General features: G+C 41.4%; 5 protein-coding genes and 3 pseudogenes across 7 annotated transcripts; 3 read left to right on the top strand and 5 right to left on the bottom strand.

The window, feature by feature from the left end:
- The first annotated feature begins 43,597 nt into the window (after positions 1 to 43,597).
- On the top strand, positions 43,598 to 68,807 carry WRNIP1 (WRN helicase interacting protein 1). Its single transcript, XM_032223034.1, has 7 exons — positions 43,598 to 44,455; positions 55,579 to 55,770; positions 57,032 to 57,276; positions 61,672 to 61,895; positions 62,845 to 63,000; positions 65,446 to 65,525; positions 67,727 to 68,807. Exons 1-7 carry the CDS (start codon positions 43,823 to 43,825, stop codon positions 68,000 to 68,002), a joined length of 1,806 nt encoding a protein of 601 aa, XP_032078925.1. The 5' UTR covers positions 43,598 to 43,822; the 3' UTR covers positions 68,003 to 68,807.
- Positions 68,808 to 69,796: 989 nt separating this feature from the next.
- Positions 69,797 to 77,193, bottom strand: LOC116512184 (annotated as a pseudogene).
- LOC116512183 (leukocyte elastase inhibitor-like) lies at positions 69,797 to 97,481 on the bottom strand. 2 transcript variants are annotated; one of them, XM_032222520.1, is made up of 8 exons: positions 97,096 to 97,481; positions 96,651 to 96,828; positions 95,733 to 95,870; positions 93,970 to 94,087; positions 93,243 to 93,385; positions 92,535 to 92,702; positions 91,469 to 91,856; positions 69,797 to 70,289 (listed from the first exon to the last, which is right to left on the bottom strand). In XM_032222520.1, exons 2-8 carry the CDS (start codon positions 96,810 to 96,812, stop codon positions 70,276 to 70,278), a joined length of 1,131 nt encoding a protein of 376 aa, XP_032078411.1. In that variant the 5' UTR covers positions 96,813 to 96,828; positions 97,096 to 97,481; the 3' UTR covers positions 69,797 to 70,275. The 2 variants fall into 2 exon arrangements, with proteins under 2 accessions (XP_032078411.1, XP_032078410.1); XM_032222519.1 differs by lacking the exon at positions 69,797 to 70,289 and having other exon boundaries at positions 90,827 to 91,856.
- Positions 80,724 to 88,683, bottom strand: LOC116512182 (leukocyte elastase inhibitor-like). Its single transcript, XM_032222518.1, has 7 exons — positions 88,343 to 88,683; positions 87,943 to 88,121; positions 86,240 to 86,377; positions 85,478 to 85,595; positions 83,878 to 84,020; positions 83,136 to 83,303; positions 80,724 to 81,608 (listed from the first exon to the last, which is right to left on the bottom strand). Exons 2-7 carry the CDS (start codon positions 88,102 to 88,104, stop codon positions 81,201 to 81,203), a joined length of 1,137 nt encoding a protein of 378 aa, XP_032078409.1. The 5' UTR covers positions 88,105 to 88,121; positions 88,343 to 88,683; the 3' UTR covers positions 80,724 to 81,200.
- A 705-nt stretch (positions 97,482 to 98,186) lies between the features above and the next one.
- LOC116512185 (leukocyte elastase inhibitor-like) lies at positions 98,187 to 103,089 on the bottom strand. Its single transcript, XM_032222521.1, has 6 exons — positions 102,922 to 103,089; positions 102,292 to 102,429; positions 101,043 to 101,160; positions 100,562 to 100,704; positions 100,001 to 100,168; positions 98,187 to 98,956 (listed from the first exon to the last, which is right to left on the bottom strand). The coding sequence occupies exons 1-6, from the start codon at positions 103,087 to 103,089 to the stop codon at positions 98,549 to 98,551; spliced, it is 1,143 nt and encodes a 380-aa protein (XP_032078412.1). The 3' UTR covers positions 98,187 to 98,548.
- Positions 103,090 to 112,496: 9,407 nt separating this feature from the next.
- LOC116512177 (leukocyte elastase inhibitor-like) lies at positions 112,497 to 125,197 on the bottom strand. 2 transcript variants are annotated; one of them, XM_032222511.1, is made up of 7 exons: positions 124,872 to 125,197; positions 123,606 to 123,783; positions 120,701 to 120,838; positions 118,500 to 118,617; positions 117,331 to 117,473; positions 115,537 to 115,704; positions 112,497 to 113,089 (listed from the first exon to the last, which is right to left on the bottom strand). In XM_032222511.1, the coding sequence occupies exons 2-7, from the start codon at positions 123,771 to 123,773 to the stop codon at positions 112,679 to 112,681; spliced, it is 1,146 nt and encodes a 381-aa protein (XP_032078402.1). In that variant the 5' UTR covers positions 123,774 to 123,783; positions 124,872 to 125,197; the 3' UTR covers positions 112,497 to 112,678. The 2 variants fall into 2 exon arrangements, with proteins under 2 accessions (XP_032078402.1, XP_032078401.1); XM_032222510.1 differs by lacking the exon at positions 124,872 to 125,197 and adding an exon at positions 124,749 to 124,851.
- A 2,715-nt stretch (positions 125,198 to 127,912) lies between these two features.
- LOC116512187 lies at positions 127,913 to 132,963 on the top strand (annotated as a pseudogene).
- Positions 132,818 to 139,946, top strand: LOC116512380 (annotated as a pseudogene).
- Positions 139,947 to 144,179: the final 4,233 nt, after the last annotated feature.

The raw sequence follows: 144,179 nt of genomic DNA, 5'->3' as shown, positions 1-144,179 counted from the left end.
GATGTCTCTGTGGTCATGTGACCAGCATGACTAAACACCAAAGGCGCACAGAACGCTGTTACCTTCCCACCAAAGGTGGTTCCCATTTTTCTACTTGCATTTTTTCATGCTTTTGAACTGCTAGGTTGGCAGAAGCTGGGACAAGTCACGGGAGCTCACTCCATTACGCGGCGCTGGGGATTCGAACCAACGCCGAACTGGCAACCTTTCTGATTGACAACCTCAGCATCTTAGCCACTGAGCCACTGCATCCCTAACAGTTATTTAGAGAGCCGAGGTGGCGCAGTGGTTAAATGCAGCACTGCAGGCTACTTCAGCTGACTGCAGTTCTGCTGTTCGGCTGTTCAAATCTCACCGGCTCAAGGTTGACTCAGCCTTCCATCCTTCCGAGGTGGGTAAAATGAAGACCCGGATTGTTGTTGGGGGCAATATGCTGACTCTGTAAACCGCTTAGAGAGGGCTGAAAGCCCTATGAAGCGGTATATAAGTCTAACTGCTATTGCTATTGCTATTTACCTTGTCCTATTAGTTAATTTTGGAAAAAGCCCCAAATGTGGATTTTTCTGCAAGTTCACAAAAGAATACTACAAGGCCGGAGCTGTTCATACTTTTCTTTGTTCTTAGGAAGGAAGACCCAGAACTTTGAATGGAGCATGCAGATGTCTGAAACAACTGGTGAGAGATGCCAAAAACGCAATGTAAAATCAAGAGTCTTCGGGAAAAATAAAGTAAAAGAAAAAAACTTAAAGTCTTGGTAGGAGATTAATAAAAAACATACTTCTCGTTGTCAACTTCAGACAAATATGCTTCAAGGTCATAAAGCAACCTTAACAAGGATGTAAGATTGTACATAATTTCAGCTGAAATGCCAGAATTAGGCTAAATAGGTGCTTTGGTGTTGGTGTTTTTTCTTGTGTGATGGTCCGTTCCAACCTATATTGAAACAATTGTTAGGAAATCAAGTGAAACCGCAGTATCAAAACTTGGATCTGCTATAGTTTTTATAGGCGTATGCTAGAAAGGGAAACATTTCATGGCTGAATGTACACAACATTGGCAACAGGGACTATTTGTGTGTGAATATGACTGCCAAATGTAGCCATAGAAAAATCACTCTGTGCCTTAATGAAAACAGAATCTCTTGTGGTGGCTTTATTGCTGATAGCAAATGCTAAAAGCCATACATTATCTCCCACTTCACTATCTTCATTGTCAATTCTAAGGCTGGTTACTGTTTCTTTGGTCTTCTTTTATTGAATCTTACTTTCATTTCTTTACTGTATTCCTTGACTTTCGTTATTAGGGGTTGTTCCTCATTTGCATTTACAAGTAAAAATGTCAAGTGTCATCAGTATAATGCAAGTGATTGCTGTTTTTTTTTCCAATTTTAAAGCCAAACTCATCAGGCCAAATCTAAGCGGTTTACAAATTTTTTAGCAAATTGAGTCAGCAACTTGCCCCCACAGTCTGGGTCCTCATTTCACCCACCTCGGAAGGATGGAAGGCTGAGTCAACCTTGAGCTGGTGAGATTTGAACCGCTGAACTGCAGATCACAGTCAGCTGAAGTGGCTTGCAGTACTGCACCCTAACCACTGCGCCACCTCGGCTCTTGAGTTTGACACCCCTGTTCTAAACAATGTAATTCTATAAAACTTATCTGGTTTTGCTCTCCAAGATATTTATATGACAGTGAGAAAGGGTCATTTAAAATTCTAATATAGTCACCACCATAACCATCATTGTACGTATACTTTTCTGAATACCCGAGACCAAAGTTGTACCTCAGTGGATATAAGAAAGACTTAAGAATAGCCAAGGAGTTTCTAAGAAGTGAATCTATTCATGAGCAACGGTGGACAACAGCAAAATGTGGATTCTGTCCATGAGTTTGAAGTGGCTATGTCCAGATTTCCAAGTCAGGACATAACTTGAATATAGAGGCATATTTCTCTTAGTGATTTAAATGTGTGATGTATCGCATCTTTGGGGTGGGGGTGGGAGAATAGGTTAACATTACAAAGCACTTGGCATCAATTGTGATTTTTTAAAAATTATGCATAAAACCAGAATCCCTAACGTGGCTATGAAAGTTTCAGCATAGCAATAACAATAGCAATAGCAGTTAGACTTATATACCGCATCATAGGGCTTTCAGCCCTCTCTAAGCGGTTTACAGAGTCAGCATATTGCCCCCAACAACAATCCGGGTCCTCATTTTACCCACCTCGGAAGGATGGAAGGCTGAGTCAACCTTGAGCCGGTGAGATTTGAACAGCCGAACTGCAGAACTGCAGTCAGCTGAAGTAGCCTGCAGTGCTGCATTTAACCACTGCGCCACCTCGGCTCTAAGAAGATTCATTCTAGAAGGCCTCCAAGGACTTAAAATGGGGGTGGCGCTGGGAGGCAATTTGCAGCCCACAAGTATTAGCAATCCATTTTACAATAATTTAAATCGACTTATGCTGCTGACATAATTCAGCTGCCTGCTTCCTCCCTCACCTGATGAGTTGTAGCACACACAAACATTGCCTGTGCAAAATAACTAGAATTATACTGATGAAGCAAGTAGCTGGAGCATGCCATCAAGATAGAACCAAAAACCACAGTCCCCATCTTATAGAGTTTTACGTAAACTGTAAATCTCAACACTTAGCTGAGCTCAAGTATCTATTACAGTAATACCTTCAGAATCCAGGTATTTTACTTTGTGGAAGACAAGCCAAATAGATGTCAGAAGAGAGGCTCTACCTGGAAATTGGAGGTCTTACTGAATGATCAAGAACCATGAGGAGGAGAAGCAGCCTAGAAGTTGCTCCTTATTAAATATTATCTAACAGAAGACTTAGCAGTGGACAGTTTACTGGTTCCTGCCTTCCATGGGAGGAAGATATTTGTTGTATCCCCATATATTACCTGAATTAGCCGTGATCCGTCAAAACCGCGGTCCACTAAAGCGCGCCCGATCAAAGCGCGTACGTGACGTCATCAGCAGCGCGACAAATAAAATTAAAAATAAATTAAATTAAAATTAAAATTAAATTAAAGCAAGTCGATTCACATAAAGGTAAGGGTTAGGTTTAGGTTTAGGGTTAGGGTTAGGTTAAGGGTTGGGTTAGGGTTACGTTAAGCCTTAGGGTTAGGTTTAGGGTTAGGTTAAAAGTTAGCGTTAGGTTTAGCGTTAGGTTAAGGGTTAGGTTTAGGATTAGGTTTAGGGTTAGGTTAAGGGTTAGGCTTAGGGTTAGGTTTAGGGTTAGGTTTGGGGAGGTTAGGGTAAGGTTTTCGCGTTAATTTTAAATTTACCACTCACAGCGTGCCGTTTTCGTCGCGCTGTGATGACGTCACGTACGCGCTTTCGTCGAGCGCGCTTTAGTCTACCGCGGATTTGTGGTGGAACCGAATTAGCACAATGTGGTTTCATAAATTAACAGATGTAAATCAGCACAAGCTGTTCCTATGTTAATCTCAGTCCTCCTCCTCTTCTCCTCTCCTCTTTCATTTGTGGTGTGTAAGATGGGCAGCTGTATAAGTTGCTTATATAAACGAAGTACTTATATAGTCAGACTAACTCAAGAAAAATTCCCAGTGGGGGAAAAAAAAAGATTTATGATGTCTTGACTGATTTTAGTCAAAACGTGCATTGGGAAGCAGTCAGAGTGTTTTCCAAGGCCTTTCACTAGAATAATTTGAAGGATATCAGGATATATATGAAAATGACCCAGGGGAAATAGCAATCAAACATCCGGCAGCCTATCTCACACTAATGCATTTCACAGGTATTTTACTCTCCATGACACAAATTGCTTGTTTGTTATATAGTCCTTGCATTTCACCGAATGCTATCAAGAGTTTTGGGCTGTAAAAAAGAACAAACTGGGCTACTTTCCCCCAAGAAACTTGATTTTATATTACATTTTTGCATTGATTTAGCATCTCTCACCAGTTGTTTCAAAGGGCTTATTTGCTGAAGGCTAACATTACACAGCTTGAATTTATGGTCTCAGGAATTCAACATGACAAATGGGCTCAGCTAGAAATATTCCCGCAACAGATTCCAGCTCTGGATTTTTTTTGGCTTTATGCTGCTTAGTGGGGTATGCCATCATTCACAAGTGCCTTCTGTACTGCTACTGCACTTCATTACCAATAGACTGCAAGTTATTGTATGTTATAATGCTCCAAAGTGTAACATTCTCAGTTTCCCAAATTTGTTAGATGATTTTTTCCCCCCAAGCCTTTATAAATGCAGCCCCAAACCCTGGTAACAATGGCAACACCTGCTTTCTATTTTTTTATTTATTAAATTTATTTGCTGCCTATCACACCACAAGAGGCCTTTTTACTTTTAACTATTAAATTAGAGATCATGTTTTGTTCGTATAGATAGGACTAAGGCAGAGGTGGGTTCCTACCAGTTCGCATTTATTCGGTAGAACCGGTTCTTCAAATCTACCGAACCGGTTAGAAGAGGTTCCACCAGTGGACCCGGAAAGCAGGACACACCTACAGAAGAGGTTCCAAAAATTTTTGAAACCCACCACTCACACACACACACACACAGAGAGAGAGAGAGAGAGAGAGAGAGAGAGAGAGAGAGAGAAAGAGAAAGAGAAAGAAAGGAGGAAAGAAATAAATAGAAAAAGAAAAAAAGAAGGAAAAAGTGAGAGAGGGATGAAAGAAAAAAAGGAACAGAGAGACAAAAGGAAGGAGAGTGTGTGTGTGTGTGTGTGTGTGAGAGAGAGAGAGAGAGAGAGAAAGAAACATGGCGGCAAGCCACTCCCACTAGGTCACATGGCCAGCAAGCCACTCCCACAAAGGAGGCCACACCCACAGAGTAGGTTTGAAAAAAATTTGAAACCCACCACTGGACTAAGGAAACTTTTACTTGCATTTATATCAAACGTTTGCTTTTTTTTTTTCCATCCAGAATTCTGGGAATTCCCATATTTTGCTAAGGATGCTGGGAATTCTCAAGAATTTTTTACCCTGTCCTGCCTCCATATCTACCCCACCGCAGATGTAAAGATCTAAGAGGTATCAGTGCAAGGGAAAAAAAAATCTTACATTACTTTTTAAAATTAATATTAATTTACAATTAATATTAAAGGTAAAGGTTTCCCCTTGCACATATGTGCTAGTTGTTCCCAATTCTAGGGAGCGGTGCTCATCTCCATTTCAAAGTTGAAAAGCCAGCACTGTCCAAAGACATCTCCGTGGTCATGTGTCCGACATGAGTAAATGCCGAAGGCGCACAGAACGCCATTACCTTCCCATTAAAGGTGGTTCCTATTTTTCTACTTGCATTTTTACATGCTTTCGAACTGTTAGGTTGGCAGAAGCTGGGATGAGTAATGGGAGGTCACTCCATTACGCGGCGCTAGGGATTCGAACCGCTGAATGTATATCAGAGGTGGTATTCAGCCAGTTCTGACAGGTTCTGGAGAACCGGTAACGGAAATTTTGAGTAGTTCGGAGAACCAGCAAATAGGCTGGCCCCACCCCCACTGCCTCCCAGCTGATCTTCTTTTGTTGCCCTGAACAGGAGAAAGCAGGTTAGTGGGGTGGGGAGAGAATGGGGATTTTGCAGTAACCTTCCTCTGCCATGCCCACAGAGGTGGGTTCCTACCAGTTCGCACCTATTCAGTATAAACGGTTCGTCAAATCTACCGAACCAGTTAGAAGAGGTTCCACCAGTGGACCCGGAAAGCAGGCCACACCTACAGAAGAGGTTCCAAAAAATTTTGAAACCCACCACACACACACACACACACACACACACACAGAGAGAGAAAGAGAAAGAAAGGAAGAAATAAATAAAAAAAGAAAAAAGAAAGAAAAAGAGTGAGAGATGAAAGAAAAAAGAAAAAAGGGACAGAGAGACAAAAGGAAGGAGAGAGAAAGAGAGAGAGAGAGAGAAAACACATGGCTGGCAAGCCACTCCCACTAGGTCACATGGCCGTCAAGCCACTCCCACAAAGGAGGCCACACCCACAGAGTAGGTTCCCAAAAATTTTGAAACCCACCACTGCATGCCCACAAAGCCACGCTCACAGAACCGTTAGTAAATTTTTTAAAAAAAAAATAAATCCCACCACTGATGTGTGTGTGTGTGTGTGTGTGTGTGTGTTGAATTTGTGCTGATAAATAAATAAAGGGAGACTAGTATAGATCTATTTCAAGCTATTTAGCTCTCATCAGCTAGCCATACCCTTACTGGGATTCGAACCTGGGCTGTATTACATATTAGGCAGATGTGTTAACCACTAAGCCATAAGGTTCTCCTCCTTTATCAGCTGATAATTATATACAATTAATATTACCGTATTTATCGGCGTATAACACGCAGTTTTAAAACTAAAATTGCAAGCTTAAACCCTGCCTGCGTGTTATACGCCGATACTCCGGGTGGCAGAAGCCCGGGACCCAGTCAAATTCGCTGCGCAAGGTGAAACGGCCGGCAGCAGCCCTGCTCTCCTGCTGCGGCTTCTGTTTCAATAGGGAAGAAAACTTCCTTTCGCTTCCCGGGCTTCTGCCGCCCGGCAGAAGCCCCGGGACCCAGTCAAATTCGGGAAGCGAAAGGAAGTTTTCTTCCCTACTGAAACAGAAGCCGCAGCAGGAGAGCAAGGCTGCTGCCGGCCGTTTCACTTTGCGCAGCGAATTTGACAGGGTCCCGGGCTTCTGCCACTCGGCAGAAGCCCCGGGACCCAGTCAAATTCGCTGCGCAAGGTGAAACGGCTGGCAGCAGCCTCGCTCTCCTGCGGCCAGCGTCCGTTTCAGTCGCTTCCCTTGTCCGTCTTGATTGCTGGAAGCAGTAACAAACGGCGCGTCCGCTCCGCATCGCCCTGACAACCACCCCAGCCGGCGGCTGCCAGGCCTCGCTGGAGTCAATTGCAAAGCTGCGTTCAGCGCTTTGAGGACCTGAGGCATCTTGGGAAATGTAGTTCCCTATCAGAAAGAATGGAGTAGCTGCGAATTTGTAACAACATAATATAACTTGGTGCTTCGCAGGTTACGAAAATCTCGTTTGATTTGCACACTGTTTTTTAAAAGTTAGATAAAGAAATTATGCTGTGAAAGCGACTAGATAGCCCCCTCCCCTTCCTGTGTGTGAGAAAGGGAAGGAGAGGAAGGAAGGAGGGAGGGGGGAGGAAAAGAAGAAGGGAGGGGGGGAGAAGATGGAAGGAGAAAAGATGGATGGAAGGAGAAAGAATGGAAGGAGAAGGAGGAAGATGGAAGAAGAAAGGAAGAAAAAGAAGAAGGGAGGGAGAAGGAAGGAGGTAGGAAGAAAAGGGGAAGAGAGGGAAAGAGCAGAAAGACAAAGAGGATGAAGTTGATAGGCAAGAGGAAGGGGGAAGGAAGGGAAAAAAGAGGGAGAGAGTGAAGATGAGGAAGAGGTTTTTGGTTTTCCAAAAAGCAGTGATTCTGATTAAGTTTTTTTGCTCAAAGAGGTGTTTTTTCATTTCATATTTGCCTTTTAAGAGGAGTTAATGTTATAATTCATGTTCTAATGTTATAAATTTTAATCCAACATTAAGTTCCGAGCTTCCAAGTCATTTATTTTTAATGAAAAAAATTTTTACTCAAATTTTTGTGTTAAAATGGGGGGTGCGTGTTATACGCCGGTGCGTGTTATACGCCGATAAATACGGTAGTTAATATTTAACTCTACTGAGTAGAGAAAGATCATCTTTAAAGACCATTGTCCCTGGCAGGTTAATTCTTTCATGTTGTATTTCCTTCCTTATTTGAACAAGTATTACAAAATATTCTACGGTATGATTTATTCATTTATTCATTTGCTTGTTTGTTCTTATAAATAGCCCCCATACATACATGTATGTATATCCCATACATGTCTGCATATCCCATACATGTCCATCTTTCTTGTTATAAGCCTTCAGGCCAAGAATTATGCTTCCTCTTAAGCATCCACTAAAGTTCATGAAAAAGCCAATTGTGGATTCTTAGTTATGAATAATCCAAGGTTTGGAATATAGTTGCTTGACAGTCTGCGAACGTGTGCTTTAAAAAGAAAAAGAAAAAGTGTGGAAAACCGCTTACTATAGCAATACCATTTCGTTAGCTCTGATCAACATAGCAAGACACTATATATGACTCCATAAAAAAAAATCTTAAGAGAAAAACTTTTTTCCCTGGGGAATATGGCAATGGTTCTTTGGGTTCCACCACAAAACCGCGGTAGACAAAAGCGCGCTCGACAAAAGCGCGTACGTGACGTCATCACAGCGCGACGAAAACATTGCGCTGTGAGCGGTAAATTTAAAATTAAAGCGAAAACCTTACCCTAACCCCCCCAAACCTAACCCTAAACCTAACCCTAAACCTAACCCTTAACCTAACCCTAAACCTAACGCTAACCCTTAACCTAACACTAAACCTAACCCTAACGCTTAACGTAACCCTAAACCTAACCCTAACCCTTAACCTAACCCTAACCCTAACCCTAAACCTAACCCTTACCTTTATGTGAATCGGCTTGCTTTAATTTTATTTTAATTTCAATTTAATTTATTTTTAATTTTTTTCGTCGCGCTGCTGATGACGTCAGGTACGCGCTTTCGTCGAGCGCGGTTTTGTCTACCGCGGTTTTGACGGGTCACGGGTTCTTTGTAGATTTAATCAATGATAGGAAGGATAGCTGGAACTGAATTTCCAAGTGTTGAAAAAGACCCTTTCAGTCTAAAAGAGAATCTGCCATCTAAAATTACCCACTTAGGTACTCCTTTCTGAAGAAAGTGAACTAAAATGTCTTGCTTGAATTTGCAAAACTCGAGTTGAGTACTTTGTGATAATGTGACAGTTGTGCAGCATCTAAAACAACTGTCGTGTCTTTCATGATAAATGAGTGGGGTGTCCATAGGTCATCCCAAAAGTTGTCTTCAGCTCTATTCAGCTCTCTTCTTCTTGACCCAAGGGAAATAAAGAGCATGCACACAAACTCGGACAAAGCTTTGCACAATGAGGCAAAGAATGCATAGTATCTACTTGGTCTCTAGCTACAATGATTTTACCACCTGTTCATCAGTTCTGAAACCTGACTTCCCTTATCCTAAGCTAACTGACTGCGAGGTGGTTCTGCAAATACCCTGCAGTAATAAATCATGACAGAACAGCTAATCTTCACTGGCCATTGTAAGTCCGGTGAAGATTTTCCTTCACATTATCTCGGTCGTGCAAATGCAGCAAAAAGCAGGATGCCTTCCCTCCTCTGGTTCATTACCTTTGGCATGTGAGCTCTTTGTGAGCATTCTTCCTGCTTCCAATGTCCTTGAAAAGCCAAGCACAGTGTTGCAGGTTGAGCTATGTGTTAAGACAAATCCCCCTTTAAAAGCAAGCCATTTGTCTTGTCTTTCAATATTTGGATGGCTTTAAAATAAATGATTTCCTTCAACAAGTGCCAACTGATTGAAAATGTCTGGCACACCAATGGCGGGGTTGCATTTAGAAGCATATCATTTTCCACGTCCAAGTGAAACAAAGCTTAAGCGTACATCTGTTGTTCATATCCCCTTTTTGCTATCTCTGTCTGACCTGTCCTCCTTCCTTCCTCACCTGCTGTGGTCTCCCTTTCTTACATTATCATGCATTGACTGTCGCCCTGTTTCAACAGCTTACACAAGTGTCACAAGAGTGTATCCTCTGCAAAATGCTCTGTTTTGTAAACTTGCCTTGTAGAAGGTCCACCACTCTAAATATGAATTAGTTACTAAGATTGAGACTCTCAGTGTTCAGGTAGAGTCACAACTGCTTATGAACTTACACAGTGGTGGAATTCAAATAATTTAACAACTGGTTCTCTGCCATCATGACCAGGTGGGTAGGCGGGGTCGGTGGTCATGTGACTGGGTGGGCGTGACAAACTCAACATCACTCACGTCAATGGGCGCTTTGCTTTAGCTGTTACAATATAATAAGGGTTAACCGAAGAGGCAGTTTCTGTAAGCAGGGCAATAAAGATTAGGCTAGAAACAACACCAGAATGTTTCCTTCCTGCCTTCCTTACAGGATTAGCCCTGTAAAGTGGGGAAAAACAAAAGGAGATTTCTTCCAACAATCGGTTCTCTGAACTACTTAGAAAGTTACCAACCGGTTCTCCCGAATAGGTGCGAACTGGCTGAATCCCACCACTATACTTACAACTGTGGCAGAGAAACCACTAGCTATGACCCTTTTAACCATGTTCTGTCTCCTATCCTGTCCTCCAGAAAGAGAATTTGGAACTGTGAATGAATCCTTCAATTTTGGCAAGACTCTCTTTTTCGTGAAGGTGCGAGGGGCCTAAATATTAAGAGGTTTTCAAGAGAAGAGACAGATTTCTACTATCTCAAAGAAAGCCAGTTTGGTCTAATGGTTAAGGCCTGAGGCTAGAAACCCAGAGACTGTGAGTTTTAGTCCTGTCGTAAGCATGAAAGTTAGCTGAGTGACTTCGGGTGAGTCACTGCTTCTCAATCCACAACGCTGTTGCTTGGAAGAAGCACAAAGTATGTTTGCCACTTTGAGTTATTTTATAACAATAATAAAAGTGGAATTTAAAAACCATCTAAATAAAATAAAATCTCAAGAAAGACCCCTGGGGCCAATGATGATATACTGTTATTCTTAGTAGTAATATATGAAAACAAAGACATTATACTCAATGCTCCTAACAATCATTTTTAGGGAGTCATTCTGAGGACATCTCAAAAGCATGCAAATACATGGAGAAGCAGCTAAGTGGCTTTGAAAAGTTAAAGAAAAATCAGTGGGAATGATAGTACTGACTACTTTTTCAAAACAGCAGTTAGGTCCATCTGAGTGATTATGCTGCCAAACTCAACCTTTAACTCAATCTCCTGGAAATATCCTCTTCCAAGCTTATTTTATCTAACTTCATCAGAGTCCTCCAAAGATTTCCCATGAGGACTAGTGGAGAATTTTTTCCAAAGCTTTAAAGTTTTTTTTCCTCAGGATCTCAGCAATGGAACAAAGGTTAAATATCAGTGATTCCAATGGACAGGGTTTTTTTTTTAATGATGATGATGATGATGATGACAAGTATCTAATGTCCGAGTTTGATATAAACCTGTATTTACTGCCCTGTGTAAGCTAGTGGCATGTGTTGAGAATGAATTTGGGCCAAAGAAGGCATTTTTCACAAAATCAATTTGACGGTGCATTTTTTTTGTGGCAAAGAGTAGAAGATCAGAACCTTAATGGCAAGTTTAACATTTAAATAAAACTAGTTGATAACCCGTTGCCTGTGTATTTATTTATCCTAATTCTCTATTAGGTTGGAGCCCCCTTGTGGAGTACTGTGAAGCCGTTACCATGGCAATTCCACTGTGCTTTATAGTTGTTCTGACACACACCCCCTCCGTCCAGTAACGAAAGCCGAGACACACTTAATGAGAATGTCCTTTAATAACAAGACCAGAATCTCGGTGGCTGAAAGCCAAGTACACAAACAGATAAGGACCTTGGCAGCAAGGCCGACAAACCTTGGCAGCAATTCAAACAAACTCTGGCAGCAATCCAGCCTGCCAAGTTAGTTTCTCTTTAGTCCAAACATTGACTTCTGCAAGAAGGGCGTGGCACAAGCAGTCTCTTTTATAGTCTGGAGAGGAGCCTAATGACCATCAGCTGAGCGTAATTAATTACCTCCTGTAATTACGTAGTTGTTCTTGACGCCGAGTAGCTCTTCGACAGCGTGCATCCTGGAACAACTCACTGTTGGTTTCCCTTGTCTCCTCCCCACTAATCCAAGGCTCAGGCGCCACCTGGTGGCCAACCAGCTTCTCTGCGCCCTGCTCAGAGTCGGAACCCTGTCCAGGGTCCTCCACATCCTCCAGGGCCAACTCATAGGGCCCCTCACTGTCGGAGTCTGGTGGCAGCTCCAACGGCTCCTGCTGGGCCACAACATATAATAGACGCCATCTTAAGGCACAACATACTGTATCCTAACACTATCACACTAATGCACACTATCACTATCAAAAGTACTATGATTTGACACTACAGATATAATTTATTCCTTTTTGTTTCAGTGGTCCAGGAGTTCCAGAGTTATGCTGACTATTTGAGAGACCGCCTTCTGCCAATTACCTCCCTTCGTCCCATCAGATCGCATAGAGTAGGCCTCCTCCGTGTTCCATCCGCCAGTCAGTGCCGACTGGCGACTACGCGGAGGAGAGCCTTCTCAGTTGCAGCTCTGACGCTTTGGAACGATCTCCCCGTGGAGATTCGCACCCTCACCACCGTCCAGGCCTTCCGCATAGCCCTCAAGATCTGGCTATCCCGTCAGGCCTGGGGATAAGACTCTAACCTCGCCCCACCCGAATGCTGAATGAATGTTGTGTTTTACTGGTTTATTTTTATTCACATTTCTTTTTTTTGTGTTTTGTCTTGCACTCCCTTCCCACTAATTGTAAGCCGCCCTGAGTCCCCTCAGGGAAAAGGGCGGCCTATAAATGTCAAATAAATGACTAAAATGACTAAAATGCTGGAACACACAAAGAAACACACACCGAGGGATGTTAGGAGCATCTTACTCCCACAGTATTTGTTTCCAGAGAGTAAGTCATTGGTGTACCAAGTTTGGTTGAAATTGCTCGAGGTGTTACAGAGTTATGCTGGAACACACACACACACACACACACCAGTGGTGGGTTTCAAAAAAATTTCTTCTGTAGGTGTGGCCTGCTTTCCGGGTCCACTGGTGGAACCTCTTCTAACTGGTTCGGTGGATTTGACGACCAGGTTCTACTGAACTGGTGCAAACCAGTAGGAACCCACCTCTCTCTCTCTCTCTCTCTCTCTCTCACACACACACACACACACACACACACACACTGCCTCTTAGCCCTAACCTCTATTGTCCATTTCATCTGGCCCCATCTGAAGATTCCTGCATGGGTTTAAGAGTCACTGTAATCCTGTTTCTTTCCTTTCTAAAAAAAAAATGACTCCATTCAAAAGAGTCTCCATCTGAATTTTTTAAGGCAGCAAAAAAAAAACACGACGTGATAAATTATCCCCTAATAGTTCCAAGAAAACGATCTGAAGAAAAACCCCTGAAGTTCTGAGGTGAAAGCCAGAGGTGTCATAACTCTGAAGAAGGGGAATGAAAGAAGCACTGTCTCCAAGGGGGCCCAAGGAGCTGTACTTCATTTCATGTTCTGGAGGCTGCGTCCAATCCTTGGTTGCTGTCCAACTCTGTTCTGGCAGCTCGCATCCGGTATTAAAAATTTATAAACCACCAAAGGCTTTTTTTTTTTCTTAAAAAGAAGGTTAACGGTAGATGGATCGCTTGAAAAAGATCTTAAAAGGTAGAGCAACTGAGGGGGGGGGGTTATGTGGAAAACTGGATACAAGAAATGGTTTCTAACTCCATCGGAATCAACTTAAAAAATACAGCTAATTTGATTTCCAACAGAAAGAAAAGTTAGGCTGATAAAAAAATTTCACTCAGAAAGCTCCAGAACTCAGCTCTGAAATGTCTTCTTTTATGAGGTATTTTAAGTAGTTTTTCTATGTTTTCTTATTCAACAAGGCAGAAAACATTGCCCGTAATGTCTGACAATCATGATCGGATGGGCCTTTGGTATGCACATATTTAGGAGAATATGACATTTGTTCCTATCGCAAAGAATATACTAGAGATTAGCTCAGCAGAAATAATATCCCTAACCATCAGCTCGGATTCCATTTGTTCACCAGTAAAAATAACCTTCCCTTCCCTACGCCTATCCCCAATAGCAATAGCAGTTAGACTTATATACCACTTCCTAGGGCTTTCAGCCCTCTCTAAGCGGTTTACAGAGTCAGCATATCGCCCCCACAGTCTGGGTCCTCATTTCACCCACCTCGGAAGGATGGAAGGCTGAGTCAACCCTGAGCCGGTGAGATTTGAACAGCCGAACTGCAGAACTGCAGTCAGCTGAAGTGGCCTGCAGTACTGCACTCTAACCACTGCGCCACCTCGGCTCTACATCATAAACAGAAAAAAAATATGTAAAGGCTTTAGCCAAACTATGCCAAAAAATATGGAGAACAACACAATGGCCAACAGATTGTAAAGTTCTACATAATTTATACCAAAGAAAGGAGATTTAACAGAATGTACAAACTGTCATATTATACTTAATTCCACACGCTAGCAAAATAATACTTATAATTATACGACATAGATTACAGCCTTACATGGAAAGGGAAATGCCAGATGTTCAAGCTGGTTTTTAAAAAGGCCAAGGAACATGAGATGTTATTGCTGATGCGCATAATTGAGAAAGCCAAGGAATATATCAAAGAGAAGTCAGTGTGTGCTTCATTTATTATAGAAAGCCCTTTGATTTTTTTTCCAATCATGTCAAGCTGTGGAATGTGCCTAGAAAAATGGCAATCCCAGAACATTTTATTGTTCTCACAATATGAAAACTATGCACAACTCAGGAAGCCACATTATGGACATAGTGAAATGAATTGGCACTAGGTTGGCGAAGGAATGAGACAAGGTTATATGCTCTCTATTTATAAGTCTAATATATTATATTATTATGGTTGGTTGCACAGTCAGCCAGGTGTTTAGAATGGATTTGACATTTTCTTCCAACTATCAAGTCCCTCCAAAGGACCTGGGAATGGCAGATGTTGTCTAATAACAATAAAAATATTTTTTGCAAGATTTAAGCTGTTCCAAGCCTTTTTCAATTGATCGATGGCGATTTTGTCAACGTCGATGATATCCACGTGAGGCTCCAGATGTTTTGAAATTGTACCCAAGTTACCTATTACTATTGGTCCTATCTTTGCTTTCTTTTGCTATAGGCGTTCTACTTCTCTTTGTATGTCTTCATATTTTGGGAGTTTCTCCAGTTCTTTGTCTTCCATTCATCTATCTCTATTCGTTATCCAGTTTTATGTGGCATATTTATTGAGGGAAACAGGATTGAAAGAAATGAGTTTGGCTTTAAAACTGGGAAAAAAACAGCAATCACTTGCATTATACTGATGACACTTGACATTTTTACTTGTAAATGCAAATGATCAACAACCCCTAGTAACGAAAGTCAAGGAATACAGTAAAGAAATGAAAGTAAGATTCAATAAAAGAAGACCAAAGAAACAGTAACCAGCCTTAGAATTGACAATGAAGATAGTGAAGTGGGAGATAATGTATGCCTTTTGGAATTTGCTATCAGCAATAAAGCCACCACGAGTCAAGGAATATGTCACAAACTAATATTTGTTAGGAATTAAGGCCTTGGGAAAGATATCTAGATGCTGGGATGTATTTTAGCTGTTTCGTAGTCGATGACATAACACAGTGATGGGCAACCTTTTTGGCGTGGTGTGTCAAAAATCGGCAAAAAATCGAGCATAACTCGCGTTGTGTGTCACTTCGACAAAAACATAATTTTGCGCAATTTATAGTTGCTGCTAATGGCGCTCACAGTTCCCGTTGGCACTCCGCTGTTCCCTGCTGTGGTGCGGTCGTAACCAACAGTCCCAGGAGTAGACTCTCTATGCCAGCCTGACTGGAGAGAGGCGCGCACTGTTCCCGCGCTCCTCTCCTGCGGGTCCTCCCTCGCCGCGCTGATGACGTGTGTGCGCACGGCACGCACACCTTACCAGCAGCCCCTGCGCTCAGAAAGGAGCGGCGGCGATACAGTAAGTGAGTGTGGGCGGGGGAGATCACACGTCCCGCCCACCCCGTTCCTCCAGCACAGATTCTTTCATCCTCGGCGGCCGTGCAGGAGCCGAGGATGAATCGCATGAAATCCTGTGCGTGTCACCCCAAATGGCTACGCGTGTCAGCACTGACACGCGTGTCATGGGTTCGCCATCACTGACATAACATATATTTGCGTTTGAGTTAAACCATTTGTGAGAAAGAAGAAAGAAGAGGAATCTCGGGCATATTTTTAGAAGAGGTGACAATGCTACCTTTTTAAGTAATAAATTTAAAATGATGTGCTAAAAGGTGATACAGTGCAGCCTACTATACTTGATATTCTGTTCTGGGTGAAATATACAGTAAAGAGCATCTTCAATTGTTTGTTAACATTATTTTAGGATCATACATCTCTCTCTCTCTCTCTCTCTCTCTCTCTTTCTCTCTCTCTCCCCCCCAAAATTTATAATCAATTCATAATCCAATGCCGCTTAAATTAACACCATCAAAATGATGCCATTGTCCTTGTTTGTGCAAACTCTACTCTTTGATCATTATGTTCCATTTGGAACATATATTCTCTTCGAGTTCCCTGAACATCTTTATGCAATTGTTCCTTTTCCTTGACATTCCAGGCTTGTAATGTACAGCTGGCCACATGTCAGGTTCTCTTTATGCCTTGCGTTTCATATTAATTCTTTCAAATGCCAGCTTGTATATACATTTGCCAGAATGTAGCATTACAGTGTATACCTGTTCCTGGAATGTACCATTTCGAGCTGCCAATGGCATATTGCCTGATCAAAAAAATATTCACGAGAAGCATTACTTATCCCAGTGAAATGGGTTTAAGGAAGCGTTACTTCTCACAGGATAAGCCATACCAAGGTACACCCACGTTACACCTATCCTCCGCGAGCTGCACTGGCTACCTATTAGTCTCCGAATCCGCTTCAAGGTGCTGGTCGCTACCTATAAAGCCCTACATGGCATCGGACCTGGGTACCTGAGAGACCGCCTCCTGCCAATTACCTCTCTCAGACCAATTAGATCGCACAGGTTGGGTCTCCTCCGGATTCCATCTGCCAGCCAATGTCGGCTGGCGACTCCCCCAGGGGAGAGCCTTCTCTGTTGCAGCTCCGGCCCTCTGGAACGAGCTCCCTGTTGAGATCCGGACCCTTACTACCCTCCCGGCCTTCCGCAAAGCCACCAAGTCCTGGCTGTTCCAGCAGGCTGGGGGGGAGCTAAGAAGCATCTACCTCCACGGAAATTGTGAATGTTGGTTTTGTTTTTAATATGTTGTCTTTGTCTCGTTTCCTCCCTTTCCCTTGTCTTTTGTGAGCCGCCCGGAGTCCTCCGGGAGTGGGCAGCATACAAGACAAATAAATAAATAAATAAATAAATAAATAAATAAATAAATAAATAAATAAATAAATAAATAAATAAATTCAAAAGGGGAAAGTATTCCGCAGAAAATGTGCCATTTTTTTCTTGATGAATATAACCAATTTTGGTCACCATACTATCAAAAATGTTGAGACTTTGGAAAAAGTTCAGGGAAGAGCAACTAAGATGATCGAAGGCCTGGAGACTATGAAGAACAGCTGCAGGATTTGGGTTTGGCAAGTCTTAAGAAAAGAAGAATTAGGGGTGGCATGAGCAGCATTCCAATATTTGAGGAATGCCACAAAGTCAAATTATTGTCCAAAGCACCAGAGGACAGGACAAGAAACAATGGTTGGAAACTAATCAAAGAAAGAAGTAATCTGGAATTAAGGAGAAACTTCTTAACAGTGAGGACAATTAATCAGCGGAACAGCTTGCCTCCAGAAATCATGGGCGCTCCATCGCTGGATGTTTTTAAGAATAGTCTAGACAGTCACTTGTTTAGCAATAGCAAGAGCAGTTAGACTTATATACCGCTTCATAGGGCTTTCAGCCCTCTCTAAGCGGTTTACAGAGTCAGCATATCGCCCCCAACAATCCAGGTCCTCATTTCACCCACCTCGGAAGGATGGAAGGCTGAGTCAACCTTGAGCCGGTGAGATTTGAACCGCTGAACTGCAGATAACAGTCAGCTGAAGTGGCCTGCAGTACTGCACTCTGACCACTGCGCCACCTCGGCTCTAGTTGAAATGGTATAGGTTTGAAATGGTATAGGTTCTTCTGCTTGAGCAGGGGGTTGTACTAGAAAACCTCCAAGGTCCCTTCCAGCTCATTATATTCTATTCATATAAACTGGTCTTTGAAAACCTCATACTTCCATGATTTCTCTACCACAATGTTACATATCCTCAACACTTTCAAACACAGTAGTCCCTATCTGTCTTCTTTTTCTGCCCACCAAAAGTAAGGGAATCATAAGAATCTACCTAAACATATCAAAATGATTAAGGTTACGGCTACTAATTTTGATTTGGAAAAAGATTTAGACCAATCAAGCCCTTCAAATATTTGAATCACCCTTCTTTGTTTTTCTTTACAGAGATCTGGAGGTGATTCACATTTGATGGATTTTTTTATTTATTTTGTGGAACCTCAAACCTGACTGTGACTGGTGAGGGTGAAGTGGACTTTTTGATATTGATTTGCAAATGCAAAAAGTTTTATCACATAAGCCAAACATTTTTATTGAAGTTTTGAGAAAGATATGATCAGTTCTTTTCCCTCTCCTGTTAGCATTTGTTTAGAAAAGACCATTTGGAGAAGGAAGAGATGGTACAAGAGACACTCCTTTTCCTATTTTCTGAATGAATTTGCTCTTATTTTTTATAAGATCTTATATCTTTCCCCAAACTCATCCTGTTATCCTTCTTTAACTCTCACTCTATTAGTCTAAGTACCTAACTTTCTTTAGTTTTACAGCTCTTCAATCCCCAAATACAATTGTTAATCCTGTTCTTGTTTTGCTATTCGTCTGTCTCTCTCTGTTCACAGTGGAGTACATATATATTGCAGACATATACATTTATTCCAGGCGAGGGTTTACTGTTTACTGTTTATTAAATTTATAGGCCGCCCAATCCCGAGGGACTCCGGGCGGCTTACAGAAACAAAAATATTAAGAAAGATTAAAAACAAATAAAACACAACAGATTTAAAAAAGACACAACATGCACCCAGTCTAAGTGGGGCTGGACCTCAATCCAGAGGTCAACAGCCCCAGGCCTGCCGGAATAGCCAGGTTTTGATAGCTTTACGGAAGGCCATGAGAATGGGTAGGGTATGGATCTCTGGGGGTAGCTCATTCCATAGGGCCGGAGCGGCAACAGAGAAGGCCCTACTCCGAGGCGTCGCCAGCTGGCATTGTCCAGCTGATGGCACCTGGAGAAGGCCCATCCTGTGCGATCTTATCGGTCTTAGGGAGGTGTGCGGCAGTAGACGGTCTCGTAGATATCCGGGTCCTAGGCTTGCTGCCAGTTCGGCCCGGATCGGCCAAACCAGTAGTAGTGGTGGCAGGAGGCTCCGCCCACCCACTTGGATGCTTCTGCGCATTAGCGTCGCTCAGGAGCGCACATGGGAGCACGTCCAAACGGGTAGCAAAAAAAATTAGCAATCCACCTCTGATTTATTCATATCATTATGCATTGCATATGTAAAAGCGATAACATACATTTCACTGCCTTTTTTAAAGGAGAATGGCTTCACAAGTAGAACACATGTTATTTCCAACAGAGACTAAAATTGTCAATGAGCCATGCAATAGGTCAGCCAACATAAAAAAAAAAGCAAGTATTCACAGGATGGCAGCCTGTTGAGACTTTGAAAAGAGATTACTTTTCAAACAGTTTTTTTGGGGGGAAAAATAGAGACACATACTTTCTGTGTTGATTCAACACAATTTCTCTGTAGGGTTTTGGCTGGTCAGATGAAGGCTGTATGCTGCCATTCCCTCCTCCCACTATTTCCTGTCTTAAAACAGGTGCAGAAGGAATATTATTATTTTTAAAAAAGGTTTTTGAAATTAATGCACTTTTAACAAATTTAAAAGTTTGGATAAAACGTAGTGGAAACGGCTAAACGCTGCCTTATATAAATCAGGAAAGTAAAAACACCTCCTGAGTTAGTTGAAAGTAAGACGATTCTGGTTCTGCTCTTCTGTCTGTAAGAGGAATGGCACAGGATGTTTTTCTTAAGCTGCTGATGCATTGAGGAGTCATATGTTGAACATGGAAAAGATCAGAGCCATGTTTTCTGTTTCGGCTGGGCACCCTTCCATCTGTCTCTCTTCTTCCCTTCTCATCACCATCCAACAAGCTTCTGAGGGGGTATGTCATTTTCCCCAGAAATTTGATCTGCTTGCTTGTAGAAACTTTTAGAAATGAAACCAATGATCTGGTGTGCTTTTTAACACCCTAACTTGCTAACTCCTGATAACAACCATACCTTTCTTTCTTTCCCACGTTCCAAATTTTCATGGTTATTCCACAGTTTTAAAATATCCGTGCTATAATTTTTTTAATTTATAAAGGTAGAGTCCATATTTTGGGATGTGGAAGAAACCAGGCGAACCATCCCAACTGAAGTCAAAACAATGTCAATTGGTGGTGTTGTCCATCTCAAAGAGACACAAAACTGTGCTGTCAGTTTTTAGCAAATATACCAGAGAGAGCTTTGTGATCTAGTACCGTAAATAGGAATTTCAAGGGCTACAGGTGTGATCCTGAAAGGGGAAGTTTACCAATCCTTGTACTAGATTATTATTATATTGAAAAGGCACAATGTATAGTATAGATTATTATTATTATTATTATTATACAATTGTATCACAGCGGCCAGTTGTTTCACCGGATTTGGCATTGGTTACTAGTCGGGCCCCACCCAGGGGCCTAGGACGTCGTAACGTATTTTTGTAATATGCATGCAGATCCAAGCAGTGCGGCTTTTTGCATTTGACTGATGGTGATTTTGTCAATTTTTAACTGTTTTAAATGTAATTCCAGTGCTTTTGGAATAGCACCCAGTGTGCTGATTACCACTGGAATTACCACTGCTGGTTTGTGCCATAGTAGTTGAATTTCGATTTTTAAGTCCTGGTATTTTGCGATTTTTTCATGTTCCTTCACGGCCACCCTGCTATCACCTGGTGTTGCGATGTCTATGATTGTGACCTTGTTTTTCTCAACCAGTGTGATGAGGATATAAGCTGTTCCAAGTAGGGTGGTTTTTTGTAGAATCAGAATGTTCAAGTCTGATAAATTTAAAATTTCCAAATAGCGAGGTAGCCCTTTGGGTATTGTTCCAAGGGCTCTAATTACAATCGGGACAACACACGATTTCTTTTTCCACAGTCGCTCAATTTGCAAGTCCTGGTACTTTGTGATTTTTTCTTGCTTTTCATCTTCAATTTGTGCATCTCCAGGTATTGCAATGTCAATGAACCGTTATTATTGTTGTTGTTGTTATTGTTGTTGTTATTATATAAGGCGCAAAAGAGAATTTGACAGGTTAAAACGGGTGAAGGAAGTGGTTTAGTAGACTAGTAGAAGAAATAAATGGAAATGTCACTCTTATTTTGACAATGGGAAAATCAACGTTTTAATTAACTAGACTGCTGGCAAGAATTACCCCGATGAATGACAATTTCAGGAAAAGAATGTTGATGAAAGTCTTTGTAAATTGCTGTTGTGTCAAGCAGCTCAGTTCTTGGGATGGAGAAATCTGAGAAGAGCAACATCTTGTTATGAAACAGACTCTTCTTTTACCTCAGAAGGCCTCTTCTCCAAATTTGGCTTCATCCACTCAAGCTTTCCCTCTCTCCTCATTTTCTATTTCTAGCACACACAAAAGATGCTACTCAGAAACATCTCAGCCATATCTTATTGGTGCACAGATCACTGGGGAAACACCATGGCGATGTATTATATGGATTAAGGAAGGATGTAAGATATTTGCCCGTATGGTTTTGAAAACTGTAGATCATCAGTGTTCTTCCTCTCTCCATATTTACCAGGGAAAGGCAACAAATATTTGCTAAAAATTCTTTACAGTACGTGGAGTCGTAAACTTTTATTTATTTTTCTTTGTCTCTCGTCACAAAATTCATTAAAACTTTAATAAACCTCTTTTGTAAATCCAATCTAGGAAAATTATCGAGGTTCCTCATTTGTTTCTTATTGGTATATCTCTTTTGATCATTAAAACATTAGCAGGTTTCTTTTGAATCTCCATGTTCTTCATGACATTCTTGTCATTTTTAAATCCATTTTCAAATCCGTCTAAATCACGTCCGGTAATACTTGTTTCTCTTCCACAGCATCTTCCCAATATAATTTATAGAGCAGCCACTCTTAAAATGATCTTTGATCCATTGTTCAAAAACATCATTCAACATATCCAGGGTTAAAAGAGTTTGCTTCATTCTATATTAACAAGGCAAATTTGAATGTTTTTTCAATTAACTGTACTGTTTAGTTTCTTCTAGTTCTCTCTAGTGTCCAATTTTTAATGTTTTATATATATTTTTAATCTCAATGGAAATATTCCTTATTATTAATTCTAATATCTTATTTCAAATTTATCGGGTTCCTTATTTTGCTTGCAACTTTGTAATCACACTTCTGTTGTTTATTCTTTTTTAAAAAAAAAAAATCAAATTCTTAAACTTGCATTTGAGAGCAGAGGTGGCGCAGTGGGCAGAGTGCAGTACTGCAGGCCACTTCAGCTGACTGTTATCTGCAGTTCAGCGGTTCAAATCTCACCGGCTCAGGGTTGACTCAGCCTTCCATCCTTTCGAGGTGGGTGAAATGAGGACCCGGATTGTGGGGGCGATATGCTGACTCTGTAAACCGCTTAGAGGGGGCTGAAAGCCCTATGAAGCGGTATATAAGTCTAACTGCTATTGCTATTTAAAATTCCTTCTGCTAAGGAGTGAGGGAAGTTCGCCCAGCACTGCCAGACTTGTTGATGTAAAAGTTCTTAACAGATGAAAAGCAGTTAACAAGCTATTTCCAAAAGTGATCAGAAAAAGAAGCGTGCAAACCCAGTGTACTTTCATGGGTGCTGACTGTGGTTTGAGCCAGATGGCTATTCCCTCATCACCCAGAGTCCTAAACACTGTTTTCTTACGGGCTCCTCATGAGGAGCAACTGTCTGGAGCACGTGTGGTAATCTCAAACCCCCTCCGTGTCTGGAGGGGAATTAAAAAGAGCAGATCTGTGTGCCAATTCTATATTCCTCCACTGTCATCAGCTCTGCTTTTCCCAGAGCCATCTTCAGTTCACCATTTCTTCCCTGAACACCTCTTGAAGCCATATCTGTACGAGGTTCCATTCTATGATGGAGTGAATTCCAGGAACTGGAACTGACAGGAATGAAAACCCAGGACTTCCTTCAGAACAGCAATTACTGAGAAGAGATTTATCTATCCCACAAGCTACAGAAACACAAGAGCCAGTCCTTTCAATTACATGCATAAAGCTGACACTGCTACTTAGTCTTCGGCCTGCAATTGTATTCCTTTTAGAATTTTGGCCTTCTCTTATTTCATTATGCTGTTTCTTTAGTATAGTTGATGGGAGGGGGGAATAGATAGGAGTAGGATTGTGGAAATGTATTGTTTTCATTCTTTTCTAGAAGCCCAAGGTCATCTTTTGTCTCCGCACTTTTACACCTGATCGGAAGCAGCTGGGTGGAGAGACGCCAGTGTGGAAGAAGAAGATTTTTAACTTTTAACTGGGTGGAATTCTGAAGTCATTTCCAGAATTGGGATTAAACCCAGATGTGCTAAGATGTCTGCTTTATTAAATTGGAACTTTAAGGATCGTTTTGCCTTGGACTCTGATTTAATTCTACATGATACTTGGAACGCTGTCACTTAGCTTAAGAGTTTGGGACTTTCTGGGTTCATCAACCTTTTCCTTTCTAAAGCAAGTGGCAACAGAAGCTGCAATTTTCGTACCCCTTCGAATAGTGATGGGGAACCTTTTCAACACTGAGTGCCAAACCGCATGTGTGCGCACCAGAGCATCGGAAACCCGAAGACCAGCTGGCTGGTGTGCACATGCCTGTTTTTTGGCTGTTTTTAGCTGTTTTGGGGGGCATTTTTGGCTGTTTTCAGGTGAAAAAATGGCCTGAAAATGTCCCCAAAACAGCCCCAAAACTGGTTTGGGGGCAAGGTGGCGCAGTGGTTAAATGCAGCACTGCAGGCTACTGCTAGATCAGCAGGTCAGCGGTTCAAATCTCACCGGCTCAGGGTTGACTCAGCCTTCCATCCTTCCGAGGTGGGTAAAATGAGGACCCAGATTGTTGGGGGCAATATGCTGACTCTCTGTAAACCGCTTAGAGAGGCCTGAAAGGCCTATGAAGCGGTATATAAGTCTACTGCTATTTTCAGGCTGTTTTCCAGCACCCACAAAGATCAGCTGGCTGGTGTGCATGTGTGCACCATAAATTAGAAGAACAGCTGGCATCTGTGCCATAGGTTTGCCATCAGGCCCTTAGAAGGTATTTAATCTATTTAATCAAAATAGCAGGGATGAACAGGATCACGTCCAAGAATGAGAGAGGATGATCCCGTATCAGTTTTGCTGGGCCAATTGTCTCTTGGCAGATTGCCAATGTACCATGGATTGGGAGGTCTTCTTCTGTTTCTCCCCCTCCGCCCCAAAATATCCCCCACTACTTTCATGCCAGAATGGCTGCTCCGACCCTCTGGAACGAGCTCCCCATGGAGATTCGAACCCTCACCACCCTCCAGGCCTTCTGCAAAGCCCTTAAAACCTGGCTGTTCCGACAGGCCTGGGGCTAAAGAGCTGTTGCCCCCATCTCGAATGGTATGACTGTTGTGTGTTTTTAAATTATGTATTGTTATGTTTCGTCTTTCATTTTCTGTCTGTACCCCCTTCCCTGATTTGAATTGTGAGCCACCCTGAGTCCCCTTCGGGGGAAAAGGGCGGCATATAAATATAATCAAATCAAATCAATCAAATACCATGGACAAGCTTTGCTTTTTAAAAAAATGCCAGCTACTCTCCTCTCTAGTCTAAGAACAAAAATAAATAAGGTCTATACCACATAAAGATTGTCTGTAATTCAGCTTTCCAAAACCCATTTTCTCCTTCAAAAAAAATAAAAAGTGCTGAGATTGCACCTTTATGCGTCCCCATTAAACTGGGAATGGAGGAACTCTGACAGCCCCTGACAGCCCACAAGAATAGTTGCACGTGAAATTACAGCACGAGGATGCTCTGTGGAGGAGTTATTTTGATTCACTGACCTCTGAGACGGGACAGGTTATATTTATGTCACGGTGGGACTTGATAGCTACATATTCCAACGGATAAGATTACACACTTACTAAAGTTCTGTACGAGATCTGTTTTTAAACACGCTTCTGTTTCAGATTGCGCAGCCAATAAGAGGAGAACCGAGGGTGTGACGTGGATTTCAAATTTGCATTCTGTCTGGTTTTTTTTTTTTTAATGTGTCCTTTGTAAGATATTGCAGAGCACCAGTTGTGCATAGTTTTTTTTTTCCATGCCCCTTATGGTATTTCTTTCAGTTAACATTTTAAATTATGTCCCAACCATAGTGCCTCGTTTTTGTTTGTTTTTTATACTCCAATAATATCTTGTCCAGCTGTTCATCTTAGTTGGTATTGGACCCTTCTTCAAGATTTATAAATGAAAATTTCCACCTGCTTTGCTGTACTTAAAGATTTGTAAGGACCAGTGGTGGGTTCCAAAATTTTTTGGAACCTCTTCTGTAGGTGTGGCCTGCTTTCCGGGTCCACTGGTGGAACTTCTTCTAACCGGTTCAGTAGATTTGATGAACCGGTTCTATCGAACCGGTGTGAACCGGTAGGAACCCACCTCTAGTAAGGATGCTCTCCCCACCCATTCCCCGAATCTGTCACAATAAAAGTAGTCCTCAACTTACAACAGTTCCTTTAGTGATCGCTTGAAGTTACAACGGCACTGGAAAGAGTGACTTATGACCATTTTTCACACTTATAACCACTGCAGCATTTCCATAGGCAGGTGATCACAATTTAGATGCATGGCAACTGACTCACATTTATGACGGCTGTAGGGTCCCTGCATCATGTGATCACCTTTTGCGACCTTCTGACAAACAAAATCAATGTGGAATAGCAATAGCAATAGCAGTTAGACTTATATACCGCTTCATAGGGCTTTCAGCCCTCTCTAAGCGGTTTACAGAGTCAGCATATTGCCCCCAACAACAGTCTGGGTCCTCATTTCACCCACCTCGGAAGGATGGAAGGCTGAGTCAACCTTGAGCTGGTGAGATTTGAACAGCCGAACTGTAGAACTGCAGTTAGCTGAAGTAGCCTGCAGTGCTGCATTTAACCACTGCTTCACCTCGGCTCTGTCCTCGGAAGACAGATTCACTTAACAACTGTATAACTAACTTAAGAACTGCAGTGATTCAGAAAAGTTGTGAAATGGGGCAAAACTCACTTAACAGATGTCTCACCTAACAACAGAAATTTTGGGTTCCATTGTAGTTGTAAGTTGAGGACTACCTGTATTGTCTTTGGGTTTTTTTCCTAAGACTGAATCCAAAGTCATTGATCAATTTTAGTAAACTCTTTTTAGTCCTGCTTCCTCTCTCTTTGCTGCCATGGGGAGAATTCACTCATGTCACATTTTGAAATAATGAACAATGAAAAAGATCAGATTTCAGTAAATTTCCCTAAAAAAGATCAAATGTATTCAAAATATGAAAATTCACATGTTAAGATTTGCATTTCCAATAGTCTAGTTTAAAAATCATTGATCGGGATTTTCTGCTGGAAATATTGAATTGTTCAATAAGCATCTAAATATCAAGATTTTTTTTAAATAATAACCAATTTTACTATTGTAGGCTGACATGCCTTATTGAAACAAACAAATTGAATTAAAATAATGAGCCATTTATGTCAACAGTTTCCCATTCAAGAGCTACAAGATTAATATGAGTTCTACTTCATCTTCCTTAATACAAACATCCAATAAAATTCTAACTATTGTCATTTACATCTTCAGTGGAACAGACTTTTTACTATATAACTATATAATGAAGATCCCCCATAATCCAAAATAGGAAAAAAAAAAATAGGAAAAATAACTGCCCCAAAATACTATACTTAGCTCTAAATCTATACTTAGCCTATAGAAATATGATTTTTTTTTAAAAAGCAGTAAATTCAGTAGCTAACATTCAGTAAACTAGACTTGCATAAAATTTTCCCCAAATCATATATTTGGAGATAGTTTTTGAACAATAAGATTATGTAAAATAATTATCCACACATTCTTTTTAACATAGTTTAACTTAGTATGTTTCTATATTTGAAAGAAAACAACACTGTCAAAAATCACAGAGTGGATTAGCATCCAAAAGTTACTTTCATCTGAATGCCATCGTGTAGAAATCAACTAAAATATACATCTCCACTTTCTGAGTCAGTGGCTAGAGCTTTCATTTCAACAACACCTGTTGCTCTACAGGTTTTTTAAGTTTCCATGATGTACAAATGTTGTCAACTTCTTGTCAAAGATCCATTATCTCTCACATGGCTATGAAACCTGATGTCTGGGTTACAATTGCACCAACCCTTACAAGGAAAAAACACATGCTTAGCCCATCCAAAGCTGGACCTACCACCTTTTTCACTTGGCACCTATGAAGTCACGTTTTCTCTGCTTTGCAGTTCTGAAAAACATACGAGCTATTTCTAGATGCCTCCCCAAAGTATTTAATTGGAACATCAAAGCTGCTTTTCTTAATCTGTATAACGGTACGATCTCTTGGAATTCCTTAAAGGGGACTTAATGAGAAATTTAACCGGTATTTCGTATTTAGCCAAAGAAAGTGGGAGATCCATGTGTTAATTTTTATTATTCGATTATGAAACGTTTCTGTTTGATGCAAATATAAAAGCATATTCCTAAACATTTACATGAATATTTTCTAACATATAAGGTTGGGAAAATATAGATTGTCTCAAAATCAAATTCGAGAACTTGGCAACTTTAAGTCTACATCAGTGGTTCCCAACCATTTTTGGGCCACTTCCCACCTAAGCATCTTTAAAATCCTGATGCACACCCCCCCCCCCTCGGTGACATATAATTCTTACTTTACACAAAAAGTGAACTCTACTCACCCAAAGGAATAGCAATAGCAGTTAGACTTATATACCGCTTCATAGGGCTTTCGGCCCTCTCTAAGCGGTTTACAGAGTCAGCATATCGCCCCCACAGTCTGGGTCCTCATTTCACCCACCTTGGAAGGATGGAAGGCTGAGTCAACCTTGAGCCGGTGAGATTTGAACCGCTGAACTGCAGATAGCAGTCAGCTGAAGTGGCCTGCAGTACTGCACCCTAACCACTGCGCCACCTCGGCTCCTGTAGGAAGCCTAAAAAGCCATTAAGTTGGTATAAACAAGGTTCAAATCGCCCCCATTAAAAATCAAATTGCCCCCCTGTGGTGCCTGGGCTCCACGTTGCGAGCCACTGGTTTAAATGCACTTTAAGTCTAAATGCAGTGAACTGCTGTATAATCCATCATTGGAAGCCCTTGTAGCAATTAGCAATATATATAAAGAAAAAGACAACTGATATAATATTAGAATACTCAGAAATCATCCCAGGATTACTGACAAACATGTGCACCATCCACATTGTTATTATGCAAGGCATTAAAAGCTAGTTTGGTGTAGTGGTCAAGGTGCTGGATTAGACATCAGAAGACATGAATTCTACTCCCTTTAAGCATGAAAGCTGAAGAGCTGAATGATTTTACACCATTCACTTTCTCTCATTTAAGGCTGTGGGAGAAATAGGAAGCAGGAACATTAGTTATGTCTGTTGCCTTAAGCTGACCAAGGTGAGATAAAAAATATAATAATAAATAAATAGGCATGGCAGTGTCAAATAAAAATTCTAGATTAAATTAGTCGGAGAATTGAGACCAGACCAAATTGTTGTTCACATGAACTGATCAAAATTTCTTGTCCCTTAAATCTGGCTGAACTATTGTCCCCCATTTCTTCCTAAATCCTAAAAGATGCACCCCAAGAATAATCACAATCTTCAGCATGCAGATAGTCACAAAAATTGAAAAATATGGTTTTGATTGGCATATTCACTACAATTTGCTACCGCACTTAGTTCTAGTACTGATTTGTCTTGTCTCCTGATCAGAGTACATTGTAGGCGCATATTGAACACGGGCTGGGCCCAGAATCTAAGTGGGGTTTGCCCTATTTGGATAGAGGGCTGTAATGGGGTGCAGGTTCCATGAGAAATCTTCAAACCTTCCTCCCACTATTCAGTAGTGCCCTGCCTACAACTCCTAGAATAAGCCAACTAGGTGTCCCATCCAGGGGTGGGTTCCTGTACTGGTTGGTATTGATTCGCTGTCTGCGCACGCAGGCCATGCATTGCTGGCACATGCGCAGTTGACTTAATATTGTTCTGCGCATGCACAGAATTATGCCATCAACAGCATAAAAGATTGAGGAACTGGTTCGCGGGCATGGCGAGCCCGGGTCACTGCCGGTTCTGTGACCCAGGCCACAATTCCACCACCAGGCCGAACTGGGAACAACCCACCTCTGGTTCTACCATCAACCAATTTACTTCGGAGAAACCTTTGCTGCTTGTTAATCAAGAAAGCAATTGGGATTAGGGGATTTGTGGAAATTAGGGATTAGGGGAAGCAATTCATGCTTCTTTAAGTCACCCAACCCAAGGCAGAGGCATTATCTTTACAGGTAAGCTCCTTTCCCAGAACGGGTGCCAATGAAGAATTATAAATATAGTCACCTCAAAGACTTAGAAGAAAAATGGAAAGGAAAAGCAAAGAGAGAAGGAATAAATAAGTGACTTTTGATGAGGCTGGTCAGTCGCTTGCATGAGATCCTGTCAGAAGTGGTGCCAATTCATGGACGGGGCAATTTTCCAACTTTGAAGATAACTTTGAAGAAGATTATACAAACTGTTCGGAGCAGGCTGGAAGAAACAAGTATTCTAGTGCACGACATTTGACTGAATGGTTCTGCAGCTGGTCATGTCTTGGTTAAAGATAATGGACTGGGTTAAGACTGGCGCAGTGGTTAGAGTGCAGCACTGCAGGCTACTTCAGCTGACTGTTAGCTGCAGTTCGGCAGTTCAAATCTCACTGGCTCAGGGTTGACTCAGCCTTCCATCCTTCCGAGGTGGGTAAAATGAGGACCCAGATTGTTGGGGGCAATATGCTGACTCTGTACCCCGCTTAGAGAGGGCTGAAAGCCCTATGAAGCGGTATATAAGTCTAACTGCTATTGCTATTGTAAAGATCTAGATCTTGTTTTCTCAGTAAGACTCTAGCTTGCAGACTCAATCAAGCCAACAAATGTATCCTGCTCGGTTCTCTGTCCATAAAATAAAGCACTCTATTTTGAAACCACCATTGAGGTTGCTAAGTGGAGTTTTGCTGTTGCTTACGGTAGCTTTCAGTCACTCACTGAAAAGAAAAAGCAAATGTCAAAAGAGAAGGCTAAAATAGAGACTGGCCTGACCTATTTTAAAATCCATCCGAAAGAGGAAACTTCTTCTCCTTGTTCATTTCTCTGCTTTTAATTTTCTTCTTTGGTACAAATTGTCTTTTCTCCTCTTGCTTGGATCAACCGCTCTCCTTTAACTTTTCCAGAACCTCTTGAAATGGAATTTCCCTACATTCCTTGCAGGGAACAGCAGGAAATCCAAAGGACGTACTGTAAGCTAGGAAGCTGGGAAGTTGAATAAGATCTTGTAGAAGAAGGGAAGAGCAATCAATTCCCTAAAGTTGCTGAAAAAAAATAGCCTAAGGCAGTGGTTCCCAAAGTTGGCAACTTTAAGACTTGTGGACTTCAACTCCCAGAATTCTCCAGCCAGCACAGCTGGCTGGAGAATTCTGGGAGTTGAAGTCCACAAGTCTTAAAGTTGCCAACTTTGGGAACCACTGGCCTAAGGGAAGGCAGACACAGGGAGCTCAGCCTTATGGAACAATTGTCTTTACTGAATGGGAGCTATCATTTACGCTTTCCATACTGCCCTGGTATAATGCTGGGAAACTGAAGGTGGGCTCAGAGACTAAGACTCTGAGCTTGTCGATCAGAAAGGTTGGCAGTTCGGCATTGGTTCGAATCCCTAGTGCCGCGTAACGGAGTGATTTCCCATTACTTGTCACGGCTTCTGCCAACCTAGCAGTTCGAAAGCATGTAAAAATGCAAGTAGAAAAATAGGAACCACCTTTGGTGGGAAGGGAACAGCGTTCCATGAGCCTTCGGCGTTTAGTCATGCCGGCCACATGACCACGGAAATGTCTTTGGACAGCACTGGCTCTTTGGCTTTGTAATGGAAATGAGCACCACCCCCTAGAGTCAGGAACGACTAATGCATATGTGCAAGCGAGGGGAACCTTTATCTTTAATGTTGTGCTGGAAGCACAGTGCACTTAACAAAATAGTTGATGTACATTCTGAGAAAGTGTATTCAGCTTATACCTTTATGGTTCCCAAACCTACCATGGGGGATTTATTTACTTATCGTTGTAACTGTGATGCTTTCCAATGAACAAGGACCAAAAGGGGTTTTTTTTATTATTCAGGGGAGAGCTTTGAGGAATGGTAGATGATTTTCTTTTTATGTATTTTCTCCACCACTGGAGGTCACTGTAATCTTAATGTTTTGAACTCCTCAGGTTCCTGGCAGGAAGACATCCAGTAATAAATGTTAAATGCTTGATGGCTGTATTCAGAAAGGGAATGGGAGATGTGCCGAATGAAATTTTGGCTGTTAGTAGTTTCTGATTTCCTATACTTTATTTTTCACGAGTGTTCTATAGACGAATAAAGCTTCTAAATATACCCTGCGCTCTGGCCTCCTATCTAATCCAGCTATAATATTTGATGTTGCCTTGAACTTATCCACATTTGACCAACTAAATTCACTGTTTTTCCGTACACTGGAGTGATGGACGGTGGGTGGGTGGGAGAGAGATCATCAGATGACAGCATGCTCAGTTCCTTTTTTTTTCAGAAAAAGGGAGGGAAGGAGGGAATAGCAATAGCAATAGCAATAGCAATTAGACTTATATACCGCTTCATAGGGCTTTCAGCCCTCTCTAAGCAGTTTACAGAGTCAGCATATCGCCCCCAACAACAATCCGGGTCCTCATTTCACCCACCTCGGAAGGATGGAAGGCTGAGTCAACCCTGAGCTGGTGAGATTTGAACAGCCGAACTGCTGAACTGCAGTCAGCTGAAGTAGCCTGCAGTGCTGCATTTAACCACTGCGCCATCTCGGCTCTAGAAGAAAGAAAGAAGGGAGGGATGGAGCCACTTTCTTGCTTAAAGGAAAGGGAAAGGAGGGAGGGAGAGAGGGAAGGAAGGAAGGGAGGAAGGAAGGAAGGAAGGAAGGAAGGAAGGAAGGAAGGAAGGAAGGAAGGAAGGAAGAAGGAAGGAAGGAAGGGCAGGCTAAGGTCCTGCTCCAACTGATTTTTTCCCCTTCTGTGGTCATTCTATTTTTCTGCTTATGTGAGGAAATATCTCGGAAACAATGACCCAACAGATCACAAGTTATCTAGCGCTTGATAGATCTGAAGAAGCTACAAATCACTCACTTTCCACATGACTTAATTTCAACAGCAACAGTTTCACTGGTAAAAACTACATGAAAAACTCACCTAGTTTCTCATCAACATACATTTATCCAGCTCAACTGATATTTTTAGGATGCCAGTTTCGGGGGAAAAAACATTTCTAAAAGTTGAAATAACCTAATTTAATTCCTATGTGCTTCACACAGTTTCAGGGGGGAAAAAACATTTCTAAAAGTTGAAATAACCTAATTTAATTCCTATGCTACAGTTAGAAAAGCTGTACTTGTAGAACACAAAATTAGAATGCAATGTTATGAAACTAAGTTAAACTTTAGCTGAAGTTAAATGAGAGAGCGAGAGAGAGAGAGAGAGTTTTCTGGTGTGAGCAGAAGACAAAACACAATTAAGTGCTCACGTAATTAGAGAGAAACATCCCGTTCTGAGGGGACTAATTAACAAATTCCTGTATCTTATTTTTACTCAGCAAACAAGTGGCTAACACATGGCAAGCATGATATGTAACAGGAAACGGATGCCAAACCTCAAGAAATGCAAGGAACATAACTTTCTTTTGACAGACAAGCACAGATGCAGAGGCCTGTGTATGAATCCTCTTTCTAGCAAATTGTCATTAGCTAAGTAAAAATGCATCCATGCTACCTTTCATATTGTTTTAACTTAATTTCATGAACAAGGAAGCCAATTAACCATACTGTGTTGCTACCTTTCATATTGTTTTAAGTTAGCCCTACATGGTATTGGACCTGGCTACCTGAGAGACCGCCTCCTGCCATTCACCTCCCAACGACCAATAAGATCGCACAGGTTGGGCCTCCTCCGGGTACCGTCGACCGGACAATGCCGGCTGGCGGCCCCCCGAGGGAGGGCCTTCTCTAGCTGCACCGGCCTTATGGAACGAGCTACCCGCAGAGATCCGGACCCTTCCCACTCTCCCAGCCTTCCGTAAAGCCACCAAGACCTGGCTGTTCCGGCAGGCCTGGGGCTATTGATTATATCCAGCCCTACTTAGACTGAATGGATGATGTATTAATTTTAAATACTGTATCTTTTTAAATTCTTAAATGCTTTTATTTTGCTGTGAGCCGCCCAGAGTCCCAATGGGAGTGGGCGGCATACAAATTTTATTAAAGTAAAGTAATTTCATCAACCAGGAAGCCAATTAACCATACTGTGTTGACATGCAATCAAATGTAAATTTCTCCAGATTAGTGTTAGGCTGAAGCCAAGTTATATGCATGAGAAACAATACAGAAGGTAGATCTCGACATACAACGAACTCCCCGCAGAGATTCGGACCCTCACCTCTCTCCAGGCCTTCCGAAAAGCTGTCAAAACCTGGCTTTGCCGACAGGCCTGGGGTTTAAAGAGCCAAGGTGGCGCAGTGGTTAAATGCAGCACTGCAGGCTACTGCTAGATCAGCAGGTCAGCGGTTCAAATCTCACCGGCTCAGGGTTGACTCAGCCTTCCATCCTTCCGAGGTGGGTAAAATGAGGACCCAGATTGTTGGGGGCAATATGCTGACTCTCTGTAAACCGCTTAGAGAGGCCTGAAAGGCCTATGAAGCGGTATATAAGTCTACTGCTATTGCTAAGTCTACTGCTATTGATGAGTTCCCCTCCCCTCTCGACCTGTGTGGTTGTGTGATTCTTGACTATTTTAACTACTTGTATTGTGTTCTATGTTCCCCTTTCCCCCTTTTGAGTTGTTCGCCGCCCTGAGTCCCTCCCGGAGAAGGGCGGCATACAAATAATAAAATTCAATTCAATTCAACCATAATGGAGCCTTCCCTGATGGCTGTAGTCAGTCACATGACCGATCCAATTTTACAATGTTTGAGGTAGTCGTTAAGCAAATGCAGTAGCAGTTGTAAAGTGAATGCCATGGTCGTTAAGCGAGCTGATGGTTTGCTATGGGTGCAATTTTGCAACAAAAACCAGAAGTAAGAGATGGTTTTTCAGCAAAACTGTTGCAAAACACAATCACTTGACTGGGGGACACCACAAACAACCATAAATGTGGCTGTATTGTTGAATGCCCGAAGTTTGGTCATCTGACCTCAGCGGGGGTCCCACCATTGGAATTTTGAGTCCGGGTCATAAGTCCTCTTTTTCACATTCATCATAGCTTTGAACAGTTGCTAAGCAACTGGTCTTAAGTTGAGAACTACCTTGAAAATACAGACTTCCATGCAATGTTTGACTCAATGTTTTGTGAAGCGTTTCACTCGTTTTAAATCATGCGTGTCTTAGCTATTTTTCAAACTCTTCCAGGATGGCTTATAATATGAAACATACAACACCAATATTACAAATTCAAAGAGTGCTGTTTCAGTTCTAAGTTTTTTTTAATATCAGCCAACTACAGTAATATTGTTTAAAATTAGGCTTGCATCACACTTATTAATTAAAAGTGCAATACACCAATTGTTAAACATAGGGGAAATACATCTACATTTTTAAAAATCTCTTTAAAACATGTTGCTAAAGAATTCCATTGACTAAAGAACCTTCATCTATAGCCTACACTTTATTGATTGTTTAACTGCAGATTTTTTTTTCCAGAAAAATTCAATAGCTCAAATTTATATCTATAGCAGTAGCAGTAGCAATAGCAGTTAGACTTATATACCGCTTCATAGGGCTTTCAGCCCTCTCTAAGCGGTTTACAGAGTCAGCGTATCGCCCCCCAACAACAATCCGGGTCCTCATTTCACCCACCTCGGAAGGACGGAAGGCTGAGTCAACCTTGAGCCGGTGAGATTAGAATCGCTGAACTGCAGATAACAGTCAGCTGAAGTGGCCTGCAGTGCTGCATTTAACCACTGCACCACCTCGGCTGCACAAGTAACATACTGAACTTATTTATGAGTAAATATGCAGACCTATTGTTCAGTGATTAAAAAGACCCTGTCGAATAGGCTTCAGCACATGAAATCTGCATCCATGCAATCTTTGGCGATTTTTTTTTTTGGCTTAGCTATCTAGGCAACCATTCTGGAATTCCCAGAAAGTGGCCCTCCAAAGGAACAATCCTGCTTGACCTCTATGGTCAGCCAATCTTGCCTAGGGGTAATTTATCAGGCAGACAGTCCTAAGTATGGACTTCAGTATCTTCCAAAAGACTGAGATAGATCCCCCCCACCCCCTGAAATGTTGACACAGTGCGGCCACTCAGTATAGAAACACATTGGTCAGGAAAATCCAAAATGCCTAAATCCAGAAAATCTCCTAAAATTGTTGTGGTCTCCAACCTTTCTGGCTTAGTGGTGAAGAAGGAGGAGGAGGAGGAGGAGGAGGAGGAGAAGGAGGAGGAGGAGGAGGAGGAGGAGGAGGAGGAGGAGGAGGAGAAGAAGAAGAAGAAGAAGAAGAAGAAGAAGAAGAAGAAGAAGAAGAAGAAGAAGAGATGGTTTTGCACGCTTTCACAAATGCAGCTACACACACACACACACACACACACACACACACACGCTCACCCACCATTTCTACAGCTCGATTCCAAATGTGCACCGGGCTGCAGACTGGGGGCTGGAGACCAGTGGTAGGATTCAATTTTTTTTACTACCAGTTCTGTGGGCGTGGCTAGGTGGGCATGGCATGGTTTGGTGGGCGTGGCAGGGGAAGGTTACTGCAAAATCCTATTCCCTCCCCATCAGCTGGGACTCAGGAGGTAGAGAATAGATGGGGACGGGGCCAGTCAGAGGTGGTATTTACCGGTTCTCTGAATTACTCAAAATTTCCGCTACTGGATCTCCAGAACTGGTCAGAACCTGCTGAATACCACCTCTGCTGGAGACCCCTGTGGGTAAACCATAGCAATTGCTCCAAAGCAAGCCAATTTATAGGAATCAAGCTACTTTATGTTGCTGCATCTAACATGCTAGTTTGTTCAGACTAAGTATTCTTTACAGATAGCCCTCATCTTACGACCATTCTTTCAGAAACTGATCAAAGTTATGACAACCCTGAATGAATGGTGGTTACGAGAGGTCCTTAAAGTTCTGTCTATCTTGGCACTCCCGCAGTCACATGATTGCAATCTGTGTGCTTGGTCACTGGCTTGCACTTAGGATCAATTGCAACAGCCCGCAATCACATGATTGCTATTTGTGGCCTTCCTTGCCATGTTACACAGAATGTCAATGTAGAAGCCAGCTGGGAAAGTTGCAGGTTGCTGCAGCTCTGTGCACCCTCTCCAAGCCTTGCCACACACCCACTGCACCCTCACACATCTCCCATGCAAATTTCCTGAGCCTCCCCCTGTACCCTCTCCCACCCAGCATCAGCCTGCCTGCCCGCCAACCAGCTTGTAGTGAACAGGGACTTTCAACTTCCTGCTGGCTTCCCCACTGACTTGGTTGTAGAAAGCTAACAGGAAATTGTTTCCTCCAACAACCCTCCGCAGGATTTGGTTAATGATGGCGACTGGGATGGCAGGGATTGCCGTTGCCATATGACGCGATTAACTTTACGACATTGCTTAGCAATGGAAATTCCAGTCCCTCATAAGTTGAGGACGACCTGCACAATAATTTTATGGAAAAAGCACCTACTATGTTGACTGAAATAAAGCATATTGTACTAACAATAGGTGGATATTAGCTATGGTATTATTAATAGCAATAGCAGTTAGACTTATATACCGCTTTATAGGGCTTTCAGCCCTCTCTAAGCGGTTTACAGAGTCAGCATATCGCCCCCAACAACAATCCGGGTCCTCATTTTACCCACCTCGGAAGGATGGAAGGCTGAGTCAACCTTGAGCCGGTGAGATTTGAACAGCCGAACTGCAGAACTGCAGTCAGCTGAAGTAGCCTGCAGTGCTGCACTCTAACCACTGCGCCACCTCGACATCTTGCGCAACATTTTGATTTTCTTAAGCTTCCTTTGGTTAGGTTTCAAGTAACGTGATCACTGGTGATAGACTTAACACCAAGGAAGGCAACAAGATAGGCCTATGCATATAAGCAGAGCTCTTTGGCTGCAAAGGAAAAGTTGTTAAATGAAGCTTCTCCATGCTGAGAGACGTCAGGTATCAAGTCATTCCCCTGGTTGCAGAAACGGAGGGTGAACAGAAAAAAGAAAAGAGACCAATTACATCTGGATCCTTTTACAGTATCCTTCCCCTGCCATCAGGGCCGGATTTAGATGAAAAGAGGCCCTAGGCTATTCCACTTACGAGGCCCTTTCACCTCCCATTTTTAAGTTTGCAAATTGCATGAGAGACAATAAAATACATCATTACTGTGATATATATCAATATATATCAATATATATAGCTGGCCTCCCGACGGAGGGCGGCTCTGCTCTGCGGCAAAGGCAGCGAGGCCAGCCGCCTCCCCTGCTGCGCTCAGCTGCCCGGCTCGGCCCCCTCGCCCTCACCTGCCTGGCCGCTGGTGGGCTCCGCGTCGACGGGGCGGCTACTGGGAGCGGCCGCGCCTCTCGCCCGACCGCCGGTGCCGGGAACGTGGGCGGGCTCCCCAACTGCCGCGGCGCTGGAAAGATCTTAACCAATACATTTTTATGTTTGTTTATTAGTCCTATGCGTAGAATTTCTCCTTATTTTCGGTTCAGTGTTTTAGTGTTCACTGTTTTTAGAATAGTGTACTTTTAATTTTGCTAACAATTTGAATGTAGGCCCCTCTTGATCTTGAGGACCTAGACTGAAGCCTAGTTAGCCTATAGGAAAATCCGGCCCTGTCTGCCATGCCCACCAAGCCATGCCAAACCCACAAAACTGGTAGTAAAAATCCTACAACTGATCTGGAGAGTCCTTTATGACTCTAGCCAGCAGACTTGCATGCCTTCAATGTATTTATACCTGTTATCCACTGACCAATCAAACCACCTGGGTGATGTCCTTGTTTCAGCCCTTCAAGGTAGATCATGTCAGGAATACCACCAGAAATACTAGAACTCTGCTTTATTGATGTAGGCTATAATAACGGAATCTTGAAAGCCCGATAGCATTTCTTTCCCTCTCTCTTAAACTAAAGATAGTTAAGCTGGAGCTATCTTGAGTGTCTTCCTCACCCTTTCCTGTATCTCAGGATTAAGATCATGTTTTCCCAATGGCTATCACATATCTTCTTCAAGGATATTTCCATATTTCTCTACCCTGAGTGATAAGCACAAAGCAGCTGCTGAAGCCCACAACAGAAGGAAAAGAAAAACAGATGCAAAGAGATTCCAGAAGAAGGAGTACAAGGACAGGCATCAAACTTATAATTAGCCATGGAATAAGCGTTAGGATTTAATAAATATCTGGTAATATTTCTTCTCTTACATTATTGGCTAAATTCGCAAATTAAATTTGGCAGTAGTTCTCATTCAACCTACTACAACTGTGTTTTAATTTAGTAACCTTGATATCGAAGATAATTTACATTACCTGTTGAATTGAAGATTTTTCCATACACAGCTTATAGGTTATCACAGAAAGATGATGATTTTCTCAGTACCTTACAAGTGGTTATACTATAAGCTACTGCCTATGAAAGTTCCAAAGACATTCACCTTGCAATTTCTTATTCATTTAAACTTCATACAATCAGTGTTTATTGACAAACAAAAACAACTTTAATCAAGCGGAACAGAATAAAATATAATGGGATGCCTCCAGTCCTTCCACTGATGCTCAAACTTCCAATAGAGTATTGGTTCTAAGCCAGGGGTGTCAAACTCACAGTTTTAGGGAGGTATTTCATTGAACAGGGTCAACCACAAGATCCGCAGAAATAGTTAAGGCTGTCTTATTATAAATTTCAAGCGAAGTAATTCATGTTATTATCTACAAGGCTTGTTATTTCAAGACTACCATGCCCCCAAACTCAAGGCTGGCGGGCTGGATCCAGCCTGTGATATGGTTGGATCCGGCCCGCGGAGCCGTCCTGATCTACCCAATGAGAAAAGGAAATATCCGGCCAATGTAGCTTCAGCTCAGTCTACACAGTGTGAAAAGGAAACATGCCAGCACTTTGGGGAGCAGCGTCAAGCTGGCCATGCCCATCCAGCTGGCCACGCCCACCCAGTCCCTCCCCCCACCCACTCTGAGGTCAACCACAGCCCTGATGCGGCCTTCAATGAAATTGAGTTTGACACTCCTGTTCTAAGCCATTTAGATTAACAGCCAAGCACACAGTCATAATCATAGGTCTGGGGCTTGGTAGTCTTGAAATAACAAGCCTTGTAGATAATAACATGAATTACTTCGCTTGAAATTTGTAATGAGACAGCCTTAACTATTTCTGAGGATCCTGTGGTTGACCCTGTTCCATGAAATACCTGCCTAAAACTGTGACCTCTTTATAGGAGGTCACAATGACCATCTATTTTAGGCTCAGAAACGAATAAATACCAGAAACATGTCTATCATTCAACATATAATTTGTTGTTTTCCAGCTCAGTGAGAAAACTCCACAATTTCACTTCCTGTAATAAGATCCTCTTAGAGAGCTTTTTAATAGCAGTCTTTGTGTTTATAAACAGGTAAAGCACTACAATCATGGAATTTATTTATTTATGTAAAACATTTACATAGCCGACCACCTTATCTTGAACTCTGGGTGGCTCCCCATCAACTATTAAAATAGCATCAGTAAAACAGCAAAACTATGAAAGCCATAAAGCATTAAAAAAGAACCGGACCGCAAAGTTACATTTTCAATGTCTCTGTTAAATCTTTCATCCTCTTCACCCTATGAACAGGAATAAGAGCATATAAAAGCAGACGGGTATACATCATGTTGCGTCTCAAAATGAGAACGCTTCCATAACTGGGAACAACTGGGTGCTCTCCATGAACATTTGTCTGTAGAGCAATCTTTTCAATCTTATAATTTAATGGGGTTATATATTTTATTTTATCATGTAGATGCCAGTTGTATGGAATCCGAGATTACTTGTTTACTTGTTTACTTGTTTACTTGTTTACTTGTTTACTTGTTTACTTATTGACTTATTGACTTATTGACTTATTGACTTATTGACTTACTTACTTACTTACTAACTAACTAACTAACTAATTAACTAACAGGATTTCTATACCAGGCTCCTGGCAGTTTACAACCACATATAACCACAATGTCATAAAACAGTCTTCATGATACACAACACCTCCTCTAACAATCAAATGCCTTAATGCAGCTTCCCTGGATTTTTGCAATCTATTGTTCTGCAAAAAAGGTCACAGATGGGGAAAGAGGCAGGAAAGACTCTAAAGGTTACAAGTGGAAGATGATAAAAAAAAATGTCTGGACTCTTCATAAAATGCCCTGGGTGGAGAGGTTTCACAAAAGCCTCATCAGGACGTACCCTAAGGGATCAATAAACAGCTTCTCAAAGATCCAACTTAGACCCTGTGAGAAATATTAAACCAAGCACTCGATCCTCCTGCAGCGCCTTCCAAAGACATTAGCTCAGAGCCAACAGGGTTATGTAAGGAGTAGATAAGTATTGCAACAGAGCTGGTTAGCAGTTGGGATAGCTGAAAAGAATACCCTCGACTGCCCTGGGTCACTTCTTGAGGAAAGAGCACTTATAGAATTGGCCGCTGTCTGGATCTGGATTTACAACTTTTCCCAATGGGCAGCCAGTGAAGTAAGCTTGTCAAGCAGAGAGAGATCCTGGCCAGTGGTGGGATTCAATTTTTTTCGATTTGGGGAATTCTGGGAGTTGAAGTCCACAGGACTTCAAGTGGCCAAGTTTGAGAAACACTGCATTAGATAATTAACAACAATACACCCAGAGACATACACATACCTCTTTCTCTTTTGTAATACTTTTCACCAATTCCAAATTATGAAAAAACGTCACTCCATTCTCTCCACTGTTGTAATATTGCGTGTTCATGTTGTGTAGCTGGTTAAATTGATAGAACTCTGGACGGTATTCAATTTATGCTTATTCATTGTAGTTTCACAAATCAGTGTAGAAGTATCTCCCTCAATTTCTCCTGTTTATTGTCTGTAAAAAGGAAAACAAATAGAAGTGGAAAATATTGAACATTAGAGGGTTTCAAAAAAAAAGTTGCTGTATGATATAATATCCAGGGTACCAAATGGGGCACCTAACCACTTATATAATACATCTCCAATGAACCAATAAAACTGGATATCAATTACCTAACAAATCAGGTTCAGGGGTTTACTTATGAAATATAAGGTTCGAAGCAATCTTGAGATTACACTATCTGACAGATCAATCTTTACAGTACTGGTTGATTATAGAAATCATTGGGAGAGTTAGCAATAGCAATAGCAGTTAGACTGATATACCGCTTCATAGGGCTTTCAGCCCTCTCTAAGCGGTTTACAGAGTCATCATATCTCCCCCACAGTCTGGGTCCTCATTTCACCCACCTCGGAAGGATGGAAAGCTGAGTCAACCTTGAGCCGGTGAGATTAGAACCGCCGAACTGCAGATAACAGTCAGCTGAAGTGGCCTGCAGTACTGCACCCTAACCACTGCGCCACCTCGGCTCCTCAAGTTGTCCAATGGAACCCCAGAATACTCTCCCCAGTGAAATTTGTTTCTGTCACACCTTTTAGATATTTATTGAAAATATTTCTCTCCGTAAAAGCCTTTCCTATATGGATGTAGCATGAATGTATTCTGTTTCTGGATTTATCCCCTTCCCTTTTTTAAAAAACAAAATGTGTATGTTGTGTATAGCAAGAACGATCAGTCCAGGAATAGTCTCAGAACCCCACTTCTCTTGAATGAGAAAGTATGATCCAATCCAAGGTTACAGATGCACAATCCCCAGATCTAGGTAGACCTAACATTTACAACTGTCCAGTCTTCTTTGTAGAACTGAGTCAGAGAGAGAGAGAGAGAGAGAGAGAGTGTGTGTATATATATACTTTAAATATATACCTCTCACCCTGGCTGGCTGATAAGGAGTCGAGCTCTGTAGCTCAAAGGTTAACACATCTGCCTGAGAGGCAATAGAGCACAGGTTCGATTCCCAACAAGGGTGTGGCTAGCTGATGAGAGCTAAATAGCTTGAAATAGATCTATACTAGTCTCCCTTTATTTATTTATCAGCATAAATATAACATATATCTATATCTATATCTATATATCTATACACACACACACACACACACACACACACACACACACACACATATATATACTCGGGAAATAATTTGCTGTCCTGTCATGACTCTTGAAATATATGAAATAGAAGTTGTTGGTTTTTTTCCTTTCGGTGCTTCTCACGCTTGACAACTTGAAGCAGGGCCAGTTGTGGATTCTGGGCGGTGAAATTCACACACCTTAAAACCGCAAAGTTTGAACACCTCTAATAGCAGGCCACCTTGGCAGCCTATTCCGCCACCTCTGTCTGTCTCTCTCTTTGTGTGTGTGTCTGTGTGTGTGTGTGTGTGTGTGCTTGTGTGTGTGTGTGTAATGTTTCTCTCTATCAGCAATTGCTATCCCCGCCACCTCTGTCTGTACTTCTTTGTGTGTGTGTCTGTGTGTGTGCTTGTGTGTGTGTAATTTTCTCTCTATCAGCAATTGCTATCTATCACCTCTGTCCTCTCTCTCTTTGTGTGTATGTGTGTGTGTGTGTAATGTTTCTCTCTATCAGCAATTGCTATCCCACCACCTTTATCTCGCTCTCTCTCTCTCTTTGTGTGTGTGTGTGTCTGTGTGTGTGTTTGTGTGTTTGCAACGTTTCTATCAGCAATTGCTTTCCCGCCACCTTTATCTCTCTCTCTCTCTCTCTCTCTGTGTTTGTGTGTTTGCAACGTTTCTCTCTATCAGCAATTGCTATCCTGCCACCTCTGTCTCTCTCTCTGTGTGTGTGTGTGTGTGTCTCTGTGTGTGTTTGTACGTGTGTAACGTTTCTCTCTTTGAGCAATTGCTATCCCGCCACGTGTGTGTGTGTGTGTGTGTGTGTGTGTCTGTGTCTGTGTCTGTGTCTGTGTGTGTGTTTGCATGTGTGTAACGTTTCTCTCTATCAGCAATTGCTATCCCGCCACCTCTGTCTCTCTCTCTCTCTCTTTGTGTGTGTGTCTCTGTGTGTGTTTGTATGTGTGTAACGTTTCTATCAGCAATTGCTATCCCGCCACCTGTGTGTGTGTGTGTGTGTGTGTGTGTGTGTGTGTGTGTGTGTGTCTGTGTGTGTGTGTGTTTGCATGTGTGTAACGTTTCTCTCTATCAGCAATTGCCGGTCTAAAGTTCGAGCAATAAAAAGAGAGAGACAGAATTGAATGTGTTGCGTGTAGAAATTTAAGTCCTGGGCATTTTTTTTTATTTATTTTTTTGCAGGCGGGCGGAAGAACTACAATTCCCGAAAGCCTGCGGGTCTGTAAGCAGCCTGCCGGAGAAGGAGGTGGTGATTTTGCTTCCTTCTTGAGCAAGTTGTAGTTGCTTGCAGTTGTTGGGGAGCCCAGAGGCAAACTTTTCCTGCTCGACGCCCCTGGTTTTTTTGCTTTTGTCGGGAAGGGCTTGATCCAAGGAGCCCCTTTCCCCAAGAGCCACCGATTAGGGTAGATTTAGGGGTCCCACTCTCCTGCCCTCTCCTCCTCCTCCTCCTCCTCCTGCCGGGAAATGGAAGGGGGCATCGCGCAGGAAGAGCCGCTGGTCAGCTGCCCCGTTTGCCTAATGGAGCTGCCCTCTGCGCGCATCAACGCACATCTGGACAGCTGCTTGCAGCTGCAGGGCGAAGGGGAAGACCTGTTCACCGCAGAGGTCGGAGGCAGGAGCCACAGCGCCCCCAAACCCCCAGCAGGAGCAGCGGCGGCGCCCCCCAACCCCCAGCAGCCCTCCGCGAAGAAAATCCGGCTCTCCCGATCTCCGGAGCGGAGAAACCAAGAAGGGGAGCCGGGGAACGACCTCGGTTCTCCCCTGGTCTTCCCCCTTTTTCACCGGGGAAGGAATCCCGGAGGGTCCCCAGCGGGAGCGCCCCGGGGTGCTGCTACCTCTCCAAACCGCGAGAAGGGGGAAGAGCGGCCGGGGGAGACTCCCGAGCGAGCCCCGGGTGCCCCGGAGCCTCTGTTGCGCGGGGAGAGCTTAGCCCAAAAACTGGAAGGGAAGCCTTTGGCCGATAAGCTGCGGCCGAGCCACCTGGGGGATTACGTGGGGCAGAACCGGGCGTTGGGGAAGGAGACTCTCTTGCGGTCCTTGCTGGAGGCTCACGAAGTCCCCTCGCTCATTCTTTGGGGACCCCCAGGCTGTGGAAAGGTGAGTGATGCTAAGGGGCATCCCTTTGTCTCCCCAAATTTCCTTCCCTGGAGCAACTCAGAACAATGGACCAGCGGAACAATCGCCTTCTTCAGAAGTTGCTGGGGCTCCATCCCGGGAGATTTTTAACAAAAGAGTAAGACAGCCCCCTTGTCTGAAATGGTTTGTTTGTTTGTTGGATTTAATTTTAACATGTATCCTCCTTTTTTTAAAACAAAAGAAAAGTATACATATATAGCAAATTCTATTTTTAAACCCCGCCCTCCAAACTTATTTTTGGCCGAAATGTGGACCTGGTTACAATTCCTCTCTCTCTCTCTCTCTCTCTCTCTCTCTCTCTCTCTCTCTCTCTATCTCTATCTCTATCTCTATCTCTATCTATCTATCTATCTATCTATCTATCTATCTATCTATCTATCTATCTATCTATCTACCGTATCTATCTCTCTCTATCTCTCTATCTCTCTATCTCTCTATCTCTATCTATCTCTCTATCTCTATCTCTCTATCTCTCTCTCTATCTCTATCTATCTCTCTATCTCTATCTATCTATCTATCTCTATCTCTATCTATCTATCTCTATCTATCTCTATCTATCTCTCTCTATATATATATCTATCTATATCTATCTATCTATATCTATCTCTATCTATCTCTATCTATCTCTATCTCTATCTATCTCTATCTCTCTCTCTATATATATATATATCTATCTATCTCTATCTCTATCTATCTATCTATCTATCTATCTATCTATCTATCTATCTATCTACTTACTTACTTACTTACTTACTTACTTACTTACTTACTTACTTACTTACTTACTTACTTATTATTCAAATTTATATGCCGCCCAATCCCGAAGGACTCTGGGCAGCTTACAAAAGAAGAAAGAGAGAAAAAGAAAAGAAAAGAAAAGAAAAAAGACAGTTTAAAATCACAAAATCACATGCATTCGTTCTAATCGGGGCTGGACCTCAACAATGAGGTCAACAGCCTCCAGGCCTGCCGGAACAGCCAAGTTTTTACAGCTTTCCTGAAGGCCATGAGAGTGGGTATGGTCCGGATCTCTGGGGGTAGCTGATTCCACAAAAGTTGGAGCAGCCACATAGAAGGCTCTCCTCCGGGGCCCCGCCAGCTGACACTGTCTGGCTGACGGCATCCGAAGGAGGCCGAATCTGTGGGATCTTACTGGCCGCTGGGAGGTATGTGGCAGTAGGCGGTCTCGGAGGTACGCTGGCCCTAAGCCATGTAGGGCTTTAAAGGTAATAACCAACCAATATTCTCATAATATTGTATAGTTATCCATCATAGCAATAGCAATAGCAGTTAGACTTATATACCGCTTCATAGGGCTTTCAGCCCTCTCTAAGCGGTTTACAGAGTCAGCATATCACTCCCACAGTCTGGGTCCTCATTTCACCCACCTCGGAAGGATGGAAGGCTGAGTCAACCTTGAGCCGGTGAGATTTGAACTGCTGAACTGCAGATCACAGTCAGCTAAAGTGGCCTGCAGTACTGCACCCTAACCACTGCGCCACCTCGGCTCATTACATGCCCCAATTTTTAGTTCTGTCGTTATAATCTCAATAATTTTCTATTATAAGTATGTTTCAAGTTCCCCCTCCATTTTACCATATTTTTACTTAGCTTACATTTAATTATTTTTAAATTACAATCCTTGCTGTTCAATGCTTATTATAATTCCATTGATCTGCTATATAAAATAACAAGCAATACGAACCTCCCTTTATTCATCTTAAAAGTTCTATATGTATCCATATTTCATATATTTTAACCTATATTGGATTATCTTTTCATTATCGTATGCAGTCAATTAGCAACTCAGTTTAATTATCATGTAAAAGAGTAAATCACATTCCTCTACTTTATATTCTCCACATAGTAGTTTCTAAAGATCCAATTTCTTCCTAGTGAGCCTTTCATCCCAAACTCTAAACTGATTTTGTTTGTTTGTTTGTTTATTGGATTTATATGCCGCCCTTCTCCCAAGGACTCAGGGCGGCATACAACATTAAAAAAAACACATTACAAAAGTTTAAAAAAAACTAGATAGAGTATCCAAAAAACAAACCCAATTGAGATTAACAATAACATTTTTAAAAAATGATTAAAATTAACAATAATCAATAATTTGTTTTGTTTTGTTCAGGCCAGGCTGGCTTGCTGGAAAAGCCAACTTTTTAGGGCGCGTCGGAAGGACCGGAGGTCGGGGATTATACGAAGCTCCGGGGGCAGCTCATTCCAGAGGGAAGGTGCTCCCACAGAGAAGGCTCTCCCCCTGGGGGTCGCTAGCCGACACTGTCTGGCCGACGGCACCCTGAGGAGGCCAACTCTATGGGATCGCAATGGACGGTGTAGGTAGGGTTTCCTGTCTGAGCAGGCGGCTGGACTAGAAGACCTTCCAAGGTCTCTTCCAGCGCTATTCTGATTCCGGCTAAACTCAGCCCAGCTTGTGATCCTAAGGTTTGCTTGCAAGCTGGAAGGCAGCCTGGCCTGGCCCGAAGGAGATTTTACTGTTATTGTCCAGTGTTGAAGCACATGCTGGTCAGTGGTGGGTTTTTTAGAACCTCTTCTGTAGGTGTGGCTTGCTGGCCATGTGACCAGGTGGGAGTGGCTTGCTGGCCATATGTCCGGATGGAAGTGGCTTACCAGCCATGTGGCCAGGTGGGAGTGGCCAATGTAAAATGTGGTGAAACTCACTTAACAAAGGGTCTTGCTTAGCAACCAAAATGTTGGCTCAGAAACTCTGGCATTTGAAGCACGCAAGTCTTAAAGCTGTCAAGTTACAAGACCCTTGCACCCCTAACCCTTTAGAAAAAAAAAACTCCAGGGGTGTTCAAACTTGACAGCTTTAAGACTTGTGGACTTCAATTCCCAGAATTCCTCCTCTCGCTCTTCACCTTGATGATGTGCGGACGGGCGGGGGGAGGGAGCTGGAACCGGTTCTAAACGGCACTGTAGATTTGTGGAACCTTTTCTATAGAAGAGGTTAGAACTGGCAGGAACCCACCCCTGATGCTGGTTTAGAAGGAAATGCTTCAGCCTATCAAAGAGCATGCAGTCAAGAGAAGATAATTTCACCCTCAAATGCTTAGGATTAGTCAGCAAAGGATCTCAGGGAAAGGATCTGTGTGCTTCAGTTGTGCTTCTGTTTAAGATAAAGCATCCTTACAGAGGGGAAGGGGGGAGTCTGCACCCTTCTTTCCTCAAAAAGTTTTTTAAGGTCCAGTGGATTGGATGGTAAAGTTGTGGGAGGAGATACCTTCTGGGAGTGAAGATACAATTTCCTGGATCCTGAATTGTGTTTCCACTTTGGGGGAGAATTAAGCGGCGTCTGCATTACGAGTAGTCTTTTTCATGGGTGAAAAACGAATTGGGTGGCCAGTTCATCATGTGGTGATTCTTATTGGATTCCAGTTCCTGCAGCTTCTAATCATTTTGTTGATTTAGGGTGAAGAAAATTGCAAGGAAGAGCATCTATTGGGACACTTTAGTTAGAAGCTGATCTCTTAACCCAAAGATTCCTTTATCACAGGACATCTATTAGCAGCATGACTGATGAGAAATTCTATAATCGACAGCACAGGGAGGACATTTGGACTCTGGCATAGATAAGTTCTTCTGAGGTGTGGCAACAAATTTCAGAAATTTCTGCAGTATTGCCTCCAGGGGTGGGTTCCTGCCAGTTCTAACCTCTTCTATAGAAGAGGTTCCACAAATCTACAGTGCCATGTTTACGTAATATACTAAAGCAAACACTTCATATCATGGCTTAAAATACCATGTGGATACTAAGCCACTAGTATCTGGAGGTTAAGCTCCAAAAGTTTAAGTAACTCCATCTTGAATTATATCAGTCTATTCTAGAGACCACATTAGACTTTCCCATCCTGTTGCCCCTCCAGATTAATTAAAACTGTAAATCCCAGAATTTAACAAATTAACTTTGGCCATATTGGTGGAAATTATCTGAAATGTAGCATCAGCGTATTTGAAGTCATCCAGCTGAAGAAGCATGTGCTAAATCAACCAAAGACAGAGATATTTAAAGGCATAATATATATATGCCTTACGATTAAGAATAAATTGGGATTTTTAATAGTGTCGATAGTGTCATTTTGTCTACATTAGAAGTTGGTGAAGGGCTTCTTTCTAGTTAAATTTGTATAAGATTACAGTCTTAATATTTTAAAAAGTGATCATAAATTATCACTAATAAGAATTACAATTTTCAGTTTTATTTGAGTATCCTTTTGAAAGTTGATTGTTTCTCACAACAAGATACTTTATGCTTCACCAGCATTTTTTGAATAGGCAATAATTGGAAATGTATCTGCTCTTCTTTTGATTTGATCGAATGATTTATATAATATGGTGTTTGATTATTTAATTGGTTATGTAAACTTCATTGAAGTCAAGGGAACCCTTAAATGCATATATAGTATCAGACCTAGAAGCCAGTCCCAATATTAGACCAATCCCCCCCCCCAAAAAAAAAAAATGGGGGGAGGTTGGTTTAATATGGAAATGGAAGCATTCTGAAATGCTTCCCATGATCTTTTCCTTCTGTGGGCTGAGATATTTTTTTGTATGATATTAGTCTAGTCTGCAGCTCTTCTTCCTATCCCCCAACATCATTTTCACATACAACGTATTTCCAAATTGTTTAGAAATAATACACCATTCTTTTCTATTTGAAAGACCACAAAAGCTTTCAGGAGGTAATACGCCGGCATTTGCTAGTGGTTGGCATCAGGGTATTCTTGTCTTCAGAAGAAAGAGACAACCATTTGAAGTGCTATTAGTGCTATTCTTAGACATTAAAATTGTCTTGCCATTGTCAAATTAGTCCATTATCCAAAATTGGAGGTAATGGGGAAATTAGGTGATAAAACTGGGGGGAGAGGGGAAAAAATCTCATTTTCAATTCTGCAAAGTTTGTATAAACGTCGACTTACAGCAGTGGTTCCCAAACTTGGCAGCTTTAAGACTTGTGGACTTCAACTCCCAGAATTCTCCAGCCAGCAGAGCTGGCTGGAGAATTCTGGGAGTTGAAGTCCACAAGTCTTAAAGCTGCCAAGTTTGGGAACCACTGACTTACAGGAACCTGATGTTGTGTAACCTCCCTATGACAGCCGGATGACCTGAGCAAGAGAATAATTGAGTTATGTAATATGCAAAATATACTTCTCAGAGACGAGGAGGAAGAAGGAATTGGTCCAATTGAACCTTTGAAAAGCTCATATCTTTGTCTCTTAGCTTTGTGTCTTCACTTTCTCATTTTCTGGGGACCGTCACTAGTTGAGAATTGTTGGAGTTTTAGTCATAGCATTGCAGGAGACAAGCACTTTGTGGAAAGCAATATATAGCCTATTAACCAAGCATTGTTTCTTTCCTATTTTTTTTCCTCCCGCCAAGAATTCTTCCAGGATTTCTGGGAACATAACAAAACAATTGTATGGCACATTTTGGTTGTAACTTGAACTATTCCTGAACATAATTGCTTAGTTCAACCCCTTTGAACTATACCTCTATGCATATTTTTAAAAGTGTTGTCATAAACTCATATATGTCAATTAGATACCCAAATCCTGATTAATTTTTTTTTAAGAAAAAGGAATAGATTACATTCTCCCAAATGAAAAAAAAGTGATGCTCTTACACTTCCCTCTGTTTTGTTATAACTTCATGATATCACAGTTTAAATAACTAGGTGTTTTAAATATATAATCAGTAACATAAGAATAAACCATTCTATTTTTTAATAGCATATTCGCATAAGCTCAGCTTTCATAAATCATTCACTGATGAAGTGGGAACGGCATTATTGCGATTTTCATAGCATGATGCAGCTAACAATTTTGTATAAGGTTGGTCAACCATTAAGTGGCCTGCAAAAATTTGCCTGGCCACAAGATGCAGTAACCAGATTCATAAAACACTAATGCTTAATTGTGCTTTAGAACAGGGTTTCCCAAACCCCAGGCTATGGACTGGCAATGGTTTGCGGCACACCAGATGTGATGAATGAAATGAGTGAAGCCCCATTCAGGCTCCTGCTGTTCCTCTGCCTCATTGCTCACTGCCTCACTGATGATGCAGAGCCCTTGTCTGAGTTTCCCTCAACCTCCAGGAGTGGCCCATGTTCCTCCTCAACCTCACTGTACAACCGGCGGCCCACAACAAATGGAGAAGAGCCGAGGTGGCGCAGTGGTTAAATGCAGCACTGCAGGCTACTTCAGCTGACTGCAGTTCTGCAGTTCGGCTGTTCAAATCTCACCGGCTCAGGGTTGACTCAGCCTTCCATCCTTCCGAAGTGGGTGAAATGAGGACCTGGATTGTTGTTGGGGGCGTTATGCTGACTCTGTAAACCGCTTAGAGAGGGCTGAAAGCCCTATGAAGCAGTATATAAGGCTAACTGCTATTGCTATTGCTAAATGGCCATTAAACATATGGTTCTAAGTCGAGGAATATATCTCCTCTGAATGTATGTAGGTCTCAAGGGAGCAATGTGGGCTAAAGGATCTGTTTGTCTGAATTCAGCAGAAACTGAAAAAGGGTTTTATAAACCCCTGAAGGGGAGTGTATCTGACTTCACACAATAAGGGGCATCAGTCTGGATTACTAACTGGGCATCAGTCTGGACTGCTGATTAAAAAGAAAGGAAAGTTTCCATGGCTGCAAATGGTCCAGCTGCTTAAACGTAAGTTGCAACCTGAGTAAGTCGCCCTTTGATTTATGACCCTTTAATGTGCAGGATTTAGATTTTTGTTCGTCTGCCACGGAGTGCTCAGGTTTAGCTGAGAGAGACATCGACTGTGTAACCCAAGCCCAGAGCAGCTTCAGCATTGGAAATGAACTTGGGAGCCAAAAACTCAGTATATTTGCAGAGAGAGAGAGAGAGAGCTAACCTTGTTTATGTAAGTGTACTGATGACCAGACATGGGAAAAAAGGATAATTAAGTGAATGGCATATTACATAGAAACTGACCTGAAGATGACACAGCCGCTATCCTTGGTTTTATAAGGGCAGTCTTAGATTGCATTAATGTCAGTAATCAGTGGTGAGAATGCGTTAACTTCAAAGAAACATGCTGTCTTTGCAATTGGTGTTGTGTTTCGGTGAGCTTATTTTTATCACATAGCTTACCTTGAGTTTTATTCTAAACCTAATCATGAGAAGGCAAAAGCACTTCGGGTTCTGCCTGTATATGTGTGTGTGTGTGTGTGTGTGTGTGTTTGTATAAAAAACATTTATTTTATTATATTTTGCTTGGCAGTTGAATTTGGATGGAGCTTTTTGCCCTTTTTCTATAGCCCTTCTCCCATGCCTGCCCTAGAGAGATGAGAAGGTTGTATTAGCAATAGCAATAGCAGTTAGACATATACCGCTTCATAGGGCTTTCAGCCCTCTCTAAGCGGTTTACAGAGTCAGTGTATTGCCCCCAACAACAATCCGGGTCCTCATTTTACCCACCTCGGAAGGATGGAAGGCTGAGTCAACCCTGAGCCGGTGAGATTTGAACAGCCGAACTGCAGAACTGCAGTCAGCTGAAGTAGCCTGCAGTGCTGCACTCTAACCACTGCGCCACCTCGGCATGGCTGAGGCTAAATTAATGGCTTTGCACTATCATGCCAATGCTAGGCAAAAAACATTTTCCTCATAAAATATAGGAAAATGATTGTACCGTAGCCACCGTTGTAAGTGTTGGGTTTTAAAATACAGAACTGGACAATAGCAATAGCAATAGCAGTTAGACTTATATAGCGCTTCATAGGGCTTTCAGCCCTCTCTAAGCGGTTTACAGAGTCAGCATATCGCCCCCACAGTCTGGGTCCTCATTTCACCTCGGAAGGATGGAAGGCTGAGTCAACCTTGAGCCGGTGAGATTTGAACCACCGAACTGCAGATAACAGTCAGCTGAAGTGGCCTGCAGTACTGCACCCTAACCACTGCGCCACCTTGGCTCTAACTCGACATTCTGTTGTGCACCATTTTGTTTTATTTGCTGAAGAGTTGCATTTTTACTGTTTCCCCCCTAGATCAGTGGTTCTCAACCTGTGGGTCGGGACCCCTTTGGGAGTCGAACGACCCTTTCCCAGGGGTCGCCTAAGACCATCGGAAAACACGTATTTTCGATGGTCTTAGGAACCGAGACACCAATTTTATGATTGGGGGTCACCACAACATGGGGAAGTGTATTAAAGGGTCGCGGCATTGGGAAGATTGAGAGCCACTGCCCTAGATCCATCATGGTGAACCTATGGCATGCTTGCCCAAAGTGGCACATGGAGTCATGTTGCCTGGCACGCATGGCATCACCCATTCCTCTTCTGGGTTTCTGGCGCGAATGCACATATGATGATAGGCTGGCTTTTGTATGTGTGGTAGTGCCAGAAACCAGAAGAGCTGGTTGTCTGTTTTCTGGCATAAGCATTTGTGCCAGCCAGCTAATTGGCACATACGCATGCGTGATAATAACAGAAAGATTTGCTGTCTGGTGCACATGCGTGTACCGGAAACCAGGAGTTAATTTTCCGGCATGCACATGCCCCCTGCGCAGCTCCTCTTCCTGTTCATGGCCTGGACGAAGTGCTCCCTTTTTGGAACTTGGTGCCGAAAAGGTTCACCATCACTACCTGTGATGGCGAGCCTATGGCACACGTAGCACGCGGAGCCCTCACTGCGGGCACGCGAGCCATCATTCATCTCAGCTCCACCATGCATGCATGCACGCCTCTTGTCAGCCAGCTGATTTTTGGGTCTCTGCCATGAATGCAGGAGATGTGCGTGCATGTGTGGGGATGGGGGTTCGCAGGGAGGTATGGTGCCCCCCCCGGTGACCTGTTTTTGGTCCCAGGAGGCTTCAAAATGGGGCGTGGAAGGTGGGTTGTGTGCATGTGCAGGAGGAGCACAGTGGGGTCATGCGCATGGGCAGGGGGATCACAAGGGGGAGTCATGCACACATGCATGGGGGGCATATGCGTTGTGGGTGTCGGCACAACTGTGTGCTGTCGCGTGCAAGAGAGAGATTTCGGCACACAAGGAGAAAAAGGTTAACCATCACCGATATAGGCACTCTGTTTGAACAGGGGAGTTGAACTAGAAGTCCTCCAAGATCCCTTCTATCTCTGTTATTCCGTTAATATGCGTGATCTGCTTTTAGTACTTAGCAAATGCAAAGCTAAATATTGCCCCCTTAATGCTCTTTGCCTGTTGTATTGGAAATGAGTACCTGCCGCTGATAGAACAGGATACACAGCAATGCAGGTCTGGAGTGCAGTGCTTAACACCCTTAATTTAGCATGGCAGCCCTCGGTTCAGTTCGCTTCTGTTTTACAGAACGGCTTTTCCAGCTGGTTTCCCGGGAATGTTGGCAATGAAGCTGTGAAATGAACGCAGCAGCGCCTCCTCTACAGCCCCACCTGCCCCAAAACTGACAGCAAACCTGTTGTGACTCAGCAGAAGTTTGCTGTGAGTTGAGTCGGGATGCAGGAATAACAATGCAGCTGGGGCTCGTTGGCGTGGTCTTCTGGAGATAAAAGGACTGATGGTGGCCACGCCCTGGTTGCAGAAGTCAACGTTCATTCATTCGTTCATGGTTCCTAATTTGAAACGTATGTCCATCCTACATATATAACATTTGGTTGACCTATAAAGCCCTACGCACAGGACCATGTTCTTCGTCCTACAAGACCATTTGTCCCCCATTATTTCTACTTGGCTTACAAAGTCTAGCACAGTTATCTAGCACAGTTATCTAGCACAGAGAGCTGAGGTGGCGCAGTGGGTAGAGTGCAGTACTGCAGGCCACTTCAGCTGACTGCTAGTTCGGCAGCTCGGCGGTTCAAATCTCACCGGCTCAGGGTTGACTCAGCCTTCCATCCTTCCAAGGTGGGTGAAGTGAGGACCCGGATTGTTGTTGGGGGCAATATGCTGACTCTGTAAACCGCTTAGAGAGGGCTGAAAACCCTATGTGCAGCCCTCTCTAAGCGGTTTACAGAGTCAGCATATCGCCCCCCACAGTCTGGGTCCTCATTGCACCCACCTCGGAAGGATGGAAGGCTGAGTCAACCTTGAGCCAGTGAGATTAGAACCACTGAACTGCAGATAACAGTCAGCTGAAGTGCCCTGCAGTACTGCACCCTAACCACTGCGCCACCTCGGCTCTTAGCAGGGAATGATGGAAATTGTGATCATGTGGCCATGGGGAAGCTGTGATGGACAGAACTCAGAGGGCAAGTTGCGAGTCCTCCTTGTTTACGCATCATTGCAAGGTTAAATCAGTCCCTGAAGGACTGTTGGTAACCTAATGGACCACTTGTAATGTGGTAAGCGTTGTACTGACTAATACTTAGAAAATCATTACCCCCTTTAGAAATCAAACATAGTTTTGCAGATGCGGGTGCTAGTCCACAAGAATAGCACTAAATTGCCTTTGGGTCAACAAGGTGTAGATTGCAAAAATATTCAGTAACTGGGCAGGCCTTGTAGCTGTGGGTCAGAAATAGTTACTGCGACAAGGACCCATAAGAGACCCAGTAGTAAATCACTGTTGTAAACTGTGGTGCCCTATTAAGAGGGCAAAGCAAAGCGGACAGCCTAATTCTCCCTTTAATAAGTTAGAAAAAACACCTGCAACAAATAAATTTAGATTTATTGTGTTTCTTAAGGCCAATTGACGGCTGAAAGAAATAGCTAAAAGTAGCCCCCTCCCTTTTTCAGATTCACATATTCAGTGAGATAATATGAACCTGCTCTCAGAGGAACTTCTAGAACCCTACTGAGTATGTCCAAGGGCTAAAATAACTCTTGGATCCCAGCCACGGGGGTAGGAGATCTGTTTTCCTCCCCACTCGACCTCCTGTCTGGATGCTAATTCTTTTTTAAGCTTTAAATAGTTTCGGTTTTCTATTTAGGTAACACCCCCCCCGCCTCTTTCCATTGGAAGGGAAGGAATTATTTTACATACATATACCCATTCGCTATGTTTCTATCCCAATATTTCTTTCACGTCCGTATGCTTTCACATAGGTTATTTTCTGTTTTCAGAACGAAATCAGCATCCTTTGCCGTTGTTATTTTTTTTTCATTTCAGACAACCTTGGCGCATATCATAGCCAGCAGCAGTAAGAAGAACGGGACACGATTTGTGACCCTCTCCGCCACAAGTGCCAAAACCAGTGATGTCCGAGATGTAATTTTCCAAGCCCAAAATGAAAAGAGACTCTGCAAGAGGAAGACTATCCTATTTATAGATGAGATACACCGGTTCAATAAGTCCCAACAGGTATTAATTTTACTATATGCAGTCAGAATTACTAGGGTATTTGCAGCGAAGTCCTTCAAGTCAGTGTGCTTCGGCAACGGATTAACTCTGAGCGATTGTGATGCGCCTTTCCTTAAGGGGCTCTGGAAATCTATTTAGAGAATTATCTAATTTTTTCTGTATTTGTCTTCTGAAGCAGAACAAGATTTGAGAGAGTGCCTGGCCCAAGGTCACTTAATAAGCAGAGCTTTGTGCCAAGGTCTCCCCACTTCAAGTCCCCACACTTGATCTGTTATATCATGCTGGCATAATACATGTTTACATGCATTTTGTCTTGAGTTTAGAGAGGCATTTTAATTGCCATTAAAAATCAGTGCCAATACCTGATACTGCCGTATTGATGCCGATTGCAGTATTAAGATTTAACATTATTACAGTCTTATTTAAAATGGCAAGTTTGGGATTGAGAATTTGGCAACCACTTCCATTTTTAATATACCTTCCTATCCCGCTAGCAAAAAGCAGAAACTTCTTTTCTAGGTGATGAAGGGATAGTCAGAACATTACAGCCATCTTTACTTAGATTGTTCATGAGTAAAAAAGTACTTTTTGGCTTTACAATGTAACTTTACAATGTTAGTTTCACAACTAAAATAGAACGCTAGAACATTTTTGAGATGGAGTTGGTTGATTATATCATCAAATGACCACATAGGGAGATTTGGAGACTTGAGATGAATACATAACAACAATTATATTAAATAATTAAACTATATTAAAATAATTCCATTAAATAGGGGGTGGATTGCAATGAAGCTAGGCTATGATAAAAATTTCCAAACATTCACCGTGTTATACATAATATCCAAATGTACCTGGTGTTTTGCAGTCTTTGACTAATCCTTTTGAAAATCAAGGAGACTGGTTAAGATTTACCACCACACCCTTAATTTCTCCCAAAACAATATGTTGCAAAAACATACTGTTTTCAATATCCTGCATGATCAAGGTTTTTGTGGCATCATAGAAATGAACCTGGTTACAATGAATTAACCACATTATTAGATGCGTAGGCCCCAGAGCTAATGTTCTAAGGCTCAAGATGCTTTCCACACAAAAGTTTTTAGCTTGGTGTGGTAATGAGGGCAGAGGTGATTGTCTACAACACAAACTATTAACAAAGCTGTTACCTTTCTAAGCAGACGAGCTATCAATATACTCACATGGGATGTCTGCGGTTGTCATTGAGTTGACCAATTGTTTGGTTTCCTCCCATATCCAGGACACTTTCCTTCCTCACGTTGAGTGTGGAACCATCACCTTGATTGGGGCGACCACAGAAAACCCTTCCTTCCAGGTCAATTCGGCACTGCTGAGTCGGTGCCGCGTTATTGTTCTTGAGAAACTCTCCGTCGAAGCAGTGGAAGCTATTCTGATGCGAGCTGTCAAGTCCTTAGGGATCCAGGTTCTGAGCCAAGATGAGGGACTCACCAGCTCTTTGAATGCCAACAACAGCCAGGGCTCTGAGTAAGTATGCCTTGTAGACTGCAACGTGTTAACTTACACCGCCGAAGGAATCCGGTGACAGATTGCCAAAGCAGAAGGCAGGAAGAACTTATGGAGCGGAAAGGGGAGGGAGGGGGTGTTAATGCAAAAACCAAAGTCTTTTAATAGCAAAGGAAAGGGGTTGTGTTGAACACGGAGTAGTAGACAACAGCAGTGTGAAGCCAACGTTTGAGCCTAATTCTGTAACATCTGCTCTGGCCATTGGCCATTTGACAGCAGCTGTGTATTGCCTTTCGGTTCCTCATACAATTTCTATGCAGCACTTTATTGCAAGTTTATCACAATATTCCAAAATGCTGACCAGTTCAGCTCTCCCTGACTTGGTTTTGATTCTGTTATGATCGGAATCGCCTTTGGATCCTGGGTATTTTATTAAAAGTGAACAGCGAAAGAAAAATGATTATCTCCCATAAGGACACATTGCTGATCCTAAAATGCTATCCAAACAATTCAGGTAAATATTTAAAATCAATTCCAGGTAAAATTATGGAAGCCTACCTCGTGTGAAATCTTTGCTTTCATCTTACCTTGTTTCAGAAATTCAGAAGTCTAAACGTTAAGATTAAGTGCTACATCAGATTGAAACATAGAAAACAGCTACATTTCATAAATTATATACTAGGTTTAAGGTTAAGGTTAAGGTTTAATGGATTTGTATGCCGCCCATTCCCGAAGGACTCCGGGCGGGCTTACATAAAAACAATTTAAAAATATTAAAAAATTTAAAATACAAGGCAAAGCGAATTAAAAGAACACAACATGCACTCAATCTTAGTGGGGCTGGAGCTCAATCAACTACAACTTCTTCAATATAAAAGCATATTTATTTTGCCTAGTGAAGCTGGATCAGGAGCACAAGGAGCTGCCCATGGGTCTCAAATATCTATTCCTAGCTTTAAATGAGAATTTCTCTAGGTCAGCACCAGGTTAATTAAAGAAAAAAAAACTAATTTTGTTTCTGCTCGGAAACCAATTATGGACTTTATACTTGAAGCGGGGAAAAAATGAAAGTTTGATTTTAGGTTTTGCTGGTTATATGTTTTTTTTTGTTATAGAAACGGTTAGTATATGTGATTATATAAAAGTAAACAGTTTAGGTTTTATGTTACTAAGAGCCGAGGTGGCGCAGTGGTTAAATGCACTACTGCAGGCTACTTCAGCTGACTGCTAGTTCTGCAGTTCGGCTGTTCAAATCTCACCGGCTCAGAGTTGACTCAGCCTTCCATCCTTCCGAGGTGGGTAAAATGAGGACCCAGACTGTGGGGGGCGATATGCTGACTCTGTAAACCGCTTAGAGAGGGCTGAAAGCCCTATGAAGCAGTATATAAGTCTAACTGCTATTGCTATTGTTACTACCTTATTCTACTGCATCAAAAGGAGTTGAAGTAAATATTTTTGTCTTTTCCACTTTTTTCTCTTCCCCTTTTCCTCCCCTATTTTCCCATTATTTTATTTTTTTTCTTTGTACGTCTGTATTTTATATTTTGAGAAACTAGTTAATAGTTTAAAATCAGCATTGTCTTCACAGAAGTCAATACGTTAGTTAATGTTAATATTATGAAGCCTTTTATTGGGGGGAAAAACCATTATCTTTTATTCAGTTTTTCTCTGATAATTAAGAAAAATGATACTCTTCTAACTAGACTGAATGATTTAGGGCAGTGTTTGTCAACCTTGGCAACTTGAAGATGTCTGGACTTCAAGTCCCAGAATTCCCCAGCCAGCATTCGCTGGCTGGGGAATTCTGAGACTTGAAGTCCAGACATCTTCAAGTTGCCAAGGTTGAGAAACACTGATTTAGGGGGACAAAGGCATCTTGCCTCCTTATTTAGGATATTCCATGTGTCACATTTTCATGTCGCAGCAGGATATAAACAGTGGCTTATGGGACAGAGGCAGAGTAACATAATGTCACAGCTGTGATTACAGCAATTCTTCGGCTGAGATGGGAGGCTTTTGTTTCTGAATGGAATGTAGATAGTAGAAACTATTTTTTTCCTCCTCCTGTTCACAGTTTTGTGTTTCACTATCCATTTTGGGCATCTGTGTATTCTTGGGCATATGCTAAATAAATATAATTTAAGTTGGTCGGGCCAAGGCTTTAAGCTTTAGGATTGGTGAACCTTTGTTAATAGATTACGGTGATCTCCCAATTAGAGTTCAGTGTAGAAGGTACACATTTTAATAGCAATAGCAATAGCAATAGCAGTTAGACTTATATACCACTTCATAGGGCTTTCAGCCCTCTCTAAGTGGTTTACAGAGTCAGCATATTGCCCCCACAGTCTGGGTCCTCATTTCACCCACCTCGGAAGGATGGAAGGCTGAGTCAACCCTGAGCCGGTGAGATTTGAACAGCTGAACTGCAGAACGCTGAAGTAGCCTGCAGTGCTGCATTTAACCACTGTGCCACCTCGACTCTTTTCCCCCTTCTCATTTCTCAAAAGAAAGAGGTTTTTTAGTGAGCTTGTTGCTACTGTGCGGTTCTTCAAACTGGCGAGTATGCTTTATGTCCCATGTGGTGGCGCAGCGGTTAGAAAGCAGTATTGCAGGCTAACTCTGCCAACTGCCAGCAGTTTGACCCTGACAGGCTTAAGGTTGACTCAGCCTTCCATCCTTCCGAGGTGGGTAAAATGAGGATCCAGATTGTTGGGGGTCAAATATGCTGACACTCTAAATCGCTTAGAGAGGCCTGTGAACAGTGGTGGGTTTCAAAAATTGTTCGAACCTACTCTGTGGGTGTGGCCTCCTTTGTGGGAGTGGCTTGCCGCCCATGTGACCGGATGGGAGTGGCTTGCCGCCCATGTGACCGGATATGAAGATGCCAACGACACTTGTCAGAACCACCTTAAATGACCTCACACACAGCACTGGCATGCATAAGAATATGATGTAAGCTTGTTTTTTAAAAGGCATCTTTGGTTTGCGTTAAAACAACTTCAACACACGCAATGTTCTGATTGCACCACAAACGCAGTAGTCATCCTTACCTTTCACAGAGGCACTGAGTTTTATAAATAGGAGCATGATAGTGTAGAATAATCATATCCAAGGACCAGTGGTGGGTTTCAAAAAATTTTGGGAACCTCTTCTGTAGGTGTGGCCTGCTTTCCGGGTCCACTGGTGGAACCTCTTCTAACCGGTTCGGTAGATTTGACGAACCGGTTCTACCGAATAGGTGCGAGAACTGGTAGGAACCCCCACCTCTGCCTGTGAAGCACTATGAAACTGTATATAAGTCCAAGAGCTGTTGCTATTGCTATGTATATTTATGTCACCCCAGCTCCACCAGTTGAGTAAACATGAATAAACTGAAGCACAGAAAAGTTAAGAATCTTACTCAAGGTTATATAATCGGTAAAGAAAAAGCAGAAGCCTTGAAAAGTACTCTCTATCTTGGGCGTCCATAGATCTATACTAGTACTATATACTATACTATACGAGAACATGGTTATTAGATGGCATAATTTACGCTGATGTTTCAGCTCTTTCTAAAAGAGATCAAAGGTTGACCTCCTTAGTCGGCCTTTATTTGCCTGCATGTAGGGAAAGAAAGGTAAACGAAGGTTTTCTGTTGTAACTACAGCTTGATATTTACTTATTTAGCTTTCTGTCTTTGTTCCTATTTGACAGAATAAATAAAGCAGTTAATGGTGTTGATTCAGGGCGAAACATGGTTCGAATTTCAATTTTTAGTATGGGTTTGCAGTGATTCCCTAACCTGGCTTGAATGTGGCCATGTATAGATTTAAATCTCACTACCATTTTATCTTCTGTTTGTTGTCAAAGAAGGACAAAGAATTGTTTAAAGTTAGCTCAGCAAGAAGAAGCTAAGATCAATGTAGAGATGTCATTAATTTCTTTATTTCTTTTTTCTCAATAGATTTTAGTTAAAAATCCATACCGTGTACGGGTTCTGGGAAGTCGGGGGGGGGGAGGATGAGGGGGGTTGGGGGGGAGGGAGGGTGGGGTATACATTAGGCTAGACAAGAATTTGGTGGTAAACTAGAACTATTTTGACACACACAAAAAATTGTACTCCGATGTCTTACTGATTGAGGAATGATGAAATGTTTGTTTTAAAAGAAAATAAAACTTTTGAACCGACAAAGAAGGACTCAGTAGAATATTTAATACGACCACATTATATATATTTTTAATATTCTGATGTCGAAAGCCAACGCGACAGAGGACATATTCTTTGTAAAGCCTCTGTGATGTTTGGAATAATTTCATGGGGATAAAATGTTGGTCTGTCTCACTCTCAGTGTTAATCAAATGTGATTTTGCGAACAAACAATGTGTAACGAACTCAGATGTTCCATCCTTATTAGAAGTAATGAGTTTGTATTTCAGGTTATGTGTATGCATTGAAAGAAGAGCAATAAACACGCTTGCCTGCCTTTGTGATGGCGATGCGAGGGCTGGGTTGAATGGGCTCCAGATGGCTGTCCAGGCAAGATTAACCAACCCCTTCCATCAGAATAACAACCATGAGTGCTCTGTTAAACAAGTGGTCATCACCGAAGATCACGTGAAGGAAGGACTCCAGCGATCCCACATTTTGTATGACCGAGCTGGTGAGTGGCAAATCCAACAGCCCTTTATGGCAGTATTGGGAAGGAAATGACATACTTGAGTTAGCTGTGTATTTCCGATCAACCGCTTGTGTACAGTATACATTTTCTCTGCCAAGGGAATCGTAACTTATACTGATTCATGTAGATGTCCCTCTTATCACTGGATGATGAACTTATTTATTTATTATTAAAATTTATATGCCGCCCAATCCCGAAGGACTCCGGGCGGCTTACAAAAGAAGAAAAAAGAAAAAGAGAAATAAATAAATAAAAAAGACAGTTTAAAATCACAAAATCACATGCATTCGTTCTAATCGGGGCTGGACCTCAACAATGAGGTCAACAGCCTCCAGGCCTGCCGGAACAGCCAGGTTTTTACAGCTTTCCTGAAGGCCATGAGGCTGGGCGAGGCCCAGACCTCTGGGGGTAGCTGATTCCAAAGGGTCGGAGCAGCCACAGAGAAGGCTCTCCTCCGGGGGCCCCCCAGCTGACACTGTCTGGCTGACGGCATCTGAAGGGAGGCCCAATCTGTGGGATCTTACCGGCCGCTGGGAGGTATGTGGCAGTAGGCGGTCTCGTAGGTACGATGGCCCTAAGCCATGTAGGGCTTTAAAGGTAATAACCTAAGAACTAAGAACTAAGTAACAATACACAATATAAATGAGCATTAAAATAATAATGCAATCCTGAATATTGTAATGTTCTATGACACCAATACAATGTAATGTAAAATGTTTGATATAGTGTCCCACAAGAGGCAGCTTGAAGCTGGGAACGCAGCAGGGTTTTTGCCCCAAGATACTTCGAAGAATGCAACTTTTGTCTGTCTTAAAGTAATACAGTCATGTTAAAATTAATATACAGTACGCTTTGGAAAAATAGGCATTTCAGTTGCAGTTCCTCTGCTACTCAGATGCATTGGATGATCTTTTGGTCTGTTTCTCAAAAGGTGAAGAGCATTATAACTGCATCTCTGCACTTCATAAATCTATGCGTGGTTCTGACGAAAATGCTTCCCTTTACTGGCTGGCCCGAATGCTTGAAGGGGGTGAGGATCCACTGTATGTGGCAAGAAGATTGGTAAGATTTGCAAGTGAGGATATAGGTAAGTAACTCTAAAGGACATGGATTTCTGTTGTGTCCCCCCTTCCTCGCTCGTTAACAGACGACAGGCAGACAAACTTAAAAGGAAAGAAAGAACTTTATCAGTCCTCGGCTCAGACTGGCTGCGAGCCCAGAAATAAACATAAATAAAGTCTCTGACGAGAAGATAACAGAATGCAAAACAAAACTCTTACAAAACAATTCACTTCTCCAAGTGTCTCCTTGAATCAGGGTTACAGAAAGCAAATCACTTCTCCAAGTGTCTCTCACAAACAAGCCATGACCCATGAATGATGAACGAATGAATGAACGTTGACTCCTGCAACCAGGGTGTGGCACCATCCGTCCTTTTATCACCAGAAAACGCCACTAACGAGCCCCAGCTGTATTGTTAATCTTGCACCCCGAAAAGACTCACAGGAGATGTCTGCTGAGTCACAACAGATTTCTATGGGCACTTTTGCCCAGCTAGCCCCTGGATACTTATGGCCACTCTAGTAGTTTTATCTCCAACACTGCACTGCGTCCCTCACGCTTTTAGTTCGAAAGTGCAAGTTATAGTCATTGTCCTCCTTACAATATAGGACATGTGGGAAAACCTGCCTCCAGGGCAACTATGAAGTAGCAGGGGACAGTTTTTGAGATATTTGCTCTAGAACCAAACTTTGGCCAGAAGTCAATCACCTCAGTTTTTGAGAATTGAAGTTCTAACATATCAGGAGAAGTTCAGAGTATAACAGGAAATATTATACCATTTGGAGTCATCTGACTGTTTAATAGATATCATTATGAAAGTGTATTTGGTTCATTGAAACTGGAAATGAGCCGTGGTGGGGCAGTGGTTAGGGTGCAGTACTGCAGGCCACTTCAGCTGACTGTTATCTGCAGTTCAGCGGTTCTAATCTCACCGGCTCAAGGTTGACTCAGCCTTCCATCCTTCCGAGGTGGGTGAAATGAAGACCCAGACTGTGGGGGCGATATGCTGACTCTGTAAACCGCTTAGAGAGGGCTGAAAGCCCTATGAAGCGGCATATAAGTCTAACTGCTATTGCTATTGCTATATCCTGTTTTACCAGATAAATCTATCCTGTTATTCATCAAACTTCTAGACAGCCAACTTAAAAAATACAAGTATCCAAGTAATAATAACTGCCCAAGGGAGAAACAGACCATCTTAATACAACCCCTTCCCCTAGTGTCCAGCCCAACCATCCAAATTCAAGCCTAGGAGAAAATCTAGGGTTTTAAAGATCAGTTTGAGGCAGATCTCATATAAATCTCTCAAGGACAGATGGAGCAATTGAAGGCCTACCTCTTGGGTCCTACTAGTTGACTTAATCTTTGATTAAGCATTGATTAATGCTTAATCAATAGGCCTGAAGGAAGCCAAGTCTTTGGAAGCACACAGAATTCCATTTCCATTTATTAAGTTTATAGGCCGCTCAATCCCGGAGGACTCCGGGCGTCTTACAGAAATAAGAAATATTAAAAAGGATTAAAACAAATAAGACAGAACAAATTAAAAGAAACACAACATGCACCCAGTCTAAGCGGGGCTGGACCTCAATCAAGGGGTCAACAGCCTCAGATCTGCCAGAATAGCCAGGTTTTGATACCTTTTCGGAAGGCCGTGAGAGTGGGTAGGGTCCGGATCTCTGAGGGTAGCTCATTCCATAGGGCCGGAGCGGCAACAGAGAAGGCCCTACTCCGAGGCGTCGCCAGCTGGCATTGTCCAGCTGAAGGCACCCGGAGAAGGCCCATCCTGTGCGATCTTATCGGTCTTAGGGAGGTGTGCGGCAAATAGAATGGAATGGAATGGAATGGAATGGAAAATTTATTTATAGGCCGCCCTTTTCCCTGGAGGGACTCAGGGCGGCTTACAACTTATGAGGAAGGGGATACAAACAATGACATATAAAACAATACATAATTAAAATAGAAACAACATTCATCATTCGGGTGGGGACAGATTACAATCTTTAACCCCAGGCCTGACGGGATAGCCAGATCTTGAGGGCTGTGCGGAAGGTCTGGAGGGTGGTGAGGGTACGAATCTCTACGGGGAGATCGTTCCAAAGGGTCGGAGCTACTACTGAAAAGGCCCTCCTCCGTGTAGTTGCCAGTCGACACTGACTGGCGGATGGAACTCGGAGGAGGCCTAATCTGTGTGATCTGATGGGTCGCGAGGAGGTAATTGGCAGGAGGCGGTCTCTCAAGTACCCAGATCCACTACCATGAAGGGCTTTATGGGTGGTAAGTAGCACCTTGAAGCGCACCCGGAGATCAACAGGTAGCCAGCGCAGCTCGCGGAGGATAGGTGTTATGTGGGCGAACCGAGGTGCACCCACAATCAGAAACGCCCTTTGCCAGGGGTTTAGGGGTTTAGTTGAGTCGACTTGATTTGGTGGGTCATATTATTAATTAGAATATCAAAATTTCATTATAGGATTGGCAGATCCCTTAGCCTTACCTCAAGCTGTGGCTGCTTATCAAGGTTGCCACTTCATCGGAATGCCGGAGTGTGAGGTAATATCATTTATAAACAGCCAATATCAGTACTTCTAAACATTACTCTTTTTCTTTTACAGATAGTCCTCAACTTGCAACCAATTTAATGATTGTTCAAAGTTACAGTGGCCCTGCAAAAAGGGGATTATAACCAGTCCCCATATTTATGTCCATTGTAGCATTCCCACAGCCACGGGAGCAAAATTCGGGTGCGTGTTATTTACGATGGTTACAATATCCCAGGGTCATGTGATTGCTCTTTGCAATCTTCCCAGCTGACTTTTAGTAAGCAAAGTCAACAGGGGAAGCTTAATGTGATTCATTTAACAACGCCAGTGATTTGCTTAACAACCATGGCAAAAATATCATAAAATTGGGCATGACTGACTTTACATCTATCTAGATCAGTGTTTCTCAACCTTGGCAACTTGAAGATGTCCGGACTTCAACTCCCAGAATTCCCCAGCCAGCGAATGCTGGCTGGGGAATTCTGGGAATTGAAGTCCGGACATCTTCAAGTCGCCAAGGTTGAGAAACACTGATCTAGATTAACAATGGAAATTCTGGTCCCAGTTACAGTTATAAGCCGAGGACTACCTGTATAGTAATTATGCTTTCTTCTATTGTATATAATTACTAAACTATATGACTACCGTATTTTTCGGAGTATAAGACACACCTTTTTTCCTCTAAAACGAGGCTGAAAATCTGGGTGCGTCTTATACATCGAATACAGCATTTTTTTTGCCTCAGAAGCCCCGCCCCTTCACCAAAATGGCCAAGCAAAGCCTTTGAAGGCTTTCAGAGAACTCCTGGGGGATGGGGAAGGCAGAAATTAGCGGAAAAATGGGCCGTTTCTTGCCCCCCCCCCCAGCCCCCAGCAGCACTCTATAAGCCTCCATAAGGCTATGCATGCAATTCTTTTGACAAAAAAAGGCCCATTTTCACGAAAAACAGCCCATTTTGTTGCTCGCTTTTGCCCCCTAAGGAGCACTCTACGAGCCCCCCCCCACAAGGCTATTCATGCCTTTTAAAAAAACCACGGGCCCATTTTCTCGAAAAACAGGCCATTTTGGGGACGTTTGCAGAGTGCAAAAACGTTTTTCTTTCTTTCGGAAAGCTGTTTAGTTAGAGTGATTGATAAGAATGACATTGATCAAGTGATGTGACAGCAGAAACAAGTCTTAGGTGCTGCAGATTGTCAGTGATTCCCTTCTCCAGCACATGGTTCAATACACCTGGAAACATCTACCTACCTACCTACCTACCTACCTACTCTCTCTCTCTCTCTCCCTACCTATCTACTGTATTTCTCTCTCTCTTTCCCTCTACCTTCCAACCTACCTACTCTCTCTCCCCTTCCCTCTCTCCCTATCTACTGTACTTCTCTCTCTCTCTCTCTCTATTTCTCTCTATCCCTACCTATCTACCTACACACTCTCTTTCTCCCTATCTACCTACTATATTTCTCTCTCTCTCCCACCCCCTCTATCTACCTATATATCTACCTACTTTCTCTCTCTCCCATCTACTGTATTTGTCTATTTTTATCTCTCTATCCCACTACCAACCTACCTACTTTCTCTCTCTCTCTCCCTACCTATCTACTGTATTTCTTTCTTTCTATTTCACTCTCTCTCCCCCTTTCTCTCCCTACCTAACTACTCTCTCCCTACCTATCTACTGTATTTCTTTCTTTCTATTTCACTCTCTCTCTCCCCTCCCTTTCTCTCCCTACCTACCTAACTACTCTCTCCCTACCTACCTACTGTATTTCTCTCTCTTTCTCTCCCTCTCTCTCCCTCTATCTACCTACCTATTTTTCTTTTAGAAAAATGCCTCTTCAAAACATGGGTGTGTCTTATACTCCGGTGCGTCTTATACTCTGAAAAAACGGTAGTCCTGTAACCTTGTATGTTTTTCCTAGGAATATGTGCCAATGAGTTCAATTTAGGAGGTACAAAAGCTAACATTCCAAGCATGGAATGTTCCAGAAAACTCATGGAAAGAGTCATTCCTCTGATTCATGGCAATCATGTCACTCTGGCGATGTTTTAGTAATTTCAAAAGTTAATTATTCTGAACTAGAAACAATTAGTAGTATTCAAAGACTGGATCAGGTACAGATTTCCACAATCTAGAATAGTATGACTGGTCCAGAAAAGAAAACAGTACATTTCACTTGCTTCTTTAATTGTCCCCTTGTTTTTGTTGGACAGGTCTTACTGGCGCAATGTGTGGTCTATTTCGCCAGAGCACCAAAGTCTATTGAAGTGTACAGTGCTTACAATAATGTGAAAACATGCATAAGAGACCACCAAGGACCTCTTCCGCCTGTCCCTTTACATTTGCGGAATGCACCAACCAAGCTCATGAAAAATTTAGGTTACGGTAAAGATTATAAATATAACCCTATGTACAAGGATCCTGTAGGGCAAGAATATCTGCCTGAAGAGTTGAAAGGGATTGATTTTTTCACACAAAGAAAAATCTGATGGAACGCCATGTATTGTCACACGTGATTCATAATAATCCCGTAATATTTTTCTTAAAAGTTCATTCCAGTTTTAGGAAAACTCTTTATTTTTCCAGGCTAGCCATATTAAACTGGTAGCCTCAAACTGGAATACCTACCTTTTTTTGTATTAAATAGTATGTATGTTAATTAAATTATCTTTGGTACAAATGAAACTATTTTGGGGATATTCTACGGTTCCAATTCGAGGCAAAAAGCTGCTCAGCACAGATATACATATACGCATTAATGTTGTCAGGGGTTCCTTAAAGAAACTATACCTTTTCTACACTAATTGTGTAGTCAGAGGAAAATATGTGTTCTATATAAGGACCTGCTCTTTTTCCACTTGAGGTCCAAACAGCTGCACATTCCCAAACCATTTTATACTACGAAGAATATTTTATTGCAAGTTTTATGCAAATGTAAGAATTGTTTGATAACTTTGCATCAAATACATATTATATATAGTTAAAGAAAAACTAAAATCACTTGATTTGACCAAGACTATAAAGGACATTATTTCAAAAATATAAAAAATCAGGATTGCACAGCTTAGCTAATATTAGGCTTTTTCAATGGGACGTAATATAAGTATATATTTAATGCAACCAATAGAACTTTAAAAGGCCTAATTTTGACGTGTCCTTGATTGGAACATGATTTATTCCAGTCTGTAAAGATACACTGCATTTGCACCTTAAGCTGAACCCCCCCCCCCTTATAATTGAAACGTAATGAGGAAATATTTTTGAAACTGTGAAAATAAAGTTAATTTACAACCACCACTGTTTCCATTTTGCTAAAAAAAACTTCAATAATAATATTGTGATTACTCTGTTGTATGGTGTGCAGCCTTATACTGTGTTACTGAGATTCCGTTTTGCTAGCCCAGAACTCCATCTGTAGATAGTTGTAAGAATCTGGGAATGGGCTGGGAAGGGAAGGCAAAGTAGGCATAAAGGCAAAATCATTTGGCAGCTTATCTTAATAAATGACAGCCAAGGAGAAACATGAGGGGGCTTTCTTAAATATTTAAAGCAAGAATGCCTCTAAATCATGCAGCAAAATAAACTCTAACTGAATAGTCAAAGTAACAAGCCCTTCAAACTGTCACTAGAATTTCTTTATTTCACACCTGCCTTCAATATAAAGCAATGCCTGAAGGATGGAAAAACAATATATAGTTCAGATTCACTGGGGAGAGAGAATGTGGACAAAAAATACCAGCAAATTAGTAAATTGAGGTCGCTAGTGACTCATATGTGAACAATTATCATCTCTCTCTCCCTCTCTCCATCATGTCTACCATCTATCTATCATCTGTGTCATATCTATCTATCCATCCATCCAGAGTTGCCAATTTTCTTACTGCCAGTTGAATTGTGCTCCTGTGCATGACAGATATCCAGGCAACATAAACTAAACTGAATTGTAGAAGTAATAAGCTCTTCAAAATGTCACTAGAATTTCTTTAGTTCACACCTGCTTTCTATTAAGGATGGACAACAATATATAGTTCAGATTTACTGAGGAGAGAGAAGGTGGAAAAAGTATCAAGAAATTGTAAATTGAGGTCACTAGTGATTCACACGTGGACAATTCTGCATTTGCTGAATGATAAGAAAACTTGTACCATAATTCCTCATAAGATACGTACTAAGATGCCAAATTGTTTTGTATTTTTAAGAACAAAAAGGTTTCTCTCTGGATTCTATATTATCCATGATTTTTCCAGGACCGAAGAGTCTGGACAAAGGACTCTTACAGTATATTGAATGAAAGCCAACTTTATTCCAGGAATTCATATGTTATTCATTTTACAAATACAATGCATAGTAACTGCCGCTTATCTGACGGCTTCCAAACAGCTCAAACTTCAATACCCAGAATTCCTAGCTAGCTGGAAATTAAAAGAACTGAAATCAAACACCTTTTAGTGATTACCATTTAGAGCAAATTGTCACAGAAGATCTGTTAACATAAAATCAAGAAAATTCAAGAAAATCTTAAGGTGGAAAACATCTGGGGCAGAGGTGTCAAACTTACGGCCCTTGGGCTGGGCGTGTCATGCACTGGCCACGCCCACTCCGGGTTTAGCGAAGGGAGGAGGCGGTCACAATATGTCACATGATGACGTGGGTTTGACACCCCTGATCTGGAGGAACCCAACTTATTCAATTGCACCAAGCATGCAGGGAAGCGTGTGTTTTATAGGAGACTGGAAGTTGATTTTATGTCTTACGATACTCTTTATGGAGAAGCAAATCTACCAAGGAAGAGTATAGTCTTTGTTGGATTATGACGGATAAAAAATAGGAAAGGATGGTCAGCATTAAATTTCAAGGGCGAACTATTCGAAGCTACAGCAGCAGTAGCTGCAGCTGCTTCGGTGCCCACTTCATTTACTTCCAGAAATGACTTGTGGACAATTTTAGAGACATGGAGATCCCCAGATCCTGACATTCCAGACAAATCAGCCTTGCTCACATCAAACATATCTATTAACCCCAAGGCTTCAAAGTAAGATGCAAGATCGTACTCTTCTTCCAGGTGAAATTTAGGTAGATGTACACAGACGTCCGTGTCATAATTCATATTTTTGGGCTGGGTCCACTCTTGCAGTTTTTTCAAAGTCAGCTGCTGCTCCAGCTAAAACGGCAAAAAAAAGAAGTAATCATTTGAAACATTTCCATTTCAGCACAGAGTAACTCCTTGCTGATAAACAGACCATCTCTGATTTCAGTATGAATGAATTCGCAGAGCCAAAAAGCACATTTCTCTAGCTAAGAGAGCTAAACTATTTGCATCTTTAACAGATTTTCAGATGGAGAACAAATTAATGCAGACTTTATAGCATAAACATTATAGACTCCTTGAGGAGTATTCGGCGACTTCAGCTAGTCCAGAATGCGGCCGGGCGAGCGATTGTGGGTGCACCTCGCTTCACCCACGTAACACCTATCCTCCGCGAGCTGCACTGGCTACCTGTCGACCTCCGGATACGCTTCAAGGTGCTACTTGCCACCCATAAAGCCCTCCATGGTAGTGGATCTGGGTACTTGAGAGACCGCCTACTGCCAATCACCTCCATTCGACCAATTAGATCTCACCGATTAGGCCTCCTCCGAGTTCTATCCGCCGGTCAATGTCGACTGGCAACCACACGGAGGAGAGCCTTCTCGGTGGCAGCTCCGACCCTATGGAACGATCTCCCCGTGGAGATTCATACCCTCATCACCGTCCAGACCTTCTGCACAGGCCTCAAGATCTGGCTATCCCGTCAGGCCTGGGGCTAAAGATTGCAACCCGCCCGAATGGTATGAATGTTGTGTTTTAATGATGTATTGTTCTATATGTTAAAAGTTTGTTTCCCCCCCCCCCCGCTTTTTAAGTTGTAAGCCGCCCTGAGTCCCCCCAGGGAAAAGGGCGGCATATAAATAAACTTAAATACAAATACAATAAACATTATTAGAAGTAAACACAATTTTAAAAAAACACACATTTTCAGGCAAAACCACGGTTGTCCTGTCCAAAAGTAACATAAAAAGCATTTATTTTATATATACCTGTCTACTATTTAAGATACTATTTAAATCTAATTCAGATCTAATCCGTTTCACCCAAGATCATTAGGGATTCATAGTGTTTGGTACAAAAATGAAGAAAAAGCTTAAAAGATTTTCTGTAGATCCCCAGAATAAGGCAGCCTCTCTTCAAAACCCCACTGTGGAGCCACTCAATGCATAAACCACAACTTTGTCCATGCATATGGGTGATCCTACCAAGTATTTACCTGATATTTAGAATAATTTTGCTTAGGGTAATAATTTGACAGCAATAGCAAGAAAGCAAGAGAATCACCTGTTCCAGTCCTGTGGAATTATCCTCAATGTCATCAGGCAAAAGGATTATCATGCTAAGATCGTTTCCCACGTATGGCAGTTCCAGCAGACGGGACTTGCACTCAGGGATATAACCAAAAGGAAGTTCTCCTCCATAAACATCATCTTCACAGTCTTCTTTTCTCTCTGCATTATTTTAAGAATATTACAGTGAGGAGCTTATCAAACCAAAAAGAAATAAAGTTTCTCTATGTATAAGCTGAAATTGATAGAACTAGTTCGAGGAAATGCACCTTTGCAAAACTTTATTAATATATAGCTGGTTTTTGGAATCATACAACCTATTAGGCTAAATGAAATTCATTTCCAGATAAGGATAAACAGAACATCTAAAGCAACTTAAAAAAAATTAAAAAGGGAAAAAATAACATTAAAATAAATACAAACTCATTTATTGTTTTCCTTCATGTATTAGTGCAAATAGACAAATGACCCACTAAATTAAATAAAGTATTTCAGAACAGAATTAGGTTTAACTTATATGAAAGTTGAGATTTGTAACTAGTGATCAGGCTCAAAGGAACTGATATAAGGCTGAAAGAATATGAGTACAGATAAGTTAGGATTATGTGTTCAACGCTATCATAAACGGTTGATGATGCTTCGTGAGAGTAGCTATTGCTACACCCACCCAAACCACAAGCTGTTATAGAAGAGAGTCAAAAAATGTTTACCTTATTTAGTCTAAAAGGCTTGTCTTTAGTATCTTTTTCTTTAAATGCCTTTGCCCAGTTGCCTTTAAAGTAGACAGCATTCACCAAAACCAATATAGTGTTTTTACGGATGGATTCTTCAGATAACAAGTCAGAGATTTTACCTTGATAGAGAAATTTCACCGTTACAATTAGCTGTGCCAAAAACTGAGACTTAAATAATAATAATATCAGATCAAGGAGACTAATCTAAATGCCCTTGTTAAGTGTATATTTCCGCTCTGTAATTATTTTGCAAGTAGTTTTCTTTTTTAAAAAATCCTGAATTAGCAAAATCTCACTGACTGGCCATTTCTGTCAAGTGCTCAAGGTGCCACATCTCGGGAATCAATCAATCAATCAATCAGAATAGAGCTGGAAGGGACCTTGGAGGGGTCCAAGGGACCTTGGAGGTCTTCTAGTCCAGCCCGCTGCTCAAGCAGGAGACCCTATACCCAGGATGCTGAACCTCAACCTCCAATGATCAACCTCCAATGATGAAGTAGCTACAACTTCTGAAGGCAACTTGTTCCACTGGTTATTTGTCCTCACTGTTAGGAAGTTTCTCCTTAGTTCCAGGTGGCTTCTCTTCTGGATTAGTTTCCATTCATTGTTTCTTGTCCTGCGTGCAGGTGATTTGATAAATAATTTGACCCCCTCCTCTTTGTGGCAACTTCTCAAATACTGAAATACTGTTATTATGTCACACTTAGTCCTTCTTCTCTCTAGACTAACCAAACCCCAAACCATCCAATTTAAAGTAAAATGCTCTTTTTAATCAACATATTACTCAAAACATTCAGTGTTTTTAATATTCATTTGCTGAGGTAACATCAGTCCCAACTCTCCCGGCCTTCTGGAAGAGTCTTAAAATCTGACTCTGCTGGCTGGTCTGGAGCCCTGACAGGAGGGTCCTATAGGGTGTGGCTGATGGGATAGAGAGTAGATCCCCATCCCCATATATCCTGTGCTCTTGGTTTTTGGTCTATTTATTCTTTCTAAATTTTAATTAGTTTCTATTGTCTTTATCTTATCGTTCTATAAGATTCCCAAAGTCACTTAAAAAGGGAGATAAGCAGCATATAAATTGAATTGATAAAATAAAAGAATGTGAATTTGCATTAATAGGTAATGTCCACTTTGTCGGTGTTTCTCATGGAATATTCTAAGGCAAGGACAATGTGGAACATTCACTTATTGTGCCTTGTGTATCTGTGGGTTGTTCCCAAATTTGTGTTTTATCAGACTTGTTACGCTGGTCCAAAGTAACTTTTATCAAGATCCCTGCTGCTAACTGGATCCCTTATTAACCACTATACAAAAAGAAACCATTCTGTCAGATTAACTGTTCCAAACTGTTATTTTGCTTCCTCATTCATCAATCCCAGAAATTGGTCTTTTATGGCAGCATTATGGCAAATAAAAGTAAGGGTTTGACTATCACGTAGACCCAAGAAAAGATAATACAATAGTTGTTATTTTTTTTAAAAAAAAAATCTCACCCTCAGTCTGCTGTTCAACCCATTTGTTAATTTCATTTCTTGCCTTGCCTGGAGCCTGTCTGAAGTCCACTGTGGATAATTCAGCTCCATACAAATTCTGGGTGCTAGTCAAGAAACCCTATGAAAATGAGGCATAAATTTAATTATAGAATTTTAAAATAAGTATATTTTTAGGGATAGCAAGTGGGGAAGCATTTACACTGAATGAACAATAACAATGCTCGTCTCCAATCAATTAGAGATGTAATTAATCTCCTCGTTCCTGCTTGGCAGCCGATGCTTTTTCTAACTGCATATAAGCAAGCACTCATAATACCATAATGAAGACATGTCTCTCAAGGCTGATGCAGTCTGTGTTGAAATTTTCCAATTCACTGTCATGATAACCATGCTTAAGTTGAACACCACCACTAGCCTTCTTCAGTACTTTAACCATGAGATTAGCATCACTTGTTTTGACTGAATTGTACCCTGAACAGAATGGTCTTTGAGGAAAGTTTATCCTTCTGAAAAGAGATGCATATTATGCATACAGTTTGTAATTTAATTGGAAAATCTGGATCTATCTCATAAGGTGAGCTGCGATACTTATCACACCTATCACAAAAAACACAACTGTATGGGGATAAAAGAGAGAAAAACAAGGAACCTGTGAATTGCATATTTCATAGCTGCCATGGAATATGCACCTGGAGAAGGAATATGGTGTGGGGGTAGGGAATTTTAGCAAAACACGGTATTTTCCCAGAAAGACGCCCAGATTAAATGGCTGTGAAGTCCCAAAATGGAGGAGGGAGAGGGGAAGAGGGGAAGGGTAGCCACACCCTGGAATCTCTCAGGATAGAGTAGGTTAGATGGTTATAACTCTCATTTGGCAAGATTCTGTCCATTAGGTATAAGAAAATGAATGACTGGATGTGATAGCAATAGCAATAGCAGTTAGACTTATATACCGCTTCATAGGGCTTTCAGCCCTCTCTAAGCGGTTTACAGAGTCCGCATATTGCCCCCAACAACAATCCGGGTCCTCATTTTACCCACCTCGGAAGGATGGAAAGCTGAGTCAACCCCGAGCCAGTGAGATTTCAACAGCCGAACTGCAGAACTGCAGTCAGCTGAAGTAGCCTGCAGTGCTGCATTTAACCACTGCGCCACCTTGGATCTCACTGCATCGTCTTTGGGCGGGGCTGATCACAGCAGACCTCATTAAGAGAGATTAAAGTTTCACGTCAAGCTAAGAATAATTGTACCGCTTAATAACATCGCCTAACAAAACTTGAAATTGACTTATAAAGCCATTCTGATGACCCATATATTATTGATGTTTATTTATTTAGTATTCTACTTACAGACAAAAAGTTGTAAGTTTTTTCTCCATACAACCTATTAGCAACTTTCAGAATGTAGGGCGCATTGCTCCGGTTAATTTTACTGTTGAGCGTGTGAAATTTTGAATGAAAGTCTTCAACATCATCAAAATGAAGGGTCTGTGTGGAAAAGATAAGTCCTACTTTAGTACCAATAAGAACAGTGAAATTAGGGTTAGTGCAAAAATAATTTTGTCTAAGAACAATGGACACATTTCAGAAATCTACAGATTCACAGGTAGACAGAATACATAAATAAACAGCACAATGGACCAAACTTAAGTTTCATCTTAAAAGAGACGCATATAATATCTAAAATTAATAGGATGGGTTATACATATAGGAGGAAACATTGGGGATTTATCAAAGCCTGAATGTGTATAATATATATTCTGTCTTGGGAATTTAGAAAACAGGTTGGTTTATTCAAAATGACCTTAGGGTATCAGTTACAGAATCTATGTAGACTACTATGGCACAAAACTAATCAGAATGGATAAGGAAAAGTTAAGTGTTAGTCTGATTTTCATTAACAAATGATTTTTTGATAAAGCATAGCAAGAGAGTAGAGAGTGTTTCCTTTGAATACAATGGAGAGCATCCGAATGTTTATGTTCAATTTTGTCCTTATCCTTATTACATCCTTATTCCATACAGGTTGGACAACTATATGTGGACAATTCAAACTGTCTCATAGTGTAATCTGTCAGTTAAGAACCTTTGATCAATATGCCAACTATTTTATTTTTATTTATTTATTATTAAAATTTATATGCCACCCAATCCGGTAGGACTCCGGGTGGCTAACTTTGATAGAAAATTGTCTGTCTGTCTGTCTGTCTGTCTGCCTGCCTACCTACCTACCTAGCTACCTGTCTCCATCATCCATCCATCTGTCCATCCTTCCCTCCCTCCCACCCTCTTTCCCTCCCTCCATCTATCATCAAGTGGCTAGCTGATGATATTAGCTACTTAGCTATCTCTATCATTGACCTATCTATCTTTAGCATCCATTTATCACTGCTATTATCTTGGAAATAGCAGTGATAAATCACTGCTATTTACTCAGCTGGAGTAAATCACGAAAGAAGCGACATCACTGATCTTGTGACTTACTCACTCTTTGGAAGTCCTAACGAAATCTCGCGATGTGCTTCATACATTTTAAGTCGATGATTCATCCCTAAACTAGAGACGGTCTTTCAAATAGACAGAACTGAAAGTACAACTCTCCTTACAAAACAGCCAAACTTCCTCATATTTCTATACCTAACACGAGAGAGAAAATCCCTGCTAACCTTCAGGAGTTGCGAGGCTGTGTTACCCCGGGCCCCCAAGGCGACCATGGCCAGGGCGGAGGAAATGCTGAACGGAGAAAAGAAAACGTTGCCCGTTGGCTTCTTCAACTCTTGGAAAAAATCCAGAGCAAAGTGCGAGTTGGCATCAGCCAGTTTTTCCATGGTGACGCAGCGGAGCGCTTGGAGAGGAACGAAGAAAGAATTCTTCCGGAGGCTCCTTGGAGTTGAGAGCCGCTAAGGCGAGCAACGAGGACGGGAGAGCGAGCGAAGCTTTCCGTGCCTTCAATCCCAGCCTTACCTGCCGAGTGAAGAGCAGCGGCGAGGCTCCAGGTGGGTTGATATAAAGAGAGCCTCCCCCGCGTCAGATCTCGGAGTTCCGAGGAAGGGAGCGCCGGGGCGTCTCTGGAGCCGGAGGGGCGGGAGCGCCCTCGGACTGACCTTCTCCGGATGGCCCGGGGGGGGGGGGAAGGGGGGTTGGAAGGCGTGAGAAGGACCAAAGAGTCTGGACAAAGGACTCTTGCGTTGCATTGAAGGAAAGCCAACTTTATTCCAGGAATTCAGATGTTACTCATATTACCTGCCGAGACAAGACCGGTGGCGATGCTCCAGGTGGGTTGATGCTCAGAGAGCCCCTCCCGCGCAGGTCTCGGAGTTCCGAGGAAGGGAGCACCGGGGCTGGAGGGACGGGAGCGCTCTCGGACTGACCTTCTCCGGATGGCCCGGGGGGGTGGGGGAGAAGGGGGTTTGGAAGGCGTGAGAAGGACGAGAGGAGGAGGAAGGGTGGGGCTGCCGTCCAGGTGCCTACATCCGAAGACCCGGCTTCCAATACACGCCCTTATGCCCCCACCCCGCCCCAGTTGCCAAAGCTCGCCCGCATTCCTTCTTGGCATTGTTTGCGCATGGATTTTCTCCTTCTATTCTTCTTCCCTACAGGTTGGACAATTATTAACTCCCTCGGAGTTCCGAGGAAGGGAGCGCCTCCATCCCAAGACCCGGCCTCCAAAACGCTGAATGTTTTGATGGATATATTGATTAAAAAGAGAATTTAATCTTAAATTGGGTGATTTGGGGTTTGGCTAGTCTAGAGAAAAGAAAGGCTAGAGGTGACATAATAGGAGTATTCCAGTATTTGAGAGGTTGCCACAAAGAGGAGGGGGTCAAATTATTTATCAGAGCCCCTACAGACAGGACAGAAAACAATGGATGGAAACTAACCCAGGAGAGAAGCAACGTGGAACGAAGGAGAAACTTTCTAACAGCGAGGACAATTAACCAACAGCTTCATGGCAGAAGTTGTAGGTATTTTCTCACTGGTGGTTTTTAAGAGGAGACTATACAGCCACTTCTCTGAAATGGTAGTGGTTTAGGCATTGAGTGGCTCCACAGCGTTTTTAATATTCATTTGCTGAGATTAACATCTGTTCCAACACTCCTGGCCTTCTGGAAGAGTCTTAAAATCTGACTCTGCTGGCTGGTCTGGATCTATCTCATAAGGTGAGCTGTGATACTTATCACACCTATCACAAAAAAACACAACTGTATGGGGATAAAAGAGAGAAAAACAAGGAACCTGTGAATTGCATATTTCATAGCTGCCATGGAATACGCACCTGGAGAAGGAATACGGTGTGGGGGTAGGGAATTTTAGCAAAACACGGTATTTTCCCAGAAAGACGCCCAGATTAAATGGCTGCGAAGTCCCAAAATGGAGGAGGGAGAGGGGAAGGCTAGCCACACCCTGGAATCTCTCAGGATAGAGTAGGTTTACTGAGAGAGAATGTGGGGGGAAAAGTGTAAATTGAGGTCACTAGTGATTCACATGTGGACAATTCTGCATTTGCTGATAAGAAAACTTGTACCAAAATACCTCCTAAGGTACGTCCTAAGATGACAAATTGTTTTGTATTTTTAAGAACAAAAGAGGGAGCCACTCCTGCACAGATCTCGGAGTTCCGAGGAAGGGAGCGCTGGGGCGTATCTGGAGCTGGAGGGGTGGAAGTGTCCCCGGACTGACCTTCACCGGAGGGGGAGGGGTTTTTGAAGGCGTGAGAGGGACAAGAGGAGGAGGAAGGGTGGGGCTGCCGTCCAGGTGCCTACATCCGAAGAAGACCCGGCCTCAAATACACGCCCTTAGCCCCCCCCGCCCCAGTTGCCAAAGCTCGCCCGCATTCCTTCTTGGTATTGTTTGTGCATGGATTTTCTCCTTCTATTCTTCTTCCCTACAGGTTGGACAACTATATGTGGAAAAGGTCAACCAAAGGTTTTCAAACTTCCTCATAGAGTATAATGTGTAAGTCTAAATAAAATCCCCAGAACCTCTGATCAATAGGCCAAGTTATAGAAAATTCTTTCTCTCTCTCTCTCTCTCTCTCTCTCTCACACACACACACACACACACACACACACAAACCTATCTTACAAACTATCATCTCTCTCTCCCTCTCCATTATGTCTACCATCTCTCTATCATCTGTGTTTCTATCTATCTATCTATCTATCTATCTATCTATCTATCTATCTATCTATCTATCTATCTATCTATCTATCTAATCTTTTATGTCTACCATCTATCTATCATCTATCTGTCTATCATATATCTATCTATCTATCTAATCTACAATGTTAACCATCTATATCTTTCTAAACTATCTATATTATGTCTTCTATCTATCTATCTATCTATCTATCTATCTATCTATCATCTATCTATCTATCTATCTATCTATCTATCTATCTATCTATCTATCTATCTATCTAATCTTTTATGTCTACCATCTATCTATCATCTATCTATCTAATCTACAATGTTAACAATCTGTCTATCTTTCTAAACTATCTATCTATATTATGTCTTCTATCTATCTATCTATCCTCTCTCTGATTATCATCTATCCATCAGGAGAGGAGAAGAGGAAGGGGGAAAGGAGGAAAAGTCTGTGTGGGAGAAGAATAACCAAAAGTGTCAGGAGCAGGAGAATGTAGACAGGGTGAAAAACCTCCTGGAATGAACTTGCTCTTAAAGGCTCCAATATATATATATATTCTTGTTAGGGAAAAAAATACCCCACCCTCAGTATATTTTTAGAAATTGCCCTGATATCTCAATCATCTTTGGAGGTTGCTTCTCAACCACCTGCCAGAGAAATGGAATGTAGAGACAGTAATCAATTTATTACTTGGAAAAGATAAAGGGCAAACAGGAAAAAGGGGAACACCTGAATGAGGTTCACAAGGATTAAAAATAGGAAAAGGTATACCAAAGATTTTCAAACTTTCTCATAGAATATAATGTGTAAGTCTGAATAAAATCCCCAGAACTTCTGATCAATAGGCCAAGTTATAGAAAATTGTCTATCTGTCTGTTTGTCTCTCTCTCCCTCTCATCTATCTTTCCAACTATCATCACTTTCTCCCTCTCTCCATCATGTCTACCATCTATCTATCTATCATCTGTCTGTCTGATATCTATCTATCTATCTATCTATCTATCCATCCATCCATCCATCCATCCATCCAGGAGTTGCCAATTTTTTTACTGCCAGTTGAATTGTGCTCCTGTGCATGACAGATCTCCAGGAAACATAAACTCAACTGAATTGTAGAAGAAATAAGCTCTTCAAAATGTCACTAGAATTTATTTAGTTCACACCTGCCCTCCATTAAGGAGGGACAACAATATATAGTTCAGATTTACTGAGGAGGGAGAATGTGGAAAAAGAATCAAAAATTGTAAATGGAGGTCAGTTGTGATTCACATGTGGACAATTCTGCATTTGCTGAATGATAACAAAACTTGTACCATAATTCCTCATAAGATACGTACTAAGATGCCAAATTGTTTTGTATTTTTAAGAACAAAAAGGTTGCTCTCTGGATTCTATATTATCCATGATTTTTCCAGGACCAAAGACTCTGGACAAAGGACTCTTACAATATATTGAATGAAAGCCAACTTTATTCCAGTAATTCGTATGTTATTCATTTTACAAATACAATGCATAGTAATTGTATTGCCTGACGGCTTCCAAACAGCTCAAACTTCAATACCCAGAATTCATAGCTAGCTGGAAATTAAAAGAACTGAAATCAAACACCTTTTAGTGATTACCTTTTAGAGCAAATTGTCACAGAAGATCTGTTAACATAAAATCAAGAAAATTCAAGAAAATCTTAAGGTGGAAAACATCTGGGACAGGGGTGTCCAACGTATGGCCCTTGGGCTGGACGTGTCATGCACTGGCCACGCCCACTCCCGGTTTAGCGAAGGGAGGAGGCGGTCACAATATGTCACATGATGACGTGAGTTTGACACCCCTGATCTGGAGGAACCCAACTTATTCAATTCCACCAAGCATGCAGACAAACGTGTGTTTTATAGGAGACTGGAAGTTGGTTTTATGTCTTATGATACTCTTTATGGAGAAGCAAATCTACCAAGGAAGAGTATAGTCTTTGTTGGATTATGACGGATAAAAAATAGGAAAGGATGGTCAGCATTAAAATTCTCCTCCAAGGGCCGACAATAAGGCACAAATGTAGCCCCAGTAGCTGCAGCTGCTTCGGTGCCCACTTCATTGACTTCCAGAAATGACTTGTGAACAATTTTAGAGACATGGAGATCCTGAGATCCTGACATTCCAGACAAATTAGCCTTGCCACGTTCAAACATCTCTATTAACCCCAAGGCTGCGAAGTAAGATTTAAGATCATAGTTTTCTTCCAGCTGAAATTTAGGTAGATGTACGTAGATGTCCCAGCGGGAATTCATATTTTGGGGCTGGGTCCATTCTTGCAGTTTTTTCAAAGTAAGCTGTTGCTCCAGCTAAAACAGAAAAGAAAGACAAGTAATTATTTCCATCACTAAGCAACAATATTTCCATTTCAGCACAGAGAAATGTGTTGCTGAAAAACAGGATGAATTAATTTACAGAGCCAGAAAGCACATTTCTCTGCCCCACACATGGCCTTTCTCTAACTGAGTGCAAGGTGGTTTCTGCCTCATGCTAAACTATTCGCATCTTTAACAGATGTTCAGATGGGGGGGAAATTAATGCAGAGTTTATAGCATAAACATTATTAGAAGTACACATAGATCTTTTAAAAAGGCATTTTCTGGCAAAATCATGTCCAAACATAACATAAAAAATCATTTATTTCCTAGATACTTTACTGTTTACCATTTAAGATACTATTTAAGTCTAATTCAGATCGAATCTGTTTTCAATTCTTTCACCCGAGAGGATTAGGGATTCATGGTGTCTGGTACAAAAAAAGAAAGAAACCTTTAAAGATTTTCTGGAAACCCCCAGAATAAGGCAGACTCTCTTCAGAACCCCACTGATGTATGTTGAGCCAATCATTGCATCACATAAGCCACAACTTTGTCTATGCAGATGGCTGATCCTAGCAAGTATTTACCATATTCTTTTGGAGTATAAGAGGCTCCGAAGTATAAGATGCACCTAGTTTTTGGGGAGGAAAGTGAGAAAAAAAATCTGCCTCCACCTCCCAGCAATAGGAATAAGCAATAAGGAGCCGAGGTGGCGCAGTGGTTAGGGTGCAGTACTGCAGGCCACTTCAGCTGACTGTTAACTGCAGTTCAGTGGTTCAAATCTCACCGGCTCAAGGTTGACTCAGCCTTCCATCCTTCCGAGGTGGGTGAAATGAGGACCCAGACTGTGGGGGCGATATGCTGACTCTGTAAACCGCTTAGAGAGGGCTGAAAGCTTTATGAAGCGGTATATAAGTCTAACTGCTATTGCTATTGCAGCAAACGGCCTGTTTCAGTTTCAGTTTCAGTTTCACCATGGCCTGATTAGCACAAGCAGATGATTGTCGTTTGGATCAAGCCCCTGACGATCAGCTGTCTCAGGCTGCAGGGATTGCCATAGCCTATTGATGCCTCCGCGGGCCCCATTTTCAACTTCTTCATGCCCCGTTTTCAGCCTCTGCGTGACCCATTTTCTGCCAGTTCCAGGCAACAGGGATCGCAATGGGCAGAAAATGGGGCACCTGGAGGCAGAAATAGGCTATGGCAATCCCTGCAGCCTGAAACAGCTGATCGTCGGGGGCCTGAACCAAACGACAATCAGCTGCTTGTGCTAATCAGGTTATGGTGAAGCTGTAACTGGAACAGACTGTTTAATGCAAGGAGGCAAATTGCTGGGAGACAGAGGCGAAAGGGTGGGCTGGCAGGTGGGCGGGACTACATTCCGTGTATAAAACGCACCCAAATTTTCACCCTTTTTTTAAGTGGGGAAAATGTGCGTCTTATACTCCGAAAAATATTTAGAATAATTTTGCTTAGGACAATGATTTTACAGCAATAGCAGGAAAACAAGAGAATCACCTGTTCGAGGCCTGTGGAATTATCCTCAATGTCATCAGGCAAAAGGATTATCATGCTAAGATCCTCTCCCTTGTATGGCAGTTCCAACACACGACACTTGCACTCAGGGATATAACGAAAAGGAAGTTTCTCCTTCAAAAACATCATCTTCACATTCTTCTTTTCTCTCTGCATTATTTTAAGAATATTACAATGAGGAGCTTATCAAACAAGAAGGAAAGAAAGTTTCTGTATATACATGTACATATACATACATATACTGAAGTTGATAGAACTGGTTCTGGGAAGTGAATCTTTGCAAAACTACATTAATATATAGCTGTTCTTTGGAATCATACAACTCTGTTAAGGTAAATGAAATTCACTTCCAGGTAAGGATAAACAGAAAATCTAAAGCAACTTAAAAAAAATTAAAAAGGGAAAAAATAGTATTAAAATAAATAAAGACTCATTTATTGTTTTCCTTCATGTATTAGTGCAAATAGACAAATGACCCACTAAATGACCCACTAAGTAAAGTATTTCAGAACGGAATTAGGTTTAACTTATATGAAAGTTGAGATTTGTAACTAGTGATCAGGCTCAAAGGAAGTGATATAAGGCTGAAAGAATATGAGTCCAGATAAGTTAGGATTATGTGTTCAACGCTATCATAAACGGTTGATGATGCTTCATGAGAGTAGCGATTGCTACACCCACCCAAACCACAAGCTGTTATAGAAGAGAGTCAAAAAATATTTACCTTATTTAGTCTAAAAGGCTTGTCTTTAGTATCTTCTTCTTTAAATGGCTTTTCCCAGTTGCCTTTAAAGTAGACAGCATTCACCAAAACCAATTTAGTCATTTCATTGATGGATCCTTCAGGTAACAACTCAGAGATTTTACCTTGACAGAGAAATTTCACTGTTAATTAGCTGCGCCAAGAACTGAGACTTAAATAATATTATCAGTGAGACTGATCTACCGTAAATGCAGTTGTTAAATGTACATATATTTCCCCTTTGCAATTATCTTATAAATATTTTTCTTTTTAAAAAATCCCGAATTAGCAAAAGCTTCTGTAAATGGCACTGAGTGGCCATTTATGTCAATATGCCATATCTCCAGAATCAATCAATCAATCAACCTAGTGCTGGAATGGACCTTGGAGGTCTTCTAGTCTAACCCCCTGTTCAAGCAGGAGACTATTTCAGACAAGTGACTGTCTAGTCTCTTCTTAAAACTCTCCAATGATGAAGTAGCTACAACTTCTGAAGGCAACTTGTTCCACTGGTTAATTGTCCTCACTGTTAGGAAGTTTCTCCTTAGTTCCAGGTGCCTTCTCTTCTGGATTAGTTTCCATTCATTGTTTCTTGTCCTGCATGCAGGTGATTTGATAAATAATTTGACCCCCTCCTCTTTGTGGCAATCTCTCAAATACTGAAATACTGTTATTATGTCACACTTAGTCCTTCTTCTCTCTAGACTAACCAAACCCCAAACCACCCAATTTAAAGTAAAATGCTCTTTTTAATCAACATATTACTCAAAACATTCAGTGTCTTTAATATTCATTTGCTGAGGTAACATCAGTCCCAACACTCCTGGCCTTCTGGAAGAGTCTTAAAATCTGACTCTGCTGGCTGGTCTGGAGCCCCGACAGGAGGCTCCTATAGGGTGTGGCTGATGGGATAGAGAGTAGATCCCCCATCCTCATGTCTCCTGTCTTATTGGTTTTTGGTCTATTTATTCTTTATAAATTTTAATTATTTAGGGGGAAAAGAAGTGAGGAAGAGAGGATAGAAAGGAAATAAAGACTTCTGACTCCGTCTTCTGCAATAGAATGAAACATTAAGATTTAACCTCAACTTTTACTTTTCTATGATAGTATAAACTAGCAATTTCTATACAGAAAAATCAATCTAATCAATAAGTATCTGTGGGTTATTCTCAGAATTTCTTTTTCATCAGACTTGTTATGCGAACCCCAAATACCTTTTACTAAGATACCGTCTGCAGACTGGATCCTTCATTAACCACTTTACAACAACTGTACCGTAAGACTAACAGCTGAAAAGTATTATTTTGTTTTCTCTTTTATCAATTCCTGAAATTGGTATTTGATGGCAGCATTGTGGCAAATAAAAATAACGGTTTGACTATCATGGGGATCAGGACTATCAAACTCATGGTTCGTGGGCTGGATGTGTTATGCTCTGGCCACACCCACACCTGGTTTAGTAAAGGGGGGGAAGTCCCTATTTGTCATGTGACACCACCATGATGACATGAGCTTGACCCTCCTGAGGTAGACCCCAAAAAAGATAAAAAATATTGTTAATTTTTTTTAAAACAAATCTCACCTTCAGTCTGCTGTTCAACCCATTGGTTAATTTCCTTTTTCGCCTTGTCTGGAGCACTTGAGAAATCCACTGTAGATAATTCAGCTTCATACATATTCTTGGTGCCCGTCAAGAAATCCTAGCAAAATGAGACATATAATATTTATTAGTAAAATAAATTGTAAAATTGTAAAATAAGTAGAATTATTATGGACAGCAAGAAGGGAAGCACCTAAAATAAATGAATGAATTAATTAATGAATGCATGAATGAATGAATTAATAAATAAATATCAATTAGATATTTATTCCAATCAAATAGAAATTCAAAGGACCCGTAAAACTATATATTCCAAAGCTGTGATGGAATGTGAACCTGGAGAAACAGTGAGGAGTGAGATGGGAGAATTTTAGCAAAATACCAAGTTTTTCCAGAGAGAAATACCCAGATTAAGAGGCTGTGCAGTCCCAATATGGAAGAGGGGAAGGGTAGCCACGCCCTGGAATCTCTCAGGATATAGTAGGTTAGATGGTTATAACCTTCATTTGGCAAGATTCGTTCTATTAGGTATAAGAAAATGAATGATTGGATGTGATTGGATCTCTCAGTATAATCTTTGGGCTGGGCTGACCATAACAGCCCTAATTAAGAGAGATTAAAGATTCACTTCAAGCAAAGGATAACTGATAATGAATATCATAGTCTAATAAAATTTGAAATTCAGCTATAAAGCCATTCTGATGATCCATACATTATTGTTTATTTATTTAGCAATCTACTTACAGACAAAAAGTTGAACATTGTTTCTCCATACAACCTATTAGCAAGTTTCAGAATGTAGGGCGCATTGCTCCGCTTAATTTTAGTATTGAGTGTGTGAAATAATGAATGAAGGTCTTCAACTCCCTCAAAATGAAGTGTCTGCATGGAAAAGATAAGTCTTAAGTTAGTACCAATAAGAATTGTTTAGTTCAAAAATAATTTTGTCTAAGAACAATGGAGACATTTCAGAAATCTGCATAATTGCAGGTAGGAAGCATACATAAAGAAATAGTATATGATGGACCAATCTTTGCAAACGTGTTTCATTTTAAAAGAGGCGCATACAGTATTTATGTGCTTGAAAATTTCAGCATAGCAGACAATCGCGTGAGTCCATATGCTGAGTTTGCTTGAGGCCTGGTGATAAAATAAAGAGCATTACTTCTCTGTATGTCTTTGTATATCAATTTTGTTCTTACATCCTTATTGCATAAATGTTGTGCCCTGAGCAATGAGGTTCTGCTCGGGCAGCCAGTTAACTCCACGTTTAGGAATATCTTTCAGATCACGTTTATTATCAGGCATCCTTAATAGCAAAACTTACAGTTCAGTGTTAAGATTCTTCTGACTTTCCATGATCTGTCCCATCACGTAGTGTAAAAAGACATTAATTCCTCTAACCCATGCTGCTGGTGCAAAGTTGCTTCTGATAGAACGGAAGGCGATTCAGTGAATGGTCAGTAATAAATCAATTTCCCGGGCAGAGTACCCCACTGCCCAATCAGGGAGCACAGATGTGGTCACATGTTATGGGACTACATTTCCCATGAGGTAGTTTCTTAAAGGAGACAGCTCTTAATTCCTATATTAGCTATATACTGTTGGGACAGCACAATAAAAGTTTGGACTATATGTAGAAAATCTAGATCAAGGGTTTTCAAACTTTCTCAGAGCGTAACCTGTCAGTTAAAAATACAATTCCAAGAACCTCTCATCAATAGGCCAACTTTAGTGATAGAAAATTATCTATCTACCATCTATCCATCTATCTTTACCATCTATCACTCTATCATCTTTATTCTCTTGAGAATTGTTTATTCAGCAGATAACTTCAACTTTCTCTGAGTGTAACCAGTCAGTTAAAAATACAATTCCAAGAATATCATTAAAGGTCAACTTTAGTGATAGAAAATTGGCTACCTACCTACCTACATTTATCTCCATAATGCCTCCCTCCCTCCCCCCTCTCCTTACCTCCCTCCCACATCATCAGGCTAGCTAATGATAGTAGCTTCCTAGCTATTTCTATCATTTATCTATTTTTGTCATCTATCTATCTATCTATCTATCTATCTATCTATCTATCATCTATCTATCTATCTATCTATCTATCTATCTATCTATCTATCTATCTATCTATCTATCTATCTATCACCTTTATTCTCCTGAGACTTGTTTGTTCAGCTGATCAGTAGTAAAACCCTGGAGTAAATCACGGAAGAAGCAACATTACCCGATCCTGTATCTTACTGAATTTTTGGAGGTCCTAACAAAATCTAGCCATATACTTATCAGTACATTTTAAGTCGATGATTCATCCCTAAACTAGAGACGGTCTTTCAAATAGACAGCACTGAAAGTACAACTCTCCTTACAAAAGAGCCACACTTCCTCATAGAAGCCGTATTACAATAACTAACACGACAGAAAAAATCCCTGCTGACCTTCAGGAGTTGCGAGGCTGTGTTACCCCGGGCCCCCAAGGCGACCATGGCCAGGGCGGAGGAAATACTGAACGGAGAAAAGAAAACGTTGCCCGTTGGGTCCTTCAACTCTTGGAAAAGATCCAGAGCAAACTGCGAGTTGGCATCAGCCAGTTTTTCCATCGTGACGGAGGGGAAAGCTTGGAAACAAGCAGAAAGAAAGAAAGAAGGAAAGAAAGAAAGAAAGAAAGAAGGAAAGAAAGAAAGAAAGAAAGAAAGAAAGAAAGAAAGAAAGAAAGAAAGAAAGAAAGAAAGAAAGAAAGAAAGAAGAAAGATTATTTCTGAAGCCCCTTTGAAATCATGGCACCAATCCCGAGCAGAGACCACGGCGACAAGCGACGGCCGCGGGACCCGCCCTTACCTGCCGAGGGAAGATGCTGCAGGTGGGCTGGATGCGCAGAGAGCCCCTCCCGCGCAGATCCCAGGTCTTGGCGAGGAAGCCGCGCTCGGCGGTCTCTGGAGCTGGGAAGACGGCAAAGCCCTGGGCCTCCCTCGGACTCTCCCCGGCTGGTCGGAGAAGAGTTCCGAACCAGGCAGGCTTCGAGAGTTGGAAGAGGAGGAGGAGGAGGAGGAGGAGGAAGGGCGGGGTTGCTATCAATTTGCCCACATCAGCATAGTGCATCCAGAACACGCGCTCAGTCCACCCGCCCGAGCTGCACGAACTCCTTGAACCGAAAAAGGAAGGGAAACCGAAAGGAGCAGCAGAAGCCGAGGGCTGGGATCTGCTGGAGGGAACTTCCTCTTAAAGGCATAGATAGATAGGTAGGTAGGTAGATAGATAGGTAGGTAGGTAGGTAGGTAGGTAGGTAGGTAGGTAGGTAGGTAGGTAGATAGATAGATGATATGTAGTCTTGTCAGGAAGTTAGGAAAGCCAAGGCTCGGAATAAACGAAGACTTGCAACAAAAGTCAAAGTTAATAATAATAAAAAAAGTTTCTTTCAACATATAAATAACAAGAGGGAAAAAAATCAAGGAAACTGTCAGTCTGCTAAAGAGAGAAGGCAGCAAAGGAAGTAACAGGCAGCAGAGAGAAAGCAGGGCTGCTTATCTCATTCTTTGCATCCGTTTTCATGCAAAAAGAAACTTTAGATCCACCCACCAAAAACAACTGTAAAAGACGGACTGGAAATATAAGTTAAAATAAGCAAAAATAATAACAAGAGAACACCTGTCTGATCTCAATCAATTTAAATCACTGGGACCTGACAGATTACACCCCAGAGTTCTCTAAAGGACCTGACAGATGTCATCTGAGAACCACTGTATCATCTCTTTCAGAGATCCTGGAGCATTGGGGAACCACCAGAGGGCTGGAAAAGAGCTGATGTGGTTCCCATCTTCAAAAAAAGGAAAAAAATCCCAGATCCAGGAAAGTACCAACCAATCACCCTAACGCCAATACCGGGGGAGATACTGGAAAAAAGTAATCAAAAAACAGATCTTTGAACACCTAGAATGCCGTGGACATAGTATACTTAGACTTCAGCAAGGCTTTCAAGGAAGGAGACCACAACCCACTTCTTGGTAATCTTTGAAGAAACGGGATAGATAGCATCACCATCAGATGGATTTGTAACTGGCTAACAAACCATAATGAACAAATTGTCCTCAACAGAACTATGTCTACATGACGGAAGGTTCCATTTTAGGCCCAGGACCCTTCAATATCTTCATAAACAACTTAGATGAGGGAATAGAAGGGGAACTTACCAAATTTTCAGGTGGTGCTGCAATAATGTAGAGAAAAGTAAATGCTTAGGCAAAGAAAAACCAAAATTACACATGTAGATTGGGGGAAACCAGGCTTCAGAAGCTTTGCAGGGGATCTTGCAAAGAGACGAGGTGGCGCAGTGGTTAGGGTGCAGTACTGCAGGCCACTTTAGCTGACTGTTATCTGCAGTTCGGCGGTTCAAATCTCACCGGCTCAAGGTTGACTCAGCCTTCCATCCTTCCGAGGGGGGTGAAATGAGGACCCAGACTGTGGGGGCGATATGCTGACTCTGTAATAGCAATAGCAATAGCAGTAGACTTATATACCGCTTCATAGGCCTTTCAGGCCTCTCTAAGCGGTTTACAGAGAGTCAGCATATTGCCCCCAACAATCTGGGTCCTCATTTTACCCACCTCGGAAGGATGGAAGGCTGAGTCAACCCTGAGCCGGTGAGATTTGAACCGCTGACCTGCTGATCTAGCAGTAGCCTGCAGTGCTGCATTTAACCACTGCGCCACCTTGGCTCACTAAAAACCGCTTAGAGAGGGCTGAAAGCCCTATGAAGCGGTATATAAGTCTAATTGCTATTGCTATTGCTATCTTGGTGTCTTAGTGGACAACCAATTTAACATGAGCCAACAGTGCGCAAGCAGCAGCAATCAAAAAACGCCGATGCAATCCTAAATTGCATTAACAGAGGGATTTAATCAAGAATCCCTAATCACTAATACCACTCTGCAAAGCCTAAGTAAGACCACGCCTAGAATACGGCATCAGGTTTTCGTCACTACACTATAAAAATATATTAAAACTCTAGAAAGAGTGCAGAGAACAGTAAAAAGAGGATTAGGGGACTGGAGGCTAAAACATATGAAGAACGGTTGCAGGAATTGGGTATGTCTAGTTTAATGAAGAGAAGACCAAGGGAGACATGATAGCAGTCTTCCAATGTTTGAGGGGTTGTCACCGAGATGAGGTGTCAAATTTATATGTATCTATGTATTTATTATTTATTTTTTATTTATTTTGTCACTCATGTGCAAGATAACAGGAATAAGAATAAACATAAATAAGAACACAGGAAATGGGGACAAATAAATGAGGACAAGAAGACAGGAACATTAGGCTTTAAATCATCTGGGTAACATGAATTAAACTGAATTATAGAAGAAACCACCCCTTGAAAATGTCACTAGAATTTCTTTATTTCACACCTGCCTTCAATATAAAGCAATGCCTGAAGGATGGACAACAATATATAGTTCAGATTTACCGAGGAGAGAGAATGCAGACAAAAAATATCAGAAAATTAGTAAATTGAGGTCACCGGTGATTCATATGTGAACAATTCTGCATTTGCTGAATGATAAGAACAGCTGTATCATAATTCCTCATAAGGTAAATTGTTTTGTATTTTTAAGAACAAAAAAGTCATTTCTGGATTCTATACTGTCACTGATTTTCCAGGACCAAAGAATCTGAACCAAAGTCTCTTACATTACATTGAATGAAAGTCAATTTTATTCCAGTAACTCAAGTGTTATTTGTTTTACAAATATAATGCACAGTAGTTGACAGGTTCCAAACAGCTCAAACTACAATTCCCAGAATTCCTCGGTAGTTGGAAATTAAAGGAACTCCAGTCAAATACATCTGAATGTCCTAGATTAGAGATGGCTTTAGAGCAAAGTGTGACATAAAACCTATATAAAGCAGGCAGAGAAATGTGTGTTCTATAGGAGACTGGAGGTTTTATGACTTACGATGGAGAAGCAAATCTACCAAGGAAGAGTATAGTGTTTGTTGGATTATGACGGATAAAAAATAGGAAAGGATGGTCAGCATTAAACTCCTGCTCCAACTCCAGACAATCATCTGTAAGAGCAGTAGCTGCAGGTGCTTCAGTGCCCACTTCATTGACTTCCAGAAATGACCTGTGAACAATTTTAGAGACATGGAGATCCTGAGATCCTGACATTCCAGACAAATTAGCCTTGCCACGTTCAAACATATCTATTAACCCCAAGGCTTCGAAGTAAGATTTAAGATCGTAGTTTTCTTCCAGCTGAAATTTAGGTAGATGTACATAAATGTACATGTCGGAAGTCATATCTATTGGATGGGTCCATTCTTGCAGTTTTTCCAAAGTAAGCTGATGCTCCAGCTAAAAAGGCAAAGACAGACAAGAAATTATTTGCATCGCTATGCCACAATATTTCCATTTCAGCACAAAGATGCTTGTTGCTGAAAAACAGGTGACGTCACTGACTTCAGTATGAATTAATTTGCAGAGCCAGAAACACATTTCTCTACCCCAGACATGGTCTTTCTCTAACTGAGTGCCAGGTGGTTTCTCCCTCAGGCTAAACTATTTGCAGCTTTAGTAGAAGTCCAGATGGGGAAAAATTAATGCAGAGTTTATAGTCTAAACGTTATTTGAAGTAAACTAAAGTATTTTCAGGCAAAACCATGGCTGTCCTGTCCAAAAATAACATAAAAATCACTTATTTTATAGACATCTTATTGTTTACTGTTTAAGATACTATTTCAATCTAACTCAGATCTAATCTGTTTTCAACCCTTTCACCTTAGATGATTAGGGGGTTCATGTTGTCTCGCACAAAAATGAAGAAAACTTTTAAAGATTTTCTGGAGATCCCCAGAATTACAGAGCCTCTCTTCAGAACCCCACAGTTGTATGTGTAGCCACTCAACGCATCACAAAACCCACAATTTTGTCCATGCATATGGGTGATCCTACTAAGTAATTTACGTGATATTTAGAATAATTTTGTTTAGGATAATAATTTTACAGCAATAGCAAAAAAACCAAGAGAATCACCTGTTCCAGTCCTGTGGAATTATCCTCTATTTTATCAGGCAAGAGGATTATCATGCTAAGATCCTTTCCCTCGTATGGCAGTTCCAGCACACGGCACTTGCACTCAGGGATATAACGAAAAGGAAGTTTCTCCACCGTAAACATCATCCTCACAGTCTTCTTTTCTCTCTGCATTATTTTAAGAATATTACAGTGAGGAGCTTATCAAACAAGAAAGAAAGAAAGTTTCTCTACATATATGATGAAATTGATAGAACTAGTTCTTGGAAGTGAATCATTGCAAAACTATATTAATATATAGCTGTTCTTTGGAATTATACAACCCTATTAAGCTAAATGAAATTCATCTCCAGGTAAGGATAAACAGAACATCTAAGCCAACTGAAAAAATAAACCAAGGGAAAAACCCTACCTATAGTATAAAAATAAATAAAAACTCATTTATTGTTTTCCTTCATATTTTAGAGCAAATAAACAAATAATCCACTAAATTCAGTAAAATATTTCAGAATGGAATTTAACTTATGGGAAAGTTGAGATTTGTGATTAGGGTCAAAGGAATTGATATAAGGTTTCAAAACGTGTATAGATAAATTGGGATTATGTGTTCATTGCTACAATAAAAGGTTGATGGTGCTTCATTAGAGTGGCTATTGCCACACTTACCTAAACAAGCTGTTGTTACAGAAAAGACACAATTTTATTTACCTTATTTAGTCTAAAAGGCTTGTCTTCAGTATCTTCTTCTTCAAATGGATTTTCCCAGTTGCCTTTAAAGTAGACAGCATTCACCAAAACCAATTTAGTCATTTCATTGATGGATCCTTCAGGTAACAAATCAGGGATTTCACCTTGACAGAGAAATTTCACCGTTACAATTAGCTGTGTGAAGAACTGAGACTTAAATATTATCATCAATGAGACTAATCTATATGCACTTGTTAAATGCATATTTCCCCTTTACAATTATGTTCTAAATATCTTTCCCTTAAAAAATTCTGAATTAGCAAAAGCTGCTGTAAATGACACTGACTGGCCATTTCTCCCATGTGCTTAATGTGCCCTATATCCAGAATCAATCAATCAGAATAGAGCTGAGGTCTTCTAGTCTAAACCCCTGTTCAAGCAGGAGACCATTTCAGACAATTGACTGTACAGTGATGCTCCAGTGATGCAGGGAAGGTGTTCCACTGGTTAATTGTCCTCACTGTTAGAAAGTTTCTCCTTAGTTCCAGGTTGCTGCCCTCCTGTCAAACTCATGGCCCGTGGGCCGGATGCGTTATGCCCTGGCCACACCCATACCTGGTTTAGTAAAGGGGGGAAGTCCCTATTTGTCATGTGACACCACCATGATGACATGAGATTGACACCCTTGAAGTGGGCCAAAGAAAAGATGAAACTATAAATGTTAATTTAAAAAAAAAAACAATCTCACCTTCAGTCTGCTGTTCAACCCATTGGTTAATTTCCTTTTTTGTCTCATGTGGAGCACTTGAGAAATCCACTGTGGATAATTCAGCTTCATACATATTCTTGGTGCCCGTCAAGAAGTCCTAGCAAAATGAGACATATAATATTTATTAGTAAAATGTGTTTGTGTTTATGTGTTGTGCGTTTATTAGTTTTGTATGCCGCCCACTCCCGAAGGACTCCAGGCGGCTCACAATAAACAGAGAAAGGGGAATAAATAAGACAATACAAAAAATTTAAAAATGCACAACATTCACAATTAAAGCGGGGCTGGATATTTCAACAGCCCCCAGCCTGTTGGAACAGCCAGGACTTGGTAGCTTTACGGAAGGCCGGGAGGGTGGTAAGGGTCCGGATCTCCACGGGGAGCTCATTCCAGAGGGCCGGAGCAGCAACAGAAAAGGCTCTCCCCCGGGAGGTCACCAGCCGACGTTGGCTGGCAGATGGAACCCGGAGGAGGCCTAGTCTGTGCGATCTTATCGGTCTTTGGGAGGTAATTGGCAGGAGGCGGACTCTCAGGTACCCAGGTCCGATGCCATGCAGGGCTTTATAAGTAACGACTAGCACCTTGAAGCGTGTCCGGAGACCAATGGGCAGCCAGTGCAGCTCGCGGAGGATAGGTGTAACGTGGGTGTACCAGGGTGCACCCACAATCGCTCGCGTGGCTGCATTCTGGACTAGCTGAAGTCTTCGAACACTTTTCAAGGGCTGCCCCATGTAGAGCGCGTTACAGTAATCCAGTCTTGAGGCGAAGAAGGCGTGAGTGACTATCTGAAGTGCCTCCCGATCCAGGTAGGGTCGCAATTGGTGCACCAGGTGGACCTGGGCAAAGACCCCCCTGGTCACAGCCGACAAATGGTGATCTAAAGTCAGCTGTGGGTCCAGGAGGACTCCCAAATTGCGAACCCTCTCTGAGGGACGTGTAATTTCACCCCCCAGCCTGAGAGATGGAATAGTTTGCCAATCTTTGGGAGGGAACATCAATAGCCATTCAGTCTTGTCGGGATTGAGTGCAAGCTTGTTCGTTCCCATCCAGACCCTAACAGTCTCCAGGCACTGGCACATCACTTCTACCGCTTCACTGAGTTGGCACGGGGCGGACAGATAAAATTATAATAATTTTTATAATAATAAATTATAAAATTGTAAAATAAATAGAATTATTCTGGAAGCAAGAAGGGAAGCACCTAAAATGAATGAATGAATAAATAAACAAATAATCACTTAGATATTTATTCCAATCAATTAGACATTCAAGGAACCTGTAAAACTGCATATTTCAAAGCTGTGATGGAATGTGGACTTGGAGAAACAGTGATGAGTGAGATGGGAGAATTTTAGCAAAATACCAAGTTTTCACCTAGAAGATACCCAGATTAAGAGGCTCCGTAGTCCCAAAATGGAAGAGGGTGAAGGGAAGAGGTTCAGGGTAGCCACGCCCTGGAATTTCTCAGGATATAGTAGGTTAGATGGTTATAACCTTCAATTGGCTAAATTCTGTCCATTAGGTATAAGAAAATGAATGACTTGATGTGATTGGATCTCTCAGTATAATCTTTGGGCTGGGCTGACCATAACAGCCCTAATTAAGAGAGATTAAGATTCACTTCAAGCAAAGGATAAATGTATTGATGAATATCATAGTCTTATAGCATTTGAAATTGATCTATAAAGCCATTCTGATGACCCATACATTATTGATGTTTATTTATTTAGCAATCTACTTACAGACAAAAAGTTGAACGTTTTTTCTCCATACAACCTATTAGCAAGTTTCAATATATAAGGTGCATTGCTCCGGTTAATTTTAGTATTGAGCCTGTGAAATAATGAATGAAGGTCTTCAACTCCCTCAAAATGAAGCGTCTGCATGGAAAAGATAAATCTTAAGTTAGTACCAATAAGAATTGTTTAGTTCAAAAAATAATTTTGTCTAAGAACAATGGAGACATTTCAGAAATCTGCATAATTGCAGGTAGGAAGCATACATGAACAAATAGTACGATGGCAAACATATGTTTCATTTTAAAAGATGAGCATACAGTATTTAAGATTAATACAATAGCAGCATGATTGAAAATTTCAGCATAGCAGACAATCGTGTGAGTCCATATGCTGAGTTTGCTTGAGGCCTGGTGATAAAAAAAGAGCATTACTTCTCTGTATGTCTTTGTATATCAATTTTGTTCTTACGTCCTTATTCCATACAGGTTGGACTATATGTAGAAAATCTAAACCAAGAGTTTTCAAACTTTCTCAGAGTGAAACCTGTCAGTTAAAAATACAATTCCAAGAACCTCTCATCAATAGGCCAACTTTAGTGATAGAAAATTATCTATCTATCATCTATCCATCTATCTTTACCATCAATCTCTCTATCACCTTTATTCTCTTGAGAATTGTTTATTCAGCAGATAACTAGTAAATCATGAAAGAAGCAACATTACTGATCTTGTGTCTTACTAACTTTTTGGAAGTCCTAACAAAATCTACTGATATACTTAATACATTTAAGTCGATGATTCATCCCTAAACTAGAGACGGTTTTTCAAATAGACAGCACTGAAAGTACAACTCTCCCTACAAAAGAGCCACAATTCCTCATAGAAGCCATACTAATACGTCAGAAAAAAAATCCCTGCTGACCTTCAGGAGTTGCGAGGCTGTGTTACCCCGGGCCCCCAAGGCGACCATGGCCAGGGCGGAGGAAATGCTGAACGGAGAAAAGAAAACGTTGCCCGTTGGGTCCTTCAACTCTTGGAAAAGATCCAGAGCAAACTGCGAGTTGGCATCAGCCAGTTTTTCCATCGTGACAGAGGGAAAGCTTGGAAACAAGCAAAACGAAAAAAAGAAAGAAAGAAAGAAAGAAAGAAAGAAAGAAGGAAGGAAGGAAGGAGGGAGGGAGGGAGGGAGGAAGGAAGGAAGGAAGGAAGGAAGGAAGGAAGGAAGGAAGGAAGGAAGGAAGGAAGAAAGAAAGAAAGAAAGAAAGAAAGAAGGAAGAAAGATTATTTCTGAGGCCCCTTTGAAATCATGGCACCAATCCCGAGCAACGACCGCGGCGACAAGCGACGGCCGCGGGACCCGCCCTTACCTGCCGAGGGAAGATGCTGCAGGTGGGCTGGATGCGCAGAGAGCCCCTCCCGCGCAGATCCCAGGTCTTGGCGAGGAAGCCGCGCTCGGCGGTCTCTGGAGCTGGCAAGACGGCAAAGCCCTGGGCCTCCCTCGGACTCTCCCCGGCTGGTCGGGGAAGAGTTCTGAACCAGGCAGGCTTCGAGAGTTGGAAGAGGAAGAGGAGGAGGAGGAGGAGGAGGAGGAGGAAGGGTGGGGTTGCTATCAATTTGCCCACATCAGCACAGAGCATCCAGTTCACGCGCTTAGCCACCCGCCCCAGCTGCACGAACTCCTTGAACCGAAAGGGAGGGAGGGGAGAGGAAGGGGGGAAGGAGGAGCGAGGGAAGGGAAACCGAAAGGAGCAGCAGAAGCCAGAGGGGGTGAGAAACCTACTGGAGAGAACTTCCTCTTAAAGGCACCGATATATATGTAGTCTTGTCAAGATCTTAGGAAAGGAAAGGCTCAGAATGATATATCTATCTATCTATCTATCTATCTATCTATCTATCTATCTATCTATCTATCTATCTATCTATCTATCTATCTATCTCTATCTATCTATCTATCTATCTATCTATCTATCTATCTATCTATATATATATATATATATATATATATATATATAATGTTTTTTCTTTTTTTATTTTCATGCAAAAAACCACATGTATACAGTTACACAACCAACGCTATTTTGTATTATTTAATATTATGTCAATTCCTTTTACCATCAACCCCAAGAACTAAGTATGTGAACAATTCTGCATTTACTGAATGATAAGAAAAGTTGTACCATAATGCCTCATAAGGTACTTACTAAGACAAGTGCCAAATTGTTTTGTATTTTTAAGAACAAAAAAGAAGTCACTTTCTGGATTCTATATTAGGATTTTCAAGGTCAAAGGATCAAAGACACATTATATTGAGTGAAAGCCAATTTTATTCCAGTAATTCATGTCTTATTCGTTTTACAAATACAATGTACAGTTTGCTGCCCCTTGCCTGATGGCTTCCAAACAGCTCAAACTACAATTCCCAGAATCCCTAGCTAGCTGAAAATTAAAGGAACAGTAGTCAAACACAGCTGGATATCCTAAATTAGAGATGGCTACCCTTTACAGCAGGGCTGTCAAATTTGCATGTCATGGTGTTGTCACGTGACACAGCGTGACTTTTTCTGCCTTCAGTAAATCAGTCATGGGCGTGGCCAGTGAATGGCTCATCCTGTCATCCAGCCCTCAGGCTGCGAGTTTGACATCTCTGCTTTGAGTTTAAAGCCCTGCTTTAGAGCAAAGGGTTACAAAGAATCTATCAAGAGGTGTAGGAGTTCAAGGAAATCAAAGATGGAAAATATCTGGAGGAACCCAACTTGTGTTATAGCAAACCTCCCAAGCAAGCAGAGAAACAAGTATTTGCTAGGTGACGGGAAGTTAGTTTTACGGAGAAGCAAATCTACCAAGGAAGAGTATGGTGTTTGTTGAATTATGACGGATAAAAAATAGGAAAGGATGGTCAGCATTGAAATCCTCCTCCATGGGCGAACAATAATCCTCAGATGTAGCAGCAGTAGCTGCAGCTGCTAAGGTGCCCACTTCATTGACTTCCAGAAATGACCTGTGAACAATTTTAGAGACATGGAGATCCTGAGATCCTGACATTCCAGACAAATTAGCCTTGCCACGTTCAAGCATCTCTATTAACCCCAAGGCTGCAAAGTAAGGTTTAAGATCGTAGTTTTCTTCCAGCTGAAATTTAGGTAGATGTACACAGACGTCCATGTCATAATTCATATTTTTGGGCTGGGTCCACTCTTGCAGTTTTTCCAAAGTCAGCTGCTGCTCCAGCTAAAACGGCAAAAAAGGAAGAAATAATCATTTGCACCACCGTGCCACAATATTTCCATTTCAGCACAGAGAGAAAAGGGCATCTCTGACTTCAGTATGAACTAATTTGCAGAGCCAGAGAGCACATTTCTGTACCTCAGACATGGCCTTTCTCTAACTGAGTGCAAGGTGGTTTCTGCCTCATGCTAAACTATTTGCAGCTTTAACAGATGTTCAGATAGGGAAACAAATAATGCAGAATTTATAGCATAAATATTATTAGAAGTAAACATAGATGTTTTAAAAAGTATTTTTTGGGCAAACCATGGTTATCTTGTCATAACATAACACATAACTCATTTATTTTTTAGATAACTTATTGTTTACCATTTAAGCTACTATTTAATGAGCCGAGGTGGCACAGTGGTTATGGTGCAGTACTGCAGGCCATTTCAGCTGACTGTTATCTGCAGTTCAGCGGTTCAAATCTCACCGGCTCAAAGGTTGACTCAGCCTTCCATCCTTCCGAGGTGGGTGAAATGAGGACCCAGACTGTGGGGGGCGATACGCTGACTCTGTAAACCGCTTAGAGAGGGCTGAAAGCCCTATGAAGCGGTATATAAGTCTAACTGCTATTGCTATTGCTATTAAGTCTAATTCAGTTTTCAATTCTTTCACCCAAGATGATTAGGAATTCATAGTGTCTGGTAAAAAAAATGCAGAAAACTTGTGAAGATTTTTCTGGAGCTCCCCAGAATAACACAGTCTCTCTTCAGAACCCCATTGATATACGTGGACCCATTTTTTCCTCCCTGTTCGCCCGAATCGGCAGGAAAAAAATTCTTTAAAAATTGAAAAAACATTGGCCACACCCACCCAGTCACATAACCCCACCACCACCAAGCCACACCCACTGAACCAGTGGCAAAACAATTTAGATTTCACCACTGGCACCCACTCACATGAACCACAATTTTGTCCTGTACTGTATTTTATGTGATATTTAGAATAATTTTGTTTAGGACAATGATTTTACAGCAATAGCAAAAAAAACAAGAGAGTCACCTGTTCCAGGCCTGTGGAATTATCCTCAATTTTATCAGGCAAGAGGATTATCATGCTAAGATCCTTTCCCTCGTATGGCAGTTCGAGCACACAAGACTTGCATTCAGGGATATAACCAAAAGGAAGTTCCTGTTCCATAAACATCATCTTCACATTCTTCTTTTCTCTCTGCATTATTTTAAGAATATTACAGTGAGGAGCTTATCAAAAAACAAAGAAATAAAGTTTCTCTATGTATATGCTGAAGTTGATAGAACTGGTTCTGGGAAGTGTATCTTTGCAAAACTACATTAATATATAGCTGTTCTTTGGCATCATACAACTCTCTAAAGCTAACTGAAATTCCTTTCTAGGTAAGGATAAACAGAAGATCTAAAACAATTTAAAAATTATGGTAAACCAAGGGGGAAAAACTAGTGATTAGGCTCAAAGGAACAGATATAAGGCTTCAATGGCTACATGACTACAGATAAGTTAGGATTATGTGTTCAGCACCATCATAACAGCTTGGATAAACAACAAACTATTATTACAGAAAAGAGACTGAAAATAATCATTTACCTTATTTAGTCTAAAAGGCTTGACTTTAGTATCTTTTTCTTTAAATGCCTTTGCCCAGTTGCCTTTAAAGTAGACAGCATTCACCAAAACCAATTTAGTCATTTCATTGATGGATCCTTCAGATAACAACTCAGAGATTTTACCTTGACAGAGAAATTTCACTGTTAATAAACTGTGCAAGTTACTGAGGCCTAAATAATATTACCAGATCATTAAGACTAATAGAAAATGCACTTTCCCATTTTTATTTTCTTCAATGGACATTTCTGCTCTGCAATTATTCTCAAATTACATGCTGCTAGCAGTATACAAAAAGAACCCATTCGGTAAAATTAACTGTTCCAAACTACAGTATTATTTTGCTTTCGCTTTTATCAATTCTTTTATAGCAACATTATAGCAAATCAAAGTAAGGGTTTGACTATCATGTAGACCCAAGAAAAGATAAAACTATAGTTGTTAATATTTTTTTAAATCTCACCTTCAGTCTGCTGTTCAACCCATTGATTAATTTCCTTTTTTGCCTTGCCTGGAGCCTTTGAGAAATCCACTGTGGATAATTCAGCTCCGTACAAATTCTGGGTGCTAGTCAAGAAATCCTAGCAAAATCAGACATATAATATTTATACAATATAAAATAAATGTAATTATTATGGAGATCAGGAGGGGAAGCATTTACATTTAATAAATATCATGTTTCCCTGAAAATAAGACAGTTCGCACCTATTCGGTAGAACCCGTCCGTCAAATCTACCGAACCGGTTAGAAGAGGTTCCACCAGTGGACCCGGAAAGCAGGCCACACCTACAGAAGAGATTCCAAAATTTTTTGAAACCCACCACTGGTCCTTGGATATGATTATTCTACACTATCATGCTCATATTTATAAAACTCAGTGCCTCTGTGAAAGGTAAGGATGACTACTGCGTTTGTGGTGCCATCAGAAGATTGCGTGTGTTAAAGTTGCTTTAACGCAAACCAAAGATGCCTTTTAAAAGTTTACATCATATTCTTATGCAACACCACTAGCCTTCTTCAGTAATTTAACCATGAGATTAGCATCAGTTGTTTTGACTGAAATGTACCCTGAACAGAACGGTCTTTGAGGAAAGTTTATTCTTCTGGAAAGAGATGCATATTATATAATTTGTACGTATAATATAATTCCAACCTAATTGGAAAATCTGGATCTATCTAATAATCTTAGCTGCAATACTTCTGCATCTCACAAGAAACACGACTGTATGTGGATGAAAGAGAGAAAAACAATGAACCTGTAAATCTGCATAGTTCACAGCTGTGATGGAATATGCATCTGGAGAAGCAATATGCAGTGGAGGTAGGAAGTTCTAGCAAAACACGGTGTTTTCCCAGAGAGACACCCAGATTAAGGTGCTGCGTAGTCCCAAAATGGAGCGGGGAGAGGGGAAGAGGTTCAGAGTAGCCACACCCTGGAATCTCTCAGAATATAGTAGGTTAGGTGGTTATAACGTTCACTTGGCAAGATTCTGTCCATTAGGCATAAGAAAATGAATGAATGGATATGAGTGGATCTCACTGTATCATCTTTGGGTTGGGCAGACCTAATTAAAGGAGATTAAAGATTCACTACAAGCAAAGAATAACGCTATTGCTTAATATCATAGTCTAATAAAATTTGAAATTGATCTATAAAGCCATTCTGATGACCCATATATTATTTATGTTTATTTATTTAGCAATCTACTTACAGACAAAAAGTTGAAAGTTTTTTCTCCATACAACCTATTAGCAAGTTTCAGAATGTAGGGCGCATTGCTCCGGTTAATCTTAGTATTCAGCCTGTGAAATACTGAATGAATGTCTTCAACACCATCAAAATGAAGCCTCTGCATAGAACAGATAAATCCTACTTTAGTACCAATAAGAACAGTGAAACTAGGGTTAGTGCAAAAATAATTTTGTCTAAGAACAATGGACACATTTCAGAAATCTAAAGATTCACAGGTAGACAGTATGATGGATCACTCTTTGCAAACTTAGGTTTAAAAGAGACGCATATAATATCTATGATTAATATGATGGGTTATATTATACAAGGAAAAACTGGGAATTTACCAAAGTCTGAATGTCTTTACTATTCTGTCTTGGGGAAGTGAGAAAAAAGGTGGCTTTATTCAAAATTACCTTAGGATATCATTTATGGAATCTGTATTGACTCTCTCTCTCTCTCTTCCTCTCTTAAATCCAAACATAACTTTGAAGCGGTCTTTCAAATATACAGCACTTAAAATAAAAATCTACTTGCAAAAGAGCCACAATTCCTCCTAGCAGCCATATTTATGGTAACTAACACGTCAGAAAAAAAAATATCTGCTGACCTTCAGGAGTTCGGAGGCTGTGTTACCCTGGGCCCCCAAGACGATCATGGCCAGGGCGGAGGATAAACTAAATGGAGAAAAGAAAATGTTGCCAGTTGGGTGAGCTTCCTTCAACTTTTGGAAAAGATCCAGAGCAAACTGCGAATTTGCATTGACCAGTTTTTCCATAGTGACGCCGGGAAAGCTTGAAAAGAAGGGAAAAAAAGAAAGATTATTACTGAGGCACTTTTGAAATTATAGCACCAATACCAAGCAACGAGGATGGGAGAGCAAACTCAAGATTTAAATGGCAATAAGCAACAGCTGGAGGACCCACCCAGAAGTGGTATTCAGCTGCATCGGACTGATTCTCCCGAACCGGTAGTAATGATTATAGCAATAGCAATAGCAGTTAGACTTATATACCGCTTCATAGGGCTTTCAGGCCTCTCTAAGTGGTTTACAGAGTCAGCATATTGCCCCCATATTCTGGGTCCTCATTTTACCCACCTCGGAAGGATGGAAGGCTGAGTCAACCGTGAGCCGGTGAGATTAGAACCGCTGAACTGCAGCTAACAGTCAGCTGAAGTGGCCTGCAGTACTGCACCCTAACCACTGCGCCACCTTGGCTCTTATACGCAAACTTATACGCAGTTTGGAGTACCGGCAAATGCCACCACTGGGTGGCCCCTCCCCTCCCTACTTTTCCTGCCTCACCTGCCTAGAATCATGTCCGTGGCATAGCTGCTGCTGCTACTCTCTGGTTCCCTTGCTTGCCTCGACCACGCTACCCAGCTGATCTCTGCCTGGTGAGTCTTCCTTCTCTTCTCCCCAGCTACCATCCCCATGGGCCACTCATGTTTTCCTGCCTTTCCCGTGGCCTTCCTGGCAGTCCCCGTGGCCAAGCCTGCTTGCCTGCCTTCCCTGCTTCCTTCCACGTGGCACGCAGCCCCCCCTCATGCTTTCCTGCCTTCCCTGCTTCCTTCCACGTGGCACGCAGCCCCCCCCCCCTCATGCTTGCCTGCCTTCCCTGCTTCCTTCCATGTGATCCCGCCATGAATGGATACCTTCCCTGCTCCCTTCCACAAACATCCTCCCATGATGGCCTTCAGGAAAGCTGTTAAAACCTGGCTGTTCCGGCAGGCCTGGGGCTGTTGATCTCATGGTTGAGGTCCAGCCCCGATTGGAATGAAGGCAACTGGTTTTGTGATTTTAAACTGTCTTTCTTTTATTCTTGTTTTTTTTCCTTCTCTTTTTTCTTTTTCTTTTTGTAAGCCGCCCGGAGTCCTTCGGGATTGGGCGGCATATAAATTTTAATAATAAAATAAATAAACAAATGATTGTCTGCTTTCCCTGCTCCCTTCCACACGGTCCCACCATGCTTGCCTGCCTGGAAATAAAAGTTTATGTGGGGCTAAAAAAAAAAGTTCAATCAATCAATTCCAACTTCTCACGAAAGAAAAAGATCTCACAAAGTTGGAACTGATGGAGTGGATTTTTTTTCCTTAGTCCCACAAACTCTTCTTTCCCTGCAGACGATGGCGAAGAAATGCGACAGAGTTGGAAATCAGGGAGGCAAAGAAATGCTTGGGTGAAGTGAGGGCATCTGGGAGATGGTGGGTGGGGCTGCAATGGCGAAACGGGCAACTGAGTGGCGGGCATGAGGTAAGGAGGAACAGAAGAGTCCCATCATGCCATGCTCCCTCCTGCTGCCAAGCGCACCCAGCTGTGCTTGAACTTTCCTTCGCCCACTCCATTTCCCCCCATTTCCTGCGCCAGCTGGGAGGATGCTCGCCTGACTGACTGAAAAGCCACATGGTCGTGCTGGCTGGGAAGATGCTCCCCTGCCTGGCTGGGAAGCTGCAAGGCCACGCTGGCTTGGAGAATGCCTTCCTCCCTGGCCGGGAGACTGCTCACTTGCCTGGCTAGTGTCAGAAGAGAGGATTTCCTGTGGCAGAGAAATTTTGTCTAGAAGGAAAAGCATACAGAAACCAGTTTGATCATAAGGTATCCAAATGTTCTGTCCCATATTTCCCACGACTAGAAATTTTTAAATCGCATACTGGTAGCATAAGTACATAAGTAGACTTCTTTTATTATTTAGTAGGAACAAATTCTATTAACAAAGAAATAAGTAGGGAGTGAGAAATTGTTGTTCACTTCTTGCATTATCCCTAGCAAAAGCATTCACAACAATAAATATGCATCAGAATCAAAATATAACTATATATCATATCTATCTATCTATCTATCTATCTATCTATCTCATATATATCAAAATATAACTATATATCATATCTATCTATCTATCTATCTATCTATCTATCTATCTATCTCATATATATGCGTGTGTGTTTGTGTGTGTTGCATTTGTGCTGATAAGCTTTTATCAGCACAAATGCAACAAAAATGTAACAAAGGCAACAGTAAAAATAATGGCTTTCTGTCTGAATGGTCTCTTGTGAAGAGCCGATAGACAGAGAAAGGAAGCAGTATGCTTCCTCCCATATTTGGGCATACCAGGGGTTGTGACACATTACATACATACATACATACATACATACCAGAGGTGGGTTCCTACCAGTTCGCACCTATTCGGTAGAACCGGTTCGTCAAATCTACCGAACTGGTTAGAAGAGGTTCCACCAGTGGACCCGGAAAGCAGGCCACACCTACAGAAGAAGTTCCAAAAGTTTTTGAAACCCACCACTGGTCCTTGGATATGATTATTCTACACTATCATGCTCATGTTTATAAAACTCAGGGCCTCTGTGAAAGGTAAGGATGACTACTGCGTTTGTGGTGCAATCAGAACATTGCATGTGTTGAAGTTGTTTTAACGCAAACCAAAGATGCCTTTTAAAAAACAAGTTGACATCCTATTCTTATGCATGCCAGTGCTGTGTGTGAGGGAATTTAAGGTGGTTCTGACAAGTGTCGTCGGCATCTTCATATCCGGTCACATGGGCGGCAAGCCACTCCCATCCAGTCACATGGGTGGCAAGCCACTCCCACAAAGGAGGCCACACCCACAGAGTAGGTTCCAACAATTTTTGAAACCCACCACTGATACATACATACATACATACATTTATGGCTGCTTGTTTTGTTTCTACTAGTAGTAAAGAAATGAGTGAGAGATCATCATTTTTACAATTATTTCTGAAGTGGTGTGTGTGTAAAAGGCAGCACTGATCACTGATCATAACAGCTCAAGAACAGGCACTAAGTACCAGATCCATAGAAACCCTAGATAGACAGAACCCAAGGGGTAGATCAGTGTCTCTCAGCTGAAAGATGTATGGACTTTAACTCCCGGAATTCCCCAGCCAGCCATCAAGGAGATTTCCCAGAAGATTGTGGAGAGTAATAGATCTAAGAATATGTGGGAGTTCTGGACCCAGAAGGACAGGCAGACATTAGATAATCAACGGGACACTGTAGTAGTAGACAAATTAATAGACAAAGACCAGAAGAACTCAGGTGGCCAGGCGAGCGGCGTGAGGTAAGGCGCACTTTGATGCGAGTGATGTGGAGCTGGCCACACCCACCCACTCACATGACCACCCAGCCACACCCATTCAGGCACACCCACCAAGCCATTCCCACAGAACTGGTAGTAAAAAAAAATTGTACCCCACCACTGGACCCACCCTTACCAGAGAGCCACAGCCGCACAGATCCCTGGTCTTGACTTTGCAACGAAGGGAGCGCTGGGGGGGACTCTGGTAAGGCGGTAGCACCCTGACACTCTGACCTTTACTGGCGGGTAGGGGAAGAGTTCTGAACCAGGCAGGCTTCGAGAGTTAGAAGGCGTGAGAGGAGAGGCGGAGGAGGAAGGGTGGGGTTGCTATCAATTTGCCCACATCCACACAGTGCCTCCAATACACGCAATTAGCCCACCCACCCCAGCTGCACAAGCTCACTGAACCGAAAGGAAGGGAGAGGAGAGGAGAGGAAGGGAAAAAGGGAAAGGGGGGAAGAGGGAAAGAAAACCGCATAGAGCAGCAGAAGCCAGATGGGGGGAGAAACCTACCAGCGAGAACTTGCTCCTCAACTCACCAATATATGTAGTCTTGTCAGGAAGTTAGGAAAGCCAAGGCTCAGAATAAACGAAGACTTGCAACAAAAGTCAAAGTTAATAATAATAATAAAAAGTTTCTTTCAACGTATAAATAACAAGAGGGAAAAAAATCAAGGAAACAGTCACTCTGCTAAAGAGGGAACGCAGCAAAGGAAGTAACAGGCAGCAGAGAGAAAGCAGAGCTGCTTATCTCATTCTTTGCATCCGTCTTCATGCAAAAAGAAACTTTAGATCCACCCACCAAAAACAACTGTAAAAGACGGACTGGAAATACAAGTTAAAATAAGCAAAAAATAATAACAAGAGAACACCTGTCTGATCTCAATGAATTTAAATCACTGGGACCTGACAGATTACACCCCAGAGTTCCAAAGGAATTGACAGATGTCATCTGAGAACCACTGTATCATCTCTTTCAAAAATCCTGGAGCATTGGGGAACCACCAGAGGGCTGGAAAAGAGCTGATGTGGTTCCCATCTTCAAAAAATGGGGAAAAAACAGACCCAGGAAACTACAGACCAATCACCCTAATACTAATACCTGGGAATATACTGGAAAAAATGATCAAAAAACAGATATGCAAACATCTAGAATCGAGTAAAGTAATAACTAGAAGTAAGCAGCTTTGTTAAGAACAGATCAACAGCCAGCCAATTAGTGAGCGGTGGGCGGGTCAAGCGTGCTGCGGATGGGTGGGGGAGGGAGTTGGAACTGGTTCTAAACATCACAGCAGATTTGTGGAACCTCTTCTATAGAAGAGCTTAGAACTGGCAGGAACCCACCCCTGATGGAAACTGATCAAGGAGAAATTCAGCGTAGAAATAAGGAGAAATTTTCTGACAGTGAAGACAACCATCCAACCGATCAGCTTGCCTTCAGAAGTTGTGGGAACTTCACCACTGGAGGCTTTCAAGAAGAGACTGGACAGCCATCTGTTAGGGTCACTTTTTGCATTGGGGAGGCTCAACACAACACCCCAAATATGTTGATGCTTTCTCCTTCTGCACTTTGCCTTGTACTCTACTCCAGTCCATGAGGCTGGATAATGGCGGCTGGAGGGCAGCTGAGCAAAGTGGAGGTGGACCCCCGATGGCACTTTCAAATATATCCTGGTATCATTGTGAGGAGTATTTTGGATGCCGAGTTCCACAATCCCATATCTGAAAAAGTAAACTCTGAAATGGAAAAGCTATTTTTGGTATGCAAGTGTCTTGGAGGAGGAAAAATTGATTATAGCAGCAAAGAAAATCCGTGTATTTGTCCTTTCTACAAGATATGATAAAGCTGATCATTCTGTGACTGTTGAAATACTGAAGAGAACTTATAAAGATTATAAAATTAGCTGGTCAGATGACAAGAAATAAATGGTATAATCTTAATATAAATCTACCTTTTCAAGGTAGTAGATCCTTAATCCTAAACTCCCACGAGGAAATGCAATCAGTGCATTTAGCCTATACTAAATAAAAAAATAGGATACGAATGGCTTGGTTCATGTTTTAAATATTGTTAACTTGAGAGTTTTATCACACCTTCACATCTTGTGGACAGCATTTGTATTTTTTTAAAATCCCTACTTTACTTCCAGTTTACATAGCCATAAAGATAACTTTGGACCCTGAATTAATGCAAGCCCCCTTTAAACATTTTTAAGAAATAAAGTTTCATTCAAGTAAAAAAAAAAAAATGGTGTAGGCCCTCCTGCTTGAGTGGGGGGGGGGGGGGGGTTAGACTAGATGACCTACAAGATCTGTTCCAACTCTTGTTATTCTGTTATTGTTGTTGGGGAAAACATACCCCACTCCACTCTTCCACACGCAGCAGCGTCCTCTGCCTCCTGCTTTGCTGGGAGGGGAAACTAGACAGGGAAATGCCAGTAATGTCTGGGATTGGGAGAATGTCTCATTTCATATGCAGTGTGCAAACACACGGACACACCCCATTCCAAGCTTGGAGTCTTTTATCCACCTCTGAGCTAACAAACTGCCAATCGTGCCTGGCCTTGGGGAGAAGGCCCTGTCTTTCCTCTGGGGATATCTACGAGACCGTCTCCTGCTGCATATCTCCCTAAGACTGATAAGATCGCACAGGATGGGCCTTCTCCAGGTGCCATCAGCTGGACAATGTCGCCTGGTGATGCCTCGGAGTAGGGCCTTCTCTGTTGCCACTCCGGCCCTATGGAATGAGCTACCCCCAGAGATCCGTACCCTACCCACTCTCATGGCCTTCCGAAAAGCTATCAAAACCTGGCTTTTCCGGCAGGCCTGGGGCTGTTGACCTCTTGATCGAGGTCCAGCCCCGCTTAGACTGGGTGCATGTTGTGTTTCTTTTAATTTGTTGTGTCTGATTTGTTTTAATCCTTTCTTAATATTTCTTATTTCTGTAAGCCGCCCGGAGTACTCCGGGATTGGGCGGCCTATAAATTCAATAAATGGAAATGGAATGGGGATAAATGTCCCCAAACATGGAATTCATGTGTGTTATGTGCACGCATGCATTTAGCTGCTAGCAGTTTGGAGAGGCGAGGAGCTTGTGGGGGTACCAAACCCTCCCGTCAAGTTAGGCAGCGGGACTTGTTCTCTTCTGGTGAGGCCACGCCGAGTGGCATCAAGCTGGCCATGCCCACCTAGTTGTGGCAACCTGGCCACTGGCCCTTTGATCCGCATCCATAATGCTGCTCCAGCTCTCAAATTGAGACCAGGGACATCACAACCATGACTGCTGCTATCCACATTGCTTTTGAATTAATGTTGTGTAAAATAATGAAAATATTTCATTGTAGGCAGCGAAAGTCAGAGGGCTTCGGTTTATGCCAGGGAATGTGCTCCATTGTATTGCAACGTCAATGGAAGCTTTAGAATTTTCATTCATTTCATTCATGACCTCAGCAAGCGTTCAAAAAAAAATATCCATCATCTCAACTTACTTAAATTGAACAAACTACCCTACAGAGAAGGGAAGATAATACAGTCTGTTTCAGCTTTTACTAAAATTGAAAGAGGTGTCTACACTATTTTGTTCCATCCTCCTTATACAAGGATAACCCCAACCTAGGATATGTAACTGTATCCCTTTTCTCCAATCTACAATTTTGTACTGAGGACCTATCATTATCTTTGTTTAATTGACTCTCACATTACAATTATGCAAGATAAAATCCCTGCTTTTGTTTAGAACTAGATTAACATCAGCTATAATAAATAAATCTTTCAACATATTTGTCATTTTCATGCACGTTAAGTGGTTTGTTTAGTTTTGGCTTAGTATATTGTGTGATCTCATCCTATTGCAAGAAATGTTAATAAATGAAGGTTCAAAGTGTGTAAATTTAACCAATTTCAGTGATACAAGAGCTCAGTAATACAATGTTCTCTCACCACACTAGCTGATAATAAATTTGACAGCAACAATCAAATGCTTTTATTTCATTTCTAAATACATGAAACTCTGCGTCAAAGTTAAGAGCCGTAATAAGGTAAATATCTTTTATAGATAATTGAATTGCATTCAATAAAATTACTTGATTAAATGATCCGTACATTTGAGTTCCAAGATAGGATTCATATTTCTCTCTTGCATTCTTATTTATAACCAGCAAAAATGTGTTATATGTATTCATTCTAGCACTGTTTACACTAGTTATTATAAGCTCAGCAGGGACATCCATGGCTAGCCATGACATCACAAAAATAACAAACCATGAATTGACTGTACGGTAACACATATCATTAGATGGAAAGGTGTATAAGGCAGATACATATATGTTGCGAAACCTTGATTCATGCTTATAGCAATAGCAATAGCAATAGCAGTAGACTTATATACCGCTTCATAGGCCTTTCAGGCCTCTCTAAGCGGTTTACAGAGAGTCAGCATATTGCCCCCAACAATCTGGGTCCTCATTTTACCCACCTCGGAAGGATGGAAGGCTGAGTCAACCCTGAGCCGGTGAGATTTGAACCGCTGACCTGCTGATCTAGCAGTAGCCTGCAGTGCTGCATTTAACCACTGCGCCACCTTGGCTCTTAGTCACTTCTTCCCCGCGTACCAAATTCCCATACATCTCAATGCAACTGTGCAGGATTTATCTATTAATCAGAGCACTGGAACCTTCTATTAAAATTATTTCCTTGAATTCATTAAAGATAATTCTACCCTGGAACGAAAGTCTCTCCGACAGAGAGAAAGATCAAAGGAACAGCCAGATGGCATTCTCTGACTAATTAGTTTGTTTCTCTGAAGACCTACCAAGATTTTTTTTTCTTATCAACTTTTAAAAGCTGTAAAAGCCTCCTTGTTAATATAGAGACATTCTAAACAGAGATGAATACGAACTGTTTCATTACAATGCTAATCTTTTGAAAATTGCTTTGTTACAATGCTCTTTTCTGAAACCTTATGAAAAACTTCTAAGAACAAATAAAGGGGGGAATTAATACTTTCTTCTCTCGCAAGCTACACAACGAACCAGCAGAGTTTGAATAATTGTTGAATAATTGTTTGAAGAAAAGAAATAATGGCACCAAAATCAAAGTCGGGGAGACGTCCTTTTAGGAATACACCTCACGCACTTGGCACAAAGTTGCAGCTTTTACCCTCTACGCCCCCTACTGGAGATTTACTAACGAAAGAATTTTTTTTTTGAGACTCTTAGAGAATTTAGAGAGGAGATAAAGAAACTTAATGCAGACTTATGTGATAAGCTTGATACTAGGATTGCCAAAACAAAGGACGATATGGTGGGACTTGTAACTGTATTGACAGAATATGTTGCTGGAATGGAAGATAAGCTAGAGGTTCTTGAGGAAGCCAACACTAACTTGACATCCAAAATTGAAGTGATGCAACAAAAAGTCGAAAACGCAGAAAAACAAATTGTTATGATACACTACAAACAGATGGAGCTTGCATTAAGAGTCAGGGGGCTGCGTGAAAACGAACAGGAGAACTTGAAGCAGATTTTCTCAGAGGCCTTTAATCGTCTGGTGGGAAGACCGGGGATCAACTTTGACTGGCAGATCGAAAAAATTTATCGCATTAACTCTTGGGCGGCAAAACAGCGACAACTTCCTCGAAATGTAATTATATATTTTACTACAAGAGAGTCTAGAAACGTGATACTACAAGAGTCTTATAATACCAGGCTACAAATTGGCGGACAGGACTTGATTCTCTTGAAAGAAATACCACCCCAAATGCTAAGAGCCAGGAGAGATTATGCTTTTCTAGTGGAAGAACTCAGAAACCGTCAGATACAGTATAGATGGGATGTGCCATTTGGTATTATAATTACATTTGATAAGAAAGTATTACAATTGAATATAGCAATAGCTATAGCTGTTAGACTTATATACCGCTTCATAGGGCTTTCAGCCCTCTCTAAGCGGTTTACAGAGTCAGCATATTGCCCCCAACAGTCTGGGTCCTCATTTCACCCACCTCAGAAGGATGGAAGGCTGAGTCAACCTTGAGCCGGTGAGATTTGAACTGCCGAACTGCAGATAACAGTCAGCTGAAGTGGCCTGCAGTACTGCACCTTAACCACTGCGCCACCTCGGCTCTCCATATGACTAGAAGGAAGTATACTCCGAATACAGAGAAAAACAAATGTGTGTTGATGAAAGTTCTTGGGAAAGTGGCTTATAAAGAAATTTGAGGAGTTAAGGCATTTAATCAACATGGCCCAACACCTATTACGGAGAACAACACCTACCAAAGAACAGGATGCTCTTTGTAGCTCGCTGAATAATAAAAAAGAGGAAGGGATGGTCAGCTTTGAATTGTGGCACTGGCACCGGAAACATTGAACATCCACATGCGCGGAGAGCAGTGGCAGCAGCTGCCTCCGTGCCTTCTTCATTGACTTCTATGAATGATTTGTGAACAACTTCAGAGATGACTAAATCATTGTTAGTTGACATTCCAGAGAAGTCTGCCTTGCCCTCATCAAATGCATCCGTCATTCCCATGCTTTTCAGAACAGGCTTCAGGTCGTATGTTTCTTCCAGTTTAAATTTGGGAAAGGAGAGTTCAATTTCTCTTGGGAACATATTCTCTGGATTGATCCAGTCCATGAGTTTCTCATGCGTAATTTCTCTCTCCAGCTAAAATAAGATGAAAAGCATTAAAGGAGAAAGGAATTCATGGTTACGTGACACAATGATGAACCCTGATAATTTCACTCTGGCAGAAGAAATACGACGCAGTGATAGAAAAATATGAATCTTTACAAGCAGTTGTCAATTCTTCTATCTCCTTCTAGAACTTTAGAAAAGATAATTTAAAGTGGCAACAATAAGGTAGACCTTATTTAAAACTATATTGGTACCTGCTTTCTTAATAGTGACAGGAAGCTTCTACTGACTTTTATCAAATACAGAGCATTGTTAGAGAGCAGTACAGGTATTCTGAAGCTTTGCGAAGAAAAAGAAGCAAATGTATGTAAATCCCCCATTTTTAGACATATAAATGCCGATTACTTTGATAAAATTGAAATTATTGTCATCCTACATAAAATATAAAGATTAATAGCAATAGCAGTAGCAGTTAGACTTATATACCGCTTCATAGGGCTTTCAGCCCTCTCCAAGCGGTTTACAGAGTCAGCATATTGCCCCCAACAATCCGGGTCCTCATTTCACCCACCTCGGAAGGATGGAAGGCTGAGTCAACCTTGAGCCGGTGAGATTTGAACTGCCGAACTGCAGATAACAGTCAGCTGAAGTGGCCTGCAGTACTGCACCTTAACCACTGCGCCACCTCGGTTCTAATAATTTGCCATTTGAAATCAAAAGATCAATTAGCTATGGATAACACCCACACTTTTCATAATACCTGTAACACTATTTTCTATATTACCTTTCAAGTGAAATAGGAGAAATTTCAACTTCCTTATGTGCTCATAAAGACTTTCATAAAGGTATCTCAATGACCCAATTTACTTCAGCTAGCATTCCATATATATTTTTTTCCAATCTAAACTTTCCTCTTCAAATTGCAATATATATATATATATATCATCTGATGTCAGTTTGTCATCTTTGTCAATTTTAATAGTTGAATTTTTTATATTGATTTTCTTAATTGTAAAAGTTACAGCATAGCTAGAATTTTCAGTAAAACACAGATAAGGACAAATACAAAGATGTAACCAAAGAATATAAATCAAAAGGGCTGCTAAAATAGTAGCTACGGGTAGTCTTCAACTTATGATCACAACCACTGGGATAAAAATTTCTGTTGTAAGTCACTGTGGTCGTAAGTCAAGCTGGACCCAATTTTATAATTTTTATGATGGATGTTGAGAGAATCATCACATTTAAGAATTTCTGGTTGTCCCAAGTGTGATGTTTTTTGCGGGAAATTTGGCATAAAAGGTCACAAATCATGACCATGTGATTGCAGGACACTACAACCAGTTGTAAATGTGAGTTGTTTGCTAGGTACCCAACCTGCAATCACATGAACATATAACCTGATGATATGACAGTTGTAAGTATGAGGACCAGGGTTTTTTTCAGCAGTTTCATAATTTTGAACGCTCACTAATGTATAATTATCAGAGCTAAAATTACCCTGTGAATGTGCAGAACATGAGTTTGGCTAATGTCAAAAAAACAAGAATGGACATTAAACTGGTTCCTATGGAAAAGCAAAGGATGTAGCTGAGAGATATTTCTGAGAAAATTCTGAGAAGATGATACAATGCTAGCATAATCTGTCTCAAACAACTAGTTCTTAATGAATCCCTTGTACTGTCTGAAGAACTACTGCATACGATTGGTAATCTTATCAATCGCCTATTCCATCAGTGGAAGAACATTGTGTATCCAATGATATTAGACATAACTGCGTTAGCTTGTGCATTTGAGATTTCTTTTTGCATCTTTTCGAAATAGGGGGAAATACAAGCCAACCAGAGGTGGGTTCCTACCAGTTCGCACCTATTCGGTAGAACCGGTTCATCAAATCTACCGAACCGGTTAGAAGAGGTTCCACCAGTGGACCCGGAAAGCAGGCCACACCTACAGAAGAGCTTCCAAAAAATTTTTGAAACCCACCACTGGCAAGGATCTTGTTGACAGCTATAAGACTTGCATGCTTCAATGCCAGAGTTTCTGAATAGCTACTTAGACCGACCTAAGTACTAATTCATAATTTCATATCCGGTTACATGGGTGGCAAGCCACTCCCACAAAGGAGGCCACACCCACAGAGTAGGTTCCAACAATTTTTGAAACCCACCACTGAAGCCAACCCAATAACACTAACCGCAATTGCAGAAAGCCAAACTCCCGTATTAAAAAGCACAGTGTACAGTTAGTATCAGAGATGTTTTCAGATGGACAAGGGCTTAAATTCTCTTCTGAATTTAACTTTTGACTATTGTATTCCAACCTCCTAACGCAAGAAGGATAACCCCAATGTAGAATATGTTGCTCTATCCCTTTTCTCCAATCTACAATTTTATACTGAGGACCTATCATTACCTTTGTTTAATTGGCTTAATTAAACAATGGCCTAAATTCTGTTTCATGAAAGAAAAACTCACCTTTTCCAATCCAGTAGAGTTATCTTCAATCTCATCGGGGAGCAGAATGATCATGCTCAACTCATCACCAACATATGGAATCTCAAGAATGGAAATCCGAGAGGCCGATATGTTGACATAGTTGTAGTGTTCTTTCTTGAACATCATTTGCACTGTTTTCTTTTCATTCTACAAGTGGGGAAAATGAATGTTAGAAGAAATCTTGGGGTTTATGAGTGGGAGTGGTGCTGAATTAGAAAGTTTTATTGACGGAAAAGTCTGAATTGCCACGCTACATACAAAGTCTGAAGGACTCAAAGAGGATTTATCATGCTTCCATCCTGGTTCTCCTGGACCTCTCAGCGGCTTTCGATACCATCGACCATGGTATCCTTCTGCGACGACTGCGGGAGATAGGGGTGGGCGGCACTGTTTTGCAGTGGTTCTCCTCCTATCTCTCGGACAGGTCGCAGTCGGTGTTGGTGGGGGGGCAGAGATCGTCCCTGAGGCCCCTAACTTATGGGGTGCCGCAGGGGTCGGTCCTATCCCCCCTACTATTTAACATTTACATGAAACCGCTGGGCGAGATCATCCGAAGGCACGGGATAAAATACCACCAATATGCGGACGATACACAGTTGTATCTGTCCGCCCCGTGCAAACTCAATGAAGCGGTGGACGTGATGAACCGGGGTCTAGAAGCCGTTAAAGACTGGATGAGAGCAAACAAGCTGATACTCAACCCAGACAAGACCGAGTGGCTGTTGTGTTTCCCTCCCAAAAATTTGACCAACATACCATCACTCAGGCTGGGGGGACAAAACTCACACCCCTCAGAAAGGGCCTGCAACTTGGGAGTCCTCCTGGACCCACAGCTAACTTTTGACCACCATCTCTCAGCTGTGACCAGGGGGGCATTTGCCCAGGTTCGCCTGGTGCGCCAGTTGCGGCCCTACCTGAATCGGGAGGCCCTCACAACAGTCACTCGAGCCCTTGTGATCTCCAGGCTGGAATACTGTAATGTGCTCTACATGGGGCTGCCCTTGAAGAGCATCCGGAGACTTCAGCTAGTCCAGAATGCGGCTGCGCGAGTGATCGTGGGCGCACCACGGTTCGCCCACATAACACCGATCCTCCGTGAGCTGCACTGGCTACCTGTCGATCTCCGGGTGCACTTCAAGGTCCTACTCACCACCTATAAAGCGCTCCATGGTAGTGGATCTGGCTATTTGAGAGACCGCCTTCTGCCAATTACCTCCCTGCGTCCCATCAGATCGCATAGAGTTGGCCTCCTCCGTATTCCATCCGCCAGTCAGTGCCGACTGGCGACTACTCGGAGGAGGGCCTTCTCTGTTGCGGCTCCGACACTATGGAACAATCTCCCCGTGGAGATTCGTACCCTCACCACCGTCCAGGCCTTCCGCACAGCCCTCAAGAACTGGCTAGCCCGTCAGGCCTGGGGATAAGTTATTTTTGCCCCTCCCGAATGCTGAGTGAATGTTGAGTTTTACTGTTTAATTTACTTTTGTGCACATTTCTTTTTGTATTGTCCTACACTCCCTTTCCTTTTTGATTGTAAGCCGCCCTGAGTCCCCTCAGGGAAAAGGGCGGCCTATAAATGTCTAATAAATCTAAAAAAAATCTAAAAAAATGATTCATCCGTTTCCACGAAGATCAATAAAATGTTAAGGACTAATCAATTTCTTTTGCTACAGGAATGTTTCAGATTAATTCCACACTTGCTTCAGATACATACAAAATAACACAATTTCAAATATTCAGAATGTCTCCTTTACTGTGTTGATAAATGAATACCTTGTTAATCCGGAATGGCTTTTCCTGTGTTTGATTTTTGTCAAACTCATCTGCCCAGTTCCCCTTGAAATAGATAGCATTCACCAAAACCAGTTTTGTACCCGAACCAATTGTTCCAGGGACAAGCAGATCCTGAATTTTTCCTTTTTGAAAGTTTAAAAAAAAAACTTTTTAAATTGATGAATACTTTTGTATGCATAATATTGCACAAAAAATTCTTAGGAACCCACTTGTAAGATGTATTGTTTCTAAAGATAGATTTATCTATCTATCTATTTATCTATTTATCATCTATTTATCTATCTATCTATCTATCTATCTATCTATCTATCTATCTATCTATCTATCTATCTATCATCTATCTATGAAATAAATAGCATTCACCAAAACCAGTTTCATAAGTGAATCAATTATTCCAGGGACAAGCAGATGCTGAATTTTTCCTTTTTGAAAGTTTAAAAAAAAATTTCAATTGAAAAATACTTTTTAAATTGAAAAATACTTTTATATGCATAATATTGCACAAAAAATTCTTAGGAACCCACTTGTAAGATGTATTGTTTCTAAAGATAGATCTATCTATTTATCTATCTATCTCTCTCTATCATCTATCTATCATCTATCTATCTATCATCTATCTATCTATCTATCTATCTATCTATCTATCTATCTATCTATCTATCTATCTACAAATAACTTAGTAAATTTAATAAATCATGGACATGCTTGTAGGTAAGCCAAAATGAAGCCATTTTTATTTAATTATTATATTTCTATCTTGATTTTCTTTCAGGAGCTCAAGGCAATCATCCAGAGAGCTCATCTGACTGAGGATGGACGATAGCTTTTGCTTCCTCAGGGCCAGTCCAACCTCTATCCACCCATCCTCCCTCCCTTAATATTTCTATAGTTGCCCATCTTATATCATTAGTAAGGTTACCACACACATACAGGGAAGTTAAATAATGGAAATATGCTCGGATGTGTCCATCAATAAAACCAATAATCTATTCATGGCTGGAATTTCATCTGAGGTTTGATGGGCTTCTAAGTATCAAGTGATGGTTAACTAACGTGGGTTTGCCTACCTTATCTGTCTCTCTCACATGCACACACAATATTGCATGCCTTACTTAACAGCTGCTAATTAACCCTATTATCATTCTTACCTGAGGTTTTCTCTGCTACCCAGGCATTTATATGTTTTCTTGAATCTTCTGAAGCTTGTTTGAAGTTAAGTTTTTCCAGACTTGCATGGTAGAATTTCTCAGTGGCTCCTATAAAGGACTTAAGAAACAACGATATCTCAGTAACAGAAGCAGTAATAAAAACAAGAATTGATTCTGTCTCATTTTTCTACGAACTAACAATCTGAAAACATTATTTATTAGGCTGAATATACCTTACAAGGCAGCCAGTGCCATTGGATAGTTAATACACTTTGTTTATTCAAGAATATATCTGGCAATGATTGGTCACACGGTTCTATTTTGCCTTTTCTGAGAGTTCTATATTTAGGATAACAAATCTTACTGGGTGTCCCTGTAGCATTCCCAGTAAAAGCAATTGGCCTTTTATTTATTTATTTTTTTTTTAATTATAATTTTATTTTTTATTACATAGACAACATAATCACATAACAATAGAAAAAAAAGGAAAAGAAAAAAAAAACCCATCATCCCATACAATATGTCATTGATCACAGGTGCATCCCTACTACGTTTCCCCCCATACACACATCCCGTACCTCTCTGTTGTATATTTAATAGACACCACAATAACCTAGGGTTTTTAAAAAAAGGAAAAAAAGGAAAAAAAGAAAAAAAACCCCATCATCACATGCGGCATGTCGTTTGGTTACAAGTGTTTTAACATCTGCATCTTCAAATAATATTTACCGTCTCAAATATTTCATTTAATATAACTAAAGGCCTCGTTTTCATTCTACAATATATATTCAGTTAACATTAGCATTATTTTTCCCCAGAAAGTATACTTCTATTTATTGTTAACCTTGCATTTCATACCTTCAACAGAGATCTTATCCTTCGTTTTCAACAAGGCGTCGCTGCCTATATATACCAGTTTTCATTTGTTCCCCTATTAGAATTGCTTATCAGCAGCGAAATATCATTATAGTTCTTAACCTTATACATTATATCCCCAGACCTTATATTAATTCTTCATTGTGTCATTGTTAGATTATTTCACAGCATAATTATATCATCATTTACTTTCTCAATTAAGGCATAAGTATATCATTTTTCATTTCCAAAGTTTTTTTTCCCCCCTAGCCACCGATAAAACAAATCCCATATCTTATAAAATTGTTCATCCTCTTGCTCTCTAATTTCAAATGTCAATTTACTCATTTCAGCACAGTCCATTATTTTTCGGATAACTTCTTCTTCCTGTTTTGGTATTGTTATGTTTTATACTCTTCTCTCTTAATTTTCATTCCTCTTATTTCTTCTTCTTCTCTGATCTTTCTGTTTAAGACCTCTAGTGTTAGGACAAAGAGTAGTGGTGATAGTGGGCAGCCTTGTCTTGTACCTCTCTTTATTTCAATCGGATCTGTTAGTTCTCCATTTACCATTATCTTTGCTGCTTGTTTCTGGTATATCATTGGTATAGTTTGAGTGAATTTCTTGCCAAAATTCATCTGCTCCAGTTGCAAAAACATAAATTGCCAATTCACATTGTCAAAGGCCTTCTGCGCATCGAGGAACATCAGTGCCATTTGTTTTTCAGGATGAGCCTCATAGTATTCCAAGGTATTCAAAATCATTCTCATATTGTCTTTAATTTGTCTTTTACGTAAAAAGCCATTTTGATCTGAGTGGATGAAGCCATTTAAATATTTTTAAGTCTCTCAGCTAGTATAGATGCAAATAGCTTGTAGTCTGAATTTAATAAAGAGATTGGTCTATAATTCTTGATTTGTGTTAGATCAGTCTCTTCCTTGGGTAGTAGTGTGATATACGCTTCTGACCATGACTTCGGTATTTTGCTCTCAGACATCACTTCATTCATGACTTGTAGGAGTGGGAGGGTCAATGTTTCTTCAAATGTTCTGTAGAATTCCACAGGTAGTCCATCTGGTCCTCGAGCTTTCCCATTGTTTTGTTTTTTAAGTGCCTCTGTTAGCTCCATCATTGTTATTTTATTTTCTAACATTGTTCTAGTTTCCTCTGGTACAATTGGCCTTTTAATTCCCCTTTAAGATTTCTCAATAGACCAAGTATAGCTATAGAAGCATTAGATACATTTTAGAGCAAAACTGCAATTGCATTGAGATAAACAAACATTAGGACACAAGAGAACATTTACGGCTATTTTCAGCCAATTCTTTAGCACGCACGAAACTTACTGCAAGAAAATCGTATGATGTTTCTCCAAAGAGCCGGTTGGCTAGGCTGAGGATATAATTGGTCCCTGGTTTGTTGATTTCAGAAATCAGTTTCTCAAATTTTGGGTGAACCTCTCCATCTTTGGATACAGAGAGCACCTACAAGAGATATAGGGATAATCAGTTGTGTTTAAAATCAATTCAAAATGTAATGCAGCAACAGCAAGCCTTGGAAAAAACTCACAAATGGTCTCCCCATATAATTTGTAGCTAACTTTTGACCTACAGATCAGTGGTGGGATTCAAATAATTACCAACCGGTTCTCTGCCCTAATGACCAGCTGGGTAGGTGGGGCTTGGTGGTCATGTGGGCGTGGCCAACTCAATGTCACTCAGGTCGATGGGCGCTTCGCCTTAGTTGTTACAATGGTAATAAGGGTTACCTGGAGAGGCAGTTTCTGAAAGCAGGGCAATAAAGATTAGGCTAGAAACACCACCAGAATGTTTCCTTATATTCTGAATGCTTCAAGGAAGATTGGCATGAGGTGGACAATATCAAGGTCATTTCCCAGTGCCCGACATGACAGGGATTTGGATGGCCAGGAATTAAGCTCGATCCTGTCAAGACTGGGTGATTACATGTTTCTGGTTCTTTTGGCATCAGAACTTTCCAACTTTAAGTCTGAATGGGGTACAGCAGAGGTGGATTGCTCCTGGTTCGGCCGAACCGGTAGCGGAATTCAGGCCTGGGTTGCAGAAACCGGCAGTGACACAGGCTTGGAAACCCCTGAACTGGTTTCCTCGCTGCTGCTGGGACGCCACCATTTTGGTTTTTAGTGACTGTGTGTGCGCAGTTCACGGTAAATTATTCTGCGCATGTGCAAATAATTTATATTGAACAGCACACACGCGCATTGCATGTGGCTTGCGAACTGGTAGTAAAACCGGCACCAACCCACCCCTGGGGTGGAGCTCTCCCTCTGCATGATTTCGGGTCAATAGTCACTGCAGGTGTCAGCAGTGGCTTGGGGGTGTGTATGCTTTTAGATTTGTCTGGTGCACAAACCACACCTTTTTCTGGACTGGGAATCCCTTCTTCTTGGTCACTCACTCCATTGTTGCCTCACAGATGGGCTGCTGCAAAGAGCACCTCTCGGAGCTACTCTTGAAGGCTATTCAGACATTGCAGCTGGTCCAGAATGGAGCAATATAGGCAGGTTGGCTTTGCCAACTGTGCAATTTATCCGTAAGGGCCTGGATGATATTCAAGGTTGATTACACCTATAACATCTTCATGGCACGTAACTCCACCTTCCTCCCATTGTTTCAATAGGATATGACAGAGTTGCTCCAGGTCTCATATTTAGTGCCATGTTTTGCCTTCTTGATCATACTTGCCCTCTGGAGTCTTTTCCCATCAGAGGTCCAAGTTCCCCTGACAATGTCATCCTTTAAATAGACCTTGGAAAACTGTTTTTATCTGCAGGTACAGAGCTAAAAAGCATGTACCTTCGGTGCATTCTGTTGATGTTGATGTTTATTATACTTGTACGCCGCCCTATTCCCGAGGGACTCAGGGCGGCTAACAAACAAGTGGGGAGGGGGGAAACACAAAAAACAAACAAGACAGAAAACAAGATACACAAAACAGATTAAAAACAACACAACAGTCACAGCAATGGGGAATTCATCAGGCCCAGGCCTACCGGAACAGCCAGGTTTTGAAGGCTTTGAGGAAAGCTTGAAGGGTGGTGAGGATCCGAATCTCCACGGGGAGATTGTTCCAGAGGGCCAGAGCAGCCACAGAGAAGCCCCCCCCCCTCAGGGGTCGACAGTCGACATTGGCCAGCTGATGGTATTCGGAGGAGGCCTAACCTGTGGGATCTAATTGGTCGTAGGGAGGTAATCGGCAGGAGGCGGTCTCTCAAGTACCAGGTCCGATACCATGTAGGGCTTTAAAAGTAACGACTAGCACCTTGAAGCGCGTCCGGAATCCAACAGGCAGCCAGTGCAGCTCGCGGAGGATAGGTGTGACGTGGGTGTACCGAGGTGCACCCACAATCGCTCGCGCGGCTGCATTCTGGATAAGCTGAAGTCTCCGAATGCTCTTCAAGGGCTGCTAAGGTGTTGCAGAGGCCTGTACCCTTTTCTTCTTTTCGATTTTTATTGTATTTTGCATTTTTTAAAAATTCACAATGACTCTGGGCAGTCTATAAATTTGAAAAAAATAAACGAATGCTATGGGTATCCTGGATTGAAGCCCAAGCATGTGCCAGAACCAAGATTCTACATCCATCTGCCAACTCCCCAGCTTTGGATTTCCTATTTATTCTTCAAAAATGCCAATTTTAGGTTTTACACTGGAGGCGGGATGTTTTTCCCTACCACAAAATATTGGTAAATTGCCCTTCTGATTTTTGGGATTGTGGTGAAGTATATCTACGAAAATAGATTTTTCAAACCCTGGAACTTCAAGTTAGGGACTTTTGGCCCAAATAATACTATTTACCTAATTAGCAACTAAAAGCTTTTTTAAAAGTTAGGCCAGTCTATCTCAGCGGAGAACTCAACTGGAAAATCAACACAACCCAGGTGGCCAGAAAGGCCCAACAGAGACTCCACTTGCCAAAAATTAAAGTGGAAGAACAACTGATTACCTCCTTTCACCGGTCTACAATAGAAAGTGTCCACACTCCCTGCATTACAGTGTGGTATGCTGGCTTGACAGCCGCAAATAGAAAGTCACTACAGAGGGTGGTGAGCACAGCAGAAAACATAATAAATAAATAATCACAAGAGTTGAAAATGGGCTGCACTTAAATTCAATAAATAAATTAGATATTGTCATAATTGGCTATCAAGGATGGGGACCACCACCTAGCCAACCCTCCCTTTTCTCGTTTTGTTAAAATATATCTTGATATACCTTTGACATCTGAGCTTCTGTATTGCCTTTGGCCCCCAACAAGACCATCAGCAGTGCCGAAGATATACTCAAAGGAGAAAAAAACAAGTTCTTGGTAGGCTCTTGTGCACAAAGCTGCTTGAAGAGGTCCAGGGCAAAGGTGGTGTTTGCTGTAGAAAGACTCTCCATGTTTCCGAGCCTAGAGAACAAATTATAGCGCAATAAACCACAGATTAACTCCGAGATAACGACTGAAAAACGCTCCACCCGAGGAAGTATTTTGGGTTCTGCTTGAACAAATTATTCTACTTGCTTTAAGGAAAATTATTTACAGAACCCAGTGGAGAAAATATAAGGGAACTATGAAGCCAGACTCATATATAATTCCAAAGATAACAACTGGGTCTCCCAATGTGGAAAAAAAGTAGAATGTTTTTTTTTTCTGCAGAGTAGTAAAGACATTTTAGAAAATCAAAAAAGGTTACCAATCGGATTAAGGAACAAGAGAAGCAATCCTAAGCAGTGAAATGTACTAGCCATGCCAGCATATATAAGATAAGAGTAGGTAAGTAGTAAGTTTATTAAATTCTATTCAGTTTTTTTATTCTGCCAGATATTTGGGGAGGGTCGTTCCTTTAGTCATTGCAACAGTACAGCTCTACAAAAAAACAGCAGCCCTATCAGGACAAGGGGAATTTAGGATCCCACCCAGGCAGCCCTAACATCTCTCCTCTGCCTATCCAACAAGGAACTCGCCCTGGGACGATTTACACAGTGCAATAGGTAACTCCATAGTTGCACCTGCAAAGGGCAAAAGCTGGTTCAGGCTCTCCACAACTGACTGAAACGCACCTGCCTTTCTAAGTCAGGTGTTTTCAAGGTGTCAAGGCTGACTCTATCCCCTAGCCCGTGTTAAGGATTCAAACAACAGCATGCCAATCAAGGGAGCCGCAGCAAACTGTCAATCAAGCAAGCTCCCAACCGGGGGTGAAATTCACCAGCTTCTAACAGAACAGAAGCGGAACTTTTGAGTAGCTCAGAGAGAACTGGCAAATGCCACCTTCTGTTACTTGCCCAAGAGTGGGATGGGGAGGGGGATTTTTGCAATATCCTTTCCTTCCCACGCCCTGCAGAGCTGTTAGTAAAAATACATTTGAATTTCACCACTGCTCCCAACCAAGAGAGCCACAGCAAACTCTCCCACCGGGCGCTTTATGTCAATCTCCCTCGGGGGCACCTGCAGGGACAGGAGAGAGAGAGAGAGAGTAAAACACGCAATGGCCCTACCTGGGGACGGGGCAGGGAGTATTCGGGGCTGCTAGCAGCCTTACTAAGAGGCGTCTCTGGCTGGGGAGAAACGCCGGCGCAGCTCCAAGAAGTCCGGGGAGAAGCAAAAGGATTGAATGTCGAGTTTCTTCCCAGCCTGCGTTGAATCCACCACCTAACTGCGCTCAAGGAGGCGGGAGGGTTGGAATCCCTTCGGCGGGGAAGGAGGAAGGTCAGCAGAGGAATCCAGGCTGTGGGTCGCCCTTCCAGGATGAGCGGTTCGGGTTTCGCCGTCCCTTTAAAAGGGGAACCTCCAGGGCGGGGGCTCCCGGGTGCAGGCGGCAGCTTGCCTGACCCTTTTCCACCGAGCTTGGGCAGGATGACTAGCAGGGACAACTTTGTTCCACGGTTCCTTGGAAATTTGTAATTGAAATTGGCAAAGGGAATTGGCAGAGGAAATGCTGAGAGATTCACCAAAGTGTTGCGGTTTGTACATGATGCGCTCCTTTTATTAATCCCACTGTCCAGATGCCAGGAATAAGGTTTGGATTAAACTAAGCTAAACTGGGTGACTCCTGGATAGAGACCAAATGCAGGGCTATTGATTGATTGATTGATTTTGGTTTGTCAAGCATGTATGACAAAATAAGTATAAGTATGGGCTTAGTGACTAAAGTTACAATGGCATTGAAAAAAGTGACTGATGACCATTTTTCACACTTAGCGACCATTTTCACACTTAGCGACCGTTGCAGCATCCTCATGGTCACATGATCAAAATTTTGATGTTTGGCAACAATTTATATTTGTAAATTGTAGTTATATTGAAATAAAAAGAAATTACAATACTATTTTTGCATTGTATGAAAATTTTGTTGCTCCATATAAGATTTTTAATCACCCCCCCCCCCCCCCCCCCCCCGGTCAAAGGTGTCCCTCTTTACCAATCTGAAAATCTGGTCACCTTAAGCATATAGCTCAGTCATTAAATCACCATTCTCTGTCTTCTTTCTCGATACTGCAAATGTACACTTGTCAGAGGACCCTTTCTGCAAATTCAGAGAGCCTATCAAATAATCAACATGAACAGTTTGTAGGAAAAGATATCACATGAGCTTATTTAAATAATTGGAAAATACAGTGCAAAGTAATTGTGTGGAAACAGGGACCAATATTTTTATTTTCATTCGAAAATCTATGGTACTGCTAGGGATAAATGCAAGAAGTGAACAACAATTTCTCACTCCCTACTTATTCCTTTGTTAATGGAATTTGTTCCTACTAAATAATAAAAGAAGTCTACTTATGTACTTATGCTACCAGTATGCGATTTAAAATTTATAGTTGTGGGAAATATGGGACATAACATTTGGATACCTTATGATAGATAGATAGATAGATAGATAGATAGATAGATAGATAGATAGATAGATAGTAGATAGATAGATAGATAGATAGATATAGATGATAGATAGATAGATAGATAGATAGATAGATAGATGATAGATAGATAGATAGATAGATATAGATGATAGATAGATAGATGATAGATAGATAGATAGATAGATAGATAGATAGATAGATAGATAGATAGATAGATAGATAGATAGATAGATAGATATGATATGATAGATAGTTATATTTGGATTCTGATGCATATTTATTGTTGTGAATGCTTTTGCTAGGGATAATGCAAGAAGTGAACAACAATTTCTCACTCCCTACTTATTCCTTTGTTAATGGAATTTGTTCCTACTAAATAATAAAAGAAGTCTACTTATGTACTTATGCTACCAGTATGCGATTTAAAAATTTCTAGTCGTGGGAAATATGGGACAGAACATTTGGATACCTTATAATCAAACTGGTTTCCGTATGCTTTTCCTTCTATACAAAATTTCTCTGCCACAGGAAATCCTCTCTTCTGACACTAGCCAGGCAAGTGAGCAGTCTCCCGGCCAGGGAGGAAGGCATTCTCCAAGCCAGCGTGGCCTTGCAGCTTCCCAGCCAGGCAGGGGAGCATCTCCCCAGCCAGCCCGACCATGTGGCTTTTTCAGTCAGTCAGGCGAGCATCCTCCCAGCTGGCGCAGGAAATGGGGGGAAATGGAGTGGGCGAAGGAAAGTTCAAGCACAGCTGGGTGCACTTGGCAGCAGGAGGGAGCATGGCAAGATGGGACTCTTCTGTTCCTCCTTACCTCATGCCGGCCACTCAGTTGCCCGTTTTGCCATTGCAGCCCCATGCCACGAAGCTTTTCCCCACCCACCATCTCCCAGATGCCCTCACTTCACCCAAGCATTTCTTTGCCTCCCTGATTTCCAACTCTGTCGCATTTCTTCGCCATCGTGTGCAGGGAACTAAGTTTGTGGGACTAAGGAAAAAAAAATCCACGCCATCAGTTCCAACTTCGCGAGATCTTTTTCTTTCGTGAGAAGTTGGGATTGATTGAACTTTTTTTTTTAGCCCCACATAAAGTTTTATTTCCAGGCAGGCAAGAATGGCGGGACTACATGGAAGGGAGCAGGGAAAGCAGACAATCATTTATTTATTTATTTTATTATTGAAATTTATATGCCGTCCAATCCCGAAGGACTCCGGGCGGCTTACAAAAAAAAGAAAAGAAAAAAGAGAAGGAAAAAAAAAACAAGAAGAAAAGAAAGACAGTTTAAAATCACAAAACCAGTTGCATTCATTCCAATCGGGGCTGGACCTCAACCATGAGATCAACAGCCCCAGGCCTGCCGGAACAGCCAGGTTTTAACAGCTTTCCTGAAGGCCATCATGGGAGGACGTTTGTGGAAGGGAGCAGGGAAGGTATCCATTCATGGCGGGATCACATGGAAGGAAGCAGGGAAGGCAGGCAAACATGGGGGGGGGGCTGCGTGCCACATGGAAGGAAGCAGGGAAGGCAGGCAGGCAGGCCTGGCCACGGGGACTGCCAGGAAGGCCACGGGAAAGGCAGGAAACATGACTGGCCCATGGGGATGGTAGCTGGGAGAAGAGATAGATATTATATGCATCTCTTTTAAACCTAAGTTTGCAAAGAGTGATCCATCATACTGTTGTTTATGTATTCGTTCTACCTGTGAATCTGTAGATTTTTCTGAAATGTGTCCCATTGTTCTTAGACAAAATTATTTTGGCACTAACCCTAATTTCACTGTTCTTATTGGTACTAAAGTAGGACTTATCTTTTCCACGCAGACCCTTCATTTTGATGATGTTGAAGACTTTCATTCAGCATTTCACACGCTCAATACTAAGATTAACCGGAGCAATGCACCTTATATATTGAAACTTGCTAATAGGTTGTATGGAGAAAAAACTTTCCACTTTTTGTCTGTAAGTAGATTGCTAAATAAATAAACATCAATAATGTATGAATCATCAGAATGGCTTTATAGATCAATTTCAAATTTTATTAGACTATGATATTAAGCAATAGAGTTATTCTTTGCTTGTAGTGAATCTTAATCTCCTTTAATTAGGTCTGCTATGGTCAGCCCAACCCAAAGATGATACAGTGAGATCCACTCATATCCACTCATTCATTTTCTATGCCTAATGGACAGAATCTTGCCAAGTGAAAGTTATAACCACCTAACCTACTATATTCTGAGAGATTCCAGGGTGTGGCTACTCTAAACCTCTTCCCCTCTCCCCGCTCCATTTTGGGACTGCGTGGCCCCTTAAACTGGGTGTCTCTCTGGGTAAACACCATGTTTTGCTAGAAATTCCTACCTCCACTGCATATTGCTTCTCCAGATGCATATTCCATCACAGCTGTGAACTATGGCAGATTTACAGGTTCATTGTTTTTCTCTCTTTCATCCACATACAGTCATTTTTCTTGTGAGATGCAGAAGTATTGCAGCTAAGATTATTAGATGGATCCAGATTTTCCAATTAGGTTGGAATTATATTATACGTACAAATTGTATAATATGCATCTCTTTCCAGAAGAATAAACTTTCCTCAAAGACCATTCTGTTCAGGGTACATTTCAGTCAAAACAGATGATGCTAATGTCATGGTTAAATTACTGAAGAAGGCTAGTGGTGTTGTTCATCTTAAGCATGGTTATCATGACAGTGACTTGGAAAACATCAACACAGACTGTGCCTTTTAGAAACAGACGTATTTCATTATGCTATTATGAATGCTTGCTTAAATGCAATTAGAATATTCTAGACTAGAGCATGAATGATGCTGGCAAAGGCTGCCAAGCAGGATAAGGGAGAGTAATTGGCTCTCTAATTGATTAGAGATGATAATTCTTATTATTTATTACCCGGTTTCCCAGAAAATAAGACCGGGCTTTTGAGCTCATGCTCTAAATAAACCTCCTTGAAAATATTGCAGCACAGCAGCCATGAGGTGACCACGCTTGCCACCTCCTGCATCTCAAAAATAAGACCTCCCCAGTGGTGGGTTTCAAAAATTGTTCGAACCTACTCTGTGGGTGTGGGCCTCCTTTGTGGGAGTGGCTTGCTGCCCATGTGACCAGATGGGAGTGGCTTGCCGCCCATGTGACCGGATATGAAGATGCCGATGACACTTGTCAGAACCACCTTAAATGACCTCACACACAGCACTGGCATGCATAAGAATAGGATGTCAACTTGTTTTTTAAAAGGCATCTTTGGTTTGCGTTTTTAAAACAACTTCAACACACGCAATGTTCTGATTGCACCGCAAACGCAGTAGTCATCCTTACCTTCCACAGAGGCACTGAGTTTTATAAATATGAGCATGATAGTGTAGAATAATCATATCCAAGGACCAGTGGTGGGTTTCAAAAAATTTTGGGACCTCTTCTGTAGGTGTGGCCTGCTTTCCGGGTCCACTGGTGGAACCTCTTCTAACCGGTCGGTAGATTTGACGGACCGGTTCTACCGAATAGGTGCGAAAGGGTAGGAACCCACCTCTGGACCTCCCCTGAAATAAGGCCAAGCACTTATTTCAGGGGTCAAAACAAAATAAGAACCTGTCTTATTTTCAGGGAAACATGAATTTATTAAATGTAAATGCTTCCCCTCCTGCTCTCCATAATAATACATTTATTTTATAATGTATAATATTATATGTCTGATTTTGCTAGGATTTCTCGACTAGCACCCAGAATTTGTATGGAACTGAATTATCCACAGTGGATTTCTCAAAGGCTCCAGGCAAGGCAAAAAGGAAATTAATCAATGGGATTTGAACAGCAGACTGAAGGTGAGATTTAAAAAATATTAACAACTATAGTTTTACCTTTTCTTGGGTCTACATGATAGTCAACCCTTACTTTGATTTGCCATAATGTTGTATAAAAGAATTGATAAAAGCGAAAGCAAAATAATACTGAGTTTGGGACAGTTAATTTTACAGAATGGGTTCTTTTTGTATACTGCTAGCAGCATGTAATTTGAGAATAATTGCAGAGCAGAAATGTCCATTGAAGAAAATAAAATGGGAAAGTGCATTTTCTATTAGTCTCAATGATCTGGTAATATTATTTAGGCCTCAGTTCCTTGCACCAGCTTATTAACAGTGAAATTTCTCTGTCAAGGTAAAATCCCTGAGTTGTTATCTGAAGGATCCATCAATGAAATGACTAAATTGGTTTTGGTGAATGCTGTCTACTTTAAAGGCAACTGGGAAAAGGCATTTAAAGAAGGAGATACTAAAGTCAAGCCTTTAGACTAAATAAGGTAAATGATTATTTTCAGTTTCTTTTCTGTAATAATAGTTTGTGTTTATCCAAGCTGTTATGATGGTGCTGAACAGATAATCCTAACTTATCTGTAGTCATGTAGCCATTGAAGCCTTATATCTGTTCCTTTGAGCCTAAACACTAGTTTTTCCCCCTTGGTTACCATAATTTTAAATTGGTTTAGATCTTCTGTTTATCCTACCTAGAAATGAATTTCAGTTAGCTTTATAGAGTTGTATGATGCCAAAGAGCAGCTATATATTAATGTAGTTTTGCAAAGATACACTTCCCAGAACCAGTTCTATCAACTTCAGAATAGACATAGAGAAACTTTATTTCTTTGTTGTTTGATAAGCTCCTCACTGTAATATTCTTAAAATAATGCAGAGAGAAAAGAAGACTGTGAAGATGATGTTTATGGAAGAGGAACTTCCTTTTGGTTATATCCCTGAGTGCAAGTCTTGTGTGCTCGAACTGCCATACGAGGGAAAGGATCTTAGCATGATAATCCTCTTGCCTGATAAAATTGAGGATAATTCCACAGGCCTGGAGCAGGTGATTCTCTTGTTTTCCTGCTATTGCTGTAAAATCATTGTCCTAAACAAAATTATTTTAAATATCACATAAAATACCGTACAGGACAAAATTGTGGTTCATGTGAGTGGGTGCCAGTGGTGAAATCTAAATTGTTTTGCCACTGGTTCAGTGGGTGTGGCTTGGTGGTGGTGGGGTTATGTGACTGGGTGGGTGTGGCCAATGTTTTTTTCAATTTTTAAAGAATTTTTTTTCCTGCCGATTCGGGGCGAACAGGGAGGAAAAAATGGGTCCACGTATATCAATGGGGTTCTGAAGAGAGACTGTGTTATTCTGGGGATCTCCAGAAAAATCTTCAAAAGTTTTCTGCATTTTTGTACCAGACACTATGAATTCCTAATCATCTTGGGTTAAAAGAATTGAAAACTGAATTAGACTTAATAGCAATAGCAATAGCAGTTAGATTTATATACCGCTTCATAGGGCTTTCAGCCTTCTCTAGCAGTTTACAGAGTCAGCATATCGCCCCCAACAACAATCCGGGTCCTCATTTCACCCCACCTCGGAAGGATGGAAGGCTGAGTCAACCTTGAGCCGGTGAGATTTGAACCGCCGAACTGCAGATAGCAGTCAGCTGAAGTGGCCTGCAGTGCTGCACCATAACCACTGTGCCACCTCGGCTCATTAAATAGTAGCTTAAATGGTAAACAATAAGTTATCTAAAAAATAAATGAGTTAGTGTTATGGTTATGACAAGATAACCATTGTTTGCCCAAAAATACTTTTTAAAACATCTATGTTTACTTCTAATAATATTTAGCTATAAATTCTGCATTATTTGTTTCCCTATCTGAACATCTGTTAAAGCTGCAAATAGTTTAGCATGAGGCAGAAACCACCTTGCACTCAGTTAGAGAAAGGCCATGTCTGAGGTACAGAAATGTGCTCTCTGGCTCTGCAAATTAGTTCATACTGAAGTCAGAGATGCCCTTTTCTCTCTGTGCTGAAATGGAAATATTGTGGCACGGTGGTGCAAATGATTATTTCTTCCTTTTTTGCCGTTTTAGCTGGAGCAGCAGCTGACTTTGGAAAAACTGCAAGAGTGGACCCAGCCCAAAAATATGAATTATGACATGGACATCTGTGTACATCTACCTAAATTTCAGCTGGAAGAAAACTCCGATCTTAAATCTTACTTCGCAGCCTTGGGGTTAATAGAGATGTTTGAACGTGGCAAGGCTAATTTGTCTGGAATGTCAGGATCTCAGGATCTCCATGTCTCTAAAATTGTTCACAAGTCATTTCTGGAAGTAAATGAAGTGGGCACTGAAGCAGCTGCAGCTACTGCTGCTACATTTGAGGATTATTGTTCGCCCATGGACGAGGATTTCAATGCTGATCATCCTTTCCTATTTTTTATCCGTCATAATTCAACAAACACCATACTTTTCCTTGGTAGATTTGCTTCTCCATAAAACTAACTTCCAGTCACCTAGCAAATACTTGCTTCTCTGCTTGCTTGGGAGGTTTGCTATAACACAAGTTGGGTTCCTCCAGATATTTTCCATCTTTGATTTTCTTGAACTCCTACACCTGTTGATAGATTCTGTGTAACACTTTACTCAAAGCAGAGATGTCAAACTCGCAGCCTGAGGGCTGGATGACCCATTCACTGGCCATGCCCATGACTGATTTACTGAAGGCAGAAAAAGTCACGCTGTGTCACGTGACAACACCATGACATGTGAATTTGACACCCCTGCTGTAAAGGGTAGCCATCTCTAATTTAGGATATCCAGCTGTGTTTGGCTACTGTTCCTTTAATTTCCAGCTAGCTAGGGATTCTGGGAATTGTAGTTTGAGCTGTTTGGAAGCCATCAGGCAAGGGGCAGCTAACTGTACATTGTATTTGTAAAACGAATAAGACATGAATTACTGGAATAAATTGCCTTTCACTCAATATAATGTGTCTTTGATCCTTCGACCTTGAAAATCATAATATAGAATCCAGAAAGTGACTTCTTTTTTCTTCTTAAAAATACAAAACCATTTGGCCCTTGTCTTAGTAAGTACAATAGGCATTATGGTACAACTTTTCTTATCATTCAGTAAATGCAGAATTGTTCACATACTTAGTTCTTGGGGTTGATGGTAAAGGAATTGACATAATATTAAATAATACAAAATAGTGTTGGTTGTGTAACTGTATACATGTGGTTTTTTTGCATGAAAATAAAAAAAATAAAAGACACACACACACACACACACACACACCCACACACACATATATTATATACACATACATACATACATACATACACATTACATACACATACATACATACCTACATACATACATACATATATATTTAGTGTCACAACCCCTGGTAAGCCCCAATCATGGGAGGAAGCTAACTGCTTCATCATCTGTCCAATCGGCTTGTCACAAGAGTCCATCACGACAGAAACCCAATATTTTTATTGTTGCCTTTGTTATATTTGTGTTTTATTTGTGCTGATAAATAAATAAAGGAAGACTAGTATGATCTATTTCAAGCTATTTAGCTCTCATCAGCTAGCCATACCCTTACTTGGATTCGAACCTGTGCTGAATCCCAGTAAGGGTATGGCTAGCTGATGAGAGCTAAATAGCTGAAATAGATCTATACTAGTCTCCCTTTATTTATTTATCAGCACAAATAAACACACACACACACACACTAATCATCTTTGTTGCTCTTCTCTGCACTCTTCTAGAGTTTCAAAACTCGATGCACTATTCTAGGTGTGTCCTTACTAAGCCTTTACAAAGTGGTGTTAGAATAGAACAGAATAGAATTCTTTATTGGCCAAGTGTGATTGGACACACAAGGAATTTGTATTTGGTGCATATGCTCTCAGTGTGCATAAAAGACGGATACATTCATCTATGGCTATCATTATGTGTTGTACCCTATGATTCTTGGCCAATATACCTTGTGCCTCACGTGATCTTCATTGAATCCCTCCGTTGGCTGCCGCTGCACACTGTTGGCTCACATTTAATTAGTTGTCCACTAAGATACTAAGATCTCCTCCTCCTCCTCTCGCAACCTTCCAACCCTCGAAGCCTGCCTGGTTCGGAACTCTTCCCCGACCAGCCGGGGAAAGTCCGAGGGAGGCCCAGGGCTTTGCCGTCTTGCCAGCTCCAGAGACCGCCGAGCGCGCCCTTCCTCTGGGATCTGCGCGGCTGTGGCTCTCTACGCTGCTCTTCTCTCGGCAGGTAAGGGCGGGTCCCGCGGCCGTCGCTTGTCGCCGCGGTCGTTGCTCGGGATTGGTGCCATGATTTCAAAGGGGCTTCAGAAATACTCCTTCTTCTTTCTTCTTTCTTTCTTTCTTTCTTTCTTTCTTTCTTTTCTTTCTTCTTTCTTTCTTTCTTTCCTTCCTTCCTTCCTCTTCCTTCCTTCCTTCCTTCCTTCCTTCTTTCTTTCTTTCTTTCTTTCTTTCGTTTTGCTTGTTTCCAAGCTTTCCCTCCGTCACGATGGAAAACTGGCTGATGCCAACTCGCACTTTGCTCTGGATCTTTTCCAAGAGTTGAAGGACCCAACGGGCAACGTTTTCTTTTCTCCGTTCAGTATTTCCTCCGCCCTGGCCATGCTCGTCTTGGGGGCCCGGGGTAACACAGCCTCGCACTCTTGAAGTCAGCAGGTATTTTTCTGGCACGATAGTTACTGAATTTCGGCTTCTATGAGGAATTGCGGCTCCTTTGTAGGGAGAGTTGTACTTTCAGTGCTGTCTATTGAAAGACCGTCTCTAGTTTAGGGATGAATCATCGACTTAAATGTACTAAGATATCGGTAGATTTCGTTCGGATTTCCAAAAAGTTAGTAAGACACAGGATAAGTAATGTTTCATTTAATATTTACTCCAGGGTTTTACTTGGGATCAGCTGAACAAACAATTCTCAAGAGAATAAGGTGATGATAGATAGATATAGATAGATAGATAGATAGATAGATAGCTAGATAGATAGGTGATAGATAGATGACATGTAGACTCATGCCATTGTCTGTTATGCTGAAATTTTCAAGCACAAGCCTTGTATTAATCTTAGATACTGTATGCGCCTCTTTTAAAACGAAACATATGTTTGCAAAGATTGGTCCATCATATACTATTTCTTTATGTATGCTTCCTACCTGCAATTATGGAGATTTCTGAAATGTCTCCATTGTTCTTAGACAAAAATTTTTTTGAACTAAACAATTCTTATTGGTACTAACTAAGATTTATCTTTTCCATGCAGACACTTCATTTTGAGGGAGTTAAAGACCTTCATTCATTATTTCACACGCTCAATACTAAAATTAACCGGAGCAATGCGCCCCCTACATTCTGAAACTGCTAATAGGTTGTATGGAGAAAAAACGTTCAACTTTTTGTCTGTAAGTAGAATACTAATAAATAAACACAATAATATATGAATCATCAGAATGGCTTTATAGATCAATTTCAAATTTTATTAGACTATGATATTCATTATCAGTTATCCTTTGCTTGAAGTGAATCTTTAATCTCTCTTACTTAGGGCTGTTATGGTCAGCCCAGCCCAAAGATTATACTGAGAGATCAACCACACCCCTTTCTTTATTTTTCTTATACCTAGTGGACAGAATCTGGCCAAACGAAGATTATAACCATCCAACCTACTATATCCTGAGAGATTCCAGGGCGTGGCTACCCTGAACCTCTTCCCCTTCCATATTGGGACTGCACAGCCTATTAATCTGAGTGTCTCTTTCTGGGAAAACTTGGTGCTTTGCTAAGCTTCCCCCACCTCACCCCTCACTGCTTCTCCAGGTCCACATTCCATCACAGCTTTGAAATATGCAGTTTTACAGGTTCAGTGAATTTCTAATTGATTGGGGATGATTTTATTTGTTTAGTTATTGTAAATGCTTTCCTTCTTGCTATCCATAATTCTATTTATGTATCATTTATTTTAGCATTTATAATATCAAAGCTGTGATGGAATATCCACATTCCATCACAGCTTTGAAATATGCAATTTTACAGGTTGATTGAATCTCTAATTGATTGGAGATAATTCCATTCCTTCCTTCCTTCCTTCATTGATTCATTCATTGTAAATGCTTCCTTTCTTGCTATCCATAATAATTCTATTTTATTTTACAATTTTACAATTTATTTTTTCATTTACAAATATTATATGTCTCATTTTGCTAGGATTTCTTGATGGTACCAAGAATATGTATAAAGCTGAATTATCTACAGTGGATTTCTCAAGTGCTCCAGACAAGGCAAAAAGAAAATTAACCAATGGGTTGAACGGCAGACTGAAGGTGAGATTGTTTTTTTTTAAAATTAACAACTATAGTTTCATCTTTTCTTTGGCCCACCTCAAGGGTATCAAGCTCATGTCATCATGGTGGCACCACATGACGCATTGGGACTTTCCCCTCCTTCGCTAACCAGGAATGGGCATGGCCATAGCATGACGCATCCGGCCAATGGGCCATGAGTTTGACGGTTCTGATCCCCATGATAGTCAAACTGTTATTTTTATTTCCATAATGCTGCCATCAGGGGAAAGCCACCTGAAGGTCCCTGAATCCTCCAGAGTGGTCAAAACAACCCTCCAAGCAACCAGAAGTGACTTACGCTTTCTCGGAGAGTCATTTTGAGAAGATCCCTGAAGCCTCCGGAGGGCTTCCGGGGGGAGGGAGGCTGTTTTGCCCTCCCCAGGTTCCTATAAAGCCTCTGGAGACTGGGGAGGGTAAAAAAAGCATGCAAAAATTGGGGGGTCGTGCCTGCAGTGGGGCACTGGGGGGGTCACGCATTGCATTATGGGTGTGGCACACCTGCACACGATCCTCTGCGCTCCCTCACTTATAGCACGTGAGCCAAAAAAGGCTTGCCATCGCTGCTCTAGGGTGCCTTCCAGCACTAGATTGATTTTTTGATTGATTGATGGACGGATGGATGGATTGATTGATTGATTGATTGATTCTGGAGACATAGCACATTGAGAGAAATGGCCAGTCAGTGCCATTTAAAGCAGCCTTTGCTAATTCAGGATTTTTTAAAAAGAAAAATATTTATAAGATAATTGCAAAGGGGAAATATTCACTTAACAACTGCATTTACGGTAGATTAGTCTCACTGATAATAATATTTAAGTCTCAGTCTTGGCACAGCTATTTAACAGTGACATTTCTCTGTCAAGGTAAAATCCCTGAGTTGTTACCTGAAGGATCCATCAATGAAATGACTAAATTGGTTTTGGTGAATGCTGTTCTACTTTAAAGGCAACTGGGCAAAGCCATTTGAAGAGAAAGATACTGAAGACAAGCCTTTTAGACTAAATAAGGTAAATAAAATTGTGTCTCTTCTGTAACAACAGCTTGTTTAGGTAAGTGTGGCAATAGCCACTCTAATGAAGCACCATCAACCTGTTATTGTAGCAATGATTTAGATTTTAGATTTGAAGTTTATTTATATGCCGCCCTTTTCCCTGGGGGACTCAGGGCGGCTCACAACCAAAAGGGAGGGGGGAGACAAACTTTTAACAAATAAAACAATACATAATTAATAACTCAACATTCATACCATTCGGGCGGGTTACAATCTTAGCCCCAGGCCTGACGGGATAGCCAGATTCTGAGGGCTGTGCGGAAGGTCTGGAGGGTGGTGAGGGTACGAATCTCCACGGGGAGATCGTTCCATAGGGTTGGAGCTACCACCGAGAAGGCTCTCCTCCGCGTAGTTGCCAGTCGGCACTGACCGGCAGATGGAACTCGGAGGAGGCCTAATCGGTGAGATCTAATAGGTCGCGTGGAGGTAATGGCAGTAGGCGGTCTCTCAAGCAATGAACACATAATCCCAATTTATCTATACACATGTTTTGAAACCTTATATCAATTCCTTTGCCCCTAATCACAAATCTCAACTTTCCCATAAGTTAAATTCCATTCTGAAATATTTTACTGAATTTAGTGGATTATTTGTTTATTTGCTCTAATATATGAAGGAAACAATAAATGAGTTTTTATTATTTTTATACTATAGGTAGGGTTTTTCCTTTGGTTTATTTTTTCAGTTGGCTGAGATGTTCTGTTTATCCTTACCTGGAGATGAATTCATTTAGCTTAATAGAGTTGTATAATTCCAAAGAACAGCTATATATTAATATAGTTTGCAAAGATTCACTTCCAAGAACTAGTTCTATCAATTTCATCATATATGTAGAGAAACTTTCTTTCTTTCTTGTTTGATAAGCTCCTCACTGTAATATTCTTAAAATAATGCAGAGAGAAAAGAAGACTGTGAAGATGATGTTTATGGAGGAGAAACTTCCTTTTCGTTATATCCCTGAGTGCAAATCCCGTGTGCTCGAACTGCCATACAAGGGAAAAGATCTTAGCATGATAATCCTTTTGCCTGATGACATTGAGGATAATTCCACAGGACTGGAACAGGTGATTCTCTGTTTTCTTGCTAATGCTATAAAATAATTGTCCTAAACAATATTATTCTAAATATAACACACCATATTTTTCGGAGTATATGACACACTTTTCCCCCCCTAAAAGAGAGTGAAAATTTGGGCGCATCTTATCACGGAATGTAGTCCCGACCACCCACCACTCCACCCTTTGGCCTCTGCCTCCAGCAATTTGCCTTCTTGCAACAAACAGCAAACAGCCTGTTTCAGTTTCAGCTTTAGCACAGCTTGATTAGCACAAGCAGCTGAGTGTCGGTTGGATCGACCTCCCGATGATCAGCTGTTTCAGGCTGCAAGGATTGCCATTGCCTATTGCTTCCACCATGGGCCCTGTTTTCGGCCTCTGTGTGCTTCATTTTCGCCCATTCCGATCCCTGTCGCCCAGGCATAAAGTGGGGCATGTAGAGGCTGAAAAAGGGGATGTGGAAGCTGAAACGGGGCATGCGGAAGCAGCAAGAGGCTATGGCAATCCCTGAAGCCTGAAACAGCTGATCATCAGGAGGCCAATCCAACCGACAATCAGCTGCTTGTGCTAATCAGGCTGTGGTGAAATTAAAACTGAAATACGCAAATTGCTGGGAGGGAGAGGCAGATTTTTTTCTTGTTTTCCTCCCCAAAAGCTAGGTGCATCTTATACTCCAGAAATATCGTAAATACTTAGCAGGATCCCCCATATGAATGGACAAAGTTGTAGTTTTATGTGATGCGTTGAGTTTTTTTTCCATTCTGAACATCTGTTAAAGTTGCAAATAGTTAGCCTGGGGCAGAAACCATTCTTGCACTCAGTTAGAGAAAGGCCATGTCTGGGATAGAAAAATGTGCTCTCTGGCTCTGCAAGTTAATTCATACTGAAGTCAGTTGATGTCCTGTTTTTCAGCAACACATTTCTCTATGCTAAAATGGAAATATTGTGGCACAGTGATGGAAATGATTACTTCCTCTTTTTTGCCGTTTTAGCTGGAGCAGCAGCTGACTTTGAAAAAACTGCAAGAATGGACCCAGCCCAAAAATATGAATTATGACATGGACATCTGTGTACATCTACCTAAATTTCAGCTGGAAGAAAACTACGATCTTAAATCTTACTTTGCAGCCTTGGGGTTAATAGATATTTTTGAACGTGGCAAGGCTAATTTGTCTGGAATGTCAGAATCTCGGGATCTCCATTGTCTCTAAAATTGTTCACAAGTCATTCTGGAAGTAAATGAAGTGGGCACTGAAGCAGCTGCAGCTACTGCTCTTACAGGTGAGCTAGGTCTGACCTTGGAGGAGAATTTTAATGCTGACCATCCTTTCCTATTTTTTATCCGTCATAATCCAACAAATACTATACTCTTCCTTGGTAGATTTGCTTCTCCATAAGAGTAAGTTATAAAATTCATTCCCCGCATCCTAGCAATACATTTTTCTCTGCCTGCTTGGGGAAATTACCATGAATACTGTATTTTTTGAGTATAAGACGCACCTTTTTCTCTCAAAAATGAGGGTGAAAATCTGGGTGTGTCTTCTACACTGAATACAGCATCTTTGGGCTACTGAAACCCCGACCCTTTTGAAAAAATGGCCGTGCAGAGGGTTTGGGAGGCTTGCAAAGTGCTCCCGAGGGCTGGGAAGGGCAAGAAAGAGCAAAAAACAGGCTGTTTTTCCCCCAGCCCCCAGGAGCACTCTACAAGTCTGCCAAAGCCTCTGCATGCCCTTTTTTTTGCAAAAACTGGCCCGTTTTTTTGCTCGGTTTTTTTTGCTCGGTTTTGCCCCCCCCCCCCCCCGCAGCACTCCAAGAGCTTCCGAAAGCTCTGCATGCCCTTTTTGTTGCAAAATACAGCCTTTACACTCCTTCCATAGACTTCTCAATCCTGAAGGGACTGGACTACTTAGCTGGATAAGTTGGGGACCCACAGTGAGTTTCGAATGAACCGGCTCTAAAACTCCAGCCACACCCTGGGGAAGTTTCCGGGAGCTTCCATCAGGCAGCCAAATAGTAGGTTCCACCAAGGTCCTCCGATCCAGTGGGAAAATACTGAAAGCCGATTGGCCGAGCTGTTGTCACATGGGCCAGTGCTGGATTTTAAATAGTTTTGTAATGAAGAGCTGTTGTTTGTCACTGAAGCCTGAGTCTGTTTTATCCATTCACCCAATCAAACACTTTCTGTCAGAAAGTTTTTCCTTATTTCTAGGTTGACTCTCTCCTTGGTCAGTTTCCATCCATTATTCCTTGTCCGGCCTTCAGGTGCTTTGGAAAAAGCTTGACCACTTCTTCTCTGAGGCAGCCCCTCAAATATTGGAACACTGCTATCATGTCTCCCCTGGTCCTTCTCTCACTGTCCTTTATATGTTTTGGCCTCCAGTCCCCTTGGCCTTAGCTGGATTTTTTGTCGCCGGCTTGAAGAACTTCTCTTGCATCGATCAGAGACTTTGCAATGTCCCTGAGGTCAGCAAGACTTATTCTTCCTGTTCACCGTCTCTTTGGGACAGTTTAGGTCCGATTGGACTACCCAGCAGCAAAAATATTGGCTGTGGCCTCGGGGCATTGAGACCGCACTCCGTATCGTCATGACGTTACAGATTTATAAACCAAAACTGGATGCAGTACTCTTAAGTGTGGTCAACCAAGAAATAAGATTCTGTATGTGTGTATATGCTGAAGTTGACAGAACTAGTTATCGGAAGTTAATCTTTGCAAAAACTATATTAATATATAGCTATATATTAATATATTTGAATCATACATACTCTATGAAGCTAAATGAAACTCATTTCCAGGTTAAGGATAAACAGAACATCTAAACCAAGTTAAAAATAATGGTAAACCCAAGAGGGAAAAACTACCTATAGTATAAAGAAATGAAAACTATTATTTTCCTCCATGTATTACAGAAAATGGCAATGCTAAATTCAGCAAAAATATTTCAGGAATGTTTATTAGGTTAACTTATGGGAAAGTTGAGATTTGTAACTAGTGATTAGGCTCAAGGAACTGATATGAGGATTCAAAAAGATGACTACAGATAAGTGGGGGTTATGTGTTCAGCGCTATAATAAAAGCTTGCATCTGATGCTTCATAAGGCTTATTTCCTATGCCTGCCTAGACAAGAAGTGATATTACGGAAAAGAGACTGAAAATGATCATTTACCTTATTATAAATCTATATTTTAATAATGTACAGACATTTCTAAAATTGTCCTTATGGGGTAGTAAATGTAGATTAATGAGGAAAAAGGGAATTTCAACAACTGTGGAATCAGGCTGCAGCATAACAAATTGACAAAAGTGAAGGGGCTCTGAATACATTCTGAATGCACTGTAGAAAGTATAATTACAGTCAACATACGCTCTTTATTATAAAGGATAGCAGCCTTTAACTTTAGAGTTAATTATTTTATCATTTGGCTCTTGAGTTTTCCTCTGTAAAACAAAGGAAATTATGTAAAACAAATTATTACTCTTTTAATCCTTGTGAACCTCCTTCAGATTTGCTACTTTTTTTCCTGTTTCTCCTTCATTTTTTCCAAGAAATAAAGTGATAATTGTATCTACAATCCATTTCTTTGGCATGTGATTGAGAAGGAACTCCGGAGGATGCCTTTAGATATCAAGGAAATTTCTGAAACTATATTGGTGGAGTATGTTTTTCTTAACAACAACAACAACAGAATAACAGGGTTGGAAGGGACCTCATCTGGTCCAACCCCCCCCCCCCCATGCAGGAGGCCCAATATCATTCTGACAGATGGGTGTCCAGTCTCTTCTTGAAAGCTTCTAGTGGTGAAGCTCCCACAACCTCTGAAGGCGACTTCTATTCCTTTGGTTGATTGCTCTCACTATCAGAAATTTCTCCTTATTAGAGGTGGGAAAATGAGGGAAGAAGAGGGGGAGGGTAGTGAAGTTGTAGAAACAATGGAAAATAAAAATCAGACAAGATTTCATGGGTTTGACAGTGGTGCAGGAAAATTGAAAAGGGTGGATATGTCCAACAAAGAAAAGGGATTATAGAAGAAAGGAAAGGGAATTGCCAGACAGGAATAGAGAAGAAAGAAAGGAGGAATAAGAGAAGAGGAAGGAAAGACAGGGAAACAGAGGATACATCAGAATACGCAGCAGGGGTGATGGCAAAAGTTTGAGAAGGAAGAATATATACCCAGTAGAAAGGAAAAGCAGTTTTAGAGTTTGGGATGAAAGGCTCACTAGGAAGAAATTGGATCTTTAGAAACTACTATGTGGAGAATATAAGTAGAGGTATGTGATTTACTCTTTTACATGATAATTAAACTGAGTTGCTAATTGATTGCATATGATAATGAAAAGATAATCAAATATAGGTAAATATATGACATATGGATACATATAGAACATTTAAGGTGAATAAAAGTGAGGTTCGTATTGCTTGTTATTTTATATAGCAGATCAATGGAATTGTAATAAGCATTGAGCAGCAAGGATTGTAATTAAAAAAATAATTAAAGTAAGCTAAGTAAAAATATGGAAAAAATGGAGGGGAACTTGAAACATACTTATAATAGAAAATTATTGAGATTATAATGACAGAACTAAAATTGGGGCATGTAATGATGTATAAACTATATTTAGATGAGAATAGCTGGAAATTGTAACCAGGTCCACATTTCGGCCAAAAATAAGTTTGGAGGGTGGGGTTTAAAATATAATTGTTATAGCAAATAAATCTGCCCTTTTACTTACGTAAGAATAGGAGCCACCACACCAATTTCCAAGAGAAGACATGTTTTATTTGAACGCGTTCAAGAGCCCAGTCTGATTTGCATCAAAACTGAGCTGCCTTAGGTATCCTTTGGCAGAGTTTTTATACTTTCTAATTGATTATTACAAATCATACAGGCGTCACACAGGTGTATACATTTTAAGGTCATAAACTTCTACTTAGGTCAGTAAAGGACATTTCGGGAAAGTTACAAATATTCTGGGAAAGTTACAAATACATTGATTCTCATAAGATCCCCAAAACATAATAGGGAAGTGAAAATAATAGGGAAGTGAATCTTGGTTACTCATGAAGCTGAGAGGAAGATTGCTAAAGTATTGCTAGCATATTGGGTTTTCTATTGCTAAAATATCGCTTGCTTACAAGTTGAACTTTTGTTGTCCTAAACTGTCACTATGTCACGTGCGTCTATGATTAATGTTTGTGGTTAACTGCCCACCCAGATTTCCTGCTTGCCAAAAGCACATATTCTAAGTTCCCCTTTTTAGAGATGCAGGAAAATAAGGAACTATCTTTTTCTAAGGTAAAAGGCATATACAGAGTACTATTTCTTTCTGACCTTTTAAGCATTAGAATTTAGAATATTTAGCCTGATTAAGTATTGGGGGGTTCACTTGTGTACCCTGTGATGCATCATAATTGCTATATATGTATACTTTTTTTTTTTTTTAAAAAGGAGGATATATGTTAAAATTAAAGATGTTTATTTAAATGAAATTACTAATACCATCAACGTAAAATGGAGGCTGAAATACACCATGTAAATGAGATGAAGAGTGTGGAAGAGAGGAGAGAGGTAAGAGGAAGAAGAGGATTAGCAGAGAGGGGGCAAAAGGAGGAGAGAAGGAAGGAGTGGAAA

Source organism: Thamnophis elegans, chromosome 8 (genome assembly GCF_009769535.1).
Source record: "Thamnophis elegans isolate rThaEle1 chromosome 8, rThaEle1.pri, whole genome shotgun sequence".
Classification (NCBI taxonomy): Eukaryota; Metazoa; Chordata; class Lepidosauria; order Squamata; family Colubridae; genus Thamnophis; species Thamnophis elegans.
The sequence above is the reverse complement of the archived record's forward strand: the minus strand, read 5'-3'. Positions and strand labels throughout refer to the sequence as shown.

Excerpts from the sequence above, each read along its gene's own strand:
- LOC116512185 (XM_032222521.1), bottom strand. The coding sequence starts at position 103,089 with ATGGAAAAACTGGTCAATGCAAATTCGCAGTTTGCTCTGGATCTTTTC. Across the intron at positions 102,430-102,921 it reads CAGCCTCCGAACTCCTGAAG|AGGCTTCATTTTGATGGTGT; the intron begins GTCAGCAGATAT and ends TGTTCTATGCAG. Across the intron at positions 101,161-102,291 it reads AAACTTTCAACTTTTTGTCT|GATTTCTTGACTAGCACCCA; the intron begins GTAAGTAGATTG and ends TGATTTTGCTAG.
- LOC116512183 (XM_032222519.1), bottom strand. The coding sequence starts at position 96,812 with ATGGAAAAACTGGCTGATGCCAACTCGCAGTTTGCTCTGGATCTTTTC. Across the intron at positions 95,871-96,650 it reads CAGCCTCGCAACTCCTGAAG|ACGCTTCATTTTGAGGGAGT; the intron begins GTCAGCAGGGAT and ends TTTTCCATGCAG. Across the intron at positions 94,088-95,732 it reads AAACGTTCAACTTTTTGTCT|GACTTCTTGACGGGCACCAA; the intron begins GTAAGTAGATTG and ends TCATTTTGCTAG.
- LOC116512177 (XM_032222511.1), bottom strand. The coding sequence starts at position 123,773 with ATGGAGAGTCTTTCTACAGCAAACACCACCTTTGCCCTGGACCTCTTC. Across the intron at positions 117,474-118,499 it reads GGTAGCAGAGAAAACCTCAG|GAAAAATTCAGGATCTGCTT; the intron begins GTAAGAATGATA and ends ACTTTCAAAAAG. Across the intron at positions 115,705-117,330 it reads AGCCATTCCGGATTAACAAG|AATGAAAAGAAAACAGTGCA; the intron begins GTATTCATTTAT and ends CCCCACTTGTAG.
- WRNIP1 (XM_032223034.1), top strand. The coding sequence starts at position 43,823 with ATGGAAGGGGGCATCGCGCAGGAAGAGCCGCTGGTCAGCTGCCCCGTT. Across the intron at positions 44,456-55,578 it reads GACCCCCAGGCTGTGGAAAG|ACAACCTTGGCGCATATCAT; the intron begins GTGAGTGATGCT and ends TTTTCATTTCAG. Across the intron at positions 65,526-67,726 it reads TCGGAATGCCGGAGTGTGAG|GTCTTACTGGCGCAATGTGT; the intron begins GTAATATCATTT and ends TTTGTTGGACAG.
- LOC116512182 (XM_032222518.1), bottom strand. The coding sequence starts at position 88,104 with ATGGAAAAACTGGCTGATGCCAACTCGCAGTTTGCTCTGGATCTTTTC. Across the intron at positions 85,596-86,239 it reads CAATGTTCAACTTTTTGTCT|GATTTCTTGACGGGCACCAA; the intron begins GTAAGTAGATTG and ends TCATTTTGCTAG. Across the intron at positions 83,304-83,877 it reads AGCCTTTTAGACTAAATAAG|AGAGAAAAGAAGAATGTGAA; the intron begins GTAAATATTTTT and ends AAAATAATGCAG.